The sequence below is a fragment of the Antechinus flavipes genome, chromosome 2 (assembly GCF_016432865.1).
Source record: "Antechinus flavipes isolate AdamAnt ecotype Samford, QLD, Australia chromosome 2, AdamAnt_v2, whole genome shotgun sequence".
In the NCBI taxonomy this organism is placed as follows: domain Eukaryota; kingdom Metazoa; phylum Chordata; class Mammalia; order Dasyuromorphia; family Dasyuridae; genus Antechinus; species Antechinus flavipes.
In genome coordinates, this window is record NC_067399.1 from 148,402,804 (window position 1) to 148,523,851 (window position 121,048).

At 36.7% G+C, this 121,048-nt stretch overlaps 3 protein-coding genes across 4 annotated transcripts; all 3 read right to left on the reverse strand.

Moving 5' to 3' along the window:
- Nucleotides 1-3,068: 3,068 nt before the first annotated feature.
- Nucleotides 3,069-47,955, reverse strand: MALL (mal, T cell differentiation protein like). Its single transcript, XM_051975792.1, has 4 exons — nt 47,775-47,955; nt 11,537-11,704; nt 9,883-10,011; nt 3,069-6,956 (listed from the first exon to the last, which is right to left on the reverse strand). Exons 1-4 carry the CDS (start codon nt 47,880-47,882, stop codon nt 6,894-6,896), a joined length of 468 nt encoding a protein of 155 aa, XP_051831752.1. The 5' UTR covers nt 47,883-47,955; the 3' UTR covers nt 3,069-6,893.
- A 14,327-nt stretch (nt 47,956-62,282) lies between these two features.
- Nucleotides 62,283-107,674, reverse strand: NPHP1 (nephrocystin 1). 2 transcript variants are annotated; one of them, XM_051975794.1, is made up of 21 exons: nt 106,822-107,674; nt 106,475-106,687; nt 99,304-99,377; nt 97,923-97,983; nt 93,707-93,831; nt 91,071-91,368; nt 89,803-89,904; nt 89,404-89,507; nt 89,024-89,066; nt 88,249-88,333; nt 86,241-86,335; nt 83,246-83,374; nt 78,712-78,786; nt 76,764-76,874; nt 76,064-76,146; nt 75,836-75,912; nt 72,665-72,761; nt 70,610-70,722; nt 68,990-69,063; nt 65,392-65,436; nt 62,283-63,622 (listed from the first exon to the last, which is right to left on the reverse strand). In XM_051975794.1, exons 2-21 carry the CDS (start codon nt 106,541-106,543, stop codon nt 63,350-63,352), a joined length of 2,133 nt encoding a protein of 710 aa, XP_051831754.1. In that variant the 5' UTR covers nt 106,544-106,687; nt 106,822-107,674; the 3' UTR covers nt 62,283-63,349. The 2 variants fall into 2 exon arrangements, with proteins under 2 accessions (XP_051831754.1, XP_051831753.1); XM_051975793.1 differs by having other exon boundaries at nt 72,665-72,764.
- A 1,763-nt stretch (nt 107,675-109,437) lies between these two features.
- MTLN (mitoregulin) lies at nt 109,438-116,645 on the reverse strand. The gene is made up of 2 exons (XM_051975795.1): nt 113,215-116,645; nt 109,438-110,851 (listed from the first exon to the last, which is right to left on the reverse strand). The coding sequence occupies exon 1, from the start codon at nt 113,485-113,487 to the stop codon at nt 113,317-113,319; it is 171 nt and encodes a 56-aa protein (XP_051831755.1). The 5' UTR covers nt 113,488-116,645; the 3' UTR covers nt 109,438-110,851; nt 113,215-113,316.
- Nucleotides 116,646-121,048: the final 4,403 nt, after the last annotated feature.

Genomic DNA, 121,048 nt, shown 5'->3' on the forward strand with positions numbered 1-121,048 from the left:
AGTGTTTAGCTCTATCCAAGGCTCTATTTGCATTCCATGACTTAGATGGTGACCAGAGGCCACAGAATAAGAATTTACTACTAGAAGGGATCTCAGAGATAAAGATCAGCATCAGGAAGATTCATCCCTTATTCTCAATCTTTCCTCTTCTCCTTTTCACTATCGATAACATATCTGCATAGGGTTGTTGTGAGGATCAAATGAATAATATATATAAAGTGCTTTGCAAACCACAAAGTGAGCTATCAGTCATCTCTTTCCTTCCTTCTTCCTTCCTTCTTCCTTCCTTCCTTCCTTCCTTCCTTCCTCCTTCCTTCCTTCCTTCCTTCTTCCTTCCTTCCTTCCTTCTTCCTTCCTTCCTTCCTTCCTTCCTTCCTTCCTTCCTTCCTTCCTTCCTTCCTTCCCTCCTCCCTCCCTCCCTCTCTCCCTCTTTCTTTCTTTCTTTCTTTCTTTCTTTCTTTCTTTCTTTCTTTCTTTCTTTCTTTCTTTCTTTCTTTTTCTTTCTTTCTTTCTTTCTTTCTTTCTTTCTTTCTTTCTTTCTTTCTTTCCTTCCTTCTTCCTTCCTTCCTTCCTTCCTTCCTTCCTCCTTCCTCCTTCCTTCCTTCCTTCCTTCCTTCCTTCCTTCCTTCCTTCCTTCTTCCTTCTTCCTTCCTTCCTTCCTTCCTTCCTTCCTTCCTTCCTTCCTTCCTTCCTTCCTTCCTTCCTTCCTTCCTTCCTTCTTCCTTCCTTCCTTCCTTCCTTCCTTCCTTCCTTCTTTCTTTCTTTCTTTCTTCTTTCTTTCTTTCTTTCTTTCTTTCTTTTTTCTTTCTTTCTTTCTTTCTTTCTTTCTTTCTTTCTTTCTTTTCTCTCTCTCTTTCTCTCTCTTTCTCTGCCTCTTTTTCTTTCTTTCCTTCCTTCTGCTTTTCTTCTCTTTTTCTCTCATCCTCCCTCAAATTTAAAAGTAGCTCATCAAAAATTGTTTTTTAGGAGAGAACAGATTTCTCTCTGGAAAAGGATGACCAACTAGTACTTATCTAATTGCCATCAAAAGTCTCTGGTGATTAGATGTAAATGAGGACGAAAAAGTTCACAGAAGTGGAGTGCTAAAGGTGCTAGTGTGAAATGAAATGGTGAAATTCACAGATCTGCTAGCCCTGTTGGCAGCTTCTTCTTTCTCCTTTTCTTCGTCATCATGATACTTGCTATTATTTCTATATTACATTTTATACAGCATTTCACTTGATCCTCACAAAAATTCTGAGAAATAGTATCGTTTGATCTTTATTTTTGAAGAGGACCAATAACACTTTAGGGCAATGTTGAGAAGTGGTGCTAACAGTATAATTATCACTATAAGTGAGGAAAATGAGTTACAGAGCTTAAGTGACATCCCCCAGGGTTACCTGGCTCATGGGTATCCAAGGCAGGATTCAAATCTATGTCTTCTTGACTCCAAGTCTATCTCTGTAAACATTCATCATCATTGTCATAATCTTTGTGTAAATGATATCACTGTTGTCATTGCCATCAGGAGGGAAAGTTGGGAATCTGGAGTTGGAGAGCTAGACTGCTTTCTTATCTATGTGACACTGAATACACAATTTTGCCTCTCAGGTTCTCAATTTCCTCATCTGTAGAATAAAAAGGTTGAACTAGATCCTAGCTTCTTAAACTGTGGGTCACCCCTTAAAGGGTTTTATAACTGAATGTGGGGATTGTGAAATTATGATTTATTATCAGTAAATATTTGATTTGTATACTTATTTTATATACTATGTACTTGGGGGCATGTAAAATTTTCTCAGAACTAAAGCAAGGATCATTTAGCTCAATTCAAATCAATTCATTTCCTTAATTGAGAGTGGAAAAAGTTTAACAAGTCCTGAGCTGGATAACTTTTAAAATCTCTTTAGTTTTCAGATTTTGTGTTTCAGTGACTTCTTAAAATGACCAATCCTAATCTCTAGATCTCCCAAAGTATATTCTCTTATACTGTACTTTCAAATCATACTCAGTGTTCTGATTGTTAGTGATGTATACATCTTTGTTCCTTTATTAGACTTTAAGTCCAGAGGAGATAGAAATTATGATATAAATCATAGCTCACATTTAGAAGACACTTTATAGTTATAAAATACCTTATATAGATATGATTCTTACATCATTCCTATGAAAAAAGATAAGGAAAGTCTTAATTATTTCCATGTTACAGGCAAAGAAATTTAGATTAGAGGAGATTAAAATGATCTAGGTCATGCACCTGGGCAATTCAAATTTAGATCTCACTGCTGGGTTTCAAACTCAATTTCTCTGCAGGTCCAAGGCTCTGTCTGTTATATAAACTTACTTGAATTTGTTACTATATTAGTAGAGACAATGCTAGAGTGTTGAACTGGGATTCAGACAGAGCAGAATTTTAATAATATTTCTGATACTTATTAGCTCTGTGATTTTGGGTTAATTACATAACTTTTCTGAACCTCAGCTTCTTCACTTACAAAATTGAAATAACAGTTTTGTGCTGACAGAAATTTTTGTGAGAATTAAAGAGATAGTATGTCGTATTTTGCCAACTTTTAAGTGCTATATGAATTCAATCTAATAAACATTTATTAAGTGCCTATCATGTCCAAGCACTGTAGTAAGTGCTTGGAATGAAAAAAGAAGTGAAAAATAGTATACCTTTCAGAAGTTTAGAATCTAATGTTGGCTTGAGGAAAAAACGTGCAAACAAATATCTACAAAGCAAACTATAATGTGTAGGTTGTGAAGCTATGATTTATTATCAGTAAATGTTTGATTTGTATACTTATTTTGTTTACTATATAACTGGGGTTTTATAAATAGGAAAGACACCGGAATTTAGAGGGTCTGGGGAAAGGCTCCTAGTAGGAGATGAGATTGTAATTAGGAATTAATGGAAGTCAGAGAAGTTAGTAGTTGGAATTATTGATTACCTCTCCCACTACAACAGCTTGAAGTAAGTAATAGATACTCCATAAAAGTTTGTTGAATTTTTGATGGATTTGCTAATTGAACCTTGAGTTTTCATGGCCAGAAAAAGCTCCTAATAATAAGAAAAACTCCAATTTTTGTAATGAACATATATGTTTTATTTCAAGTTGTCTGTTTAAACAATAACAATAATAATAGTAACAACCACTATAGAGAGCTGCCATGGTGAAAAATGATGAATGGGGCTGGTATTGGTTTTTGTTTTTGCATTCTGAGATATCAAGCATGATGAAAATGACAAAGAGTTAAAGCAGGGATTTCTCCCATTACTTCTCAAGAGCAGAGAAGAAATAGAAGAAGCTTGGAAATTGTTTGATCAATTCTTTCCCCTTCATCATTCAGTTTGGTTCAACTGAATTCTTCCTAAAGTACCTAAACCATTAATTCTTCTTCTGGGGATAAATAGTATTTTTTTTTATTATGAATCCTTCAGAGTTGTCTTGAATCATTGTATTGCTGAAAATAGCTATGTCATTCACAACTGATCATTTTACAGTATTGCTGTTATTTTGTACATAGCACACACTGTACTGGGGACTGTGGGCAAGACAATGATGAAAAGCTATAGGTCCCCTGCCCTCAAGTGGCTTACAATCTAGCATGGATTGAGAATACCAATAACCAGAATACAATTTAGAGTAAGGTTAGCTACAAAGGAGGAGCCAAGTAGAGTAATGGGGAGCTCAAAGAATCTGGATCACTTCTAGTCAGATGTGTGTACATATGACATTTAATTTAAAAGGACAATGGGGCTAGGAATGTAAAGAAAGGAACAAGTATTTTCTTCTGATCAGGATGAATTAAGTTTGTCAGGCAGGACTTTGAAATTTTGAGCTTCTTCTTTTTCATAACCCTTCCCCAGGTAGGCCAGTCCACCTCCATTACATATAGGACAAAAAATACAGCTATCAACTTCAAACATTTAATTTTTTTTACAAAAGCACCTTGAATCTTATGTTACTGGAGTAATAATCCATTTCACTGAGAAGAGTCAAAATTCATTTTAAGTCAGAAAGAGATATCAATGATGTATCAAATGCCTACTATGTTCAAGGTATTGGGGATACAAAGATAAAATAAATATAACCCCTATTTCTTTCCCTATACTATAGCAATGTGGATAAACTGCCAGAATAAACAGCCTAAAAGATTGTTTAAGTATATATTGTAAGAGCAGAAATCATGTTTTACTTATCCCCCCTCAGTGCCTTGTTCATAAAAAAAAAAAAAAAAACAAAACAAAACACTTTTTTTTAATTGAATGAATAGCATGGTGTTGAGAAATAAAATACTATGTAAGATGATAGGATTCAAGAGATGCAAGAAACCTCTGAGGATTTCTCACCTCATCTTTCAAAAGAGGAAGCAAAAGACCAGATAAATAAAATAACTTGACTAAGGTTACACAAACTACATTGATTAAAAGATGGGTTCAGGTTCTTCTCCTTTCTCATGGCAACTACTTACTTCCATAGTCTAAGGATGAGACAAAAAGAGAGGGACAATACAATTGAGTCATCTTACAAGAGCAGCCTATTGATCAATTTCTCTTCCTTCACCTTTAACCTTAGGGAAGGAACTATAGTCATCATTTTGTTTTTATTGTTTATGTAAAATGGTCATTGTTATTATATTGGCTCTGCCCACTCTAGAACAATTAATATTTTTCTAATTATTTAAATTTGGCTTTATTTGTATAAAAAGTCATAATTATGTTCATTTATTAGCATTTTATTTTCCTGCAGTTATAAGTAAAAACAATTTTTAAGTCATTTAAAAGAAACTTTGAGTTCCAGATTCTCCCCCTTCTCCTTCCCCAGCCTCCCTCAATGAGAAGGAATAGGTTATACATGTGTAGTCAGGCAAAACATTTCCATAATATCCATGTTGTAAAAGAAAATGCAGACCCCTCTCCCTCAAAAAAAAAAAAAACCCTCAAGAAAAAGAAAGTAAAAAAGGTATACTTTAATCTGTATTTAGATACCAACAGTTTTTTTTCCTGGGGATGGATAGCATTTTTCATTATCAGTCCTTCAGAGCTGTCTTGGATCATTGTATTGCTGAAAATAGCTAGGTCATTGCTGATTATCTTATAATATTGCTGTAACTTTGTACGTGGGACATTTCACTTTGTGTCAGCTCATCTAAGTCTTAAATTTTTTTTCTGAGAGCATTCTGCTCGTTAGTTCTTATAGTACAATAATATTCCGTAGTAATCATATACCATGATTTGTTCAGCCATTCACCAATTGGTGGGCATCCCTTCAATTTCCAATTCTTGACTAGAAAACAAGCCCAGAGGAGTTACATCATTTGCTTAAAGAGATGCAGCTGGTAGGAAGAAGAATTTAAATTCAAATCTAGATCCTCCAGTTTTAAATATGATATTCTTTCCATTACCATCCTCATGTTTTTGTTGTCAACTGTGCTATCTATTAATTCTCACTTCTAAAGGACAGAGTAGTTTCTAGTACCACAGCTAAGGAATCACTTGCATGTTTTCAAGAGGTAGATTTAGAAATCCTGGCATAACTATACAGACTATTAAAATCTTTGTAGATACTAATCATGATCCCTTTATGTCTGTGGTGGGATGGGCTTAAAACTATGTAGTAAGGACACTGCATAGCTATGATCAACAATATTATTTGATTGTGCCCACAGTTGTCCTTAGGATACCAGGCTTGGGCAGTGACTCAGGAAGGTAGGGGAAGACCCTGGTATTTGGCCAGAATAGGAAAACAATTGCTACTTATATTTATTCCAATAAAGTTAAGACATTCCCCTCATGATGTCATTGGTCCTCTTTGGGAATGAAGGACAGACAACAACAGGGTGGTAGCCAGTGGGATAGAAAGATCACAGAACCAGAGCTAGAAGGGACCTCAGGGACACTCTAGTCCGACTATCTCATTGTACAGAAGTAACTGAGACTCAGAAAACTTAAATGACTTTCTTGAGGTCATATAGCTAGAAAGTCTCCAAGGCAGAATTTGTAGTCCTCTGATTCTTCTATTCTCTCCACTGTATTACAATGGAAGCTGCTCCCTTTGCTGATGCAGCAGAGGGAAGGAACCACATAGTGTGATTCCCTCCTGCTTTCATCCCTTAGATAATGACCTTGAACCAAAACCTTCCTAGAGATGACCTTGGTTGTACCTCATTTGAAAACAAAGAAAATTAGATTTTGTTACCCTTAAAAATAAAACAGCTCAAAACAATCTTGTTCTTTAGCAAATGAATGAATTGATCCTTCTTGCTTCAATTGCATTGATTCTTTATGATCCCTTTTGATTATTTTTGGCAATGATACTGCATTGGTTTGCTATTTCCTTCTTCAGCTCACTTTACAGATGAGGAAACTGAGGCAAATAAAGGTGAGTGATTTGCCCAGGGTTTCATAGCTAGTGTCTAAGACTAGATTTGAACTCAGGAAGATGAATCTCCCTGACTTCAAGTCTGGTACTCTATTCACTGTACCAACTAGCTGCCCCATATTTATTGATAACTGATAATCAATAAGGAATTGATCAGTAACTCTATTTAAAATATAAATAATCCTGTTTCTGGATCAATGACTGGGGGTTATATCTTTGGGATGTAGCCTTATTCACATGAAAGAATACAACTGCACCTCACTGGTTTTATTCATTGCTAAATAATTCCTAGAGTTAGTTATTTTCCAGGCAAACTAAAATAAAACCTTTTAATATAATACAATTGCATCCGATATACAAAAAAGTCTTGACAAATTAAAATTTCAAAACCAAGTTACCAAAAGTATTTCTGTTTTAGACAGTCTGAAAACATGGGTCAACTGCTTCTCAGTCCAGCTTTTGGATGTTTGTCCTGATGGAACATAACGATTCTTCTCTGTCCTGTTGTCTTTATGCTCTACTTCAGTGGTAGTAAATGCTGAAGGCATGGAGAATGTACAGGAAGGTAGTAATAAAAGCAAAGAACTGGAAGAAAAAGAAAGGAGGGGTGAAAATGAGGAGTAATGACAAGGCTCATCAGCAACCCAGACAAGGTCTGTCATTCATTTGTCCTGAACTCTCCCAGGCAATGTCAATAAAGTGCAAGTTTTGGCGCCCTGTCTCTCTCTCTTTTTGTCTCTGTCTCCCTCTTTTATCTTTGTCTCTTCTTGTCTCTCCTTTCTTTTACTCTCTACTTCTGTCTGCCTGTCTCTTTCCCTTCTGTTTCTCTTTCGCTGTCTCTATGTTTGTCTATTACCGAGCTTTCCTTTCCCTTTTTGTCTCTCTGTTTCTCTCCAGTTCCTATCAAATTGGAAAGTCTCCAAGTAGTTTCCTGAAGATGGACTGCATATTTGTTGCCCAGTGAAGAAAAGGGCAAGTAGTTGGTCCAAAAAAGCCCGGAATCAGGAAAACCTGAGTTCAAATCCAGCCTTGGACACTTAGTAACTGTGATTCTGGTCAGGTCACATTACCTTTGTTCGCCTTAATCCACTAGAGAAGAAATGGTAAACCACTCTAGTTTCTTTGCCAAGAAAACTCTAAGGACAGTATTGGTATGTGATGGCCCATGGGGTCACAACTGAATGACTAAACAACAATTGAATATAAAGTGATAACCATATTCAACAGTTACACAACTTTTTTTTTTCTTGTAAAGGAATTCAATATTTTTTATAGATTTTTATCTTGTGAATTTCCATTCTACAGATAAACTAAGGCATCAGAGATACGATATGCTTTATCTGTATAAAGTGTGTGACATAGATATCTGTCACACAGATATACTTTCAAAATTCCAAGTTATGAAACAGATAAATGTGAAGGGGGAGGGGAGGTTAATGCTTTACTTTATAAAAGTTTTCTTTTTATTTTTTAATCAAGGATGAGTTCATTTGAAGTGTGAATTCCCTTAGCCAATAAATGTGCAATTCCAAAAATTAGGTTTATTTATATTTATAGGTCATCATAAATAAAAGGCAGATAAAAGGTGTAGCAAACAAAAGCTGATTTTGAAGTAAGGAAAACTTGATTTCAAATCGTGCCTTTCTCATTCAAGAAGAGCAATTGAAAGGGAGATCCGAAGTTTTCAAAGACATGATGATCCAGATTATCCCTCACTTCTCTGATCTTGGAGCAGCATACATGCTAGGATTAGAAACTCAATAGTAGAAATTTGATGAGCTGAGAAGTTTATTGAAGCCCATGCATGTTGCATGAGAGGGAGGGAGAACCTGACAACATTTGGAGCAATTCTAGAGTTCTCAGAGGTTGGGTAGATGGAGTGACTCATCATCAAATAGAGATGTTTCTGAGACAAATCAATCATTAGGTAAAAGACCCATTTATGATCTGGGTAGCCCTTTTATGCTTCCCAAGATTACTTTAATATAGAATGGGAAAAAAAGATAGAATGCATATCAATAGTACCTCCAACCACCATGCTGCCTTAATTATGTGGCTGTACATAGAAAGTATCCATTAGAAACTTTTGGAAAGTATTTGGTTCCAATCTGTAAATTCATTGGAGGACAGAAAGAAGAGGAATGAAACTGCTAGGGTTCCTCCAGTGATGCAACCCATTAACACACCTATGACTATAGTCTTAGAAAGTTGACTTAGAAATACAGATATGTTAAGGGTCTTATTTGTTCATGGTAATATAGCTAATATATATCAGAAGTAGTGCTTAATACCAAGTCTTCTGTAAGTCAAGACTAACTCTCTAATCACAAAGCCACAGTTTCTCTTATTTTTGAAAAGCCATGTATAAATCTATTTTTTTGGGGGGTAATTCAGAGTCTTAACCCACTAGGGAAACTGACTTCAAAGGACTTATCCCTGATAAAATCTTTTGTAAAATGAGCATTTCTCTATTATCTTCCACATTTATCTGTTTTATGATTTGAAGTTTTCATCTAGATTAGGTTTTTCATAAAGCTAGAATATTCACAGAACCTACACTACTTCAGAGAGCAAATCACTGACCCTGAACCTATTGCCTATATTGTCATTAACCTACTTCTTATTGGTCTGTTGAAGCCTGAGGCTAAAGGTTTCCTGACAAAGTTCCAAAAGGGATATGATTGTCCCCCACAAACCTATTAGTGATGGGCTAGATGAAGTGATCTGTGACTACTTCTGTCTGTCTCTTTCTCTATCTGTCTCTATCTCTGTCTCTGGCTGGCTCTTTCTCTGTCTCTGTTTCTCTGCCTGCTTCCATCTTTCTGGCTTCTTCTTTGTGTCCAACTATCTCTTTTTCTGTCTGTCTCTCTGTCTCTAGCTGTCTCTTTCTTTATTTTTTCTCTCTCCATCTTCCTGTCTTTGTCTGTCTCTTTCTCTGTTTCCCTCTATCTTTGTCCAACTTTCTGTCTCTTACTCTCTTTCTCTGTCTCCATCTTTCTGTCTCTCACTATCTCTTTCTCCGTTTCTATCTCTTTCTCTGCCTGTCTCCATCTTTCTGTCTCTTTCTCTCTCTGTCTTCATGTCTTTGTCTCTTTCTCTGTCTTATTTGTCTCTCTTTTTCTTTTTTCCCTCACACACAACTTCCTCTAAAAAGTACTGAACTTTTTATTTTCTATTTAATAATCTGTGTACCTGTTGTATCCTGCCCTCCCTTCACCCCTTCCCTCCTTCCCACCCACCCCCAGGAGAATGTAGACTCCTTAAAGGCATGGACTGTTTAGATTTTCTTTGTATCCCCAGTACAGTGCCCAACCCTGAGCAGGAATTTAACAAGTATTTGTTGAACTAACTTATATGTTATTCTTACCAAGGAGGAAAATTCATCTCTTCCTGAACTGGGAAAATGACCCTTCCCCCACCTTTGACTTGAGGCAAGCCTTCTGTCTCTGACACTCCATTAAGATCTAGCACTTAAAAATTCTTGTATTGAACACTTCACAGTTCAGCTCACCGTAGCAGCAGTATTCAATTCATAAAATATTCTCTCCTTCCCTTCTGACTCCGTGCGAATTGTTGCATTTGCTTGTAAGACAGCTGCACTCATGTACAAAATTCCGGTACTTCCATGATAAAGGCTATCCTGGAAAACAGTCCCCCAAAAATCATGGAATAAACTACAAAACAATTTCAAAGTCATTACCTTCTTCTCTTGCTATAAGATATCCTCAAGTCTTAATCATTAAAGGACAGAACCCCTTGTGTTGGATTAGAACTGGCTTTTACTAAAGTAAAAAGTTCTTGGAGGAAAAAATAGCAAGGAAAATCTCATTCAACATCATTATGTGATGAGGAGACCCAGATCAATTGAATTTCCCATTAACTTGGTGAAAATCCAAGAAAGAAAGGGTGGGTAGCAGAGACAATGAATATCCAAAGTAGTCTAATTTGTACCTTGAGTCCTCACTGTCTCATTCCTCCATGAGGAAAAGGTCTCCTGGGGAGTCTTGATCTGACCCCAAGGATTATTAGCCTATCTGAGAGTAGAGAGATAGGGCATATTTTACTCTCCTTTAATTGTGGGACTTTTCTTTAACACAATCACATTTACTGTTATTTCTTAACCTGCTTTTTTTTCCCTTTGCCTCCTCTCTCTGCTAGGAAAGCTACCAACTTCTACCCTTTTGAGTTAAGCTTTATTGCCTCATGGCAACCATTAATTAATCACTATCTATTAGAGACCTTAACTTAAAAAGACCAAGTATAATCACCCACTGCATCCAGGGCTATTTTCAGTCTTCCTGAACTATATCTGGCCATTGGTTTCAGAAAGCTCTGGAGGAAAAAATGGGGCAGGTGATCTTGCACAATTTTTTCTCACGTAAACCCAACTCACTTGCATGTCATAGCCTTACCTCCCTGATATCATGGTCTTCTTCAAGAATGAAAAACAGACACTAACCAACCAACCACCAGACAGTTGTAACAGCAGTTATATGGGTACCATTGGGAAAATTCCTTCCCCTTCAAATAGTTTTAGGATTGTGGACACATTGAGTAGCTTAAATCTGAATTAGTTATTCTGGAGATCCAACCTGAGAGTAAGGGTAGAGTTGAGTAGCCCCTGAGAAGTACACATATATACTTTTTCTCTCAAATTCTTTATCTTATTATATCACTCTACATCCTTTAAAAAATGCCCAACTCCAATGCTGTTTCCTCCATGAAGTCTTCTCTCTTTCCTTCTATAACAACTTCTCCCCTCAGACATCATATTACATTTTCCAACTTTTTTATGTACTTACCTTGTGACATTGTTTAGCTGTGTATGTCTTATTTGCTTAATGAACGGGGCAGAAACCCTGTTTTACTAAAATTTTGTATTTCTTCAAGCATCAAGCACAATACTCCATAAACATTTAAGGCTGTTGTCAAATAAATCCTTTTATAAAATGAAGAATATTCCCCTGATTTATATTTTGTGATTTATGTTTTGTATATCTCTGATTTTATGAAAAGTAGGGGTCTTCTCAGAATCCATCTCAGTAGGAGAATTAGTATCCCTCATCCTCATCATGGAGTTGTCCCTCAATAAGAAAAGTCTTCAAATTAGGAAACGAAACTATATGGTTCCAACCAATACCCATAGTAACACTATATATTCTTACCCAAACTCTCCAGGATTCATATCTTTTATAAAATCCAAGTAAGTAAGACAACAGGAACATCAGGGAGATGAGGAATGAAGTGATAGACACATACATAACCCATCCTTGCAATAAAACATAAATCACACCAGTGGCAGCTACCAGAATCCAGACCCAGCAACCAAAGACCTGCACAAAAAAAAAAAGAAAAGAAAAATTATGTCAAAGATATTTCTTTTCTGCAGCATAGTTCTCTGTAAAAGGCATTAGCTTCCTTTCTTCTTTGTGATTTTTTTTCTCTTGGTCTGATATGTTCAGAATTCATGATCTACTTTAATCCATGACTTTCCTGGCCACCTTTGCTACTGATCATCCATCCTCCTATTTCTTGCTCTGAACAACCCCAAACTACAACCAAATGATACTTTTTTCAATACGAAGTGAAACAAATTCCTGTATCCAAATTTTGCAATTCAAAAAGTTCTTTTCCCATTTTTGACCTCTGCCTTCATTTCCCCCCCTACCCAGCTCAATCCCAACCCTAATTAACCTCTGTTTTCCTCTTCTGTTTTACTCACGCCCCCTCCCCCCCCCACTATAATTAATAAATTCTCCTTTATCCTAGAACTTTGCTTTCATTTTCTTCCCATTTTTCTGGTGCTAGTAGAAACTGGATTCCACCAATAAATGCCTCATCACTGGCTCCACCCTACATTGCTGACTACTTTTCTCATGTCATGTTGCATGATAGATGGGTCAAAAGGAATGTTAGGCCTATTTTTTTTACTCCCCATTGTCACCTTCCCCTGCTGATCCTTCCCCTGCTATCATCATTCTGAGATGTCTTTTGCTTTGACTTTTACTCCATTTGTTTATTTTATCTTATCTAGATCTTTATTTCTGTTGCCTGCTAGGCAACACTTAATGGTCTGAACTTGAATTATATATACAGTTTTCTTTAACTCACCTCCTTACCCTTATTCTTAGAAGTTCTATTATTCATGTGGAAGCCATTATGAGCAAGTGCTCTCTAGTTTATCTACCTCCTCAATTCCTGTGACTCATCACCATTTGAAGCTCAGTCTTATATTGGGTAATCATCCCCATCACCCTCAAACCATTTACTTTGTGAACTTGAACACTGAAGTTCCTTTTTAAAAAATATAATTTCTCCTCATTCTAACTTTGCATCTCTCTTTTCTCCATCTGGGCTGTATAGTGGGTAGAAGAGAGGATTTGGAATCAGGAAGAACTGTTTGAATCTTGCCTTAGACAGTTACTTCTGGACTCATTACTTAAACCTCTGTCAAGTTCAGTTTCCTTATTTTTAAAATGAGTTAATAATAATGCCCACATCACAGAGTAGTGATGAGGATCAAAAGTGATAACAGGTTAAACTTTGCACTTGTCAAACTAAAGTGCCAATGAAATGCTATTATTATTCATCTTCACTTTATCCTTCACTCCTTCACATTTGTTTTTTCTTCTAAGGCCCTCACTACCCTTTTGACCTCCTTTAAAACTATATTTAACCAGTTCAATAATGCATTTGTCCTCCATCTTTGAATCCTAACTCCATATTCATTCTCTACCAATTCCTAATCTGTAAGTCTGCTGCTGGAGGAAGTTATCCATGCCATCTACTTAGTACATCCGCTATAAATCCATGTTTCTTTGATTCCAATTCATTCCTCCTATCTCTACAGTCATCCATTTATCCTTTATTTGTTGAATATCTTCCTCCTTAAAGAGACCATTCACAAACCTTTTTGCTTTCCTCAAACCCCCAACTTCACCCTCACCCACCAATCCTTCTCTCAGTACAAGAGTTCATCTTGTATTCTCCTGAGAAAATCAAGGTTTATCACTAAATCCATATCTTCCTTACTCTTTTTATTTCCTAATGCATACTTCTCCTTTGCTGCCTTTTCAAAGGATGAGATTGCTCTTCTTGTTGACTCATGGCTTTCCCCCAAGAGCTTTTTCAAGTAATTGTTCTCATTCTCATTTATCTCCTTGCTCCTTCTACATTGCCTAGAAACATGCTCAATCCTTGGAAACATCTTGACTTGCCCAGGATCAACTGTTAAGTGTCTGAGGTTAAACTTAAAGTCAAGTCCTCTCACTGTCCTTAGGTATCATCTTTGAAACAATCAAATGCTTATGGGGGAGAAGAGACAGCTATAATTTTTTTCACATTTTCATTTTAAACAGCTCGATGAGTTTGCTTGCTTCCCATACTTAGCTTTTATACTGAGAGAAAGAGAATTTCAATAAGTGACATATGGAGTGAGGGAAAGAGATAATTTTGAACATGAAGCGATTAGATATAAGTAGTTCTTTGTGACCCCATTTGGAATTTTCTTGGCAAAGATACTGGAGTCTCCAGCTAATCTTATAGATGAGGAATTGGAGGCAAACAGGGTTAAGTGGTATGCCCTGGGTCACCCAATTAGTAAATATCTGAGACTGGATTTGAGCTCAGAGCTTCCTGATGCAAGGATTGCCACTTGATCCACTGAGCCACCCAATTGCCATTTGACATTACTTTGAAGAATAAAGGGAAGATGAGGACAATGGATTACTAAGAGCCTGAGACATTTTCTTCTTCCTTTTCTTCTTCCTTCCCTCATTTGTGGCCTTCTAAACGCAGAACACCAAACTGCTACTAAGGCTGTTAGCAGCTGTATTCTGCTGCATCACAGGCAACCTTGTGGTTTGGCTGGGAACCAAGCTGTCGTGGATAATGCAGTTTCTATGAGTTTTAAACAAAGAATATGCAAAGTTTAAGATTAGAACCTGTTGGTAGAGGTGAGGACTGCCTGTCCTGTAAGCCACATTTTGTTCATTCCTGAAGAGGGTGAGGAGGAGAGAAGCTAAAGGATCAGCTCCATGTTTATTCTCTGCTAGTTTCATGTTATTTAAAAATTTTAATATTTGATTTTTGTAAATCTTTTATTGCTATTCTGGCAGTAAAAGATTGGATCTGAGAAAACAATCACTTTCAAGCAAATATGTTATCTAAAGAAAAGGAGATTGTGAAAATATAAATTTAGAAAGAGATGATCAATTCTGTTAATTTTCTTTTCTTCTGGGGAGAAGGAATTGGACCAGCAGTTTTATTGGCACAGGGAATTTCTATAAGAGGGAACTAACTCCCTCTGCCAATTCAGATTGTCATCTGCTCTACAATTTAGTCATAGAGTTTTCTAGAGCACTAAGGCCTTAACTGACTTGTCTAGGATTACAATGCCCCTGTGTCAGAGATAGAACCCAGATTTTCTTGACTTTGAGGTGGTGCAGTAGACAGAGTTCCAGGCTTGAAATCAGGAAGACTCATTTCCCTGAGTTCAAATTTAGCCTCAGACACTTAGTAGCTGATTTAACCCTGTTTGCCTCAGTTTCCTCATATATAAAATGAGCTAGAGAAGGAAACGATAAACCACTCCACTGTCTTTGTCCAAGAAAACCCCAAATAGAGTCATAGAAAGTCAAACACGACTGAAAAAACTTACAACCAATGAATGTTAGACATTTCCTCCTTATATCAAGCCTAAATTTCCGCCCCCCCCCCTCTCTTCTACCTATTGTCCCTAGTTTCCCCACTTTGGGGCCAGGCAGAACAGGTCTAAACTCTTTTCCATATGAATCCCCTTTGAATACCATTGGTATAACCTTGGTTAAGACATTTAATTTCTATGAGTCTCATTTTTTCTCTTTTGTAAAATGAGACAGGGGATTGCTAATTTCTTAGGTCCTTCCCAACTTTAAATCTATGATCTCTTGATCTGAAAAATCTCTGAGTCTTGGCCTGAGTATGTAGAGGAAGGTCCCTCTGCCATTATGGTTAACTTGGAGAGAGTTATATTTAATGACAAGCCCTTTACAGTAGGACTTGGAGGAGGTGGATCTCTCAGGAAGCCATTGTTTCATTTGGAAGTCAGCTGCCATTTAAGCTACACCTGAGAAAAATGATGAATAGTTTGGGCTGGTCATCTTCTAGAACAAAAGACAAAAACAGCAACTTTGACTTTAGGTAATTCATCTCACCTTTGTCTCAGTCTTTCCCTTAGATTGTGAGGCAAGGATTATCTTTTGCTTTCCTTTTTATCCCCAATGTTTAGCACAATACTTAGCACATAGTAAGTAAACTGATTCATCAGTAAAGTGAGCTCTTTAGACTATAACCTACCAATTTGTATTTATTACCATTTTATGAGAGCTGGGGACCCACATATTGAGGAAATGTAGATATAAGCTATGCTTAAACTATACTGGGAAATTTTCCTAGAGTAAATTCAGGTGGGAATAAGAATCCAGAGTGAGAGAGAAGTGATTCTCTTGGATCAGGGTTCTGATGTCAGACCCAAACTAAAGGATCTGAGCCCAGAATGTTTTGTGGGGCAGACAAGCAGGCATTGGGTTCCATCAGGAATGGTATAATCTTATTGCTTCTTCCAGAATCCTTTACTTTCTCTAAGATTCTGTACAAGTGCCAGCTCTTACCCAAGATCTATCCAAATTCCCCTAGTTAGTACATTGCTTCCCAAATGATTTCATTTACTCCATACATATTTTATATTTTACTGATCTGTATATATGTTCTATCTTTCCCTGCTCCCTGCCACCTCTATCACCACCCCTAGTAAAATGTAAGCTCTCTGATGAACAATTTTGTTTTTGTCTTTGCAACTCTAGTGCCTAAAGCAGTGCTTGGCACATAGAAGATACTCAATAAATGCTTGTGGAAGGAAGGAAGGAAGGAAGGAAGGGAGGAAGGAAGGAAGCAAGGAAGGAAGAAAGAAAGGAAGGAAGGAAGGAAGGAAGGAAGGAAGGAAGGAAGGAAGGAAGGAAGGAAGGAAGGAAGAAAGGAAGAAAGGAAGGAAAGAAGGAAGGAAGGAAGGAAGGAAGGGAGTGGATCTCTGACTCAAGAGTTACAATATTAATACTACTCCAAAATCATGATACAAATTTTCCTAATGACTTAGGGAAATTAACCTACAGTTTTCTAGGCACACTCTAGACTTAAAGTCTTTGATCTTATTTGTTTCAATAAACAAATACTGGCCTGGGAATTTCATCACAGAAGCACAGTACCAAAGGATGACAGGAGTTGGAAAGGACCTCATATATCAGGTAGTTCAACCTTCTTATTTTAGAGAGGAGGACGCCTAGCATCAGAGAGATGAACTGATTTGTCCATGGTGATGTTATTTGGCCTTTGGACCGTGCTATCAGGAAAGTGATGTCATGACTTGTAAATGAATTGGATTTAAGTGAGGGAGGGCTGTGCAAGGTCACCTGCCTCACTCTCTCCTCCGGAGCCATCTGGGCCCAGTGGCAAGATATAGATCAGGACAACTGGAGATGGCCCTGGAAGCAGTGGGACTCCTTGACTTTTGTAAGCTAAGGTCTTTAACAAATTTCGGTTTGAGGCAACATCAATTCAATAATTAAGGCTAGGTAAGAAATGAGACAAAGAATGACCTCTTTTACCTAGTCAAAAAAAAACATCAATTTGGCAGGGGAACCTCAGAACTCAGGTGACCCTCAGACTTTCTGGCCAAAGCAAAGACAATTGCTATTTATACACTCATTCTGAGCCATCATAGCCCAAACAATGACCAAGTGAGACTTGGTCTGAGACCCACTGTTGGTCTATCAATGAGAGTCACAGTTATTTGGATTTAAGACATGGTCCTTAGGAAAGAAATCTAGCCATGGCATCATTTTCCTGATATCATGGTCCTCTTTGATGCCAAAGGACAACCGACTAGTTCCAGGTGGCAATGCAAATCCATCCTTCCTTCCCCCTTCCCTCCCTCTTTCCCCATCTCCCTCCCTCCTCCCTCCCTCCTTCCCCACCTCTCTTCCTTCCTTCCTCCCTCCCTCCTTCCCCACCTCCCTCCCTCTATTCCTCTTTCCCTTCCTTCCTTCCTTCCTCCCTCCCTCCTCTCTTCCCTCTCTCTCCCTCTTTCCCCATCTCCCTTCCCCCCTCCCTCCCTCCTTCCCACCATTTCCCTCCTTCTATTCCTCCTTCCCTCCTTTCCTCCCTCCCTCCCTTCCTTCCTTTCTTCCTTCCTTCCTTGGCCTTCCCTCTTTCCCTGCCTCTTGTCAAGGTAGCATGGTGAATGGAAAAAGGAATTGATACTAATGCTCCAGTCACCTAGCTGTCAATTTTGGGAACTGCTCCCAAGACAAAGCCTGTGGGTGGGGCACTAGTGGATTGAAGTAAGCTGACAGTAGAGTGTGCCTATCAATTATCTTGTGGCAACCAGAGTGCTTGCCAGCAGCAACCCTCTCAGAGTGCTCTCCTAGCAGAGGAAAGAAAATGTTTTGCTAGCTAGGGAACTGAATGCCAGCACCAGAGTAATGTCTCTCCTCTGGCTGGACATAAATCCATCCTAATGAAAATACCTTAGATCAGTCCTTCTTTGGGGTTGGATGACACATGGGGATGCAGGGGGAGGGGACAAGAAGGATTAAGATTATATTTATAAGGGATTAAGAAGAGGATGATATTTGCCTTCTACCTCCATGAACAGAAATTTATCATTAAATATGGTTTGGTTTTTAGCGAGCCAATGAACAGGGTCCACCGAGGCCGTCTCTAGCTTTGGGAGGCTGGGAGCTCTATCTCATTAGATGTCTTCAGACATCTTCAGACATTCAGACAAAGGGGATTGGATGCCCCTTGTTGGGTCTGTGGTAGAATGGGACCTTGTTCAGGTAGGTATTGAACAAACTAGCCCCTGAGGTCTCTTTCAACTCTGAGGTTCTGTGATTTGTTCCAATAGAACACTTTGGGATTAGCTTTTGGGGGCTCAAGGTGCTATAATGGAAAGATCATTAGTCTGAGAGTCGAGACCCTATCTTCTACTATTCACTCTGACATTTACTCACTTTGTGATTTGGGGAAAGTCACATAATCCTTCTGGTCCTAAATTTTCTTTTCTGCAAAGTAAGATTTATATTTTCAAAATTATCTTCTATTTTACAATCTATATATTTTGAACATATGGTGTCTTTTTGGCATGTTTTTTTTTTTTCCCACATGAGAACATAAATAAGCTCCTTGAGTTCAAAGACCATGCTCATGTCTTTGTATCTCTATTGCTCAGCAAAGTGTCTGATATGCAGTAAGCATTTAATAAATGCTATTATCTCAGATACCTCCTCATTATGCTATCCGGTTTCAAAGATTCCCCTCCATAAATACCACTAGGAAGCTGTAGGCAAATACTTATATGGATAAATAGCCCTACTGCCTACGTGATCTCTAGTTCTGACTATTTCTACAGGAGGTGGGAATCCTGTGAAATGGCTCTTTCACGTAACATAGCCAATGGGGAAAAAAGACATTTTCTTCACCCTCACATTCTACCACCTTCTGAGAAGCGGCATAATCTCTGCCAAGTTCATGTTGTATTAACTGGCTCCTGATGAATGAAAAAAAACCATAACTGTCATCTTATGTCTATTGTGGGAAATCTGGGTCGGTTTCTAGAGTTGCATGAGAAACTTGAGTATATGCCATCACCTCTTAAAAAAATAAATTGACATTCCAGATTTTTCCCATGTCTTATATTCCTTCCCCTTTTAAATCTTCATTACAACTTCCAAGAGCAACATACTAATTTTTAGACATGGGATTAGTCAGCAAACATGGAACAGTGTTATTTATCGTTGTATACTTGATTCAAATCATCATGATTACTAAATGTCTGTTATGTTCAAATCTTTGTGCTTGGCAGTGGAGAAACAATGATAAAAATGATGCAGTTGCTTCCCTCAGGGAACCTTCAAAATGCTTGGTGGTGGAGAGGGAAGGGCGTGACTTGGGATGGGGGCCAAAGGAAAGCTCCAGACAAAAAGCTCTAGGAAAACTTGAGTGGGAAGAGAACACGTGTTTGTGGGTATATGGGTTGGAAGGAATCAGAGATTTCATGGGAAAGGTAACTCATGAGCTGGATGTGGAATAAAGTGGTAAGGGAGGGGAAATTTATACCAAAGATGACTACAGAGGTAAGATAACAAGATATTGAGTTTGAGGAACAGCAAGAAGTTTAATTTAGCCATAAGGGTTTGAAGATGAGTAATGTGAATTACATTTGGAGTGGTGAATTGCAGCTATATTGTAGGGAGCTTTCAATGTCAAGATAAGGAATTCATATTCCTTCCTGGAGGCAATGGGGAACCAGTGAAGATTTTTGAGCTGAAAAGTCTATTTTAGTGTCCACTCAAGGAGGGCTGATGTCTTCTAAACAGTTTGTGAACATACAGACCAAAGTTAAAGGACACTTTTAAGATGGAGTGGAGATCAAGTTATTTATTCCCTTATAGATGTGGGGAATGCTAAAAACCACTTAGAAAGCCAAATAAAGAAAAATAACATAAAAGCAGCAAAGAGAATTCTGCTTTATTATGGAGAAAGACTATTATTTCCTGTCTCCTTCAATTGTTTCAATCATTATATATTGTTCATACATTTAAAGAGGCAGAGATTGCTCAGTGGAAAGAATCCTGAACTCAAGGTGAGGGAACCTGGGCTTCAGCCTCACAAAGTTACTAACTTGTGTGTTGTATATGGATCACTTGGATCTATTTGAGATTTTCTTTACTTGTAAGTAAGACCCGTTAATCCCTGAAGTCTGTTTCACCTCATTCAGCATTCCTTCTATATAAGAAATGAAGACTTTCCACTGGTCTCATTCTTTGCCTTGACTGTGATGGGAATTGATGCTGGAAGCAGAACGGCTTTGCTTTTGACTTGGCAATACATTGCTCTCAGATGACCAGCAAGGCTATGTGGGTAGGCTCAACACAATTGGCCACCAATTTAACCAGGAGGATCTTTCATTATTTTGAAGTTTTGATCTATGATCCTAAAGATAAGTAAGTATAATGATTTATTCAATCAGGTCCAACTCCTTCTGACTCCATTTGCGATTTTCTTGGCAGAGATACTGGAGTGGTTTGTCATTTTCCTCTTCAGATAATTTTATAGATGAGGAAACTGAGGCAGACATGGTTGAGTGACTAACACTAAAAGTGTGTTGATACTATTATAATAAAGAAAACATGAATGAAAAATAACTGAACAAAAGCAAATTTAGTCCTCTCGTTCATCTCCTTTATTACCTTCAGCCTCTCTCCACTGTCTTATACACTGCTTCCCATCATTCCCCAATGTAAAGCTTTTCCTTCAGGTAAATCAGATTCCTCCTTGTCCTATGAACCAGCCCCTTACTGACTCAGTTCTGCTGTTTTTTCTCAGTTCAAAGTGTCCTTTCCTCTTTTCCCCATCTATCTAGAACCCTGCTGTTCTTCAAGCACCTGATAAAGCCTCACCTGGGTGGTGTAGTAGACAGAACACCAGCCCTGAAGTCAGGAGAACCTTGAGTTCAAATCTGATCTCAGACATTTAACACTTCCTAGCTGTGTGACCCTGGACAAGTCACTTAATCCCACTTGCCTCAGGAGGGAAAAAAAGTCTAGTGAAGCCTATGGACTACTCTGCTTTCAAAATATTTTAAAAATAAATTTTAATTCAAAATTTAAAAATTAATACATAAAATCGCAAAACCAATTATATTGAAATAAAAGTCATAAAATATATATTTAAAAACCAAATTCATTGGCCCCAGGTTAAGAACCTATGTCATAGAGGGAAAGTTTAACAGGCTGGGGCAAAATGAAGAATGGAGAAGTTCAGAAAACAATTGGGAAAGAAGAATTGAAGAAGTTAGATAGAAAGGTTCTAAGGAAGGGAAAAAATGTTTATAAGAAGGATGGAGCCATGGGTTAGGAAAAGAAACAAGTTGTTCCAGAAGTCAACCAGCATTTTTTCTAGAAACTCGGAGGTGAGAGATTGGTGGGAATCAAAGGAGCAATGGCTAGTTTAGAGAAGCTGAAGGAATTGAAGTGACACTTGAAATTGAGAGGACAAAGAAAACAGGCCAGGAGGACTAAGTCCAAGACACTGGATGTTGGTCTGTGTTTGTGACCAGCTCACCAAGTATCAGCCTGCTCCTTTAAAAAAGGAAAAGCATTGGATGTTTATCCTCTAATTGCTTTGTGCAGATTAAAAAATAATTAATAAGAGAAGGCAGGAAATTTAGTAGGGAGGGGTAGAGATTTGGACTGTGAGTCAGAATATCTTGGTTCTGCTCCCTTTGCCACTTCCTGTATGACCTGATTCACCTCCCCATTTCAGTATCAGTTTCTCCATCTGGTAACTGGGATTTGAAAACATGTCCCTCCCCTGCTAGTTGTGAAATGATCAGCCTAAATTTTAAAAGTGCCACACAAATACGAATTCTTCTTATAACAATTCAGTTCAATTTAATTCAGCACCAATTTACGGAGCACTGAGTGAATCTGACCCTGTGCCAGGCACTGGAGACAACACAAGGCTTATCTAAAAAAGGTGAGGTTTTATCAGGTGCTTGAAGGACAGGAGGTAGATGGGGAAAAGGGGAAAGGACACTTTGAACTGAGAAAAAAACAGCAGAACTGTGTCAATAAGGGGCTGATTTGTAGCACAAGCAGGAGTTTGACTTACCTGAAGGAAAAAGCTTTATATTGGGGAGTGATGGGAAGCAGTGTGTAAGACAGTGGAGAGGAGCTGAAAGTAACAAAGGCAATGAGGAAGAAGACCAAATTTGCTTTTGTTCAGTTACTTTTCATTCATGTCTGACTCTGCGACCCCATTTGGGGTTTTATTGGGCAGAAATACTGGAGTGGTCTGCCATTTCCTTCTCTAGCTCATTTTATAGGTGAGAAAACTGAGGCAAACAGGGTTAAGTGACTTGGCTAGGGTCACACAGCTAGTAAATGTCTAAGGTTTGATTTGAACTCAGAAATATGAGTCTTTCTGACTCCAGGCCTGGAGCTCTATCCACTGAGGTACAGGTGTTTTAGAAAGACTAATTTATCAATGTTACAAGTAGAATGGATTGGAGAGAGAGGAGAAACTGGAGATAGTAAGAACAATGAAGAAACTGGTATGATAGATTATGAGTTCCTCTATTAGACTATACCTTCTTTAAGAATGAAGATTCTTATTCATCTTTGTGTCTCATATCACTTACCATGGTGTTCCACAAAAAGTAATCAATTGATAAATGTTGATTTATTGGTCATAAAATTTAGAGGTGGAAAGGTCTTAGAGATCATCTCAATCAATTAATCATTAAATATTTGTTAAGTGCCTTCTGTGTGTCAGGAACTGTGGTAATCACTGAGAATACAAGAAAAGGCCAAAAATAGTTCCTGTCCTCATTGAGCTTACAACCTAGTCTGATCCTTTCAGTTTATTTTTCAAAATAATTAATTTAAAAGTTTTTTCAATTTCTTCATTTTTTTTAAGCAAATGAAGAAACTGAAATCCAGAAAGGTCCCACAAATAGGAAACAGCAGATCCAAGATTTGTACCCTACTTCCCAATCCAATAATCTTTCCACTGTACTCTTGCTGGATTGAATTTTGATGATAAATGTTTGGAATAGTTGGTGATGATGAGAATACCAAGGGTAGGACAGATGGGAGAGATGCTTTGAAAATAGGAGCAAGAAGCTAAGGAAGGGTGGAGGAGAGAGAAGGACCAAAAGATCCCAAGATTTCAAGCTTAAGTGACCAAGAAGAAGTGACATTATTAACAGAGACCAGGGTAATGCTTGCAGAGGAAGATGGAGTATTTGGAAGCATTTAAACTGAAAATGCAGAAGTACAGAAGGGCTCTGACCCTGAGTATTACACAAGCTACTCATTGCCAACATCTCATTCCTCGACCTGATCCTTATCACCCGTTTCAGGGTGGGCTTCTGACATTCTTTTCCTTTCCCACAACTCATGTGACCATAGAGTCATTCAGTTCAACACCAACCCCAGACAACTTTATAGTATGAGGAAAAGACCTCAGTGGAGAAGAATGTGGGCCATAAAATTGATAGACCTAAGCAAGATAAAGTGGTCTTAGTGCCATAAAAGACACACCCTATTTTCACAACGAAGACATAGAAATGCCCATTGTCAATATTGGGGGTGGAGAGGAGCTCTACCCTCACTTAAACTGTTCATTGTGGAGTTCCAAGGTCTTAAAAACTTCCATCCTACAAAGGATGAGAAGGTCTCTGTTCTGGGCCAGTGTCTAGCACAGGGCCATAATCACACTCTGGCACAGGAGGAAAGAGGCAAAGATGGACTTGATAGGTAATGTCTGGGCTCCAGATGAAAGCATCCTTTTCCTATTACATTTTTATTTGTCTCATATTTATTTCTAGGGCTCCATTACTGTATAACATTCCTCCAGGGGCAACTGGACTCTGGTACACACTTGAAAAACTGAAAAATTACAGTAAGTCTGTCCCTTGAGTTCTGGTTTTTCTTTCAACTTTACAGTCTATTTTGACACTTACATTTTTTGTTTTCATATGCCAGTGATCTGTTCTTACTAAGTAGGTGACTTCACATCTCTAATCTTCTGCTTCCTTCTCTGTCCAATGAAAGAAGTGAACAAGATGACTTGTAAGGTCTCTTTCAGGTCCAAATCTATGACTGATGAGTCAAATTTCATAGGGTTTTATAATACTTATCTACCACTGGAATTGTCCTATTACTCTTGGAAATACTTCAAACCTAGAGAGCCTCATTTCAAATAGGCTCAAATTAAATCCCTGTTGAAATAATTAGAATTCCTTTTAATAGGCAGTCCTGTGAAATACACTGGAGTTAAATCTTGCCCATCATTTCCTGCCTCTGGGGTTTGAGAAGTAATGCCAGTCAGATCTGCTCATCTGAGACCTTGAATGTTCTTCTAAGATGATTATATAGGAGAGAATGAAAGGTCCCAAACCAGGAAATAAAGGAGGGTAGAGGAAAGTTACATATCGATTGTAAAGCCTCCACACTGGATCAGCAATCCTGATTCTTTTAGTGAACAATTTTCAGTCCAAAGTTAAAATTACAGATTTTGTTTTGTGACTAAGGTCAGGCTATCCTTAGAGATATCCTCTCTTCCTGGCAACTGAAGAGTTCCAAGTAGCTCTAGATTCTTCTGTTTCATCTCTCCTTTTCTTTTCCTTTCTTTACTTTCTCTTTTCTTCTCTTTCCCCTTTCCCTCCTTCTTTCTCTCCCTTCTCTCCCTATCTCTCTCCTTCCTTCCTCTCTCTTCCCTCCCTTCCTTCTTTCCTTGCTTCCTTCCTTTCTTCCTCCCTTCTTTCCTTGCTTCCTTCCTTTCTTCCTCCCTTCTTTCCTTCCTTCCTTCCTTTCTTCCTCCCTCTCTTCCTTCCTCCCTTCTTTCCTTCTTTTCTTTCTTCCTCCCTTCTTCCCTCCCTTTCCTCCTTCCTTCCTTCCTTCTTTTTTCCTTTCTTTCTTCTTCCCTCCCTTCCTCCTTCCTTCCTTCCTTCCTTCCTCCCTTTCTTCCTCCCTCTCTTCCTTCCTTCCTTCCTTCTCTCTTCCTCCCTCTCTTCCTTCCTTCCTTCTTTTCTTTCTTCCTCCCTTCTTCCCTCCCTTTCCTCCTTCCTTCCTTCCTTCTTTTCTTCCTTTCTTTCTTCTTCCCTCCCTTCCTCCCTTCCTTCCTTCCTTCCTTCCTTCCTTCCTTCCTTCCTTCCTTCCTCCCTTTCTTCCTCCCTCTCTTCCTTCCTTCCTTTCTTTCTCTCTTCCTCCCTCTCTTCTTCCTTCCTTTCTCCCTCTTTTCTTCCCTCTCTTCCTTCATTCTTCCCTCCCTCATCCTTTTCTTTCCTTCCTTCTTTCTTTCCAATTGTAAAGCTCTATGACCATAAAAGTCTTGAACAGGGCCCCAAACCAGGAAAGCCTGAGTTTATATATGACCTCCAATAAGACTTATTAGTTGTGACCCTATCTATTTGCTTCAATCTCCTCATCTATAAGATGAGCTTTATAATAATACCCACCTCCCAGGATTATCCTGAAGATTAAATGAGGTAATAATTATGAAGTGATTAACGCAGTGACTGATACACATCAGGTACCATATAAATGTTAGCTATTTTTACTGAGTTCTCAGGAGGAAAAATAGAAAAAGCAAAAAGGGAAAAGTAAGACTGGAATTCACTGGATCTTTTCTTCCAAGGTCCCAGGTTGTTGTTGGTGATAGCCATGGTAGAAGTTATGTGGCTGGAACCCCAGGTTAATGAAAGCCATTCTTTAAATGGCTGTTGTTGGTTGGTACCTTTTCATCAGAGCTAGCTTTAGGAGTACACAAAACAGGTAGCTACCTCAGGAGAAACCCATAATCTGGGGCAACCGGGGATACTTTCTAGTAGATGTTTGATAAACTCACATAATGTTAACATCAGCAAATAACATTCTCCCTGACACCTAATTATCGAAAGGCACCTGGTATATAATACAAGGAACACTAAATTTAGAGGAACCAGAGTTTGAATTCTTCCTTAGACACACAGAACATGTCATCCTGGGCAAGTCCTTTAACATACCTGAGCTTTGGTTTCCCTCTGTAGAGGATGAGATCCTTCCTACCACCAATAAGTATTTATTAAGTACCAGTTAGATTGCACAGTGGATACGGGATCAGGCCTGGAGTCAGGAAGATTCAATTTCCTGAATTCAAATTTGGGCTTAGACACATACTAGCTGTGTGATCCTGACCAAGTCACTTGGCCCTGCTTGCCTCAGTTTCCTCATCTGTAAAATGAGCTAGAGAAGGAAATGATAAATGATTCTCGTATTTTTGCCAAGAAAACCCCAAATGAGGTCATGAAGAATCAGATTTAACTGAAGCAACTGAAGAACAACAAAGACCTACTATGTGTCAAGCATTGTGTTAAGTACTGGGAATACAAAAACAAAGGTAGGGAGTCCTTGTCCTCAATGAGATTATATTTTAATGGGGGAAGGGAATCATATATACGTGATATAAAGTGAATAAATATAGATATATGCAAAACAGTGAAGTACAAGCTGATCTTTATATTGCAAAGTATATTGCAAAGTATATTGGAGCATTCAAAGAGCTTAGTTGTTCCCCCCTGGGCCATTTCATGGGCTATGTGTGCTATGGATCAGTGGTGAAGAACTTGGTTCTCATGCAATAATCCTTCTCTCCCTGTGACAGGGGGAGGGGATACAACAAAAGAGAGCATTAGACGTTAAAAGAAGATAGACTCGGCTCTCGATTTCTGTCCTGGATGTGTGATTCTTTGAGATTTTCCACAAAGACGACAGAAGGGCTTCTGTGTCCTCTGATAGATAGGGAGACAGATCATACATGACTCTATGAGCCTGAGCCTATGCTTGGGCTCTTGGCTATCTTTTGCATTTTAGTTTTTTCTTTGATCTAGCTTACCAAATAAACATTCTGAAATGGACTTTTCCAAGATTTCCAAGGAACTTCATGAGTTTAAGAAACTGATGGCTCCCGGATCCTTTAATCAGAGCTGAATGGCAGAAGGAGTGGTTTTCTGCAATTAAATGCTCCTTGAAAAAGACAATTACTGACAGAAGGATGGTTCAAGCTCTGACCTAGTTTGCTAGATTCTAGCAAAGAGGTGTGAACTTTGATGGAGTTGTTCTGACAGTACAGAGTTGAGGGGAAGGTGAACTGGCTATTTAGTCATCTCAGGAAATTTTATATTTTAATGATCATCCCTTGGGAAAGTATAAAAGAATTATAGGCTACTGTTTCATGTCTTAGATCTGTTTCAGTGCACAGTTAGGGATAGTCTTGAACCTGATCTATAATGTATATTGAACATCTTTTCTATTACTTTCAGAAAGACCCTTATGTGAGTCAAAGCTAAACTGTCAAATGAGTTTCGCTGGAACTCCAGGGTTGGGACAAACAAAGATAATGAATAAAGAGACCAGGCTCCCCTAAGGCTGAACCCAATCTACCTGAGCCCCCAGGCTGAGACTTCTTAATGGGAGGGAATGTTCCAGTCTCCTACCTGGTACTTAATAAATGTTTATTGATTGATGGAAAGATCTTATCTTCCAGAGATGAAAGCCAAAGCTCAGGTATGTTAAAGGACCTGCCCAGGATGACAAATTCTGTAAGTGTCTGAGAAAGAATTCAAAATCTGGTTCCTCTAAATCTAATGCTGCTTGTATTATATAATAACTACGTATCAGGGAGAATGCTATTTGCTGATGTTAACATTATGTGATTTTATCAAACATCTGCTAGAAAGTATCCCTGGTTGTCTCAGATTATGAATTGCTTCTGAGGTAGCTGCCTGCTTTGTCTACTCCTAGATCTGGTTCTGAGGAAAATTCACCAACCAACAATAACCTCGTCTACAGTTTCATATATAAAATGAATTACATGATGATTTTGGAAGGGAGGACACTAGAAGCTTGGGTTATCAGAAAGTCTTAATGCAAAGTATCCACTGTGCAAATGCAGAGGAAAATGCTTAATCTGAGTGTTAGAGGAAACGAATCAATCTAAAAGGTGGAGGTGAGGAAGAAGTACATTTCAGTTGAGGGAGCTAATCAAAGAGAAGAGTACAAGATGACGCATTGTGTGTATAGGACAGCAAAAAGACCACTACTGTTCATAAAGTTCATGGAGTGGAGTAGTGCTAAAAAGTTATTCAGTGATTCATCACAGGAACGATTGTCTTCCCTTAATTAAATGCCAACTAATTGCCTGTATGGTTCATCTTAACTATTACTCCCCACAAACATGGATCTCACTTTGGTCCTTCATTGACACTGCTATCAGTGCAAAGAGCAGCATCACTTTTTGAGAACAGTGTCAAGTTTTATGATTGAAGTACTAGTAAGTGTCCATTTTTCATTTCTACTAAGATTGGATAATTTGGGATGGATGGACATTGGTTATTCCCCATCTGGGCTTTGGGGTTAAAAGTTCTCCATTAAATGGAGATAGATTTCTTTGGCCAAAGAACTACAGAATCACATAATGAATTAATTAAAAAGAATATTTTAATTATTTACCATTTTCTAGGCACTGTGATGGATTTTAGGAATACAAATATAATCAAGCAAGATGACTCCTATCCTCAACTAGCTTACATTGTAATAGAAGTAGAGAAGTATTGGCCAGGGAGAAATGCTTTGCATGAGAAATTCAGCAGGTTGGTGATTGAAGTCCTGGATCAATTGATTGACAAGAGATCCTTTCCAGTTATGGTGGTATTGATTTGATTATTTTCTCAGAGTTAAATTTGAAAAAGGAGTTGGTAGCATAATACAGAAATAGCTGGAAGTGGCATAGTGGGGCTGTATCCAGTTAAAATATGTTGACTACTCATCAACCAGAAAATTAAGTTCCAGAAATGGGAGGTGAAAAGAAACACAGGGATCATCTGGTCCAACATGTACCTAAATAGGAATCCCTTTCAATATAATCCCAGGTGGTCATACCAAAAAACCCTTAACATGATCTAGATTTAAGTTTTGGCTCTGCCACTTATTAGACTCTTAGAGTTTTAAAAAAGGACGGAAGAATAGAATTAGATCATCTCAGATCAGGAAATAACAGTTGAAGGAATAATTTTATCCTAGAAATAACAAGAGTTGTTGAAAGCTTTTAAGGCAGGGAGTGGTCAACTTCATGCCTTATAAAGATAATTTTGGTAGATGTGTAAAATTCAGATTGGAATGGAGGAAGACTGGAAGTAGAAAAACCAATTAGAAAACTATTATGTTAGATCATATGAGAGTTCATGAGTCATTCAGCTAAGGTGATGATTACATGAGTAAAGAGATACCAGCTCTGTACTTACTGTTAGGCATTGGACTTATTTGATCTAAGTCTTGAATTTTCTCTTTGGTAAAAAGAGAAGCTGGACAGAAAATTGGCAAAGATGTCAAAAGACAGAAATAGTTAATGTTAGAAGAGCTGCAAGAAGGCAGCTACTATAATGCACAATGGATGGAACTGTCACTTGGTCTAACCATTCTGGAGAGAAAATTCAAATTAGGAAAGAAAAAAAATCACTAAATTATTCATATCACATAAATTCCACTATTGGGTCAAGGAGATTAAAGACAAGTTTTCATGCATATCCAAATATTTATAGTAGCAGATAGATATTTTACTCATTAAAAATTCTTTCTCTTGAACAGAAAGCTGATTTTCTGTAATTTTCATCTCTAAAAGGTAGAGGTGAGGAAGAAGTACATTTCAGTTGAGGGAGCTAATCAAAGAATGCTGTCTTCTGGGGCCATAAAGAACAAGTTTGTTTACTTTCTTTCCTGTTTATAGACCTTTGTGTATTTAAAGATCATTAAAATATTAGTTATGTTAAAACCTTATGGAACATATTCAAGGAAAGGAGACCAGAGCAGAAAGAAAAGGAACTAAGAGGAAGATTAGAATCATAGGCAAATCACTTATTTCACAACTTTCCTTCAGGCTTCCTTGTGCTCACAAAACAACACTTGCCAAAATGCCACGATGAACCATCTTCATGCCATCTCAAGCAAGCAAAACAAGACTTCCCAACACCTAACATAGAGGCATAAAGGAATAAAGCCCAGAATTCCAATTGGCAAACCATTCACTCATGCAGAATGACATGGGACTTTCAAGGTGGAAGGTGCCACATTGGCCATCTAGTCCAACCCTTACCTAAATGAAAATCTCATCTACGATAACCTCAACAAATGTGCACACTTTGCTTAAATTTCACCACTGAGAGAGAACCTACTATTTTTGAATGTAGTATACAACACTTTTGGATGGTTTTAATGGTTCTTCCTTGTGGTGGTTCAGTCAGTTCACTTATGTCCAACTCTTTGTGACCCCATTTGAAGCTTTCTTGACAAAGATTCTGGAATGGTTTGCCATCTCCTTCTCTAGGTCATTTGACAGATAAGGAAACTGAGGTTAATAGGTTTAAGTTACTTGCCCAGAATCACAGAACAAATAAGCATCTGAGGCTGGATTTGAACTTATGAATATGAGTCTTCTTGATTTAAGTCTTGATGCTCTATCCACTGCATCATCTAGCTGCCCCATAATTGTTCTTCCTTATCTCTAGCCTTAATTTGTCTCTTTGCACTTCTATAATGTTCCTTATTCTGCCCTTGGGGGTCAAAGAAAATATATATATTCCCTCTTCCATAAGATAGCTTTTCAGATCCCTGAAGACATATCATATCTATGCTAAGTTTTCTCTTCTTCAGGCTAAATATCCCCAGATCCTTCTTCCAATCCTTATATGTCTTCTCCATGTATTAGACCAGCTAAAACCATGTAAGCTTTTGTTCTAATGACATATAATACTCATTACTTTTCAAAAGTGAAAGGAAATTAGTTCTTTAAAATTATCCTTCCTTCCCTCCCCTCCCCCTATTCAACATGTTCAAGTCTCAGGTGCTCATGGCAAGTTTGGCCATGTATGACTTCTTACTGAGGATTTGCACTGTGAGGGATGAGAAGTCCCTTTATTGGTTGAAGAGGTGAAAGAAGTGATTTTTCTCGTTACATATACAAAAGGGGAAGACATATCCCCTTATTTCCCTCTTGGCTTGGACTCTCCTAGGTGACAGATAAAGTTCTTTGCTTTCAAAGGGGAGTGAAGTGGGAGATGCTCTTTAGTTCTCCATCCCTATCTCACTGCCATTTCCACAGAGAGCATAAACTCAATGGAAGAGCTCAACTGGGCTCCTGGCGGCCCATCTTTAAAAAGATGTTTCCTTTCCTTGGTAGGTGACTGAACATGATTCTTGATATGGAAAAGTAAAGGCCTGGGGTGATTCTGTGAGTCTGAGAGGTCCAGAGGTCCAAGGTCCAAACAGCATAATGTTTGGTTGCTGTGATAGTGGGAATTGGTTAGTGGAAGGATAATCTTCTGCCCCTAATAATATAATTGGCTCAAGCCTGGCTGTTTTACCAGCAGATTTCTACCAAGGTTCATTTGGACAATAAAATGTATTAGCCTCCCTGCAGATCATAACTATGGTTGTAAATTGTTACGAAATCCCATTATGACAATGTGAACTTGTGAATGTTTCATGTTTAGTGTTTCTTGAGTGTACCTGAATAAATATCTGGGCCATACTTGGGTCATATCATACATTTAATTCCTTTCCCCACTCCATCCCCCATGACTTTTTTCCTTCTTACTGAGTCAATGAGTGTACAAGAGGAAACGAACCTATTCATTAGAATTAGGCTCCTCCAGACTGAATCTGACCAGACTGAACTGCATGCCTGGGTATAGGATTAGGAGAGGCAAGTTACTCAGTCTCTTGATGATCCTGCAATGGTTCCTCAAGATTAGATAAATAAGACCTTGTTAAAAGGGGGAAAACAAAAAAAAAAAAGGACGGACACTTTTCTTAGCAGACAGACCCATGTGTCTTTTAAATGAGGTAAATCTATTCTGAGAAGATCATTCATCACTAGCATAGATTGAGAAGCTAGCCATTTCCTTCTAATTGGTGGGAGACACTCTTCCAGGGTAGCTTGTCCACACTGGTTGCTGTTATGTGTTAGGGATTGCCGAGGGGAGTGGTAGTTCAGTTCCAGGCATGCACCTGGAGGGAGATGAGAGAAACTCCTAGGACAAAGAATCATCACCATAAGGTCTGCATAGGAGAGGGGATTCAGGATGATACAGGTCACACAAGACTAAAATCCCCTCTGCTTTAAAAATCACCTCCAGTTACAAACAGAAGTACACCAGAAACAAAAGCAAAAAGGGCATGAAGTCAAGTAGCAGAACACTAGGACATTTGATTTCCTTTCTTTGGGCTTAAAGAATGTTATAGGAAACATGATAAACCCACAAAAAGTGAAGAACCCCCTAGACCATCTGCCACCCCACAGAATATTGCTGGACAAGGTAGAAGAGCCTCAGGGATGGAAAATAGGTCCTTAGGAACTTCCTGGCTTCTTGCACAGAGTCTGTATCTTTTAAGAAATAGAAAGGACTTTGTGATAATGATAATGATAATGATAGTAGTCAGGGGAGGAGAAAGAGGAGGAGAAAGAAAAGGAGGAATAGGAAAAAAAGGGAAAATGTGAAAAGAAGGAGAAGAAGAAGAAGAAGTTGGAGGAGGAAGAGGAAGAAAAAGAAGTTGGAGAGGAGGAGAAAGAAAAGGAGATAGAGAAGAAGGAAAAGGAGAAAAAGAAGAAAGATGAGAAGAAAAAAATAAAAGTAGTATTTAATCTTAAATTTTTACCAAATTCTTTTCATGGATTATCTAATTTAAAGCTGTGAAGTAGGTATCTGACCTGATTTCAAGTCATATTACCCAAATGCCTAGGATCATAGAACCATTAGGATTTTAGTTGCCAAAATGAATGTTCATGTTTTATAGATCAGGAAACTGCCACTTTTGTAGAACAGATTCTCATCAATGTACCCCTGATAAGTCTATCAAATAAAGCCCTAGACTATGAGGAATGACCCACCTTCCAGTCTCTAAAAAAGAGACCTACTAATCCCAGAGCGGGAAGTAGGGAATGATATACTTTTGGTGGAAATAAGTCTGTGACTCTGCAATATTATAATTGTAACAGGGACTAGGGACTAGCATGTGTATATACTCCATGGGGAAGAGCCTGGAAATTTTGTTTTCCCCCACATTCCTAATGATCTGTGATGGAAATTCCTGGAGAGACTTGAGTATGTGTCAACATTCAATAACTGGTTTTAGTGTGCTAACCAAGTGGTTAGGAGCTCTTTTCAACTGATTGAATAGTTGAAATGGTGCATGGGGGAAGGGGAATACTTTACAAAAATACTAGTGACTAGAGTATTGATCATTATCTTTGACTCCTCCAGTGATGGTTTCCAATGAGAGAAACATGATAAGAGAAAAAGACTTCAGCTTTCTTCCCCCCAAAGCTGATGTGTTTGTGATTGGAAAAATGCTGAAAATGCTGCTATCCTTTTGCTTTGGCATTTCTTCTTTTCTGTTTTAAGTAAAAGAGATTCATCTGGGGACTCTGACCTTGTGAGTTTCAAAAAATCAGAAGATCAAGCCCTTGGGAATTCATGATATGTTGTGCAGTGAGCCCATTGCCAATGCCCCAGAAAGCAAAGAATAAAATTTGAGAAATGCTATTGGGATCCAGTAGCTAAGACAAAGACTCATCTAGTATCAGTACTCCATTTGAACATGAACTTGGTAAAAACTAGTACTGTGTAAAAACTCTCCCCTATGAGTCTTCTCTTCTCAAAGATTAATGTGGTTTAAGGGAAAGAATGTCTTTGAGATATTGGAAAGAAATATTTGTACATTTGTTTCTGTTATATCTTTGAAATAAATGTCTTTTTGTAAGCTAAGTGATAATAATGAAATAAAAATGGGAAGCTAGTCATTTATCAGCAGCTAATAGTAGTAGGAACACTGATTGATAGGGGCTCTTGTGATTGAGGTTAGAGAAAAAGACACCCCAAATCTTAAGATTCACCTCTAGAATTCTGCAGGAAAGATAGATTGCTGTAAGACAGTGGACAAATACACTTTAATGCATAATAATAATAATAACAGTTTATATTCCTATTGATTTATAATTTATAAAGTGTTTTTCAACCTTGGGAAGTAAATAAAGCAAATATTAGTGTCTCCATTTTACAGGATAGAAGCTTTAAGCGATGAAGTGATTAGGTCTATAAGATCACAGGTTTTTGGACTTGGAGGGAACCTTAAAGATTACCTAGTCCAACACCCTCATTTTTCAAATAAGGAAACTGAGGCTTAAGGAATTACCCAAAATCATAAAAAAAAAGTTCTACAACATTTTTCTGGAGTTCTGGACAGCATAATAAAATGTAAGTCAGATAAGACCGAGAGGGAGAGGACCTTGGTTGGAATCTTGTCTCTATTTAGTCATGTCTGAATCTTTGTGACCCCAGATATTGGAAGTGGAAGGTTTGCCCTTTCTTTCTCCAGCTCATTTCATAGATGAGGAAACTGAGGCAACCAGGCTTAAGTGACTTGCTCAAGATCACACAGCTAGTAAGCATCTGAGGTTGAATTTGAACTCATGAGGATGAGTCTTCTTGATTCCAAGATGAGAATTCTATTTCTTGGGCCACTTAACTGGCCTCTCTATAATCCGTATCCTTAGGCAAGGATATAAAATGAGAGGGCTAGATGATTTCTACAGAGATCCAGTTTGTAATTAATGAATTCTTAAGCTTTGAAATAGTTCTGTGTTCACCCAGGGTAATACAATCAAAAACTGGTCAAATGGGGTTTCAAATCCAGGTGTGAAAACTCCAAACCCAGCTCTTTTTCTAATTTTAGCATTTTAATTGCCATCCATTTAAGACTAGGAACAAAAGCATTTGTGGATATTTTGCCCTGAAATATTTATGCCTCCCAAAAGTTTCAGAAGTTGTCATATAAGGGAGTATTTAGTATAGAGAAGTGTTCCCAGACCTACCCAGAGTCAAAAATCCAGGCCAAGAAAAATCTGTGCTTGAACCCCTCCCACACAGTCACCACCACCCTGTTAAGTTCCAAGTCCAACATGGGGAGTGACCCTAAATGTGCCATTAAAATATACCCTGTAATTTAGCAATAATTTAAGTTAGGATGTCAAATGCTAATTTATTTCCCTCTTAATATCTTTTTTTTCTCCTCCCTGCTAGATATCGTTATGGGCTGTCAAGATGCTCTGATCTTCTCATATCCAATAAGCCTTTCTGTTACAAACTCGTTTTTCTTCTTTTTATTTTTTTGGTAGTTTTTTTTTGGGGGGGGGTGGGGGGGAAGCCTATGGGAGGGTGGAGTGGAAATGTCCCTCCCTCCACCCTCATTGCCAAGGTATTCATCCAACCTCTGATGGTTTCCTTCCTTGGCTCCAACCACACCTACTGACTTTCTTGGCTGTTTCCTCCCTCTACCACCACACCTACCCTCCATACAGTTTCTCCTTTATCTCACCATCCCTGCAGTCTATTAGGAAGGTCACTGTCAAGGTCATTTTTTTTTTTTAGGAAATTTGGATCAGTGCTCGTTGGACTCCTCTACTGCTCTCCCTGTCTGTCCCTTGAGTGTGAAAAGCCCTTTGTATAAGCAATTCCTTCTCCCTGTCTTGAGTTATTTGGCCTTTGGCCATTTTGTCCTCCTTTCCAACTCTCTCCTGACTCCATCCTAGCCTGACATCACCCATCACAATAAGTAAATCCACCCTTCCTGCCATCCCTGAATATCTGAGTCTCACCCAACTAGGTCCTTTACTTTTACCACTTTCTTTCCCTCCCCTGTGTTGATTCATTTATTAACAACTTGGGCCAGGGCCAGGGTAATTTTTTTTCCTCTTCAGCAGTTTTTATGGATCTAATTGACAGTCATTTATAACATTACACAAAATTGAACAATAAAAATAATCTTATCCTTCTCAGAACAGATCCTAACCTGTAGATTTAAGTAAAGTGATTTCCCCTTTCTCATGCTTACTCTTCTTTCAAGCTAGTGAGCCAATTTTTTTTTTTTTTTCACTTCTCTTAGGATGTTTGTTGGAGGTTTCATAGGCCTCTTTAGAAAAGGTGTTTTCAATGAATACAGCTTTAATGCCCAGTATTAAAAAAAGTGTTTAATCACATTTAGATTGAGAGTTCCTTGAGAGCCTTTTTTTGTATTCCCAGTACTTAGTACAATGTCTGGGACACAGTAATCCCTTAACAAGGGGGATTTTGCTTCTTTGGAATCTCCCCCCTGATGTAACTTGCATTGGGGTGTAATATTCCCATTCCTCCAATTTCACCATCTCCATGTAATGTTTGATTTCTTCATTTTTCTATCTCTTTAAAGTTTTTTAATAAATAATTTGGTTTTCCTTTCATTTACTATTTTTTACAGGGAGATGTCCTAATTATATCCCAAACAGGGGAGGTTTCACTATGGAGTAGGGGGAAGGAACAAAGTTTTCCCCCAATTCTATTCCCATTTCTTCTTGCTATCTTTAACAGGAAAAGACCCTGTAACTTCAAATAATGTGGACTAATTTTGGCTTGGGTCTCCTTTCTCAATTACCTCCCCACTTTTCAAGTAAAATGAGACAGTTCTTATGGAGGCCCTATTTTTGAAGATAAAAGTAGTTTTATGGGAACCAAAACAGACTGAGTCAGAGGGTTAATTCTGATGTAATATTGGTGCCTACAGATATTGATTTTTCTATCTCTAATCTGATGTGGCCTTTGCACAGTTAATTGAGCAAATAGAAGCACCAGAGGAATGGAGCAAAACTAAGGGCCATTTGCTCAAGGCCTTTCATCATTTGATGATGTTCATCAATGTATCTTTCTTAGCTACTTCTTGAATCACACATAATTTAAAAATCTCCAATTTTTTAGAGATTGTGATGCTCCATGATTCATAATCATGTTACCAATGGTGATTTGTGTATATGAAATTTATCATAAGAAAAGGAGATGAAACTAGTCACTCAAACTCATAGTGAGAACAAGAAATAACAAATGGATGGATTAAAAAGTGCAGTGTTGCAGTGGTACCCATGGTACATTAAAAGACTTTAAGAAAGCTCTCCAGAATGAAGGTAGATTCTCTTCTGCCTTGGCCACTTACTCGCTATGTGAACCTGGGCAAGTCACTTAACCCTGTTTGCCTCAGTTTCCTCCTCGGTAAAATGAGCTGAAGAAGCAAATGACAAACCATTCCAATATCTTTGCCAAGAAAACTCCAACTAGGATCACAAAGGGTCAGATGTAACTGAAGAAAATGATTAAATGATAACATCGTCAGATTTATTCTTTAGGATTATCACATTAGCAGTTATGTGGATGATGAATCGGAGAGGGGAGAGACTGAAGAAAGAGAGACTAATTAGGGAGTAGTTGCAATAATCGAGACCAAAGTTTGTTGTTGAATCATTCAGTCAAGTCCTACTTTGTGTAATCCCATGGACCACAGTACTCCAGGCCTTTCTAATCTCCATTATTGCCCAGAGTCTCTCCAAGATAGGCCCGAGGTAATGAGAACCTAAACGGAGGGTGAAGGCTCTTTAAGTGGAGAGAAGTGGACCAATAAGAGAGATATTTCTGGAATAATTATCTCTTGTAATCGGTATCCTACCTCTAATTAGTCAATCTAGGAAACATATGGAAACTCTACTAGGCCTGCCCTGCCCCAGGGTAAAGTTCTAAAGTTATAAAGCTCCTAGGTAGGAATCTAGGAAAGAAAAAAAGATGAATCATAAATGGTGAGTTGGATCAGAGAATTGTTCAGAAAGGAGAAAGGTGAAGATCTTTTATCTAGGATTACATTTTGGTGCTATTAGAAAAAAGTTATTCCAGAAAGGAATAGGGTGGGATCCAGTTTTTTATATTCTAGTTTCATATTTAAATAACCTAGCTTGTGTAGGCATTCTCCACCTGAAATGCCTTCCTTTCTTTACCCACCTATCTAATTTCCTTGCCAAGAAACTCCCAAAATGGGGTCACAAAGAATTGACTATGACTGAAATGACTTAATAACAATAACAAAGAAATATTAGTAATTGAATTTAATCACATCTGACAACATAAATAACATTCTATTCCTTTAGCCACCCCCTCCCCCTTTCTGTAAAAAAAAAGCTGAATGTTGTTCTCTGTTCATGGAATAAAGATTACTTCTGAATATAAGGCCCCAGAGATGTGAACTTCAGATTCTAAGTTCACTTGCTTAACTATAGGAAATTATCTAGAGCTCCTCCATCCTTGTTTTGCCCTATGATGGTGATCAAGCCCAGTGTGGCAGAGATCACAACTACATGGAAAGTCCCCCAAACCATTTTTGTACCTCTGGATCCCTTATTTATCCAATAGGTGCAAATGACAATTTTATGACCACTTACATCACTGACTGTGACAACCTGTACCATTCCCTCCTGCCCAAATTAAGAAGCCTGTCCCATCTTATATGGAGATATTCTTTGCTTCACCCAACTTGCGATACTGTTGATATTGTTTACTTAGTTTATTCATGACATATCAATCAATGGAATTATTCTGTAGTTGGTATAGCTGTTCTGGAATGACTTTGGGGGAAAATGGAGGATAAAAAGACCCGGAGTGCTATGATCCATGGAGGTACAAAGAATAAGACACGAATATCTAGCCCTCTAAAAATAGAGCCCTGGAAAGAAGTAGCATCTCAGATCAAGAGGAAGATCTGAGATCAATTTTATTAGCAGGGATCATGGACCTTTTAATAAAGTGACATTAACTCAGATTTTTTTCCCTCAGTTTCTCTTATTGTAGATAGGATAATTTTAATCCTCATACCACCTAACTGCCATCTAGCTTTCTTACTAGGAAGGACTCAATGGAAGTTATATCTGGAAATTTCTGTTTTATATATACAAAAGGTATTGACTTTTAAAAGTCGATTTAAGAATTTTGATCTGTTTGATTTTTGAACATGATTTTGATCATGTTCAACTCAACACACATTTATTAATCCCTTCCCATGTGTCTGGCACTATTCTAGGCACTGAGAACACCACAAAGCAAAAATGAAATTGCTTTTGCCATCAAGAAATCTACTAGTCCAAATAACAAGCACATATATAAAATATACACATACAGAATAAATATAAGTGATTTGTGAGAGAGACAACAAGGAGGTAATGAAGATCAGGAAAGACCATGTGTAGGAGGTGGCATTTAAGTAGTCCCTTGTAGGAAGGCAAAGATTCCAGGAGCCAGAAGTCCAGAGAAAGTGCATCCTAGGAGAAAGTGGCTAGTTAAGATTTAATCCTAGAGATGTAAAAAATTGAGTGTTAAGTGGGACCTGTAGGAGACATGCAATTCCCCTGGAAAGGGGATATATATATATGTATATATGTTTGTTTTTTTGTTTTTACCTTTTTTTTTTTTCTGAGGCAATTGGGGTTGTGACTTGCATAGAGTTAAGTGTCACATTTGAACTTGGGTCCTCCCAACTTCAGAGCTGGTGCTTTCTCCATCACACCATCTATCTTCCCCTAGAAGAAGATTTTTAATCTGGGATCCATGGACCTCCAAGAAATCTATGGATAGATTTCAAAAGGTCAATGGACTTGGATGGGAAAATTAACTAGTTTCCTTTGCAAATCTATGTATTTTATTTTATATATTTTAAAACACTATTCTGAGAAGTGATCTTTAAGGTTCACCAATCTGCCAAGTAGTTTAAGAATTTCTGCTCTAATATATCTTATTCTATAACTAAGAATTCCAAGTAAGAACAAGGGGTGAGGAGTCTTTACCTATTCCTTAGTAGGAAAACTAAGAAGAATAGAAAGAAGAATTATAATTTTCCCAGTCCTAACAGTAGATCAAAGTTTCAGTTTAGAGGTATTCCCTGGGATCATCTTGTCACTCTATCTCTGCAAATTTAATATCCAGTTAAAAATTTCTCTTCCTCCTCTTCCCTTTACATCTGTCAAGACACACCTTCAGAACAGACAAGTGGTTACATCCTAATTGGATACTATGGTACTTTCACTCGATACTAGTTTAATCAGATAGATGGACAGGGACAGGAAGATTAGGAAACCCTCACCCATGCTGTTTAGTTTGCTCCAGAAAAAAGTGATACAAAGAAGCTAGCCTGCTTCTTCCTCTGTACTTGTTTCTCTAGCTTGTTCACAGAGTATCCTTTCATTAGGAAGTTCCCTACAATTCCCTTGCTCTAATTTGTAGATTAAAAGAAATTCTCATGTTGGGAATGTTGTGGTACTTTGGAAAGAGTTCTGGGGTCAGAGGACTTGGATTCAAATCCCACCCTCTGGTGCTTGCTACTTGTATAACCTGAGGCAAATCATTTAACTTCCCAGAGTCTCAGTTCCCTCATCTGTAAAATAAGAGGATTGGACTAGATGTCTTCTGAGATTCCTTTTGGTTCTCTTTTTATGATTTGATCAGAAAAATCACCCAAGAATCACTTGAAGGAACAAGTATGGCACTGGAGACTGTGAATTGAAGACTGAACTCTTCCTCTAACTAGCTGTGTGATGTTGAGTGAGCAACTTAATGTCTCTCTCTGGACCTTGATTTCCTTCCTCATTGCAAAAAATGAGGAAGATTTACCAAGTGATCTTTAAGGTCTTTTCCTGTTCTAAAAGTCTATTCTACATGGTTTTTCCACCTGGAAGCCTTAGCTGTAGCTGATACAGTTTGCCTGGAATGCACCCAGAGACAATGTAAGGAAACAGTATCCCAGAATGCTTCACAATAAAAAAAAAAAAAAAAAGGCGTGATTCATTTCTGCAGAACCATTCATGTAAATAGGCTATATCCAGGATAAACTCCTCTGCCAGAAACTTGTTGAATTAACACCGATGGGCAGATCTGGCACCCGCTAAGGAGGGAGTTCCTGGGTCGTGTGATGAATCTTAAAGCTGAGTGGCTCCCCATTACCCCTGAGATAAAATCTAGACTCCTTACCCTGACTTTGAAAACCCTCTACACTTTGGCTCTTACCTACCTTTGCAGTCTTTTTTCACGTTACTCCCTATTCCCCAAAATGTACTCTCCATTCCAGTCTAACTAGCTCCCTATCTCTTCCCTTTCTATTAGTATTCATATCCCGCCTGCACATCTTTGATTCGGTTGGTCCTCTGTGTCTGAGATGCACACCCATCTCAAATCCACCTTGAAGAGGCCTTAGCTCCCTTCTAAGTAAAACTCAGGTAGGATTTACCACAGGAGACTTTTCCTGGCACCTCAAAGGAAACTTTGCCAACACTTTGTATTGCAGGGACTGCTCCATTTTTGATTTGGGATCTCTAGTGCCTAGGACAGTGCCTCACACATAGTTGATGTTTAATACCAAGTTATCAAATTCTTTAAAGTCCAGCTTTTTAAACTGTGGTGTGCAACCCCCTATGGATCTCATAGTTGAATGTGGAGGTCATGAAATTATGATTTATTATCAATGTATTTTAGATTTATATACTTATTTTATATATCTATATACCTGGAGTCAAATAAAAGCTTCTTGGGTAAAAAGGAATCAAAAGGCCCTGTTTTAAGGTACAAAGCAATCAGCTTGGAAATGTTTTTCTCTCCTATATATCAGGTTAGCACCTGAGATGTTGTTTTTCATGGGAATAGATAGTCAACATGATACATGTTTGAATTATGCTAATGACATATCTGGGTAGCTAGGTGGTACAGTGGATAGAACATAGAGATGAGAGTCAAGAAGGCTTATTTCATGAGTTTGAATCTGACTGCAGAAACTTATTAACTCTATGACTCTGAGCTAGTCACGTTTTCCTATTTGTCTCAGTTTCCTCATCTGTGAAATGAGCTGAAGAGCAAATGGAAAACCATTTCAGTATCTTTGCCAAGAAAAACCAAAATGGGATCAAGAATTGGACATGACTTCCCCAGTCTGCCCTCTTTTCTCTTGTATCTCTCATTTCTTTTCCCAATTTTTTTCCAACTTGTCTTATATGATTTTAAAGCTTTTTTTTTTTTTTTTTTAACCTCTTCCATCAATTCTTTCTGGTCTTGAGACTGCTTCCCATTTTGTTTGGGACTCTGTTCATGGGTATTTTGACATTATTGCTTTTTATGAGTTTGTCTTAATCTTCCCTGACACCATAGTAACTTCTATGGTCAGACTCTTTTTTTGTTATTGAGATTGTTTTTTACTTATTTTTTCCCTTTCTATTAAATGTGGGCTCTGCCCCTGGGGTGGAAGAGTTCTGTCTCAGGCTTTTTGTGCCAGGGCTGCAGGCCCTAGGTGTTTACTTATTGCACTGATATTGCTCTGAAGCCCCATGGGGACCCTCTTGTCTGGTGCTGCAGGGAAGGGGAGGATAGGGGATAGTGTTGCTGGGGGTCCTAAGGGTCTAACTGCTTACCTGGTGCTGAATGGAGTTCTAGTGCTGGTATCTGGTGTGTGCTGAGGCTTCTGGGGTGCCTTGATGTTTCCTGGGGCTGTGCTGAAGCACATGGCGGTTCTTAGAATGGAGTCTGCCCTGGCTATGCTGAGACATGTAGGGCTGGGGTGGGAGATGGACGTGTGTGTCTTAGTGTTGAAATGTGCTGTCCCACTGCACTTGGGCTAAGGTTCTACCACTCATTTGCTGAATTGGGGCTTGTCAGGATGCTTCCTGTTCTGGACTACATCTCCTTTGACCTGAGATAGACCTTTCCTATCGCTCTTCCAAGTTCTTGGGCTACAAGATTGTTTCCATCCAATTTTTGATGGTTCTGCTGTTCCAGGACTTGCTTAGGGGGCACTGTTTTATAGTTGTTTGGATGTAAATGTGGGAAAGTTACGGATATTTATTGCTTACTCCACCTTGGCTCCCAGAAGTGTCCTCAGTATTTTTGACAGCTTTCAGCATCTTCTGAGCTTCTGGTCTTCTTAACACTATTCTCTCTGGTTTGTAATCAATCCTGTTATGTAACTTTCCTTCCATCTGTTGTATGTACTCTAGATTCTCAGTGACTGGGTCATTAGGTCACAGACCTGGAAAGTACCTTAGGGACCATTAAATCCATCTCTCCTCCATATTTTATAGATGTAAGTTAATCAACTTGCTTAGGGTTACAAAATTCATTTGTCAACAAGCATTTAATAAGTACTAACTACATGCAAAATACTTCTAGACATCAGAAATAAAAGAGAAAGGTAAAAAACAAATAAACACCAGTCCCTACCTTCAAGAAACTCATCTTCCTACCTGTCCCCTGGATCCTCACAGGTAATTTTCCCTACTCCAGGTACTCCAGAACTTGGCTTCTATTGAGAATCTGGCCAAAGGTCTCTCCATCCACCCCATTCTTCTTCCCCTAGTCTGACATCCCAGTTTCAGATATGCTTTGTGTATTCATATTTCTGTGTATTCATCTGAAGAATAGACTCTGTTCTGCCTGGGATTTCTAGTCTCAGACTTCACAGGCTTTATTTATCCTTTCCTTTCCTTCAAAGACCTGTTATTTTTATAGTTATTATTATGTATATATATGTGTGTGTATATTTGCATATATACATAATATTATAGTTATTATAATACTCAAATAGTTCCATATCTTTCACAATGTAGTACAATAACTCTTAGCATTTCACATTGTCTGGTTTTTGTCACATAGAAATCAAAGGCATTGCTCTATGGTAAGAAAAAAATTAGGTAAACTCATTCAAGTTGCAGTCAGAAGACTTGAGCATAAGCCCCAACTCTTATACTAATTAGCTGCGTAACCCTGAATAAGTTGTAATTTCTCTTAGCTTCAACTTTTTATCTATAGACTGGAAAAGTAATTTTTTGCTCTATTTAAGTGTTGCTGAGAGGAAGTAACATACTTTGTATGTCATATCCATACAAGCTATTGTTGTCATCCTGATAAATCAGATCAAGGTTGCTTTTAAGCTTTAACCTCATAGGATAATTGATCTAGAGCAGAAAGGACTTCTGTAGTGATCTAATCCAATCCCTTGCTGTTTCAGAGGTTCAGTGGATAGAGTGCTGATCTAGAGTTAGGAAGACCTCAGTTAAATTTGACTGAGACATTTCCTAGTTGTATGCTGCTAGACAAGTCTGCTGCCTCAGTTTCCTCAACTATAAAATAGGGATCATAACAGCACTTACTTGCCAGGGTTGTTGTTGTGAGGATTAAATGAAGTAATATTTGTAATCACTTAGTACAATGCCCTGTATATATTAGGTACTTAGCAAATTCTTGTTTCCTTCCTCCCCTTCCTTTTATATATGAAAAAGCTGAGGTCCAGTGATTTGCCAAAGTTAAATAACACACAGTTAAGTATCAGAGTCAGGATCTGAAACATGGTTCCTGATCTCAGAGTTAGTGTTCATTCCAATATAATATGCTGTCTCTTTATTGCATCATAAACTCATTTTCCTTATTCTCTGTCCTTTCATAAAAATGTATATTAACCTATATTATAGAGATGATGAAGACTCATTTATAACCCTCAAATCCTGAAATGATTCTAGCCTTTATTACTTTGGAGTTCTTATCATATGTTCTGTTCTTGAGCATTATATTAGTTATTATTATTGTTTCCCTAAGAACTATCATTTCCCATCCACATCAGTATTAGTCCTCCATTCATCTTCATCCCATATCATCTGAGGACCACTTGGCATTATGTCCTGGCCCCGTGTAATAGAGCAGGGTTTTTGAAACTTTTCCCATTCTTGATGCCTTTTCACCCAAGCTACATGACCCTAGCTTTGTAGATATATATAACAGGTAAAGAAACCAAACATTTTCCGATCATAAATAAAAGTTTTGCAACCCCTAATTCAGGTTACAAGACCTCATATGGAGTTGCAAACCACAATTTAAAAATTGAGTCTAAAAATTCACCATTTCACAAAAATTGCTGGGAAAATTAGAAAATAATACTTCAGAAACTCTTCATAGACTTCATACCAAAATAAGGTCAAAATGGGTACATGTTTTAAGTGTAAAGGGTAATACCATAAGCAAATTAAGAGGGCAAGGGATAGTTTACTTATCAGCTCTTTTGAGAAGGGAGGAATTTATGATCAAAGAAGAACTAGAGAACATTATAAAATGCAAAATGGGCAACTTTGATTACATTAAATTTAAAACAAACCAACACAAACAAGATTAAAAGGAAATGCAGATCTAGGAAAAAATTAATACATTGTTGGTGGAGTTGTGAAATAATCCAACCATTCTGGAGAGCAATTTGGAACCATGTCCAAAGGACTATCACACTGTGCATACCCTTTGATCCAACAGTGATACTATGGGTCTATATCCCAAGGAAATCATAAAGGAGGAGAAAGGGCCCATATGTGCAAAATGTTTGTAGCAGCTGTTTTTGTAATGGCAAAGAATTGGGAAATGAGTAGGTGCCCATCAATTGGGGAATAACTGAATAAGTTATGATATATGAAAGTAATGGAATATTATTGTTATATTAAAAATGATGAACAAGGTGATTTTAGAAAGGTCTGAAAAGATTTACATGAAGTGATGCCGAGAGAAACAAAAAGAACCAGGACATTGTACGTAGTAACACCAGGAATGTATGATAATCAACTATGAAAGAATTGGTTCTTCTCAGGCAGTTTAATGATCCAAGACAATCCCAATAAACTTTGAATAGAAAATGCCATCTGCATCTAGAACTATGGAGACTGAAAGTAAATCAATTCATGCTATGTTCACTTTTTTTTCCTACTTTTTTCTCTTGTGGTTTTCCCTTTTGTTCTGATTTCTCTTTCCCAATATGATTCATGAAGAAATGTTTATTTAAAAAGAATTAATATATTTGTGTAACCAAAAAATTAATAAAAACAAAAAGGAAAAAATAGAAAAAAGTAAAAACTTAAAAAAAAAGAAATTGGATCATAGATCATGTTTTGTTTATTCAAGGAACTTCAACATTTCAAAGGTAAGGCAGTGAACATACTATCATTGTTGTAAATACAGAACTCAAAGAACATTTGAAAAAGGAACTCGTGCGGAAAGCCACCTGATATCACTTTATCCTGAAAGTGAAGATTCTGTCAAAGACGTTTTGGGTGGGGCTTCAATAGTTTGCCCCTTGTACCCTGAGAAATAACTACTCACGGCTCCTTCTTTGTATAGTTTCTCTATAGGTGTTACTCAAGCCCTTGACAATTTCTGAAGCCTCTTGCTCAATAGGAACAAAGGAAAGTATGAAAGTGAAAAGCTATGATTGGATTCAATGGAACTATGTATGTGTTCTTGTTTTCTCCTCCTACATCTGGGACAATTAAGTGGTGTAATAGATAGAGCTCCAGGCCACATGAGTCCAAATCTGACTTCAGATACTTGCTATTTGTGTAACCTTGGGCAAGTCACTTGATTCTGTGTGCCTCAGTTTCCTCATCTGTAAAATGAGATGGAGAAGAAAATGGCAAACCGTTCCAGTGTCTTTGCCAAGAAAACCCCATAACTGAACAACAAATTTAGACAGAAATGCCCAGTTTTAGGAAAAGGGAAAGGCTTTCCACTTAGATAACCAGTTTCACAAGACTTGAGTCTCAAGTGACTGATTACACCCTAATCAGGTTTGCAGTGGGCTGGACTTTGTCTGGTTTGACGGGTATCTTATATGAGAAGCTGAAGACATATCAACTGATAGAAGGGATTATAGCTCCATCTTCCTAGTTTTCTTATGAGTTATCTTAGTCACTGTCCACACCAGGAATAAGTATAGCAGATGATTCTCAAATAGCATTGGGCTCACATAGGATGTCTTTTTGCTATTGTTGTTTTTAAATATTATTGTTGTCAGTTTACTCTGTGGCATGAAAGATACATAAACCAAAGTTCAAAGTCAGATAACAATAACAGAGAGAGATAGTGAATAGTCAGTAATAAAGAAAAAGCATGTTTTCAACATTGGAAGAAAGGATTTTCCTTACTCTCTTTGTGCACTTGAGCCACCAAAAGTTGAGGAGACCTTAGTGGTCAGCTAGTTCATTTACAGATGAGAAACTTAGGGCCAGTGTCTTGCCTCAGTGGTACACAGACAATAGAAACAGATTCAGTCAGATCCTCTGATTCCACAGCCAGCCGTTTTCTCACTTCCCTCCCCACTCTCCATTCCGTTCCCCCTCCCATGCCTTCCTTCCTGCCCTCCTCCCAGGAAAAGAGTGTAATAGTGATCCAAAATGATAGAATCCACTGGTGGAAAGATATGAAAAAAGCATCAGAAATCCAAATCCAAATTCTACATACTATCTATATGATCTTAGACAAGTGATTTAACCTCTGTGAGCCTCAGTGTCCTCATTTTATAAATGAGGAGATTGCACCTGCCTTTCCCAATTCTAAGTCTATGATTCCATAAAGAGCTCTCAGAAAGGGGAAAGAAATAGCGTAAATATCAAGCCCTGGATCAAACGCCTTAACCAGAATCCTGACCGGTAATGAGTTGTAAAAATCCAGTCTGTTGAGTAACACAGTGCTTAGCATTCATCACCTACCAGTTTAGCCTTTAAAAGTCCAAATCCCCAGCACTGCTGGAATTGGGGCTTCATAAAGAAATCTATCTTTTGACATCTTTATTTTAGCTTGAAGCTGATTCTAACGAGACATCTAGGTATCTGAATCCTGGACAGAGTTAAACTAAAGAAGAGACTAGCTTCTTGATTAAGAGATAAAAGAGAAATTGGAGAAACTTAAAGGATTTCCCTGAGTATTGCAATATTTTCTTCACTCAGACATTGCTCAAAATCCCATAGTTTCATGGATTGAGTCTTTCCCTTTAGCCCCTGGAACCCTTCTCACTGAACTCCCCACCCCCCCTTTTCCTTGTTTTCACTGGGCAGTGCAGGAAAAAAATTTTTTTTTTAAAGACTTACCAGTTCTGGAATGAAGAAAGCATATGGGATTGTTAGAAAGAAGGCTAATCCCGTGGGCACTTCGGGTCCTGCATAGGTGGTGGGTGGAGGGAAGTCTTTAGATGCCATCCCCTTTCTGTGTTCAGGGGCCTCTGTTGAAGCTCACCTAGACCTGATTCTCTGTGCAGCAATTCTGCCTGGCACTCAGTACTTCCAATATTATACCCTGACACACCCATTGACTGAGACGTAAACTGAAAAAAAAAAAAGGGATTTCCAGCCCAGCAGGTCCTTCCACTCCCTTCAGCCAAAAGAATCATCAATGAAACTGTAGGGCATTGAAATGCGACTTAAAATTAGACGGGCTCTCTTCTAGGCTCAGGCCCAGCCATGTAAAATCTTAAGACAGGAGTGTAGTGGAGAGGAAGGAACCTGGCTCCACAGTCAGGCTAATCCAGCTCTGCCATTTACTAGCTGTTTGAACGTGGACAAATCATTTGCTTTCTGGCTAACCCTTTCCTGGCCTTGAGTTTCCTAAGCAATGAATGAGGGTCGGACTACATAAATGAATGGGGTGGGGAGAAGCATTTATTAAGCACTTACTTCGAGCAAAGAACTGGCAAAGTAAGTACAGAAAAGCAAACGTGTCTTTGCAGAGCTCTCTGGAGATTTACATTCTAATAAGATGATATATAGAAAAGCTTTCAGCTGCCAAGTTTTCTAAATGCCTGAAAATACCCTTTCTAGCCCTAAAAATCTCACATATGAAAAAACAGAGAGAGGTCCGACTGTCTTTTCCAATTTCACACAGTCTTTTAGTGGTAGAACAATGGATAAATTTGTTATTTTTACTTGGTGGATGTGGTAAGAGGAAATCAGGACAACCGTCTCCAAGGGGTGCAAAGGCGGGTGAACCTGGTCCTTTTCTTTCATTTTGGGAAGGAGAAGGAGAAACATCTGTTTTGATTACCTGCCTCTCTCCCATTCCCCTTTCCAGTCTTTTTACAACTTCTCCCAAACTCCCTCCAATGCACTTTGCTACTCTGTAATCCAGTGATACTGTCCTTTTTGCTGGTACTGGAGCAAGACATTTCATCTCTTGGCTTGGGACATTTTTTTTCTGAAATACTGCCCTCATCTTTGCCTTCCTGGCTTCCCTGGCATCCTTCAAGTTCCAGCTAAAATTCTATTTTCTGCAGGAAACTTTCCCCCAAATCCCCCTTAATTCCAGAGTCTTTTCTCTATTATTTTCATTTTATTCTGAACATAGCTTTTAAAATTTTTACATATTTGTTATATTCCTTATTAGAGGAATTAGAGTTGTTTTCCTCATTTACCCTTCTTCATATCTCCAGTTTAGCCCAGTGTCTGGCTCATAGTAGTTGATTAATGTTTATCGACTCATTGATCAATGCATAGACACTCAAAGGCATGCTCCCTGTACCTCTCCCTCTCTGCCTTTATCAACATCTGCTCTCCGTAGAGGGATGAATTGGACAGCCAGCTACTCGAGAAAATTGTATGGAAAAAGTTTTGCAGATGTAAGAAGAGAATTGGCCAATGAAATTCCAATCTTGGGAGCATGCACAGAGAGGGTTCTGCCCTTGTGGAACCTCTTTCTGGGGACATATGATGATGTACAATGGAGGGATTTGGCTCTAAATAGGAGCATGTATAAATATTATGTGACTGTTTCCTGTCCATGTGTTGCCTGGTGAAGGAAGGGCTTTTTGGCTGGAACCAGAATTGAAAGTGCATGAGATAAAAGACCCCAATAGAGAAATTCACTTTTTTCCTTGCTGTTCAGAAATGTCAAGAATGGCTGTGTGAACCCCAGGGGACCAGTAGAATGGGTGACTTTTCCACCTTCTTCCAGACTTTCATTTCTGTCTGGGGGGGAGCTCCTGGCCTCTTAGATAAGTCTATTTCTGGAATGAGGTCATCTTTTGTTTCTTCTTTTCCTTGGAACAGGTACCATGAAAGACCAAAGGAGCGAAGTGCCAATGATGGGATTTACCCCAAAGTTGAGCCTATTTTTAGCACCTGAGTGAGACCTGCTTGGAAGATGAAGCTGGTAACTGAGACACTATGTCCTGCAAAGGATGGGCTCATCCTGTGAAATTCAAAAATAAACTAGGTTGGGTGAATACTTTGTAACAACTGCTCTAAGTTTGAGTCTACTTTCCCTGGGGATTAAGGGACCTGGAGAAAAATGTGCTTCTGGTTCAGGGGGATTTTTTTTACTTCTGTTCTTGCTATATCTTTTTAGTAAGCTGATGTTAATATGAAATATTTAGGAGAAATTAACTGGTTAAAATAATAATAGGTATGCTAATCATTGAGTCAGTGCAAGGATAGAGGGGAAATACTGTAACAAGTGATTGATATTGGGGACAACATACTGGTAAGGGGTTGAGCTGATATCATTAGAAATATACTCCAACTCTACAGAGGTACCTTTAGAAACCTGAAGGAGAATGTGTAGCTAGCTGTCCTTTGAGGACTTATCAGTGAGTGTAAAAGTTGACATAAGGATCTCCAAAGCTCCTAAAAGTTACATAAATATTGAAATATTTCACAAATATCAGTTTTTGTTGTTATTCTATGACACTGACACCAATAATTTGCATTTATATAATGTTTTAAAGTTTACAAAATATGACCAACCATGATTCCAAAGTGCTGAGCAAGTGTACTACCACCTTCTGACAGAGAGGTGATGGAACCAAAGTACAAAAAAACATATTTTTGGACATGAACAAGGTAGGGTTTTTTTTTTTTTGCTTGACTATGCATATTTATTACATCAGTTTTGTCTTTCTCTTTTTTTATGGTGAAAGCAGGGGGATTTGAGAAGGAAAGAAGGGTTTGGATGAGATTGTAAAAAAAGAAAAAGGAAGAAATGAGAGACACTAAAGTATTTCTTAAAAATGCACAGAAGGAAAAAACCCACAAAGAGAGAAAAAAAGAAAAAATGCATAAAAGAAAACACAAACAAGAAGTATAAACTTTTTTTTGTATATATAAATTTTTATTGAAGCTTTTTATTTTCAATACATGCAAGGATAATTTTTCACCATTGACCCTTGCAAAATCTTGTGTTCTAATTTTCCCTCTTTCCCCCAACCTCTTCTCCTCGATGGCAAGTAATCCAATATATGTTAAACATGATAAAAATATAGGCAGCAGTATAAACTTTGAAAGATACTTGAATTTATTATATACTTATGGAACCTGAGTCCCAAAGTCCATTTGTATGGGACTCTCTCCTGATAAAGTTTACTACTGAATTCATGATTTGACAAAAGCTGCTGGGAAAACTGGAAACTAGTATGGCAGAAAGTAGGCATTGACCTACACTTAACACTGTATATTAAGATAAGGTCAAAATGGATTCATGATCTTGACAAAGAATATTATAAAGTTCACTGCTGTATACCTGCATGAGGAGTAAAGTGGAGTTGGACAGTGGGGGAGGAGGAGAGCTCTTCAGGATTTTCTGGGCATTTCCTGAATCTATTTAATCAATTCAAATTGCTTCAGGTGCTTCTGGCATCCAGTTTTGAAAGGGAAAATGGAAGATACCAACTGCACTTCAGGTTGTTGAAGGAAAAAAAGACTCACTCTGGGAAAAAGCCAACATGAGAGGGACTGTCAGCTTCCATCAGATCCCTAGCCCAACTTGCTACACTAGTGACTTTAGGAAATTTCTCCTTAGGTGAGGTCTGGGACTCTCTCTCCTGGTTCAGCTGAGTGATCTCATTCCAGTAAGAAAGTTTTACTCTATTGTCTGGTGTATATTCTCCTTTGAATATTTTCTTGGAGTTCCATTTTGTTATCAGCTTAGATAAATGAGTTTCTTTGTTAATTGCTCTCTGGATTGTTATAAAGTTTTGGGTCTGGCTTCCCCCATAATAAACAACAATCAGAAATTTAGCTTGAACATGAAAACTACATTCCCTAAATTAATATTTTATTATGAGATATATTTCTTTTTGTTGTTTCATCAGTTCAATCATGTCTGATACTTTGGGACCCCATTTGAAGTTTTCTTGGCAAAGATATTGGAGTAACTTGCCATTTCCTTCTCCAACTCATTTTACAGATGAGGAAACTGAGGCACAGAGAGTAAAGAGACTTGCAGGGTCACATAACTGGTAAGTGTCTGAGGCCAGGCTTGAAGTCAAGAAGACCTTCCTGACTCCAGGCCTGGCATTCTGTTCACTTCACCGCCTAGATGCCCTTGAGAAATAATTCTAATTGGGTACTATGCCCCTTCCTCACACCCCACTCTCTAAAAGGGCCAAGTTTTTAGATCTAACCTCCGGCTTTCTCTCCTGGCAAGAAATAAATCCTTCCTAGGAGAAGAGTGCAGGGAGAAAAACCTAGAGATGATTATTGCATATCCCTTTAAGCCATCCAACAATATGCCCTATGCTACTTCTGGGGGACAGTCTTCCCTACACTTAAAGGAAAAAGTTGTAGGTAATAAAGGAAATTCATAGTTCTGTGTTTAATTCTCTATTTCTGTTCTACTATATTCACAGAAATACTAATTTTCATTGGAGTTTGTTAAATTCAGAATAAAAAAGATATTAAGTCCCCTTTTTCTTGCCCCCAATAAAATTAGCAAAGATGCTTCCTTAAAACTCTATGAGGCAAGTAGGTAGGCAACATAAAGGGCTGATAAACAGCTTCATTCCAGAATGGAGAGTAGTCTAGAGTACGTGTTCCTGGCGTCCTTGGATTCAGATTGGTGTGTGCATCCTTCCTGGGGAAGAACGACTTTTAAGCCTTCTGTGCTTCCCTTGCTTCATCTCCTCTTGCAAGGAAATCCTCCCACTCTGGTCCTTCTCCTGAGTATGCATCCTCAGTAACACTCCTCCTCCTTCCTTTTCCCTTTTTCGGACCTGGCCAAATCTCATGAATACATCCCCAACACTCCAGAGTCTGCTGTGGGAAACAGCTTTCCAGAGATAGGTAGAACTGAACTATGAGCAATTCTCTCCTGGCTCCCAGCCACTGGCTAGGTTCTAAACTCTGCTTGTTCATCCGTCAAACTGCAAAAAGCAGTACCATTCACACAAGGTAAGAAAGATGCCCATTATCTACCCAGCATGATACCTGGCACAGGAACGGAGAGCTAGAGCTGGAGAGCGCCTCAGAGACAATCTATCCCAAACTCCTCAATTTGCAGATAAGGAAACTGAGGTCCAGGGAAGTTTAGGTAAGTATTAGAAGCATGATGTGCAGCCTGATCCTTCAACTCCAGAGCTGTGCCCTTGCCATAATACTGTACTGTTTCCCATTGTGGGTAGAAACAGTAGTAAAAACACTCCTAGACAAAGTCAGAAGAACAGGGTTCAAGTTTTGCCACTGATACTAGCTCTGAGACCCTGGACAAGGCACTTAATTCTGTTTGATTCAGTTTCCTCATCTGTCAAATGGCAAACCATTCTAGTATCTTTGCTAAGAAAACCCCAAATGGAATCACAAAGAGTTGGACACAACTGAACAACAAGAATAACAACAAACACATACAGCAGATCTCTCACATTTAGAGGAACAATATTGTTTACAGAGGCTATAAAAATGGTGCCATTTTTAGCACCCTCTGGCCTTTTCTCTACTGTTGGAGTCACGTTGGTCCATTTTGCTTTTTTCTTAATTTTGTGGGTCACTATGGTCAGATAATTCATCACCTTAGGTCAACCTGATGGTGATGAGCTTCTTGCACATGGCTAGATCCACAGATAGAAGAATGTGTTATCAGAGTTGTATTTTCTAACTTGTTAGATTATGGATTTAGAAAATGAAGAGCCAAATAGAGGTTTTCTTGGTCAGTTCCTTCACTGTTTCACAGAGAGAAAAACCAAGATACCTATTTACTCCTCTATAAAGTATTATGGGAATCTAATAGGTGTTGTGAGAACTAATTAACGCTTGTAAAGGGATTTGACATCTGCAGATGAAAGGTCCAGAAAGTCCAGGGTGTTAATGCCTTCATTACTCAGAACAATTATAATTAGAGGGAACTAATCCCTACCTACACAAAACATGAAGGGCAGTAGTTCTGCCACGCTAAATCCAGCTTTTTAGGACAAATCTGTTGGGAAGGGGAGCCTGGCTCTGATACAAAGATTTGTACAATGAAACCTGTGGAGTGTGGAGAGGACAGAGGTGTCATTTTCAAAAATCAAGTCTATAAGTTCTACTCTGTTGTGGATGCAGATCTGAGCAAGGAAGCATAAGGGGAGCAAGAGAAGAAGGCAGTAAAATGACCTTACATTGACCCATTTCCCTCTTGTTGCAAAATACCAACCCAGCCAGGTCAGAAGCTGGTCTGAAATTTCCCACCTCAATTAAATCCTCACAAATGAGCATCACATTCCCTACAGGAGCTCATGATTCACTGGCTTCAAACTTCAGTATGTTTGAAAGGGGCTGGAATTTTAAAGAAGTGATTATTATCACAAGTCATCATGACCCATTGCTGCTGAGATTGCTTTTGTATGCTGCCATGATTTGGCTCATAAATAATTTTTTTTGAGCTCCATTTCTTTTTAGTTGTTGTTGTTCAACAATCAGATCATTTTAATGCTTTTAATTACATATAAAACAATTTAAAACATTCATATTAAAAAAATTGAGTTCTCAGTTCTTTCCCTTCTGTTCCTTCTTTACTCATCAAGAAGACAAGAAATTTCATATAGGTTATTCATGTGTAGTTTTGATCACCATTTCTTTTTATAAAAATTTAAAATAATTTTTATATCACCTTCATTAAAATATACATATATATATACATATATACATACACACACACAAAATATATACACATATCCCTAACCAGAGACAATCTCTTTAATAAGGATTTTTTTTAAAAAGGAGAATAAAAAATAGTAAGACTAACCAACATAGCATCTGAATCTTTCAGAATGTGCATTATCCCAAACCCATAGTTCCTACCTCAACAAAGAAGGGGAGAAGGACATTTTCTCATATCTGCTTTTGGGGTCAAGCTTGAGAGGTATGAGGATTGCTGTAATTTCCATTTCCATTATTATACTCATTGTATACATTATTTTCCTGGCTCTGTTTATTTCATTATGCATCAGTTCACACAAGACTTCTCAGGTTTCTCTGAATCTATCCCAATCATTGTTTCCTATAGTACAATAATATTTTATTACATCCATGGACCCCAATTTGTTCCTCAACTGATGAAAAATTCCTTTGATTCTAGTCCAAAGAACTAGACAACAACAAAATCTTTTGCTACCATTAGCTTGATTCAAATTGTCTTTTCTCTCTTTCTTTGGTCTCTTTGGGGTGTGTACAGTTTGGTGACTGTCAGGACATTCCAAATTGCTTTCCAAAATGATTCAACCATTCCACGGTGATATCACTAATGTATTAATGGACCTTTTCTCCATAATACTTTCAATAATTGTCATTTTTCTCTTTTGTCATTTTTTGACAATTTGTTGGATGTGAAGTGGAATTTCAGAATTGTTTTTTAATTTGTATTTTCCTTACTGATAGTAATTTAGGGAGTTTTTTCAGATGGTTATTCATGATTTATATTTCTTCTTTTCCAATTTTTTTCATTATTTTCCTCGATAGTCTTGACCTTTTGTTCTTCTAGGTGAATTTTGTTATCATTTCTTTTCTCACTATCTCACTTATGTTCAATCTCTCCCTGTCAACTGATTCATCCCCTTTTGTCTCTACATATGAGCATCTCTACTATCCTGAAAAATATTTAGTTGATCCTTCCCTCCCCACTATCATGTAACTATATCTTTCCTGCCCTTTGTAGCTCTTCCTCCAAAAAAACCATATTGTTAATAGATGCCTTCCTTCTCTCTCCTCTCTCTTCTTTCTCTTCTTACAAATTCTTATCATTCCATCAAAACTATTCTCTCCAAAATTATCAGTGATCTCTTATCCAATCTAATGGTCTTTTCTCCTTCACCTCTGCAGCTCTTGGACTTTGATCATTCTCCCCCCCCTCCCGTCTTTCTTCTGTCAGTCTTTGGGACATCATTTTCTCAGTTCTCCTCTTATCTGGCCTCTCCTTTTCAGTTTCCTTTGCTAGATCCCATCCAGATCATACCCTCTAACCAAAAGTATCTCTCAGGGTTCAGTCCTAGATCCTCCTCTTTTTTCCTTGCATACTACTTCATTTGATGATCTCATTAAGTTCCATGGATTTAATCACTATAGCTATACTATTGTCAAATCTACCTATTTTGCCCCGACTTCTGTGTTGCCTTTATACATTCATCTTGTCTTTCAGACATCTCAAATTGATTATTCAATGAATAATTTGAAACTAAGTATGTCCAAAGTGGAAATCATCATTTCCTCTAGCCCTCCCCCCTCCTATTTTTCCTATTTTTCAAAGAGAACACCATCATCCCCCCAGTCCCTCGGGCTTGAAACCTAGGAGCCTAGGAGGAAACAACTTGCTATCTCTCACCCTTTATCCAATCTATTGCCAAGGTCTATTAGTTTCACTTTTAGAAATCTCTCTCCTTCTCTCTGATATTGTCTCTACTTTGGTGAGCCTCCTCATAAGGCCATATTTGGATTATTGCAATAGACTGCTGAGGGGGTTACTCCATCTTCCATTCAGCCACTGAAGTGATTTCTCTAAAGCACAGGTCCTATCATGTCACCCCTCATGCAATAAACTCTAGTGGTTGGGTTACCTCCAGGATCAAACAAAATGCTCTATTTGGCATTCAAAATCCTTTATGACTCATTCTCCTCCCACTTTTCCATTACTCCCTGCCACAATCCTGGGACATTGGTCTCCTTGATGTTCCATGATTAAGACAGTCCATTTTTCTTAGCATTTTCTGTGCGTTGCCCTTCATGCCTGAAACACTATCACTCCCCAACTCTGCCTATTGGTTTTCCTGCCTTCCTTTAAATTGCAACTAAAATCCCTTGAAGAATCACCTGTGTACATCAGGATGAGGAACTGAAGACTGCTAATATAAATTCCATCTTTAATCTACTTATATCTACCCAAACATAAAATTCTTTCATTTTTAAAAAAGTCCTAAGAAGGGAAACTAGCATGACCCTTTACCTCATGCATACTTGAAATTTAGTTGGTCAAAGACATTCTCTAGTGTCCTTTATATGCATGGTAATCATATTTTCCAAAATAAAATTTGGGCTACATGGTCTGGCAGAGGATATAATGCCCTTTTCAAAACCTCAGTGGCTGTATTCATAGTTTGCCACTATGCAAAGCTTTGGTGAGGAGAGCACGTACTAGAAATGGCCCTCTGTTTCAAGCAATTTACAACTTAATGGGATGAGAGTAACTGTCCTAATACTATCATCAAACAACAATGACCATTCATAGAGAGTCTCCTCTGGTCTACTAGCTTCTCCCTTAGTTAGGTGAATCCAGCAGTGTTATTGCAATAAACAAGAATTATTAGGATGCCTGATAGTCATTTTTCAATCATGTTCAACTGTGAACTCATTTGGGATTTTCTTGGCAAAGCTATTGCAGTGGTTTTCTATTTCCTTCTCCAGTTTATTTGACAGATGAGTAAACTGAGTGACTTAACCCTGCCAGAGTCACATAGCTAGAGTTTGAGGCCAGATTTGAATTCAGGTTTTCCTGATTCCAGGTCAGACACTCCATCCGCTGCAGTTAGAATGTTAGAATGTTAGAATGCCTAGCTTCCCTCGAGACACAGCTCTAATACTGATATAAGGCTTCTCCTAGTGCCATTAGACACTAATTTTAATATTTGTGTGTTTGCTATGTCCCAAGAAGAATATAAATTTCTTGAGTACAGGGACTATTGATCTGCAGTGTGCCTTATAGCAAACGGCTATATATAATAGCCTATAAGTCTTATAGCTTTATAGCAACCAATAAAATGCTTAATTTAATTTGTTGAAATATTCTTGGGTGAAGAAGAAATGAAAGGTAGTTGATGGGAACTATTATTGAAGTCAGTGAATGAGTGGACCCACGAGGGATTATATTTCAGGAAGGTTTCATGAAGGTGAGTGTTGAACAGAGACAAACAGCCTCAAAACCTATTTCTTCCAAGAAGTTTTCTTAAGTAATTCTACCCAGCTGTGAATTGGTCTACTCATTCTGGAACATGATTTGGAATTATGCTAAGAAAGGGTTTTAAATATACCAAGGATGTCAAAGAGATGAGGTTTCATATACAACAAAATATTCATAGAAGCGCTTTTTGCAGTAGCAAAGATTTGGAAACAAAGTAGATGTCCATTGATCAGGGGAATGGCTAAATAAATTTTGGTACAATGGAACGTTACTGAACAGAAAGCAGATACGAAGAATTAAGAGAATTAGGGAAAGCTTTATTTGAAATGATGCAAAATAATGAGGAATAATGAGGAAAATAATACACAGTAACTTCAATTATGTAAATATAAACAACAAAGCAAAATTGAACATGATTATAATGATCAAATTTGACCCCAGAAAAGAAATGAGAAAACACAACTCTTCTCTTTTCTTTGAAGGGCTGAAGGACTATAAGTGTGGAACATTACAAAATACTAGTGTCATTCAGTTAACATATTAGTTTTGCTGTTTTTTTCTCTTTATTACAAAGGATGGCTCTTGGGATAGAAGAATGGGAGGGATATGTTTGGAAATGAAAACTATATAAAAACAAAGGGTATCAGTTTAAAAAAAAAACTTTTGATAAGGAAAAAATAATTCTATTTTTAAATCTACTCGTCCAATTTCTCAACTACTTTCCTCTTAAATATACTTTTATATATTAATCAATTTTTGTTTGTTACGTGTTATTCTTGCCTCATTTCTAAAAAAAGTATTGGAAACCAGAATCCACAGGGTGCATCATAAATGATCCTGCAACCCTACATTATTGCTTTATTTTCTGCTTTGACCACAATCTCTCTTGATAAGTGCACATTTTTGCTTTACCGGTCCTGGTTACAGGAGTTCCATTTCAATTCCACGAGGACCTTTTCCACTGATGCAGATCAGCAACTCGTTGGGACCTTATTCTCGTCCTAGAGAGCTGCTGGGGCACTGAGGAGTCAGCCCTCCGCCCTTCCTTTGGGTGCAAGCTTTTATTTAGTGCCTGCTGTCTGCCGGGAGCTGTGCTAAGTGCTAGCCCTAAGAAGCGGGCGCTATTCCCCATTTGCCCTCGAGGAGACCAGTCGCCCAGCCCTTAAGTGTCAAAGGCAGAGTTGAGGCTCCGTGCACTACGGCGCCGCCTGGTGGTGTAGGCATTCATTTTGGAGAGCTCGCTAAGCCTCCTCAGAGCAAACTATCACTTCTCAAGTAAATCACAGGCACCGGTGAGGTGGGGAGGTAAGATGATTGCGTGCGGAATCTAGAGACCTTCGTCTACATCCCTGCTATTCCAACTGTGGGACCTTGCGTAAATCACAACTTCCCTGAGCCTCAGTTTCCTTGTTAAATAAGGCTGATGATCTAGGCTGTCCTTATCTCAGAGAGCTGCGGCGAGAGGAAATCCTTGTAACCTGTAAAGCCCTGCGGAGTGTGCTCGCAAGAAGCTGGTTCGGAGCCGGAAAACAGGCGTTCGGAGCTCATCTCCGCTCTTTCAATCAATCTGCACATCCAACAACCAAAATGCACTATCCCGATTACCCGCTGAACTCTGGGGATACAAAGCAAAGGCAAAAGGCAGCTACTGTCCTCAAGAAGTTAACAATCTGATAGGGAGAAGCGAGGCGACATGCAAGCAAAAATAGACAAAGTGAGGTAAAAACTACTCTCACACACACAGAGACAGAGAGAGACAGAGACACAGAGAGAGACAAAGAGACAGGGAGCCAGACAGAGAGAGAGACAAAGACAGATACAGAGACTGAGAGAGAGACAAAGACAGATAGAGACAGGGAGCCAGACAGGGAGAGACAGAGAAAGAGAGAAAGATAGAGACAGAGAGAGAGAGAGAGAGAGAGAGAAAGAGAGAGAGAGAGAGAGAGAGAAAGAGAGAGAGAGAGAGAGAGAGAAGAGAGAGAGAGAGAGAGAGAGAGAGAGAGAGAGAGAGAGAGAGAGAGAGAGAGAGAGAGAGAGAGAGAGAGAGAGAGAGTGTTATCTTAATACGAGATAACTAAGAAATAATTGAGAGGAGGGAAGGCATTGGAATTAAGAGGGTTTGGGGAAGACTTCCTGTAGGAGGTGGTATTTTAGTTGGAACTTAAAGCCAGAAAAGTTGGTCATCAGAGTTGAGGAGGGAGAGTGTTTCAGGCATGGGGGACAGCCACAGAAAATGAGGGGAGCCGAGAGATGGGAGTGTCATGTTTATATAATAGTCAGCAAGTCGTGCCATTCCATTGAAGCATACATGTAAAGGAGTAATATGTAGGAGGACTGGAAAGTAGGAGGGACTGGGTTATGTAGGGCTTTGAATACCAAACAAAGCATTTTGTATTTGTTCTTGAAGGCAATAGGGATTCACTGAGGTTTATTGAGTTAGAATAGGTGAGATGATTGAACCTACATTTTAGGAAAAGCATGTCAGTCACTGGAGGATGGACTGAGGTAGGAAGATACTTGAGGTAGGTAGACCCAGCAGTATGCTATTGCAATAATCAAGGGGTGGCAGTGTCATTCATTTAATTCTTTCCACAAACATTTATTAAATCCCTACTATATTCAATGTGCTAGGTATAGAGGATTAAAAAAAATCGAACAATCCCTTGTCCTCAAAGAGCTTATATGGGAGAAAAAAAATGGCACAGATGAAAAATGCATTTATTAAGTCTTGCTACAAGCAGTATGCTAATTGTTGGAGATTCAGATAAAAAAGCATGACATTTGTCATCAAGGGTTGAAATAGTGAGACACAATATGTATCAGATATTTCAGCTGCCGGTGTGATAGAAAGGCCCAGTGGTCCTTAGAGTGTAGTGATAAGGCTGATGATAATGCATTTTCCTTACTGTCATTTCCGTTTCATAACCACTTCTGACTGAACCATTTGAGAGTGCCAAGGATTTTTTGGTGGCAAGAACTCTTTTCTGGTCCACAGAACAGCAATCAGAGGAGGGGGAAAACATTAATAAATGAGGATATTAGGTAAATTAGGAAATAGGAAAAAGCTTTGTAGGAAGCTAAGGATTCTAGAAGGTGGAAATAAGATGGAAGTCCATTCCAGGCCTAAGTGAAGCCATAGAATAGAAAATGGAATACTAAATTTGGGCATCAGGAAGTAGGCCAGTTTGACTGAAACATGGGAGAATTTGTGAAGGAGAATAATGGGAAATTAGTCTGGAAAGATTGGAGAGATTATGATTGTAGAGGACTTTGGTAAATATCCCTAGAGACTTATTACTGAAAAATAATTTTCCAGGATATTTCAGGCTCCCTGACAACCCTTTCCTGTTTTGACAGCTAGAAATTAGTTTTTTAAGTCAATAAAATGTGTGTGCGTCTGTGTGTGTGTGCGATATTTTTGTGTATGGCTGGATATTATGTATTTATGGTTTCACAATGGCACGACACCTGAAATGACTTGTCTAATCTATTTAGATTAATTTCTTTTGTTTAACCACTTTTTAGTTTAAGTTTAAGTAAAAGTGCTTTCATTCATGTTTCTGTGTTGTCCTTTTAAGAAATCATAAGCTTAATGAATGAAACCAGACAGCCCAGGCAGGAAACTCTTTTTGTAATTCTAAAGAATGAACTATTATCCTACTTTATCAATTTTATAAACAATCAATTAAAGTACTTTTAAGGTTCCATTTTCTTCTGCCCCTCCCCCTTTAAATTCACTTAGTCTTTTCCTTCCTTCAGCTTCCCTCACCCTGATAAGGCGGATGGTATCACAGGACCAGGCAAAGAGAATGGAGAATTATCTGTTCCCACTTGAATTCAGTTTCATAACCAATCAGAATCTTGTGATCAAACTATTAGGAATTTGCAGACTGCCAAGTATTTCTGAGAAATTCTCAAAAAATCTACAAAAAATTAGTTTTATTTAAGCTTAAATATGCAAGTGTAGGTGTATGTATGTATCTGCTTGCTATATAACACTTTTGTGGAGGTGGAAAGAGGAGGGAAGTAAAAGGAAATCATTGATTTACCTTCAAAGCTAACTTGGAAAAGTTATACTCAAAGATTTGAGTATTTGACAACCACTTGGTTGATGCCTCACATAATTTTTCCCCAATGATTTTGCTTTTTGTTGGAATTCATGGGAGAGCTATTGGAATACACGGGAGCCACCTGACAGTGGCTGCTGGAGATCCAACCCAGAATGGATCTCCACTTGTGAGAGGATGATACAAGGAGACTGAGAGGCAGTTGCTGTCCACTACCTCTCTGACTGAAAGGCCATTGTCTCTCCTCTTCCCTCTGCCTCCAATTTATCTCATTCCCAGTTCGAAACTCCTGCGTCAGCAAAGGCTGCCCTACAACTCCTTCAGATGTTATGATCCACAGCTGTAGAGACTCTAGGAGAATTGACCTGTCCCTTAATAGCTTTTAAAGAAATAAGTTTTATGAACATATCCTTCAAATTACTTTATATTTTTATTTCAAATAAAATAAACACTTCCATACACATAGTAGAATTGTACCATAAACCTCTGTCATGTACAATTTGCTTAACTTTTTAAGTACATAACAAATTCATCATGTAGCTTTCAAAGCTGCCTTGCTTGTCTGTGCTGCCTTCTGGCTTTCTATCTGTTCTCTTTAAGTATTAAAAAAATACTTCAATGACTTTTTAAAAAAATTCACACTGTAGCTAACGCTCTTCTCTCTTTGAATCTTTTTACTAATTTCCTACTAGTCCTTGAAAAATAAATAAATAAAAACAAAATCCTTGGTACACAAATGCATAATCAAACAGATTATTATATTTTCCATGTCCAAAACTGTACGTCCCATTCTGCATCTTGGGCCTGTTGCTTCTCTGTGAGAAGAAGTTTAGCATGTTCCATCATGGATCCTCTGGAATCATGGTTGGTTATTGCACTAATCAAACTGCCTAAGTCTTTCAAAGTTGTCTGTCTTTACAGCATGGTTGTCATCTTATAAATGGTCCTTTTGGTTATCCTACCTTTATATCAGTTTCCAGGCTTCTCTGAAACTACTCTTAGGTTATTTCTTACACAGAAAAATATTCTATTTTATTCACATACCATAATTAGCTCAGCCATTCTTCAAGTGATGGACACTCCCTCAGGCTGCACTTATATACATATTTTCATGGGTCCTTTTTTCTTCTTCCTTTGATTTCTTTGAGGTATAGACCTAGTAATTTCTACTAAAAGGTAGAAATAGCTTTCGATTTACTTTGAAAAATCATATTATTTCCTATTTTAAAAATAGTCATTTTAAAACACACTTGAACAATTCTCTCTTATAAATTTCTTATAAAATATACTCTTGTAAAGTAAAAATACAGTAAGTTAGTAAAGCAAATACAGTAAATTAGTAAAGTTTAAAAAACAGTCCACAATAGACACCAACTTACTTGGTTCCTGACATTCTGCTCAAAGGACCACTAAGAGTTTACATTTATTCCTACATATAGCACCAAATGGACTGGAATCTCAATGACCAATCACAATTAATCCACATTCTTCCTGGCTTCTCCTAAGAAGTCATAGGCTTGCTCTGAAATGTCAAAAGGTTCATGAATACCTTCTGGTGACAGTAAAGCATGGAGAGCATTAGAGTTTTCTTGGTTTTGTTTAAGGAAGTCATAACTGACTTTCCATCGAGTAGCTTCGGTTTCTTCATCTGCCCATCTGAATGGTGGGAGGAGGGTGGAATGTAAGAGAGGGTATATACAATCATGGTACACGAGGATGAACATGGACTTCAGAAACTCTCTGTCTCTCTGGGGAAACACACACACAAATACAAATAATTATTTAAAAAGCTATAAAACATTTGTTAGATACCATACTGTTCCTTGGTTGCCAAGGGAAAATTCCACTGTGTCTGTCCTGTCCTTCCCGGCTTACATGCTTTAGACCAGATGTGTCAAAGATGTGGCCCATGAGTGTCTGACTACCAATTCCCCCAAGAATGGCTCAAATCAGATTAAAATGTAATTGAGAAATATTTTACAAAATAAATTAAAATGTAATGAAATGGACATGATCCCATTTTAAAACTAAGTTAATAGGAGGCCCATGGGGTTTTTTATGTATAGTTTAGTGACTCCCAACTCTACTTGAATTTGACTGCTTTGGACTATGGTTTTGAAATTTAAATTTTATATTTCAAGCTTAAAGAAGTCATATATTTGTATAACTACTAAGATAGAAAGTATTAACATGGGACTGTGAACTTGATTTTTAAAAAACATTTTGATAAATTTCAATTTAGTTTCTTTTGCAATTCTATATATTTTATGTTGTGATTTTAAAAACATTATTGTAAGAAGAGGTCACAAATTTCACCAGACTACTAAAGAAGTCCATGATACACAAACTAAAAATTAACTTTTGGTCTAAGTTTCTTTTCAAGATGACTTATTAATATGATTAACAAAAGTCCAAAGGATTGAATACTATATTACAGAAGACTGTAAACTGAACCTCTAGGCAAAGATGAGCTCCCTGCTTTTATTCCCTACTTGATGGTACAAATTAAACAAATTAATTTTAAATTATGCTAATAGCTAAGAACAGTTTAATGTATTACCCCTCCCAGATTGTAAATAAACTAATCCTTTAACAGGAACATTCAATCTCTTCTTCTACTGATACCCAAATTCAATGCCATATATGGTAGAGATATGACCCTTAAGTATTGGAGACTTACATAGGGAGAACACAAGCTATGGCAAGTCTTAATAAATTTGAAAGTCTTTACACCTGAGCCCAGGGTCAGAACAGACATCTATCATTCAAGGATGAGTCCAGTCACATTTGACAAGGCTCATCACCAGAATGATGGTGAAATGTTAAGGATCGCTAAAACTCATGAAGACTAATTATTAAGATATAATGACCCTGGCAATTCCCACACAATAAAATCACAAGTGTTTATCTGCCTATTCCAGCATAACACATGTATAGGGTATGCATAATTACTAAAGACAATCTGACATAAACACAATATTTGTATTTTTAAATTAAAAAAACAACTGTGGCTTCTTATTCCCTAAATTTTCTGTTGTTCAGCCTTCTAGTGTGGGGTGGGGTGGACAAGCCATTAGTCGTTAACTAATACTGCTTTTTTTTCAACATGGCAATGCCTTCATCACTTTGAGCCAAGCACTTTTCAATAAGTTCAGTTAAGCCGAGTTTCTGTTCTTTCTTTTCCCTTCCCTACTGTTTTTGTACCCACACTTGGAAGGTTTTTAAAGATAAGACTGAATCTGGCAGCCAATCAGAGGGTCTAGATTGGAAATTTCCTCTAGAGATAATAAAGCAGATTTAAAATGAACATTTTTATTAAATGTTTCATTGGGAAAAAAAGAAATTCCTACATTAGGAACTGCAAGTCCACCTACCTTCTAAGATGCTTATTTGTATGATTTTTAGTCATATAAAATACAGTTTTATTTTGTTAGGACATCATCCTAGGCCCATATCTACTTTAGCCTAACAATGCAAAAATAGCTAAATTTTATTGGGAAGTGGGGAGGAAAATTACCTTTTCAGATCTTTTAAAAGTACTTTCTTTTTCAGTCCACGCAATCTAAAAATTAAATATAAAAGTTTATATTAGTATGAGTATTTAGACACATGCAAGTATAGTCTGTGAATAGGAGTGTCCACGTTCAGGATTAATGTAACAGTCTGGGGAGGATGTCAGAAAATGCCCCCCTTTGAAACTCTAGCTATGAAGAATGAAAATAAAATCGATGAGTTAAATCAACTAGAGTAATTAAGTCCCCCTTAAGAGATAGCTAATAAAGGGGCAGCTAGTTGGTATAGTGGATAGAGCCCCAGCCCTGAAGTCAGGAAGACCTGAGTTCAAATCTGGTCTCAGACACTTAACACTTCCTGGCTGTGTGACCCTGGGCAAGTCATTTAAGCCCAATTGCCTCAGGGGGGAAAAAAGAGAGAGAACTAATAAACTGCTGATGAAAACATCCCAAATTTCACTGAGACAAGGGTAGCTCCCTAAACCAGTCAATCAGCTAGTCAGTCAGTCAACAAGCATTTATTAAGAGTTTACTATGTGTTAGGCACGATGCTAAAGCTTGGGGTTACAAAGAGAGCAAGAAGTTCACAATTTAATGGATAACATGGTAAATATCTGTGCACACAAGATATAGAGAGACTAGCTGGACTAATGTTGATGAGAAAGCCTTAGTAATGTGGAGGAAGGTGGAACCATTGTGACTGCAGAAGGTGGAGTTTGAGCTGAGACAGGTGAGGAAAATATTTCAGGCAGAGGGAATCAGGGCCAAGGCAAAGAGAGATGGAGAATTGTTGAAGAGGAATAGCAAGAGGGTTTATTAGATAGCAGAGAGTGTCACAGCGGTTCTCAAACTTTTGTTTTCAGTATCTTTATCCTACTAAAATTATTGAGGATCTCTCCAAAGAGTTTTTGTTTATCTGGATTATATTTATAGACATTTACCATATTGGAAATAAAAACTATTTTTGAAGGGACTCTCTAAAAGGGTTTCAGAGATCCCCAGGATTCTCTAGACCATACTTTGAGAACCACTATAGAGAGCTTAAGAATACTGAGAAGTGAGGGAGGGGCCAAGCTATGAAGAGCTTTAAAAGTCAAATAAGAGTCCTTTATATTTGATTGGACTTCACTGAGGAGGGAGGAGACAGGATCTTATCTGCCCTTGGGAAGATCACTTTGATAGCTAAATTTAGGACAGACTAGAGAGACTAGAGAATGGAGGCATAAATTAGAAGTAGACTAAAGATTTCTTAAATTCTGAAAGGACTAGGATGGCTCCCCAAATTCCACTTGAGTGAAGCAAAAATGAGATACACTCTAATTATTATGACATGCTCATTATTTGGTGGGAAATGGTGAGGGGGCAGTGTTTGAAACAAACCACAGACAAGATTGAGGTTAGTCAAAATTCTGAAAGGAAGGTATCTTTGAGTCAACTCATGCCTGTATATGCTTGCCTGATACAGGACCTGGCTCCAATAAACTTTACAAATAAGTCCCTCCCTTTTCTTTACTAAGGCCAGCCCTTCTACCTGTAACTTTGATGCCATTCTTCTTGTTTTCTCAAGAAGATTCCTCTGTGATCATTTCTTTCCTCTCCTCCCCCCACCCGATCTTCACTTCCTTCTTCTCTATTAGTTCCTTCTACTTCTTGAATAGTTCAAGTAAGTCTCTATTATCTTAAAAACAAACCCACAAACCTTACAAACCCTCACTAGATACCACCATCCCTTCAATATGTCATCCTATATTTCTCTTTCCTTTCTTAGTCATTCTTTGATAAAACTATTTTTCTATTTTTTTCTTATTATTATTCTTAACCTTCTATAATCTGGCTTTCAGTTAGATCATTCAATTGAAATTACTTTGTCCCCCCAGGTTATCAATGACCTCTTAACCACCAGATCTAATTGCATCTTCTCAATTCTCATCCTTCTTCACCTTTCTGTAGCCCTTGACTCGATTAACTACCATTTCCTCTGATTCTGGCAATGATTTGATTATCAGTGTGCAGGTTGGATGAGTTGGTCTTTTTGGGAGGAGAGAAGGCCTGCTGGCAAGGAACAGGTCTAGATGGCCAGATGCTCCAAGTCCCGGATTGAATACTAATATAATAAAACTCTTTGCAAACCTTAAAGTATGATGTAAATGTTGGATGTTATTATTGTTATTATTTGAGTATGAGGAGCACTTAGGCTTTTTACAAATTACTTACTTTTGCTATTTATGAAACAGGAAAAAAAAATTACTTCAGGGGAGAAGCATTACATATGGAAAAGAGCACCACACTTGTAGTCCAAAAAAATGGACTTGAATTTTGGCTCTGACACATCATCTGTGTGAACAAGAACCAGCTGCCTAATCTTTCATATCTCAATATCATTGTCTGTAAAATGAGGAACTACTATATATCTCCCAGGCATGCAGCTGAGATCAGTGAAATAATATGTATAAGATATTTTTAGACATAAGATGGCATGTGTTATAATTATTATGTTTCATTACAGCAATGTTTCATTAGAATGCACATCATAAGTTTTCCAGAAAAGGGACAATTAAAGTCAATGTTAAATTTTTAAATGTTTTCTTGAGTGTACAGTGCTTCCCGCTGAAAGGTATCTGTATATTGTTTGTATCACATGTTTGTGTACGTATACATATGTATGTATACATGTATATATGTATATACACATGACCTGCACTGATAGAAAGGATTCTATATATCTGTGCTTTTGTGATATGTACATATATTTGCATGAAGTCTGTATCAGTTCAGAGAGTGCCCATGTTAATGACAGATCCTTAAAATAATTTTTAAAAATAGATTCAGGTAATATGCTACTTCTTCACCTAGTCATTTGAAAGTGAATGTGTTTATGCTAGTATATGTCTATGTACTCAGCAGGTCAAGTTGCAGTTGGAAGGGACCTTAAGAGATTATCTACTTCATTTCCTTCAATTTACAGACAAGAAAATTGTACAGGAGAGGCCAGAGAGACCTCACCAAACAGAGAAGAACATGCATCCAGAAAAATTAGGGAAATATTTTTCAATATTAATGAGGCTGTTGACCTACTGTGTATGGGGAAGTAGGTATATATGTGCATAAACACATGTATGCATGTATATGGCAACATGAAACAGTGGAGAAGACAGATGGGCTTGGAGCCAAGCTGATCTCAAATCCTGCCTTTGTCATCGATGGCTGTGGGTCTCCAACAAAGCATTTAAATGACATCTTAATATCGAAGACTATTAAATTGCAGAGAGGTTGCTGACCTTCACTTGTAGAGTTTCCTATGCCAATGAAATCACAAGTCCAGTGTCTGTCTATCTGTCCATCTATATATCTTTCTAACTCTCCCCTAATATTTCCTCCAGTAGTTACTGTATTTATTCAAATCCTGCATTTTAATAAAAAACAAATTTGACAAAAAAAATTGATTTATTTGAAAAGCAAATTTGATAAAGAAACACATTTGATGAAAAAAATCACCAACTATCCATTAAGAAAAAAAAATAGATTAAATGAGAAAATAAACCAAGCATCTATTTAATTAACAACAGGTTATAGCAATTTAAGATCATGATGCATATTACATACCCTAAGTACATCCATTAGGTCAGGTTGCTCCATGAGTTTAGGAAAGGTTGATATAATTGGACTACTAATTAAATCTAAAGTGGAAAAGAAAAGAAAGTGATTTCATGGAACTTTCATTTCATTGAAATATATTTTGTTATAATTATTTTAAAAATTTATTAATAATTAGATTATTATACAAAAAGAGCTGATATAAAGCAATCTAATCTGGATTAGTAAAATTACTATATTAATATTATCATTATCCCAAATTCTAGTGAGTAGGATTTGTGGGTATAAAAGCTGACTGAGATCCAGCAATCTGAATGACCTGCTGTAATATATTTTTAAAATAATGTAAAAATGAGCTATTTCACAACAAAATTGAATGGAATAGATTATTATGGACCTATGCAAAGAATTAAATATTTAAAAATTCTACAGAAACTAGAATAGCATGGTGCTCTATAACTACCTTTCATTTATTCAACAGGCATTTATCAAGTGTCTGCTCTGTATACAGCATAGTGCTGGGACAGATGCCCCTGTTTTACAATTTAGTGAAGAAAGTAGATACATATACAGATTAACTGTGCTAAGCAATATTATGTGATAAATGCACTTAAGAAGTACAAAACAAAGTGCTTAGGCTGTTACTGAACAATGTTGGGCCTTTGACAGATGGAACTTAATTGAGCTGAATTGTGTGTAAGCTCAAACAATCTCTCCCTCCCTACTCATGGAAAAAGGTAGCATCCTTTAACTTCCCTAAATAAAGATAAAGAGTCACTTTATCCACTCTTGTGACTATAACTATTATAACTATCCAAAGATACAACTTGTGATTATAACTATCCAAAGATACAACTATCCAAAAGAACAGGACAAAAACAATTTGCCTTGTTTTTATAGTTACTGTTTCTTTAAATATACCTTTCTTCTTGTGTGTCTTATCTTTTTTCTATTTATTTAGGAGGCATTTCTGCCAAGAGTATGTCTACTTATGTACTCTTGTACAGATCTTGAAAATGGATGATATTTTTAAAAATTCCAATAACACTCAGACTTATCATTGAGGTAAATATTATTGCCACACATGTTCTACTTTGGACACCTTATTTAAATATGACAATTTTTTAAAGCATCAAGCATTATATGAAGTAAAACATTCAGTTTTCACACAATAAGTTTACATGCAATACAAACAAAAACTCAAACAAAGGAAAGAGGGGAGATGATCTGAAACGTAAGAGCAAAACTCTTTGGACCCTGAAGTCTTGTGAGACAATTATACTGTGAGCAAAATGAAGATTAAATGAGGGTACAGTGGATAGTCTCAGGGAGTTGAGATAGGCAGAATGCCCTGACAATAGCCAATAACGAGCAGCACTATCTGATGGGTCTTATAGTAATCTATTGTCAGGTAAATGGCCAGGTGCCAAACCACTAAGCTCTGCTGACAGGTGCTTTTCTGAAGCAGAATGATCTAAGGCCCCACCTTTACCTGGCAATAGGCAGGAGTAGGATGAGAGAGTCAGCCATCTGTGACAATTCTAATCTTACAGAAATAGAAAACAGCTACTCCCAATGAAAGCATCTGCTAATAGTGCTGAAATTAAGGACATGGGAAAAAACCCTTACCGGCATTTTGTAGGCTTATCCTGTCTTTCAGGAGCACATCACCAAGAATTTCTCGATAGAATACCAGCAGCTGAACGTAGCTCATACTTCCTATTAATGTTTCTGGTAGCAGACTATTAAAGAAGAAAAAAAATTATTAAATACAAGTTAGCCCAAATTTGTAATTACTACTCTTACATTTAAATGCAACCTTAATGCATATCCAAAATAGGCCTTAATAAAATAAATTTATTTTTATTTTGTAGGCAGTTGGTATTTCTTATTCCCATGCTGTGCCCTACAATGGGAAGTTTGTGCAACAGAAAATAGAAGTAAAAAGGAAACCAAAAAAACAAAATGCAAATGAAAGAATATTTGATATCGATTTGAATTAAAATGTTAGCTCTTCCCTAAAGTTCCAAAACAGTACTCTAAACCAGATAACCTACATTTTGAAATCATTTCTCTCATTTATCAAGAAGTTATGCAAATAATTTTAAAGTAGTATTATTGTCACAAGAAACTTCTCTAGTGAACCTTCATGAAAAAGAATAGAGTTAGAAGAGTGGGGTCAAGATAAAAAAAGATTTTGTCGTATTTGTTCTTTGCAAAGAAAGAAAATCATAAAAGGTTGTTCAACATTTTAAAATTAGAATAAGATTTTTTAAATGTAACACTTTGCAAATTTTCCATTTTTAAAGTAAAATTTGACTACCAATTGTTTTAAATTTTAGTTTCTTTTATTTTTTGATGAAGAAATTATGTAAATATGCAAATATTTATTTATATTTTTCCACTTAAAATGAAGATATCAATATTTCTCACCTTTTTCTCTCTCTCAAAGGCATGGAGATGGTAACAATTAATTAATAATATTCATAAGATGAGCTAGAGTGACCCACCACTGATAGGGTGTTTCTTTGTGCTGTTTCTTCATTAATGACAATGGATTTGCAGTGGTCCATCCCTACATGAGGCTGAGCTCTCTTCCAAGACAACATTTAACACAGTGTCTAACACATAGTAGGTGTTTAATACATGTTTATTGATAGACTGATTAACATGTACAAGGCTGCTGGCCAATTAGAGAAGCCAATTAGAATAAGCTTGCTTACTAGCCGCACAAAGCTGGGAAAGCTTTGGGTATATGCCCAGCAACATGTGCTACTTAGTTGAAAGACTACGTTCCTACTGTCCAAGAACTAGCTTAACTCAGTTCAAAGAGGCTCATCACAAGAAGCTGACCACTGGGGGATGATTTGCCCCAACAACTCATCAAATGAGTCTACTAGACCCTTACTTCTTCTACAGAGTTTTGAAATTATAAAGTACTGAAGTAATTATCTACATGGCAAATAGAGAAGAGGAATGTCAACTAAGGGCACTGGCCTAGATGGATCTGGAGGGGACAAACTCTTAGGTGAGTGCCAGGTTTCCACTGTGTCACTTATTCATAGCCTCAAGTTGACAGCAACCTCCTAGAGGATAATCTGCAAAAAATTGTAATTACTGGATGGGCAGGAGAATAGGTGTACCAATATGTTGCTAGTGGAGCTGTGAGGTGGTTTAACCATTCTTAATGGTCTAGAAGTAATAGTAATCTAGAAGTAAAAAATATTAGCATCTTCATCCTTCAGGACTTCTGAATTCTAAATAGGTCAAATAATATATTTCTGATTCATTGACCATCTATGACATACAAGCATCACTGGTGTGGTTTTGAAGTTAGAAAGACATTCCAAAATAGCACTTGGTAGGATTTTTGGTTGGTATTATTTTTTGGCAATAGCTCTTTATACAGTGGGAAAAATTCTACTATAAAATATCCAACTCACTGGGAAATGAGGAAAATTATAAAATCTTATAATTAATACCAGAAATCCTATTTTATGCAAAGTTTCTACATGCTCCCTAGCAAAGTTTTTCATCTGAATTATAAGAAAACTAGACTAATTTGTAGCATTAAAATTGCCAAAAGGCAACAAGCAAGTGAAGCAGAAGCGTGCACAACCCAGACCAACTAATCAACTTCTAAGTAAGTCAGCAGTGAGTGCATGTACAAAAATTGGCACCAACCTCAATATACTTCTTGACCTTCTATTTAAAGATCTCAGTTTGACCAGAAGTTGAGGCTGTTTTCTCAATGTCATCATCTGCTGAAAAACACTGCCAGCTGCTTTAAAAACAATTAGCAATACATTTTATAACTACTGATATTTTGGACAGTGTTATAAAGCAAAAGGACTTTAAATATACACATCAATTAGAAAAGACAAAGTACACAAAATGTTTGACATTTACATCACAAGTAAAGGAGTGGATACAAGAATCAAGGTCCAGTGATGCTGAATATCCTTCTTCCCCAATATATGTTGCCTGTACTGTAAATTTCCAGCCTCATCTAGAGTTTATTGTAAGACTATTATAATGCAAACTCTGGAAAAACCTTCACTGTAACAGACCCCAAGTTCCTCTGCTAGATCTGAAAAATGTTCTGAATCAATGGAAAAATCTAGGAGGGATGACAAACTTGGAATATGGGAAAAGGACTACTTGTAGCTTCATCAAATTAAACAGAGGGATCAACTGTCTCTGCTCTTCTTGCTCACATTAATTTTCACATTTGCTATAAGGAAAATTTGCTCTTAGAGCAGACAGACTTTCTTTTTTTTTTTTTTTAATTTTTATTTAATAATTACTTTATATTGACAGAATCCATGCCAGGGTAATTTTTTTTTTTTACAACATTATCCCTTGCACTCATTTCTGTTCCAATTTTTTTCCCCTCCCTCCTCCACCCCCTCCCCTAGATGGCAAGCAGTCCTTTATATGTTGGATATGTTGCAGTATATCCTAGATACAATATATGTTTGCAGAACCGAACAGTTCTCTTGTTGCATAGGGAGAATTGGATTCAGAAGGTATAAATAACCCGGGAAGAAAAACAAAAATGCAGATAGTTCACATTCGTTTCCCAGTGTTCTTTCTTTGGGTGTAGCTGCTTTTGTCCGTCATTTATCAATTGAAACTCAGTTAGGTCTCTTTGTCAAAGAAATCCACTTCCATCAAATTATGTCCTCATACAATATCATTGTCGAAGTGTATAATGATCTCCTGGTTCTGCTCATTTCACTTAGCATCAGTTCATGTAAGTCTCGCCAGTCCTCTCTGTATTCATCCTGCTGGTCATTTCTTACAGAACAATAATATTCCATAACATTCATATACCACAATTTACCCAGCCATTCTCCAATTGATGGGCATCCATTCATTTTCCAGTTTCTAGCCACTACAAACAGGGCTGCTACAAACATTTTGGCACATACAGGTCCCTTTCCCTTCTTTAGCATTTCTTTGGGATATAAGCCCAATAGAAACACTGCTGGATCAAAGGGTATGCACAATTTGATAATTTTTTGGGCATAATTCCAGATTGCTCTCCAGAATGGTTGGATTCGTTCACAACTCCACCAACAATGCATTAGTGTCCCAGTTTTCCTGCATCCCCTCCAACATTCATCATTATTTTTTCCTGTCATCTTAGCCAATCTGACAGGTGTGTAGTGGTATCTCAGAGTTGTCTTAATTTGCATTTCTCTGATCAATAATGATTTGGAACACTCTTTCATATGAGTGGTAATAGTTTCAATTTCATCCTCTGAAAATTGTCTGTTCATATCCTTTGACCATTTATCAATTGGAGAATGGCTTGATTTCTTATAAATTTGAGTCAGTTCTCTATATATTTTGGAAATGAGGCCTTTATCCGAACCTTTAACTGTGAAGATGTTTTTCCAGTTTGTTGCTTCCCTTCTAATCTTGTTTGCATTAGTTTTGTTTGTACAAAGGCTTTTTAATTTGATGTAATCAAAATTTTCTATTTTGTGATCAGTAATGGTCTCTAGTTCATCTTTGGTCACAAATTTTTTTCTCCTCCACAAGTCTGAGAGATAAACTATTCTATGTTCCTCTAATTTATTTATAATCTCGTTCTTTATGCCTAGGTCATGGACCCATTTTGATCTTATCTTGGTATATGGTGTTAAGTGTGGGTCCATGCCTAATTTCTGCCATACTAATTTCCAATTATCCCAGCAGTTTTTATCAAATAATGAATTCTTTTCCCAGAAGTTAGGGGCTTTGGGTTTGTCAAACACTAGATTGCTATAGTTGACTATTCTGTCTTGTGAACCTAACCTTTTCCACTGATCCACTAATCTATTTCTTAGCCAATACCAAATGGTTTTGGTGACTGCTGCTTTATAATATAATTTTAGATCAGGTACAGCTAGGCCACCTTCATTTGATTTTTTTTTCATTAATTCCCTTGAGATTCTCGACTTTTTATTGTTCCATATGAATTTTGTTGTTATTTTTTCTAGATCATTAAAATATTTTCTTGGAAGTCTGATTGGTATAGCACTAAATAAATAGATTAGTTTAGGGAGTATTGTCATCTTTATTATGTTCGCTCGGCCGATCCAAGAGCACTCAATATTTTTCCAATTATTTAAGTCTGACTTTATTTGTGTGGAGACTTTTTTATAATTTTGCTCATATAATTCCTGACTTTCCTTTGGTAGATAGATTCCCAAATATTTTATGGTATCAACAGTTATTCTGAATGGAATTTCTCTTTGTATCTCTTGCTCTTGGGTTTTGTTGGTGATGTATAGAAATGCTGAGGATTTATGGAGATTTATTTTGTAGCCAGCTACTTTGCTAAAATTATGAGTTATTTCTAATAGCTTTTTAGTAGAATCTCTGGGGTTCTCTAGGTATACCATCATATCATCTGCAAAGAGTGATAGTTTGGTTTCTTCATTGCCTACTCTAATTCCTTTAATATCTTTCTCGACTCTTATTGCCGAGGTTAGTGTTTCTAATACGATATTAAATAATAATGGTGATAGAGGGCAACCTTGCTTCACTCCAGATCTTACTGGGAAAGGTTCCAGTTCTTCCCCATTGCATATGATGCTTACTGATGGTTTTAAATATATGCTCCTGACTATTTTAAGGAAAAGCCCATTTATTCCTATGCTCTCAAGTGTTTTTATTAGGAATGGATGTTGGATTTTATCAAATGCTTTTTCAGCAGACAGACTTTCAATGCTCAATTTAAGTGATAGTTTATATAGGAAGGCATACTATTCTAGACTCAGTAGAAAATAATTGCTTTCTCTGATATATCTTATCTCTGTTAAATCCTTCAGAAAAAGAAAGTATATGTATATAAAAGAATACCTCTTCTGGAAAATGAAGGATCTACTTCAATGCCTTTTTCATAAGGAGTACCACCATTCAAGTAAAGTTCATAGGTTCTGTAGAAAAGAGTAATTAAATGAAAAATACAGGAATAAAATATCAGGCAGTGTCTAATTCTTCATTCTGTTGGTCTTGTGACAACTTTTTAACATAAAAAGGTATAACAACATCACCATTAAAAAATTACCCAGTGGTAAATTTACTTACTTGGGAGGAACAGGTATTCCATTGGCATCAAAAAGTTTTAGGAAGACCCAGCCACAACTTAACTCTCCTTTTTCATCAGTTGACTAGAAAAGTAAAACAAAAATATAAAAGCTTGGCATTTGAATATCTCTGAATAAAGTTTTCTTTTGGTTGGAAACATAAATATATATACATATTTTAAAATATTTTCCAAAAGAAAATATAGTGATATGTAATCATTGGGTTTCTGGGACAGAAAGAGACCAAAGAGAAATAGTGTAACTAATCAAACCAATAAGAGAATATGATTTGATATGCATTACTATCATGGTTCCTGTATCTATTTATTCAGGAAGTAGTATGATATATAGTGAAGGAAAAAATATTACAGTATTTTAAACTTGGATAATTGTTAGATATAATTGCTTATACTGATGTTTATTGCCAGGTTAATGAAATGTTTATGTACATGTATTTATTTTGTAGGTATATATGCTTAAAATATCACCACCATCCACCTCCAGAAAATGCATAAGAGTTGTAGTCATTTTGGATTTCTACTTTCTTTAGGATTTCTAGGAACCACACAAATTCTGGTAAGCCCCACTTTGCTGAAACTTTGAGAGATTCTTGTTAAGAGTGGGTAAATTCTTGTTAATTTCCAAAAGCAGGAATAAAAATACATCTCTATGAAAAGGTACTGCTCTTTCCAGGAACTTACATTACGAACATAAGAGATTCCAACTTCAAATAATATTCCAAGTTCTGGTGACGAAGAACTGGATCTGATAAAACAATCCCCATCAAGTAGGCATGGCAAGATACCGGTTACCTTTTTAAAAAAGACAAAAATATAGAATCATTAAAGATTTTCCATCCTAATAATTTTAAATGATTCTATGATTTATGGCAAAAAGGGAATGAATGGATGGTGATACAAAGATAATAGAGAATACTGTAAGGATCCAAATTCTGAGCTTCATTTATGAACAATTTCATTTCTCTGTATTTCTATCAATAAACTGGAACTTTGCTTACCACCTGGTCAGAATCCTAGATAGTATTAGGAAAAAAAAGCAACTGGTGGTACTCAAAGGTATTAAATAATAATATTGTTTGGTCTGGACTTGTGATTTCCATATTGTAGTGAACTCCAAGTGTGGAACATCTTTTCAATCTCAGATATAGAGATGATCCACTCTGGTGACAGAAAATGACAAAGAATTAAAAAGTTGTGGCAATTAGTTCCATCACTTCCTGACAAATAGAAGGAGAGAAAATGAAAGCAGTATCAGATTTTATATTCTTAGGTCACTTGAATCACTGCAAATGATGACTACAACCATGAAATTAAAAGATGCTTCTTGGAAGAATCTAAGACTAAGAGTTTCTTGAGGCACTAAGAGTTTCTTGAGGCACTGAGCAATTAAGGTATTTGCCCAGAGTCACACAACCAGCATGTACAAAAGCAGATCTTCCTGGCTTCCAGGTGAGCTCTCTTATTTACTCTGTCAGGCTGCTTCTCATCTGGTATGGGTCCTTATTCAGACAAAGCTCACCAGGCCTGTGTGTTCTCCACTTTCTCCCAAAGTCAATCCAAGCTTATGTTCCCATGACACTATCTATCCATCTATTCCTCTTGCTGTTTCTTTTTCCTTTTGCCTCCAATCTTTCCCAATATCCGGATCTTTTTTCATTGAGTCCTATCTTCTCATTATGTGGCCAAAGAATTTAAGCTTCAGCTTCAGGTTTTGACCTTTCAATGAATAGTCTGAATGAATTTCCTTTCTGACCAAAGTCTTTTTCAATACCTCAATTCAGAAGAGTTGATTCTGAGGTACTTGTAATCCAACTCTCACAGCTATACATTGCTACTGGAAAAACCATTGCTTTGACCCTATGAATATTTGTCTGTAGAGATGTCTCTTTTTTTAGTATATTGTTCAGATTTGCCATAACTTTCCTTCCAAGAAACATCTTTTAATTTCATGGTTGTAGTCACCATTTTTAGTGATCCAAGTGATCTAAGAATATAAAATCTGACACTGCTTTCATTTCTTCTTCCTCTATTTTTCAGGAAGTGATAGAACTAATTGTCATGATCTTCTTAGCTGTCTTTGTTTTTTGTTTTTGATGTTAAGCTTCAAGCCATCTTTTATACTGTATTCTTTCAGCCTCATCAAGAAGCTTTTTAATTCTTCTTCATTTTCTATCATCAGAGTGGATCATCTCCATATTTGAGATTGTTGATATTTCCTTCATGGGAGATTTACAGAAAAAAGTGTACAGGATAGGGTGTGGATGGAATAAAACTGGCACCAGGGGTGAGACTTCACACTGATGAAACCATAGACTCTTTGAAGAACTAAAGCATGATGATTCATAATTTATGATTTATAATTTCAATGACTCAGAAAAAAGAGTGATTTGATTTAAATACTCAAAGCACTCTTTAGACTTAGGTATTTAGTTTCACTTAAAAAATAGCAAACTAATTACTTAAACAAGTAATGTATTGACCATTTTCCTTCTGTAATCTTACTACTGTGCTTTTAAAAGAAGACTATAACAAGTATACAATGACAATCAAATCTTGAAAACTTAATACATTTTATTTAATAAGGAAAGAATGTTTATTTTTCATTCCATTTGTTAAATTGCTCACTCACCCGTGGAGAAAACGTCCATGTTTTGGGCTGTTTAGGTTGCCATGTGGCTCTGACTGTATGAATATTGCTTAGAACCTGAAAAGACATTTTGATGATTTTGATATGTGAAATTATCTTGGAAAAATATTTAAACATTTTTACTTTTTTCAAGATTGAAGAGCTCAAATAATACTGACACTAAAGGAGTAAGCCAAGATTTCTCAAGCTAACTATGAATTCAGACTTTAACTCTTATAAGAGTTAAATGGAAAGTAATTATTTGTTGTCAATAGATTATTAAGCATAGTCTACAGGAAAAAAAAGTTAATATAATAAAAATTATGTGGTTAAGGAATGTTAGAGATCAACAGAATCTAAAGGACAATTATCCTAAAAGTTTTGATTTGATTAAATTTTAGAAAACATTTTAAGTACCCAGAATGTGTACAGTACCAGATGGCCTCCTAAGTTCCTTCCGATTTTATCACTTATAATCTAAAGAATGCCTGTGGTGAAGAAGCTTTTATTTTACTGAGAAGATAGAGGATGTACAAACAAAGGTGAATATCGTTATTACTGTTTGCTCTTCATTCTTGAAGAGGACCATGACATCAAGGAAGTGATGCCCTAAATTTAAATGAATTAGATTTAAGGGAAAGAGGGCTGGGCAAAGTCACCAACTTCACTTTCTCTTCCAGAATCATGTGAGGCCATTGCTAAGACATAGATCAGAATGATTACAGATGGCCCTGAATGCAGTGGGATGCCAGGATCTTTTGAAATTAAGGTCTTTAATAGGTCTTAATTTGACAGAAGCAATGTCCAATCAGTGATTAAGTAAGAAATAAACTAGGCACACTAGTTCATACTAATAGATACTCCATAAATACTTAATGAAATGAATTAAGAGTATAGCACCCTCTTGTGTCAGAAACAAAAGTTTAGAAATAATCATTTCAATTAAAAAATAATACATTTTAAAGCAATGTTGGAATAAGGCAGTGACTAAGATGTCATAAAGAAGGAGAAAATGAAAAACTATGGGGGATCAAAAAAGCCTTTGCGAAAAGAAACTAAGGTGAACCTAGAAGTAAGTTAGGGAGCTAAGGAGGCTGAAGAATGAGGGATTCCAGGCATAGGGGATAACCTCTACAAGGGCATGGAGTTGGGAAATATTGAGCTTAAAAAACTGCTAATAAGTCAGTTTGGATGAAATATAGAAGGCATGAAGGGAAGAAAAATGAAATAAGTAAAGATAGGAAGACTTTTAAAATTCCATATTGAAAAGTCTGTATTTTATCCCAGAAATATTGATAGTGACATGGGAAGACCTGTACCATAGGAGAATATTTTGGCAGTTTCATGTAAGAAGAATTGAAAAGCAAAGGAAAAGGAAGCAGGAAGATCATTTAGAAAACTATTGCAATAATTCAGGATGAGAGATATTAGGAGCCTAAACCAGGGTAATGCCTATGTGAGTGGAAAGTAGGACACATGTAGAGGAATGAAACTCTTGAGTCGTTGCACTGAGGTCAGTTCAAGCACTTGAGGCTAACTACTGATTGAACAATACTCTATGGGTATATGCTTGGAAAATGGTCCTTCCCACTATCCTGTGATGGCTCAATGATTGGTGTATACAGAGGATTGTAGGAGGGAATAGGGGGTGGAGTAAGACTAGCCAGAGTCACTCTTTGCGGTAGACAAGGAAGAAGGCAGTTGCGGAGATTCTGCTTCCATCCTATTCAATCCTGCATCTAAAGACCAAGAATAAAGACTAAGGACTTTTGCTTATTCTGACTCCGGCTGATTCTGGAGTATCCTGGGTGCTAGGACGGTCGTCACAGATACAGATGCAAAAGATATCAAAAAAGAAAACCTTCAGGGATGAGGGAGAGGGATGAATTTAGAATAGTGGTGCCTTAATAGAAATATGAATATTTGAAGGAGTGGTTTTAGGGGGAAAGTTAAGTTCTATTTTGTGAATATCTGTATTATTTTTCTTCAACATCTAGAGAATTAAAGGTGAAATGCTTCCTTTAATCAACCAAAACACTTGTAGTCAGAAGGTGTATCCTATGACTTATGTAAAGGATCTTAAACAAAAAGCAGAAAGTATGTTGTGCACAATTTACTACTTTCTCAAATTTTTTCCAGATTAAAAAATCTGCATTCATAAGCAGTTTTAGTTCATTTCTCAAAGTGCTTTGGATATGCAGCTGATTTGGTGAATCGGTGCCTTCTTTTGTAGTAATATGGATCACCATCCCACTCAGAAGTAGAGGGCTACCCACACATCTACTGCTGTTGGTACCAATGGCCTGTCCCAGGTATTTCATAAAAGCCCAAAGCTGGAGGCCTCCTACCACTGTCATCTTATCCACTGTACAAGTATTTAGCCTGAACTGTATTTAGAGCGTGACTGTCTTATATGACCTCACAATCTGAAGGCTCCTACCCTGATATAATGCATAGGTTATTCCAACTTACCATGTTGGAAATTTCAGAAACTGGGCTCTATAACAGAAACTGTCATATGATATGGCTATTTTACCCATATATGCTTACTAGTAATGCAAGCATTATCCTTATTACAGATGAGTAAGACCTAAAGAGGCTACATAGCTGGCAAATGGGAGACACAGGATTAGAACTTAAAAGTTCTCAACATACGTTTAAAAGAATTGCATATGTTTAACCAATATCAGATTGCTTGCTGTCTTGGGCAGGGGGGAAGTTAGGAAGGGAGGGAGAAAAAATTGGAACACAAAATCTTACAAAAATGGATGTGGAAAACTATCTTTACATGTATTTGGAAAAATAAATACTACTGAGAAAAAATAAAAAGAAGTAAGTATTCTGATTCTAAGCCCATGCTTCCCCCCCCCCCCACTCTCATGCTACAACTTGTCATCAGACAGCCTATGATCTTTAGAGCAGGGGTGGGGTCTCATGAGCTATGTGACCTTGGGCATGTTACTAAATATTGGGAAATCTTGGTTTACTCATCTACAAAATAGGAAAGACTTGTGTTCTATATTCCCAATTATTAAGACTGAGAAATCAAATTTTTTAAAAAACCCAACTATGTTTACACAATGTCTTTACAACTGGGCAATTAGATCAATGTTATTTTTAAGTCACATTAGTGACTTATACAGATAAAACAACCAAATAATAAGCTGAACTTGGAAATGACTTTCTGATCCAAATGCTTGGTATCTGTAGGCAGCTTGATAAAGAAAGGACAGAAAGTCACAAAAATATGGCAACATTTTTTGGTTTGTTTTTTTTTTTTCTCACTAGTATTTTATTTTTCCAATTACATGATAAGATAGTTTTCAACATTCATTTTTTTTAAGATTTTGAATTCCAATTTTGTTCTCCCTTCCTCCCTTACCTTTTTTCCCAAGACAGCAAACAATCTGATACAGATATACATGTACAATCCTCAAACATATTTCTATATTAGTCATTTTTTTTTTCCATTTGAGGCAATTGGGATTAAGTGACTTGCCCAGGGTCACACAGCCAGGAAGTGTTAAGTGTCTGAGGTCAGATTTAAACTCAGGTCCTCCTGACTTCAGGGTTGGTGCTCTATCCATTGCTCCACCTAGCTGTCCCCATATTAGTCATATTGTGAAAGGAAAGGAAGAACAAAAAGGAAAAACCACAAGTAACAAAAAAGGTGAAAAAAATATGCTTCAATTATCAATCAGTCTCCATATTTCTCTCTCTGGATACAGATGGTATTTTCTATTCCAAGTCTTTTGGAATTAACTTGAATCACTGCATATTATATGATCTTATTGTTACTACATACAATGTCCTCCTGGTTCTGTTCACTTCATTCAGCACCAGTTACCAGGAAGTCTTTCCAGGCTTTTCTGAAATCAGCTTCCTCATCATTTCTTATAGAACAATAATAATCCATTACATTCATATATCATAATTTATTTAGTCATTCCCTAACTTATAGACATCCATTAATTTCCAATTCGTGATCCCATAAAAAGCTGCTACAAACATTTTTGTACCTATGGTCTGATCGCTCCCTTTTTTATGATCTCTTTGGGATATAGACCCAGTAGTGACATAGCTAGATTCAAGGAAATGAACAGTTTGATAGCCCTTTGGGCATAGTTCCATATTGTTCTCCAGAAAGGCTAGATCAGTTTACAACTCCACTAAAATCCATTAGTGTCCCAGAATATAGTAATACTTGGCAAACAATCTGAAGATATAGGATTTTATATAATAGAATATTATTGGCACAGTAGAAAGAACACTGCTTTGGAGTCAGAAGACATGGGTTTAAATTTAATGTAATATAATTTAAATTTCCCATTCTGCCATTTACCTTCTATGACCTGAATTTTGATTCAACTTTAAACTTTTCTCAAAATTGTTTTAGTTTTTAAGCAAATGTTCATAGTTATAGAGCTGCTTTGGAAAGTCACTTCACATTCTCAGATTTTCTTATTGAGATGGACTTTGAGATCTTTTTTAGTTTTAAGTATATGATCTCATAACAGATTGGATCAGCAGAGCTTACCTTGCTTCCATCAAACAGGCAGAGACGGACATGTCTGCTGAGAACCTGTAAGCTTACTCCTGGAAGAGGGATCATTTTACAACTCCATAAGGTTAGAATCATTGACACACGGCTTGGTCTGGGTTTGATCTAAAACAAACACACACGTAAAAAGTTATTTTTATTCTTAAAATTCATACCACCTTTTATACATAGCATCCTGAATTTACCACTGATAAATTAAACTGAATACGTGAACTCAATTAGCTAAGAAAGTACACATACAAAAAAGAAAAAAAGACTGCAAATTTACAAGAAAGAAAATACCACTATCTGGTAACTACTTAAAAAAATTAATGATAAGATGTTAATGTTAAAATTTTTTGTTAGTATTTCATTTATCATCTTACCACTAGTAAGTATTTTATTACTTAGACAATTATATTACTACACACATTAAGTGTGGATTCAAGCTTCAGTTATTAGATTATATAAGCTCATCAAGGTCAAGGACTGTCTTTTGTCCTTCTTTATGTTCCCAATGTTTATCAGTGCCTGAAACACAGGAGGTACTTAATAAATGTTTATTGACTGACAGTTAAAGGCTAAACATGTTGACTTCTCTTAGGTTCCTTCCAAACAGGGCTGTACTAGAGAACATTTACACCTCAGAAATCAGTAAATATTACAAAAGCACAGTTTGATTATTGTTTTGTTGATTGTTTAGAGTTTAAAGTTAAGTGATGCTATGCTCAAAAAGTTATCAAACTGTGCATACCCTTTGATCCAGCAGTGTTTCCACTGGGCTTATACCCCAAAGAGATACTAAAGAAAGGAAAGGGACCTGTATGTGCCAAAATGTTTGTGGCAGCCCTGTTTGTAGTGGCTAGAAGCTGGAAAATGAAAGGATGTCCATCAATTAGAGAATGATTGAGTAAATTGTGGTATATGAATGTTATGGAATATTATTGTTCTGTAAGGAATGACCAGCAGGATGAATACAGAGAGGACTGGCGAGACTTACATGAACTGATGCTAAGTGAAACGAGCAGAATCAGGAGATCATTATATACCTCAACAACGATACTGTTTGAGGATGTATTCTGATGGAAGTGGATCTCTTCGATAAAGAGAGCTTTAATTGATCAAAGATGGACAGAAGCAGCTACACCCAAAGAAAGAACACTGGGAAATGAATATAAACCGTTTGCATTTTTGTTTTTCTTCCTGGGTTATTTATACCTTCTAAATTCAATTCTCCCTGTGCAACAAGAAAAGTGTTCGGTTCTACACACATATATTGTATCTAGGATATACTGTAACCCATTCAACATGTAAAGGACTGCTTGCCATCTAGGGGAGGGGGTGGAGGGAGGGAGGGGAAAAATCGGAACAGAAGTGAATGCAAGGGATAATGCTGTAAAAAATTACCCTGGCATGCGTTCTATCAATAAAAAGTTATTAAAAAAAATAAAGTTAAGTGATGGATAAAATATTGGAAATGCACATTAAATTTTGAAGTTATATATACATACACATATATATGTATGTAAGTATGTGTAATACACACATATATAGTATATATATGCATATACATATATACATAAACATATAGTATACACACACACACACACACACACACACACACACATATATATGTAAGATATATATATGGACAATGAATTGTTAAACATTTACCAGCATACCCCTGCTTTCAATTCAAAGATTCCATTACTTTATTTTACATTTTATTAGAGTTTAGATTTATATCAAAACTAATATTTTTAAAGAAAAAATTAATTGCTACCTAGTTGCTTTGGAAATTGATATATTTCTCTAAGACAAAAAGAAAACTCAAAAATCTTATTCGACTTTTAGGTAGAGGCCAACAGAAGTTAGAAAAGCTCCAAATAGAAAAATCTGACTATTATGTAGAAATTCATTATTTTTGTAATGAAGAGAAGAATCACATTCATAGACAAAATGATAGAAAGGCACAGAAAAAGGGACTAAAGATGGTTATTTATATCTATTAATGTGACTTAGAATGCAAACAGTAAGAAAAATATTGCATTAAGACTTAAATATTCAATTTTTTTGTAGTCCATGTTAATCAAGTTTAAATTCTTTCTGATCTTTTCTTTTAAAACATTATATTAACTAAAAAAAATCTTTACTGAATGCCCACCATGTGTAAAGTGCCATGAATACTAAGGAATCTATAAGGAAGGAATAGGACATGTTCACTAAAAATCTAGGTTTTACTAGAAGTAAATCAATAGTTATTGATTGTGCATCAATAACTATAATGCAAAGTAAGAGATAAAACCAGAACAATGTGGAGTCAGAAGACATGGGTTTGGGTAGAACCCAATGTTCTATCCAAGGAAGAACAATGTTTCTAAAAACAAAGTGGTTCTAAAATATTTACCACTCTTCTTTCCAACTTATAAACAAGTAGTTTATAGCTTACATCTTTGATTCTGGTAAAGAATGCTAAGTAATATTCTAGGCCTTTCCTCTCCCCAAACAGGAAGATCAATAAGTTATGCCTCACTTTCTCACTCCTACTAATTTAACAAAACAGAAATATAAAATAAATTGTTTTTTCTCCCTGACAGCAGAATTGTAAATGTTAGAGAATAAAAGGGGGCAGTTAGATGGTACCAGCCCTGAAGTCAGAAGGTCCTGAGTTCAAATCTGGCCTCAGACACTTAACACTTACTAAATGTGTGACCCTGGGCAAGTCATTTAACCCCAACTGCCTCACCAAAAAAAAAAGAGAGAGAGAGAGAGAATTAAAGAAGAATATAACCATTGTAATCAAATACTACTAAGGTTCTGCATTACAAGTTAGTCATAATTAAGTTATATTACTATATGTTCATAGGCCAAAAAGTTTTTTATCCTACAATGTATTATCCAATTCACATATTGGGAATTGAACTTTATTAATATATGTAGGAATGTACCTAACTCTTGAAAATGTATAGTTTTTCTGATAGTAAATACTTACAGTGCCATTTTCAGAATCCCATATCATATCTTTAAAAGCCAGTTGTGAAGGGCTAAGTTCAGGCTGTAAAAAGTAACTTGCTTGAAAACGATTTCCTGGAGGAAAAATAATTTTTCTTTTCTTTAATGTTCTTACAGAAAAAGAAATGAAATGCACAATCAAATAATGATCTTGTATTTTTTATCAACATCAGTTATCATATGTCACCTCCTAGGTTGCTGGTATTGTACTAGGAAATAAGTCATCCTTATAATAAAAGAATCAGAAAGAGGAGAAAAAGGAAAAGTAAAATTAATCAACAAATCCAACAGTTTGACAGCATGTACAGTATTCTGCACTCAGGTGCACCTCTATTTCTGCAAAGAAGGGAAGGAGGTAAACTCTTTTATTTCATAGCTATTCAGCTATGGTTATTAGTGATTCAGAACAATATATCTTCAGGTATCTAATAGTTTACATCATTCTTCTTTTGAGATCTGTTTGCTTCTAAACTTTGACTGCTGTTTAGTTGTGTGCTGCTTTCAGTGACCTGTGACCATACTGTCCATGGGGTTTTCTTGGCAAAGAACTAAACTCATTTACTATTTCCTTCTTCAGTGCAGTAAGGCAAACAGGGTTAAGTGACTTGTCCAAGTTCACACAGCTAGTTAGTGTCTAAGGCTGCATTTGAACTCAGGAAGATGAGACTTTCTGACTGCAGGCCTGAAACTTAAAATGACTAAACTTAGGAAGATGAATCTTCCTTATTCTAAACTCTATGCTTTATCCATTGTGCCACCTACCTGTTCTGCTTATAACTAATTTATCGACCAGCAGGATGATTCAGAAAGGCCTGGAGAGACTTACATGAATTGATGCTGAGTGAAATGAGTAAAACTAAGAGAACGTTGTACACAGCAACAACAAGATTATCTGATGATCAATTGTGATGGACGTGGCCCTCTTCAACAATGAGATGAACCAGTTCCAATAGAGCAGTAATGAACTGAACCAGCTATACCCAGCAAAAGAACTCTGGGAGATGACTATGAACCACTACATAGAATTCCTAATCCCTCTATTTTTGTCCGCCTGCATTTTTGATTTCCTTTACAGGCTAATCGTACATTATTTCAAAGTCTGATTCTTTTTGTACAGCAAAATAACTGTATGGACATGTATACACATATTGTATTTAACTTATACTTTAACATATTTAATATGTATTGGTCAACCTGCCATCTGGGGGAGGAGGAGAGCGGAAGGAGGGGAAAAATTGGAACAAAAGGTTTTGCAATTGTCAATGCTGAAAAATTACCCATGCATATATCTTGTAAATAAAAAGCTATAATAAAAACTTATATATAAAAAACTTATATAAAAAAAACTAACTTATCAATAATATTTCAAAAAATTTGCCAGTATGAAAAACATGAAAAATAAATTATTGACATAGTTTATGGCCTCTGGACATTTTTTTCAGACTAGTTTTTTATTAATGTATGTTGATTTACAAGATAGATGATTAGAGATGAGTGCATAAATTATGAGCCTATTTTATTTCAATATCTAATAATTTATCATACTTTATTATCCCTAAAATACTTATTTAAATCATATGAATTTACAATTACATAATAGAAATATGAGAAAAAGAATCATGAGAAAACCATCCCAGACAAATAATTAGACAAATATTTTGCATGTCAAATCTAAAATTAAAATTAAATATTCACTATAAAACAAGGGATTATATATATTTTTAGAAATAAAAATACTTTTAGCTTTCTTTAAAAAAAAAATCTTCTTTCCATGTTAAAAAACCCCCCAATAACTAAGAATTGCCTTAAAATTTGGCTAATAATTTGCTTCTCTCAAAAAGTAGATCGCTTTCTTCTCTTCCAGGAATGAAACATGATAGCATAAACTAAGTTGAGTTATACATGAAATCAGGTACTAAGGTATTAGAGAATTTAGAATATAAGATTATTTGGCTTCTAGTCTAAGTAAATGACAATTCAAATCTTACCTTCTTCTAAGAGCTGGTGAAGAGTTGATGGTCTAAATCCTGTAGGAATAGCTCCCATAGCAGTCAACACATCAATAGTATTACTCTAGTTATTAAAGAAAAGTAATAGTGATTTTTATGCCTTTTTCTCCACACTTTATAAATTTTTCTTCATGTGATAGAGACATGCATAAGTATATATGCATGTGTATACATACATATACACACATATATTATGCCAGTAAAAAATACACATATAAAGGGTGTTGTGAATTAGAGAGAAAACAAGGAATTTAATCACAAACTTTGTAAATCAGTGAAACACAATTACTCCCAAGAAATGGTCTGTATTCCTACTCCCTGTCTGTAGACACTGAAGACCTATCACTCTAGTTATTCCCCACTCTAATCCCCAATAAAATTTAAAATACTGGTTTTTGTTCCATTAGGACATTATAATGTGATTAACTACCTTCATTCTTAATAAATGAAGCTAAGATATAGTATTAATGACTCATAATGGCTAAGTATTATCCTTTTAAGAGGAGACCAAATGGTGGTAACCAGGTAGAATGGCAATCAAGAAAAAAGATACTTGGAGCCAGAGGCTTTACTCAGAGGCTGTCAAATTATATAAAGTAAATGCCTTCCTACTCTTAACTAGTTCTAGTTCATATTATAAAAACATTTTTATTACCCCAAGCCCCATCCCACTTCTGATTATCTAATCTACTGATATCTATGATAGTTGGATAAAAAAATGAGACATAATTAATATTGTAGGAAAGACACTAACCTCTGTAATAGCTTTTCTAATAGCATTCCAATGAGAATCAGTTCTGGGAATAGATAAAAATAAGAAAACCATACATATGAAACAATGTAAAAGCTGTGCCTACTTACTGATATATGTTCACTACACATTTAGCTAGTTGAATGTACTAAATTGTCACGGGTGTTAAAATCTAATGCCTTCAGGTTATAATCAAGATACAACCTTTCACTCTGAAAATGTTCCTAAAGCTAAATTCGTACTCTTTGGACTTTTAAAAGAACTAAAGCAGAAAAAAATATATATAAATTTTAAAAAATTCTTTAAGTTATTTTTTGATGGAAAGAATGGAAACAATACATTTTTCCCTATACCTCCTTTTATACGCCCTCAAACATTCTCACCTTGGCTTAATCTCGGTTCCATGGGCTGTTTCATCTACTACCTCTACATCATCTTCACTTTCCCCTTCACTGTATTCTTGTTCCTCTTTCTCTTTAACACAGGGCTGGAAATGATTGAAATAGGTCACAGAACTCAATTTCTATTTTTAAAAATTTCACAACATCATTTAAAAAAAAGATATCAGTTCAAGTGCTCAGGGTCATTTAACAGATGTATTGTAGGATACAGATAGATATTTCTCATGTCTATCCCTTTTAATATAAAGCAATTTTATTGCTAAGATCATATTAGAAAAACGCTTCTTAGACCAAAAGGTTCTGCAGTTATACAAAAGGGAAACATGCACAAAAATTGAAAAATTAAAATTAAAAAGAAAAATAATAAATATATGTGCCTACCTCCAAGTAGGTTTTGGGAACGAGACCTTTAGTTCCATGAATATTCTTAGCTACCCACCAGCCATCAGGTTTCTTTTTAAGTATGAGGAGAACTTCATCTTTCTTAAAAGAAGAACAAAACAAGAAACCTAGTACCAATAAGTACTTAAGCCTCATGATATGTGCTAAAAATTATTTTTCTCTTACTTTATATTTAATCTGTTCTAATCTTATTATGATTTTAAATTACCTTTTCAAATAGGATTTGAAAATTACCATCAGAACTAAAATTAATGAAGAATTTCTTGTGTAAATTGCTTACAAAGAGTTGGACATGACTGAAAAACAAATAAAGTGAACACGAGTTGCTAATTAGCTTGCAACCAAGATGTTTTCCCTCTTAGTTTCATCTGTCAAATGAGGGGCTTAGAAGAAATGATCTCCAAGATTCCTTCGGTTTTAACATTCTATGTTCATCCTAAGAATAAGTCTCAAATTCACACCACCTATAATGGAAACTTGAAGAAAAGTATAGACTTTTAAATATTAAATATATTTCAATATCTTCATCATGACTCTGCAAATTCTACTTTGTTAGAAAGGAATGAGAGGATTTCAGAGTCAGAAAATCATCTAATCCAGTCGATATCTAAACAACAATCCCATTTAAATACCCCAACAAATGGTCATATTTACTTGAAGACTTCTAAGGAGCCTATTTCTTCCTACCCACTAAGGAGCCCATTCCCTTTTTAGTAGAATTCAATACTTAATTATTAGGAAGTTTTCCCTTACCTCAAGCCTAAATCGGACTCTCTGTAACTTCAACTCTTATTTCTAATAAAGACCAAGGTCTTTGGAACAAGCAGAAAAAATCCAAAGGAGGTAGACTTTATTTCATTTGCAGTTTTATAAAAGCTTTATTTGTAAGAGTATCTGGCTTTGAGAAAAAGCTGAAGAATCCCATTGCTATGGACTTTAAGTCTCATGATGTAGAGGATAGAATTTTGCCTCCAAAGTTAGAGGAATTGGGTTCAAATTCCTGCAACTGTGCGACCATGAGAAAGTAGTTAATTCCCTGTGTCTCATCTTCTCTATTTGTAAAATGAGGGGATTGGACAAAATGGTCTTTGTGGGCTTCTCTAGCTCTGATCTCATCTGGCATTTTTATCACATGAGTTAGATATTGCCTTTATGTTTTATATATATGTATGTGTATGTGTATGTGTGTGTGTGTGTGTGTGTGTGTGTGTATATATTTATTCTTGATACTAGGTGCCCAAATTTACCTTAAATGTGAGATCTCCTGCTTGCTGAGCAACAAAGTCGCCCACAGCAATATATTCGTTGTTAATTGGCTGTTCATCACTAGAGTCATCATCCTCTTCTACTTCCTCCTCCTCCTCTTCCTCTTCACTTTCTTCATCTTCACTATCATCATCATCATCATCATCATTATCATCATCACCACCACCACCATCATCAGCAGGAGCAGCACCATCACTATCATCATTATCATCATCATCATCAATTTCCTCAGAGTCTTCTACTTCTTCAGTCTGGGAAATATTCTGGACTTTCTCCTCTCTGTAATAGACAATTATGACTAGGATCACGAAAAATGAAGGGCAGATACATTCCGTGTATGAATCAATGGAGAGTAGCTTTGGAGTTGGAGGATCTGAGTTAAATCCTACCCCTATCACCTATTTACACCTGGATGACCTTGGACAAGTTCCTTACCTTGTTAGGGGTCAGTTTCCCCATCTGTAAAATGAAGGGGCTGGACTGTATGGCCCCTGAGGTTCCTTTTACCACTAAATCTGTGATTGTATGATGCGGCCCTTCCTATGGCAGAGAATCCAAATTATACAGATGTGCAACAGATGCAGAGATCAAGGGAGGAGGGAAGTGAAGGAAACATGGACTGTTGCGGGCTAACCCACCCGAATCTGAAAGACAGTTAGTTCACATATCCAGATGGAAAAGCGTGGGGAAATCAAGGCAAAGGGAAGGAATCTGTTCCTTGGTACAAAGGAAAGGGCAGGGGACTGAAGATTAAATGGTGCTAAGAAATTTTAATATCATACTAGATAGAAAGAAGAAAGAAACCCTGATACAGCGATATGTCATAATAAAATCATCAGTTTACTGTGGTCATTGGGGAACTATGCTATATTATCATGACATTTGTAACCCTGCCTATGGAACTACCTACCTCTTGTGAGTCTGTTTCACTTGATACCATGTGGATCCAGTTACCATGCTAGTGGAGGGTTATAGTGAATAATACTATTTAGGACCCGGTTGGCTATCTTTGGCTAGTCTCCATATGCAGTGGAGGATAGAATGTTTTACTCAGAATATGGTCTAACCCTTGCCACCATCTGGACCACCATCTTCTCTCAGATCCAACTGAAGGCAGCCAAAGAGTCCCAGGAAGAGCAGCTGCACCTACAGACCAGCAGCCCTACTATAGCCCAGCCCTGCCACAATCATCCAGGAAAGTTGCTCCTGGAGATGAGACCTGAAAACTACCTCTTCAGGTACTGCTGGACCTATATAACCCCCGAACAACCATTGCTCCCGAGGCCTGGAAAAGAAAGACCCATCCCTAAAGTTCAAAGACCTCCACATTAGAAATGGATGTGGCTTTTTATCAAGAGAAATGACATCAAGGAATATCTGTTTTCCTGATACCCTAAGGACTACCAGGCCTTTCCATCTAGCTCACAGCTAAAACTGAACTTGTTTCCCCCATTAGAATGTGAGTTCCTTAAACCCAACGACTGGCTCCACTTTTCTGTTTGTATCCCCAGAACTTAGCATGGCATATTGTACATAGTGCTTTTTTATCCATTCATTCAATGTAGAAACATAACAATATAGCTATAAGCATGAGAATTATATTATAATCAACCAACAAATATTCAAATTTTATTTCAAGAATCTTTTTCATTATTATCAATTCTTAACTTTTCTTTAAATATTTCACTTCTAACCCTCAAGACAATCTCTTGAGATTTTTAAGTTCTTATTTCATCTCTCTTGTATTTTAATCTTTTCTTCCCAAAGAGACTATAAGCTTCTGGAGAGGAGGAGATACTAGGGAGAATACAGAGAAGTATAACATTAAGTGACACTGATCACCTTCGGTTCTTTCTCCATGATACTGTATTTCCCAATACTGGAGATTTCCACTGGCTGTGTGGAACACTCTTCCTTCTTATTTCTCCTTTCTCTTCAGTTTCCCTTAGTCTCACTTACTGCAAGAAGCCTCGTCCTGTACTATTAAATCTTGGTGCCTTCCCTCTGGGTTTATCTTCTATTTATCCTGTAAATATTTTGTTTGTATAGTTTTCTGTACATGGATCTCCCCCATTGGACTTGAAAGCAGGGAGTAGTTGGTTTGGGATTTGTTTTTTGTTGTTGTTGTTTTGCCCATCTTTCTATAACCAGTGCTTAGCAGAGTGCCTATCACACAGCAGACACTTTACAAATATGCTTGCTTAATGATTAATAAATACTTGTTTGTTGTAATGCCTCTTGTTTATAGGTATGTTGTTATTTCTGTTTGGAAATAAACATTAAAAATCCCTTCAATCTGAATAGAGAATACCAAAAGGTAGTGATACAAGAAGAATAATTATGTCTCAACTTCATTTTCTTTAGTACAGCTACATGAAATCCACCATTATTAACTGGTACCACAAAAACTATGTTAGTGAAACAGTATCATGGGGGCAATTTGTTTCATAGGAACAATGCCATAAATATAATGATATTACTGCATATATATGTGAAATATATACTTCACAATCTGGTAGTATATGTTAAAAGATAAATGATGTGATTATGAAGCATTATTATTTGGAGCAGTGTGATAAGGATTATGGCTAGTGGAAAAAAAAATTAATCAACATACGGAGTTACATTTTCTTTACTTATAGTCACAGCAAGTTCCTGCAACTGCTTTGTAAGCTTTTCCAAAACGTTTTCTTCATCTTCTTTTCTCTGGTTGTAGCTTCCCACAGGTGCTAGTTCATCACCCTATAAAAGAAAATCGAAACATATAAAAATACTAGGTAATTTTAATTCTCAATTACATTCATTTTGATGTTGTTGTTTTTAAAATTAATTTTATTATTATTTTTTTTGCCAGCTCATCATTTCTTACAGCACAGTATTATTCCATCACAATTTCCTCAATTTATTTTTTTTTCTGCCATCACAATATTTTAGAACACACAGGTTCTTTCCTTTTTCCCTGATCACCTTAGGAAACAAATGTAATAGTGGTATTGCTAGACCAAAGGATATAAACATAGTTTTCTAACTCTTTGGAAATAATTCCAGATTGCTCTCCAAAATGGCTGGATCAGTTCACAATTCTAATAACAGTGTATTAGTGTCCCAATTTTTCTATATCTCCTCCAACATTTGTCATTTCCCTCTTCTTTCATTATAACCAATCTAATAGGAATGAGATATCTCAAAGTTGTTTTAATTTACATTTCCTTGACTATAATGATTTTTCATATGACTATATGTCATTTTGATTTCTCCATCAAAAATCTGCCAGTTAGTATCCTATGACCATTTATCATTTGGGGAATGACTCATAGTCTTATAAATTTGACAAAATTCACTATATATTTGACATATGAGACCTCTACTGAAAAAATGTCTATGGAAATTTCCCTCCAATTTTCCATTTTCCTTCTAATCTAGGTTACATTGGTTTTATTTGTAGAAAAACTTTTAATATAATCAAAATTATTCATTTTTCACCTTACAATGCTCTCTATATTGTGCTTATTCATAAATATTTCTCCTTTCATAAATATGATAACTAAAATGTTCCAAGTTCTTCTAATTTATATAATATTTTCTTTTATATCTTAGTCATGTATCCACTTTGATCTTATCTTGGTAAATGATGTCAAATGTTGATCTCCACTTAATTTCTCCCAGACAGCTTTCCTGTTTTCCCAACAATTTTTACCTAATAGCATATACTTATCCCAAAAGCTTAAATCTTTACATTTGTCAAATACAAAGTTACTTTAATCATTTACTACTATGTATTGCATGCCGACTCTGTTCCAACAATTCACCTTTCTATTTTTTAGTCAGTACCAGATAACTTTGATAATTGATTCCATAAAACATAGTTTAAGATCTGGTACTGCTCAACTTTCTTCTTTTACATTTTTTTCAATTCCTTTGATATTCTTGATCAAATCCTTTGATCTTCTCTCTTTCCAAATGAATTTTATTTCAATTCCATAAAATACTTTTCTGGTGATTTAATTGGGATGGTATGAAATTAAATTCTGAAGTACTACCACATATCTATTAGATTGGCTAATAAGACAGAAAAAAATGACAAATATTGAAGAAGATGTGGGGAAAATGAGACATTAATGTACTGTTGGTGGATTTGTGAACTGATTCAACCATTCTGTAGAACAATTTGGAATTGTGCCCAAAGAGGTATAAAAACCTTCATATCCTTTGATCTAGCAATACCACTACTTGGGTCTGTATCCCAAAAGAGATTTAAAAATTTATAAAAAAGGAAAAGGGCTTATATGTGCAAGAGATATTATTTTTATGGTGGCAAAAAATTGGAAAGTGAGGGGAATCTGTCTATCAATCGGGGAATGGCCTGAATAGATTATGGTACGTAATAGTGATGGAATACTATGATGAGTAGGATGTATTCAGAGAAATCTGGAAAAACTTCCATGAATTTCCATGATGAAAAGGGAAAAATACTGTGTACAAAGTAAAACTAATATTTTAAGATGATCAGCTATGAATAAAGTAACTATTCTCAGCAACACAATGATCCACAACAATTCTAAAGGACTTATGATGAAAAATGCTATCCATACTCAGAGAAAGAACTGATGGTGTCTGAGTACAGACTGAAGCATACTTTTAAAAAAACTTTATTTTTCTTGAGGGCTTTTTTTTTTTTTGGCCTGTTTTCTTTCACAACATGACTATTATGGAAATGTTTTGTATGACTATACATGTATAACATATTGAATTACCTGCTTTCTGTGTGTGTGGGGGGGGGGGATGGGCAGAGAGGAGGGGAAAGAATGAATGTTAAAAATTGTTTTTACATATAATTGAGGAAAAATAAAATACCAAATAAAAAAGAAATAATGCTTGCTGGTTTTAGGTAGATGCTTATTGTCTTAAAGAAAAATCTACTGATATCTATATGTTTTCAAGAGATTTTAATAAAAATGAGTGTTGTATTTTATCGAGAGCTTTTTCTACATCTATTACATAATTATATGATATATTATATATAGATATAATCATACAATATAATCAATTATGTTAATAATTTTCCTTATATTAAACCATTTCTGTGCTCCTGATATAAATCCCATTTGGTTACCATGCATAATCTTTACGCTATATTGCTGTAGTCTTCTGGCTAATATTTTATTTAGGATTTTTGCATTCCTATTCATTAATGAAATTGATCCATAATTTTCTTTTATATTTATTTTTTTGGTTTAGCTATCAGCACCACATTTGTTTCATAAAACGAATTTGATGGGACTCTTTCTTTGCCCATTATTCTCAAATAATTTATTCAATATTGGATTTAGTTGATCTTTAAATGTGTGGTAGGAATTATTTGGAAATCCATTTGGTCCTATGCTTTTTTCTTATGGTCTATTCAATTTTTTTTTCTAAAATAGGTTTATTTAGATGTTCTATTTCTTCTTCTGTTAATTTAGGTATTTTATATTTTTGTAAATATTATTTCATTTTACCTAATTAAAATGCATGAGCATATAATTGGACAAATTAACTCCTAATAATTGTTTTGATTTTGTTTCATTATGGTATAGTTCCCCCTTTAAGTTCTGATACTAGTAATTTGGTTTTCTTCTTTTTAAAAATCATATTAACTAATCTTTTACCTATTTTTTCATAAAACCAATTTCTAGTTTTATTAATTCAATGGTTTTCTTACATTCCATTTTATTAATCTCACTTTTAATTTTTAGGATTTTCAATTTGGTGTTTAATTGGAGATTTTTAATTTCTTCCTTTTTTTCTTTAAGTTGCATATTCAATTCAATGATCGGCTCTTTTTCTAATTTACTGGTGTCAGCAATTAGAGATATAAATTTCATATATATGCTATTTCCTCTTAAACTCAATTCTGATAAGAATACTTACCACCTTCATTTTTCTATCCTTTACCTGTCCCCACTGTAATAGTTCTTCCATTCATGACTCATTTGTATGATATAGTTACTCCACTTTCCTTGATTTTATTTTTTTAGGATCATTCCATCTTATTCATCTCAAACCCAACCCTCTACATATATATGCTGTTTCAAACTACCCAAGTAATATAACATTCTTAAGTGGTATAGACTACTTTTTCCCATATATGAAATAAACATTTTGACCTCATTAAATCCTTTATAATTGGCCTTTAATGTCTACCTCCTTATGCTTCCCCTGAAATTAGTATGTCAAATTTTCTATTCAGTTCTGGTCTTTTTGTCACAAATGCCTGACAGTCCTTTAATTCATTAAAGATCATTTTTTTTTCCCAATTCAGAATTAAACTCAGCTTTCTTGGATAAAGTATACTTGGTTACAAACCCAGCTTCCTTTCTATCTGGAATATAATGTTTCATGCCTTTTGGTCACTGCTAAATTTTGTGTTGTCCTGACTGTGGCTCCGCAGTATTAAAAAAATTTTTTTTCCTAGTTGCTTAAAGTATTTTCTTGATCTGGGAGCTTCAAATCTTGACTATGATATTCCCATGAGTTTTCAAGTTGGAATATTTTTCAAGTGGTGATCTATGGATTTTTAAAATTTCTATTTTGTAAAACTTCAGGAAAATCTTCCTTAATAATTTCTCAAAATATAATGCATATTCATTTTAACACAAAAAAAGAAAGAAAAGAAAAAAGAAAAAGCCAGAAAATCAACAGAAAAGTGTAAATAATCACTTCACAGAGGCTTTTCTACTGATGTAGAAAACTCAAGTATTTAAGACTTCGACATTTCCAAAGTTTCAGTTCACTCCGCTTGCTCAATAGAATAATGAAATATTCTTTTCCATGTCACTGACTGAAATACTTACTTTGTTTAAATTTTTAAGAGCCCTTCTGTTTTCATCTATTTCTCTTTTCAACTGAATACATCTGAAAATCAAAGGAAAAACAAAGAATGGATTTTATATTGTCAAGAACTCATCAAGAAAAGTTTTTCAAGCTCTGAAATATTTCATAGAAAGGTAGACTTTTTTCCTAGCAGTGGGGGAGGAAATGATATAGAACTGCAATTTCATGGGCATAGGAAAAATTCTCATATGTAGAGAGTTTTTCCTATGCCAATAAAATTTCAGGCATCAGTTTTTTTTTTTTTTTAATCCTTCAAACAAGTCTTAAATAATTGCTTGTACAGGTTAAGTTGTTTCCACATGGTTGCAAAATGAGTATATCAGAACTAAGATGTGAACCCCAGTCTTTCTAACTTCAAGCACAATTCTCTTTTTGCTATGCAAGGCTATATGTCTTAGAAATTTTAACAACTACTAATATTTTGGTAGAAGTTTGGATTTCTACTTATGTAATGTAAAGCTAAATCAACTGACGTATAATACACTAAATTGAAAAATACAGAGAATAAAGACAATTTGTATCAAAATAGCCTTACTTAAACATATGAATGTGTAAATATGTAAAATGTACTCTTTAGTTCAAAAAGGTTTATTTCTTTCTTTCCTAAAATAGGTAAATGTAAAAAAAGAAAACTGAGAAAAACAGATAAAATAGAAGAATGGGAATTTAAGGACAGAAAAGGGTAATTACCTTATTAATGTCCACACCAGCAATCTAAGATTGCACTCTACCTTCTAAGACATTACTTTTATAAAGGGTAATATCCCAATATATCCTTGGGATATACTATTCTTTGTAAAAGTAAATATCCATAAAGGACAACATCTGACCTAGTAACCTACATTTTGAATAATGATTTATACTTCACGTTGGGAGTTGGATCAGATGATATCAGAGACACCTTTTAATTTTCAAATTTGAGAATTCAGAATAGATTGATAGAAATATCAGATAAAAACTAGTATATGAAATCTTATTTTAACTAAAACAATATTCAGTAATACCAAATGGCTTTTTCCTTGTTTCCCTCAAATGTGTAAAATTACGAAAGCATTAATATTTTACTATCTTCTTGAATGCCTGAGCACTTATTTTCTATTGTCTATAGGCACCATCTTCCCTATGTTTGGATTTTTGACAGGCTAGGTATAGTAGTAATTGTGAGGAATATTCTTAATTTAAATTTGAAAATTTTTAGTCTATTGTTTTTCACTAATTTTTACTCATCTAATCTTTTTTTGAAATATTATAAATGACAAAAGAAACACATTTCTCAAGCAATGTATACAACAAATTCTAGTATTGCTGCCCCCAAATTTATGCTACTTGTTAGTATGTTACCTCTGATAAATTTCCCGCCTTTTTTTGGCATCAAGGGCTCCTTTCAGTTGACTCTCGGAAAGCAAACGTCCAACCTAAAATAATTGTGAAACTACACAATGAAATTTCATGTTCAGCATTCTGAATTTTAGTGTTACATGACTTAAAAACGTTTTCATTCATATGCTTTAAAATTCCTATAAAAATCATATAACTTTGCTAATATTCCCTCTGGAGAAAGAGTAAGTAGGCTCACATATATATTCTTTTTATATCTGTGCCTCCACTGCATTGAATGGTGCAGCCCCAGGCCTACAAGTCAAGGAAGACTTATCTTCCTGAGTTCAAATCTAACCTCAGATACTTACTATCAGAATAGTAGATACTTCTTACTAGCTGTGTGACTCAGGGCATTTAATCCTGTCTGCCTCAGTTTCCTCATGTATAAAAATGAGCTGGAAAAGGAAACAGCAAATCACTCCAATGTCTTTGCCAAGAAAGAGTCAGATTGAAACAACTCAACAACAGTAACATTGCATTGATTATCCAGAGAAAAAAAATTGGAGAAAAACAGGGAAGAAAATAAGTTGTTTGCTAAAGAAAGTTAACAACTGTCTAACTCTTCAGAGTCAACAATTTAGCTACTTCTAACGCAGGCAGCTCTGGAGTAGTCAATCATAATGAACAAAAGGTAGTAAGTTCTTAGGCTATTTGCACTAAGGGAAATAGTCTGGAACTTGGCTCACTTTCTTTTACCAGGGCTCATTTCCGCTAAACTTGTCATCTGTGGAAAATAAAGTTAGCTTGAATTGTCTAAAAGCTCTTTTTATACTCTCCTTTGAAGCCATTATTTGGCTTAAAAGTTTCTCTTGTCCATGTTGAATAATATGAATTTTTCTTACCTTTCCTTATAAATTACAATTACCTGCTGCTATTTCATTAAGCAAACCACACATCCTGACTGTATGTGTGCATTTTTGCTAAAGCTATGTTGCAGGCCTTCTCTCTCTATTTTCTCACTTAGCAACTTCATCACTCCTAGGGCATGCTGGAGCCAGTTCAAACTGGCTCAGAGCCCACTGTTAAATTTTCATTGTGAGTATTTATACCTCAGAAATAAATTAGCAATTGCTACAAATCAGAGTTTTATTTCTTGTTTTGTTGATTATCTAGACTTAAGTGATGGAGAAAGAGCAGATAATGTATATTAAATTTAAAATCTTTTTTTTTTCTTCTGCAAAGTCAATTGCTAGGCTTTACCAGTACATCCCTGAAGTTCCCAAGGATAATTTCACAGACAAACATACCACCCTAGTCTTTCTCCTGGGCTCTAAGCCTACATTTTGGATATTCCAAATTAGTGTCCCATAGGAATCTCCAACTCCAACTCCGGGACTCCAAAGCTGAGCTTATTATCTTTTTCCTCCAAAGCCCACTTCAAAGCCCTAAAGATGTCCATGATTTCTCAATCTCCAAGACTTCACATACCTAGTCAATTGCCAGATCTTGTCATTTCTACACCTCTTGTAATTCCACAATCTCTTTCATCTACCCCTTCTTTCTATTCACACCACCAGTTCTCCAAGTTTAAAATCTTATCTCCTCTCACTAGAACCTTCTCATAGTTTCTGGATTGTTACCTTTTCTTCTAATCTCCTCTCTAGTCCTATCTTCATACAATTGCCAAGGTAACTTTCATTCCCCTATTCTAAATAAATGTCAATGGTTCTCTATTGCCATTAGGATCAAATATAAGCTCCTTTGGTTAGGTTTTTAAAATTCTTTCCAACCTGACTCCAACCTAACTAATAATATGCATGATATCCCCTTTTGAAAACTCTATAGTACAGTTATGATATTCCATCTCCAGCCTCCTTACCTTTACCCCGGTTGTCTCTGTGGTTAGGGGGAACTGCCACTTTATTTTTGCCTCTAAAAATACCTTGTTTCCTTCAAAACTATCTTCTACATGAAAGCCCTAGGTGCTAGTGCCTACCCCACCCAATTTACCTCCTGCTTACTTAGGCACTATGCCAGGCATATAGTATGCTCTTAACAAATACTTCGTGTGTGAGTGTATATATATATGTATGGGTGTGTTTGTCCATTTATTTGCTTATTAGGGTTGTCTTCTCTGGGCTAATGCAAACTCCTTGAGATATGGGACTGTTTTCATTTCTTGCAGCTGATGGTATAGCAGAAAAAGTGCTAGGTCTGGAGATAGAAAGACAGGAATTTAAATTCAGCCTCAGCTGGGTGATTCTGGACAAGTCACTTAACTTTGCCTGGATTTCCTCAACTATAGAATGAGGATAATAATAGTACCTACTTCAAATGAGATAATACTTGTAAAAAATGCTTGCACATATAAGAAATGCAGTATGATTTCTGAAAAAATCTGGGAAAATTTATCTGAACTGATACAAAGTGAGCAGAAACAGGAGAACATTGCACATAGCAACAGCAACACTACACAAAGAACATCTGTGAATGACTTAGCTATTCATAGTAATACAACGATCCAAGATAATTCCAAAGGGTTCATGAAGGAAAATATGCCCCTTCAGAGAAAGAACCAGTGTCCTCTGAATACCTACCAAAGCATGCTATTTTTCCTCTCCCTTTCTTTTTTTGAGTTTTCTTGCACAAAAAGACTAATATAGAAATGTTTTACATGATTGCACATATATAACATATCAGATTGCTTACCACCTCAAAGAAGGGGGAAGGGAAGAAAAAAGAATAGAACTCAAAATTTTTTAAAAAGGACAATGAGAGGGGCAGCTAGGTGATGCATTGGCTGGAGCACTAGCCTTGAAGTCAGGAGGACCAGAGTTCAAATCTGGCCTCAGACACTTAACACTTCCTAGGTGTGTGACCTTGGATAAGTTACTTAACCTCAATTGTATCAGCAAAATGTATATATGCATATTACATATTGGAAGCAGCACCTGTAACTTGCTTGGTACCATCATAAATGCAAAGATCTAATATATTTTTTACCCTTTTTGTGATCTGTGACCTGTACTGAAATCAATGCAATCTTCTCAGAATATGATTTTTTTAATGTATAAAATAGCATATACATAGTTCCAAAGGAAACCAATTTTTTGGGGGGGAAAAATAAACTTAACACAGGGCCTGGCACATAATTAAGCTCTATATAAATGCTTATTCTTTTCCCCTTCCTTTTTCTTCTTCTTGTCTTTGCAGCCCTATTACATAGCCACATTTGGCACATAATACTTGCTTGCTGAGTGATTTATCTTCATAATTCTCTAGACTTTAGAATGAAACACTTTTTTTGGTATGACATATCTAGAATACAATTCTTTCCTTCCTTATATTGCTTTGCATTTTATTTATTTATTTTTGGCCTGAATAAAGGCTGCATCTTCCAGTAGAATGCATTCTTCTTTATTTTGTCTTTTATCTCCAGCAACCATGGTTCTTTATGTAAGTAGGTGCTTTAAAAATTCTTATTGAATTGATTGAATCCTGACATGCTGAGGCATTTAATTTTACACGGTCCTCCTATTTCTGCCCTTGGAAGGCTTAATTTTTATTCCAACTCTGTATTGCCAATTCTATGAAACACTGTACCTCCAAGAATTTTTCTCTGATTTTAGAAGAGAAAGGCTCAAAATGAGTATCATACGTTCACTTTAATAATGTTCTAATCTATGAACAATCACAAAAGGATGACAGAATTTAGTAACTGACCAGATGAAAAACCAGACAAGCCTTCCATTGTAATAGAAGTCTAACTGAAGAAAGATTTTAGTGTTGATGGGTGGTAGAGTTGACCCCTTTGATCAGTGCTGTGTAGTGTCAAGAGTAGAAGAGGGGAGCTAGAGACCTGATTTTCATTCCTAGTTCTATTGCAAACTAGATAAAAGGCATTGGGCCGATTTTTTTCTTTCTCTGAACCTTCTCAGAAAGGCACAAAATGATCTACAAAGCATCATAAATTCAGACCTGGGAATGTTAGAAGTCATCTAGTCAACCCTCTTCATTTCCAGATAATGAAAACCAAGAGAATTAGGATACTTTGTACAAGGTCACATGGGAAGTTAATTGACAAAACCAGCATTCATAGTCAGCCCCTAACTTCCATACCAGCATTCCTCCCACTGCACCAACGTCATCCAAAGTAGATTTCTCTGGGACCTATCAATTCTAAAAACACATGGTTCTTTGACCTGCAACCCTGTCTGCCTCGATGATGTCTTGAAAATCTCAAGAGACACATCTCCCGTCTCATTATTCCTATTGCCTCCACCATTACCATCTTCATTAGAATGTTCCATCTTCAGTGGAACATCTTCATTACCAATTTGGTGGATTATTGCAACAATTCCTTATACAGGAGGATGCCAGTTTCCTGGACAATAATAGGAAAGGTAGGAATGGGGGGAGGTTGAGAGAAAGATAATTTAGTTTTGGGCACGAGTTTAAATTGCATGGGACACACAGCATGAACTGTCTAGTAGACAGTTGGAGATGGGAGACTGGTAATTAGAAAATGAGAATTGCATAGCGATGGTTTGAATTCATGAAAGCTGATTGGATCATCAAGTAAAATAGTTTAGAGGAAGAGAAGAGAAGAGAAGAGAAGAGAAGAGAAGAGAAGAGAAGAGAAGAGAAGAGAAGAGAAGAGAAGAGAAGAGAAGAGAAGAGAAGAGAAGAGAAGAACTCAAAACAGAGTCTTGGAGGATAACTACAATTAGAATTGATCCAGATGAAGATCCACCAGAGTATGTCTGGAGACTCAGGAGAAAGCTGTGTCACAAAATCTTTTCATAGATAAGGAAAATTCCTCTAATAAGAGAGGTCTGCAGTTTTTCTATAGTGGTATTTCATTATTTGTAGAAGGCACAAAAAGTGTACAAAACAAGTACCCAATGACTTTTTCCCACAAGGAATATATCTCCAGTTCTCAGGCTAACTATTCTTCCCCATCCATTTCTCCACTGGGGCAAGTCGGGGTTCCAGCTGGGAGAAACAAGCCAGTCCCACTTAGTGCTGCCTAGCCTAACTCAGCTCAACTCCTCTCTTCTTGACCCAACTCACTTTCTGAAAGGAATTTCAACTTTTTATACTCTTCCCCCATTCCATGCTGTCCAAGTTTCCTTGAGATGGGGGAAGGGAGCTGGATGAAGAGGAGGAAGCTATGGTCACATGCCCTCTGCTACCATCTGGAGCTCAAGATTAGCAGGAGTCTGGGGTTAACATCTCTTCCACCTGGGCTCCTGCCACTGTTGCTCTTGCCATCACCACTACTCCAACTCCTTCTGCTTCTCCTGCTGCTCTGTGCCCCTTCTGGCACTAATGTCTTGGGAGGCAGTAGATCGTGCTGCAGCCTCACCATCCTGCAGGAACTGCCTCCTGACCTGCCCACAGACATGCACAACTTTCACATTGTGGACTCCAACCTGACAGTCCTGTACATGGCTGCTTTTGCTGGGGAATTGCTGGTCACACTCAAGGGCAATAGCAGCGGGCAGGAGCTGGGCAGTACACCTGGACAACCTCACATCCCTACTGCACAACTGGGACAACAACCACATGTAACAAGGGCCAAACAGTAGTCAAGTACTGAAGCATGTTTTTCTCATCAAAATGTTTTGATTCTTGAATTCTACTAAGTTTTGAAGCAGTAGAGGATGTATGGCACCAGAAAATTTCACAGAAAGGTTATGAAATAAACAAAGGCAACTTTGTGTCAAAGGCAAGATTGAATCCACTTGCCTTGTAACTATTAAAACTGTTTTTAGTCCACAAATATGAAGATATCAGTCCTCTAAAAAAAAAAAAAAAAGCTTCTAGAGCTGCCTAATATTGATGTACTACCCGACTTTGCCTGACTAGCACGCAAACCCCTCCAAATTCTGGCTCATTCATCCTCTATATTTCAGGCAAACTTACTATTCTCTGCCTTCTGCCTCAGACTTTGTCCACATTGATCAATCAATCAACCAATAAGTATTTATTATCTTCTATAGTACTATCTAGAATCTAAGGTTGTGTTAGGCACTGATAGAAGCCCAGTGAACAAAACAATCCCTATTTGTGATGAGATTACATTCTAATGAGGGAGACAAATACATATAAAAATATATACAGCATAGCTATAAAATGAATAAAAAATAGTTAAATACAACTTCCATTTGAGGAATGGGTCATGTCCAACTCCACTCTTCCCCCCTCCCCTAACTTCCAGATTACTTTTCTGCCTTGCCAATTACCAGTTTCTTCTAGCTCCTTCTTATATTTTCTCCCATTAGAATGTAAGTTCTTTGAGACCAGGGACTCTATTTTTGTATTGTATTTGCATTTCCTGCTTTAGCAGGGTACCCGGCACACAGGACCCTTAATTAACAAATGCTTTATCTATCAACAGGGTACTTTGGGAGGGATGTCCTTGGTAGTAGGAAGGAATCAGGAAAGCCCCTGGCAGAAGTTAGTTTCTGCATCTTAAAAGAATAAAAGGACTCTGCGGGGCAGGGGTAAAGTGGGGGGGACTTTCCAAACCAGTGCAAAGACAGGGAGATGAGAGGGAGGACCACATATGAGGAATAGAGAGAAGGCAGGGGAGGGAGTAATGATGTCCACTGAGACTTTGAAAATGGCCTGGGAGCAGTTTGCATAGGGCTTTAAAAGTTAAACTGAGAAAGCTGCTGTTCGAATCTAGAGGCCAGAGGGAGTCCATGGAGTTTGGGTTCATAGCTTTTTAATCTACTCGTTGCTTGCCCCTTCCCTGGCCAGGGAGACGGCGAGGCCTTTGAAGCTCACTCCGACCTCCGCATTCGGTCAGGGATCTGCTCATGGTTAGCCGACCTCTTCCTTCTGCACACGAGGGACGCTCCGGGGCAGGGAAGGGGCAGCCCTTAATGCGCCCCGGGGACTCGAACCCAGCTCTAGCGGCTCCAGCTCGCCCTCGGCCCCTACCTAACGATAGTGATGGGGGGGTCAAAGAAAAGAGGGAGACTTTCCAGGGACGGAAGCCTCGTTGGGACGAGCGAGCGAGGAATGAAACGGCTGGGGAGGGGGGTGTTCCGGGGTCCCCAGGCCCGTCTCCCCTCCGCAGCCTGAAGCTTCGGGCCCCTTCGGCTTCCCGGCCGGCCCTAGGCACCGGGTCGGCGGGGCAGGGAGGACACGGCTGGAGCCGGGGGACCGGGGCACTCGCTACCTGCACTCGGAGGTCCTGGCTGCGGCGCTGCACTATCTGCAGGGGCCCGCGGCCCCTCCCGCTCAGCATTCCCGCCTAGGCTGCGCCCCGGGGACTCCCGGAGGCTTGGTGCTTGTAGTCAAGGAGACCGACGTGGCGGCGGCAGTGGCGGCGGCGGCTGGAGATGACGCCATCACAGCGCGCGCAGACAGAATTCCAATCTAAGAAAAGATCCTGAAGCGAGGACAAAGACTAAGGTCAAAGGCCAGTCCGAAGCCGCAGCCGCTGGGGAGCATCCCAGAGTTTCCCCCTGGCTTTACCAGGCTCAGACACAGCGCTTCGTTAATGAGCGGGTGCCAACAACTCACCGAACTACACATCCCAGAATGCAATGGCTCTGTTCAGTTTCACCGGGACTTTTAGAAAGTTTACCCCCGCGCATAGTCCTTGGAGGAGGAGGGACTGGAGACACCTTCGGGATCAGCGTCCATTCATTCCTAGAGAGTTAACAGAGCGTGTTAATTGCCTTCGGGATGGAGAATTCCCTGCTGTGGCATCTCAGTGCTGCTGCTGGACCTTAGATCTACTTATCCTGCCCTAACCTTTCCGGATCTTGTCAACTGTACATCTTAAACTGGATGTGCCCGAGACCTCTCAAACTCAACTTGTCCAAAATGGAATCCATTAGTTATCCTCCCAGACTTTCTCTTCTCAACTTCCTTAATGCTGTTCGAGAAACACCATCTTCCCAGCCCCCCAGTTAGAGGTTATCCTCATCTCCTTAACTCTTTCACCTCCTATATCCAGTCTGTTCCCAAGGCCTGCACTTTACCTTCCTCAGAACTCTCCTTTACTGCAGCCTCCCCACTGTTTCTTCCCCACAGTGCCCCCATATTGCAGGCCTTCATCATCTCATGCCTGGACTCTTGCCACAAGGCCTCTTCCACTCACAGCTGTCAATTTGAACTTCCTAAGTCACTTTACTTTTCATAGATTCTAATAACTTGTTATCGATGGAATATAGCTTCTAGGGGAGATAATAATTGTAAGGTCCTCTCACCTTATGGTGCTTCTGTTCTACAATCTGTCAGTGATTCTAAATCTCCTGGCTTTGGAATGAGGCCCTCTGATCTAAGAATGTTATTGTTCTGTCAATGATTGTAAAAGTCTTCTGGCTTAGGAATATAATATTTCTTCCCTTAAACTTTAGGGAAGATACATTAGTGATTCTGAGACTCCAACTGTTGTTCTGACAATCTTTTCTGTTGATGATTCTAAAGTCTTCTGACTTAGGATAGTCCTAGGGTCTGCTGGTCAGTGATCATCAAATTCCTGAGACCACTCCTCAGTTCTACCTCTAGGCCATAAAATTAGCTTATCAATAACATGAACTAGATAAATGTGTCTCCTTGTTTCAGGTTCCTTGCTAAAATCCTTGGATTTTAACCAGCTTCAATTGGCATTACAATTACAATAAACTTTGCCCCTTGACTTGGATATGGGTTCAAGCCTGTAAATTCTTTTGAGACATCTCATGATACTAGTCTCTGATCTCCAACCTTTGGGGGTCCCTTCCCGACTTCAACATTTGTTGACCCAGTCTGGGGAGAGTCCTCTGGTTTGATTCCCTCCTTGTCAAAGTAAGCTCACCAATTTTTTTCTCCCTCAGTCCTATAGCTGGGACACCCTAAGCCTCTGGGAGAAGGCTTGTTTGGGTCTTCAAGAGCTCTAAATCTCCTGACTTTGGAATGAGGCCCTCTGATCTAAGAATGTTATTGTTCTGTCAATGATTGTAAAAGTCTTCTGGCTTAGGAATATAATATTTCTTCCCTTAAACTTTAGGGAAGATACATTAGTGATTCTGAGACTCCAACTGTTGTTCTGACAATCTTTTCTGTTGATGATTCTAAAGTCTTCTGACTTAGGACAATCCTAGGGTCTGCTAGTCAGTGATCATCAAATTCAGCAAGTTTTTCTTGACTAGGGATGCCCAGACTTGGGAATTCTTGCAATTTTTGGTAACATTCACCTTTTCACTTTCTCTGGGATGCCAGAGATAAGGAGCTATAGGATGGCTTTTTACAAAGATGGGATAGTCCTCTTTCATGTCATTTTTCTTTGTGTGTTTGTGCAGAATGTCTGTGACAAGTTTGTTCTGAGATAGATTTAAAATGCAACCAGCAAGATAAAATCTCTATGCTCTAGTTAGAAGTAAGGGAAGATTTCTTAAAAAGCCTAACTTTTTTTTCTGTGGACTTCAGCTCTGGCCAAGCTGGGGGGCTACACAAAAAAGTTAGCTAATTAAAATTAAAATTCAAATATCTTAGCAGATTCTCAGTGTAATAGGGGGCCTATTGGAAGACAGGAATATTAATAAATTGTTAGATTTGTGAATTGGTCCAACCATTATGAAAGACAATTTAGAATTATGCCAAGGGACTAAAATGTCTTTTGGACTACAGATAACACTGCTGGGCATGTAAGACAAGGAGGGCAGACAGCAAAACTATAAATGACAAAATTTTCATTGCTGTTACAAAAAGTGAGCTAAAAACTAGAAATAAGGTAGTTGCCCATCATCTGAGAAATTGTTAAATGACTGCTGAATATAAATGTAATCGGTTTTCTTGCATTTAGAGGAAAAAAGAACAATTCTGAGAAATATGGGAAGATTATATAGATGCTTATATACTGTGGAGTAGAACTAAGAAAACAATATATACAACCACAATGTAAACTAAAATAACAGATCAAAACAGAATGCTGTATGTATGTTATTCCAATGATCAAGCTTAGCCCTGAGAAAAGATGAAGAAATATCCTTTCCTTCTTTCAAAGAAAATGTGAGGTGTGAAAGGAAAATGGGTGTTAAACATTCTATCACTGTGAGATGAGATCACAGTGATGGGTGTTTTTGCTGAACTTTTTGTCAAGAGAAACTGGGGAAATATATTTGGCTATGATTGTAATATAAAAACAAAAGGTATCAATTAAACTTTTATTATATTAAAATAGACAAATAATTTGTATGCATATCATCAAAGAGAACATTCCCTAAAATTGCAGAAATAATCTCATTCCACAACCTTCTGATTAATAATACCAGAGGAATAAAATGGGAAAAAACATAGTCAACAGTATTCACAATTATGGAAAAAATCCAGTGCAGAAGCTCAATTTGAAATTGAAGAGATATTCTCTATAGATGGTGTGGTCCTTTGCAAGTTCCAGGGTGTTTGCATGAACACTGCCTATAACCCAGATTAAGACAGTCAATCTGTTACACACATCCATCAATAGATATGTATCTTGGACACAGGCATTACAATGAACAAGTTGAATTCAGAATTAAACCAGTAGAGAATAGTAGAGCAGTAAAGTCAGTCAAATAGAAAAGGAATCCTGACACCACACATTAACTTAGAAAACCACAAAAGAACATTATCTATGTTATACTGTATTTTTATTTGGCAACTTGAGTTTGACATCTCTGCTCTAATATACAAGCACTTTAATTTCCCAAAATATCTTGAAAGATCAATTTTTTTGAATACCAATATTCTATTGCCTTTTTTTTTTGACTCAATTATATAAAGGTCTTTAAAGAATTAAAAATGATCTCTCAGAGGGCAATGGAGAAGCACATAGTAGATGTGAAAATAGGCTAAGAATTTTGATAAATTAGGGTAAAGAATGTCAGCCAAAAAATGTATACTCACAAAAGACAGATCATGTGACAAGAGTGAGATAATTGATGGACAATGCAGCTGCCTGGAGGAAACAGCCTTATCAGTAAGGCTCCTGATAAACTTAACTATATGAATAAAATAAAGGGCCCTACTTTAGAATTCAACAGCTCAAGCACCCAGGATAACATAGATATTTCTTATCTTTTGTGGATGAAAAGTACCAGTATTACTAAGTTAATATAATCAAGGGCACTTTAAAAAAAATAGTACAGTACCTTGGAACTGGCAAATTAAGTCAAGAACAGATTATAAAATTTATAGTTAATAATAAATTACTTAAATTCATATGATTTTACAATTTTTTTCCACAAACAAGATTCTTGCTAATAGTAATATTATTAGAGGTATATTTTGTACTTTTTTGGAATCTTAGAAATTCAAAGCCTCTTACATCATCTCACTTATTTTCACAAAGTCCTTGTGAGCAAAATGGCTTACTTAGGTATAATCATTATCACCAGATGAAATAACTTTATTCTTCTGACCCTTGGACCTTCAAAACTATTCAATAAAGGATATTCAACACTGTTTTCTCTTTTTAAAAAAGTAGATTGAAAAGATGTCCAATTTTTTTTAAAGATAAAAATCAATTGATAAACTGCAGGAGGAAATTGTTTCTGTCCAGTTCTTTATGTCCATCTTCGAAAAGCTGTTAGAAATAGAGATAAATAATTACTTTCATATAACTATTTCTACTACAATACTTCACAATATTCTACAGATACATATAAATGCAAATATAACCATCCTAACCATTTATCTTGATTATAGAGAAACTGGATAGGAGTAAAGGAATAAGGACTGTGCTAATCACTTTAACAATGTCTCTTCTGATCTTTACACAACTCCTGGGGGGACAAGAAGACAGGCAGGCAGGGATTTGAATTCAGGACTTGACTCCAGGACCTGACTCCAGGACCAGTCTCAATACACCACCAGTTGCCTCCAACATAGAATATGCTACAGATTAAAAATTAAATCCTTTCTTTTATAGATTAGAAAAGCAAGGCCTGGAATTTTTGGTAAGGTGACCGAAATAGGTACGGAGCTGGGACCAAAAAGTTTTCCAAATCGTAAGGTATAGTTTTTAGAGCTGGAAGATCTTTGATCATCTAGTTTAAATCCCTTCCATTTTTTAGATGAGAAAATTGAGGTTCAAGAAAATGAAGTGACTGGTTCAAAGTAACATGTAATTGACAACATTTTGATATCCATTATTTGCACAGGGTACTTGAAAGACCCTCTTAAATGGAAAAGACTAACAAATCATTAGTGAGTGCATATTTGTGTAGACTCATAAAAGATTAGAATGGTCAGGAACCTTACATTATCCTCATCCCTTTATTTCACAAGATTAGGAATCATGGCTCAAATTTGGGAAGTCATTTACTTAGGTACAAGATTTACTTAGAACAAGATGGTAACAATGGTGGGACTAAACCCAAAAGCCCACAATGTTTTTCATACCCACTGAAAATTTCTATTTTTAAAGAAAGGCAAAGTATATAAAGACACTGACCTGGCAGTGAAGACCTGAGTTCAAGTCCTTCCTGATACATACTAGTTAGCTCTAAAAAGAATTTCTACACAAATCTTACTGATCTATAGCAAAAACAATAACAAAAATCTCAACTCCAAAGGGACTAAAAGTTCAAATGCCTTCTAAGAACAAATGAGGCTTTGAATAAAAATATTCAGAGCATCCAAAATTCCATGAGTTTGAAAAAAATCAAAATTAAACTAAATATGTAATTATATAAAAAATTTTGGTTCAGTGAGTCCACCTCCTTTAAAGAAGTGGGAAACTGACTGAAGAGCACTGTACATGTTAGATCCAGTTGAAATGTGTAGTTTTAATGAGTTGTTTCTTCTTCCCCTTTCAAAAAAAAATCTGTCACAAGAGATGGAATATTAGCTGTAGAGGAAAGAAAGGATATATATTTCCAATCAAATCAATGAAAATATATGAGTGAAAATAAAAAAGCTTCCATATTACACTACCAAATATGAAGATATCTACAATTGATTGTCACCTTTCTGTATCCTATAGTATCTTGCACATTGTAATTCCTCAATAAATGTTCAACTAAATGAGACAATAAATAGATGTAATGAATGGATGAGTTCTGGGGTTGATAGTCTGACCATGGAGTTTTCATTCAAGAAGCCTTCTTACGTACATGGTTCTCTGGTACTAGTGTTAATACTATAAAAAATTGCAATTAAAAAAAAAAAATCAAAATATCAAGAGTTTACAAATCAATGTAAAAAAGTGATATACATGCCATCAAAATCCTTTTTCACATTAAAGTACAGTGGAGAGTAAACATACTTTCTAAATATTTAATTCATTCGGAATGGATAAAGCTTAGAACTTGCCAGTCGTGACTTAAGGGTTTCCAGGTCCCTGCAATATCCTCCCGTTTTCCATGAAAGCCTTATCATTGCATTATTAAAGAATAGTCCCGAAACATCTCTCCACTGATAACCTGGACAATTTTCCCTTCCAAGTTGCTGGGCTGAGAGTAGTTTTTAAGTGAGGATCAGGGGAAAGGGAGTAATGGAGAGAAAATTATATATACAGAAAAATTAAAAGGACGCCCGGAGGGAGGAAGTGTGATCCTCTATAGTAGCCCCCTCTCACACCTCCACCAAAAAGACTCATTTTTGCTCAAGAAATTCTCCAAACAACTCGTTTTTTAGCTTTCTAGCCTGGCACATATTTAGTCCCCCAAGATGCTGCCGAAGGAGCCCGTGAGTCCCCCTCCAACTATCACTGCAGGCCCCCGTCGACCCAAAGCTAGGAGGAGTCAGATCAGGCCGCGGTCCCACGGGCTGCAGGGCCCCGCCTGCAGTTGAGTCCCCAAGGTCACCTGGAGGGCCCGGACGCCGGTCCCTTCCCCTTCCCCTAGGACAGGACTATAAGTTTCCGGCTGTCAGGGGCTCCCCTTTCTCTCACCCAAAGCAAGGCGGGAGATAAGCCTGGCTCAGTCCCCAGGGGCGCGGACTCACCGCGAGGATCCGGACGCAGCGAGGCAAGGCGGGCAGGGTCCGGAGTTCAGGCCAGCGGCGCCTCCAGGGCAGCGGTCTCCGGATGGGGAGGGTCCCGGCGGCTCAGTTCATGTCCAGCTTCCTCTGCGTTTCTTGCAGCTTTTTCTGCAGCCGCCGCTTTCGCCAGACCAGGAAGCGCCTCCACATGAGGCACGCCTGCCAGCCAAAAAAGCAGCCGGAGGCGAAGGATACCACCACGGCCACGCGCAGCTTCCGATCCACCATATCTTTCATGGCGATGACAGCCCCCGCACCGGGCACCCGACACTGAGCGCGCGATAGGGCCGCGCGGCGGAGGCAAAAAGGAGTGCACTCGGCCGGCCCCGGAGTCCTCCTATGTTGGGGAGCGGAGGGAAAAGCCGGGGTTGGGCATGTGTGGAGTGCGTCTGCGCCGCTCTCGCCCCGCCTCTACCTTGTGTGTGCCCCGGGAACCTGCCCTGTTCTCCGCGGACTGCTGGGGAGAGGTCTGGCTAGTCGGGGCTAATATTGTCTGCGGAGCAGCAAGAAGCGCCTACTATGTGCCCCTTTCCCCTACGCTCCTCCGAAAATGTTCTTGCCCTCAGAGATGTCCTATTCTAATGGAAGAGACCACACAAACTATTATATACTTAAGCAATATGTCATAAGAAACAGAGAGGAGATAATCTCAGAATTAAGGTATTAGCAGGGAGAAGCCCGGTGGAACGGGAAGCAGAGGATGTAGCGGGGGACGGCATAAAAGTACAATGCTTTTATTTTTTGTATTGGAAAGGAGAGGCTAAGACCTCAGATATGACCTTATCAGTCAAGCGGGAGGCAAGGCTATCTGTTGAAAGTGAGAGTGGATGCCCGTGGTTTGGGGAAGGGCTGAACAAGTTATAGTGCATGAATATGAGGGAATGGTAAACTATAAGAAATGATGAAGGGGATGATTTCAGAAGGAGCTGGGAAGATTTATGTAGTCTGAAACAAAGTGAAATGAGCAGAAGGAGGAGAAAAATTTATACAGTAACAATAATCAAATGTGAAAAACTTAATAACTCTGATCAACACAATGACCTGCCATAATTTCATTGGATTCGTGATGAAAAATGGAATGTTTTCCCCTACTACCTACTCAACAAACTTTAGTAGCGTCCAATAACCTTCAGGATAAAGTCCTCATTTGAGTACTTAAAGCACTTCATGAAGCTGAAAAAAAGAAGCCAGGATATTACTTGCTTGGACCTCCCCAGCGCAATGGGCAAGCCCTAAGCACCTGGGATCCTGTTGTGGAAAACCAATGACAGGGCTCCTGACCTCCAGTACAGGAAGCTTGGGACAGTGCCCCATATGCCCCAGAAACAGAGCTCAATTTTTAAAAAATTAGCAAAAAGACCGAGAAGAGCCTTAATCAAAGAAAGCTACTATGACAACAGGGAGGATGGAAATACAAACAGAGAAGAGGACAACAATGTCAAAATGCCTACATGGGAAGTCTTAAAGGGGAATATGAATTGATCTCTAGTCCAAAAAGTTCTCTTGGAAGAGCTCAAAAAGGATTTTAAAAATCAAGTAAGAGAGAAAGAAGAAGAATTGGGAAACGATATGAGAGTTATGCAGAAGAATTATGAAAAAAGAGTCAACATCTTAAAAAAGGAAACACAAAAATTGACTGAAGAAAACAACTCTTTAAAAAATAGAATTGGCCAAATGGTGAAAAAATACACTGAAGAAAATAATTCCTTTAAAGTAGAATTGGGATAAAGCTGACTGAAGAAAATACTTCCTTAAAATTGGGCAAGTGAAATCTAATGACTCCATGACATGTTAAGAATTAATCAAACAAAATCAAAAGAATGAAAAAATAGAAGAAAATGTATATCTTACTGAAAAAAAAAAAAAACAACTGACCTGGAAATATATCTAGGAGAAATAAATTAAGGATTATTGGAATACCTCAAAGATATTTTCAAAAAAAGAGCCTCAACAGCATCTTTCAAGAAATTATGAAGGAAAACTCCTCTGATATTCTGTTACCAGAGGATAAAATAATCATCTAAAGAATCCACTGATCACCTCCTGAAAGAGATCCCAAAATGAAAAACCCAAGGAATGTTGTGGTCAAATTCCAGAATTATCATATCAAATTGAAATTATTATAAGCAGTCAGAAAGAAAGAATTCATATTTCAAGGAGCCACAGTCAGGATTACACAGGATTTAGGATCTTGTACATTAAAGAATCAGAAGGCTGGGAATATGATATTCCAGAAAGCAATGGAGCTTGGATTACAAGAAAGAATCAACTATCCAGCAAAACTGAGCATAATCTCTCAGAGGAAAAGATGAAAAAATCAATGAAATAAGAGATTTTCAAACTTTCCTGATGAAAAATCCAGGGCTAAACAGAAAATCTGATCTTCAAATATAAGACTCAAGAGAAAAATAAAAGGGTAAATAAGAAAGAAAAAAAGTTATTATTTAAAAAGATTATAGTATTTATACCCCTACATGGGAATATGATACTTGTAACTTTGAGCACTGTATCTCTATTAGGGCATTTAGAAGGAATTACATATACTTATACATTGTCTTTGATGTTATGATACAAAAAAATAAAAGTTAAGGGGTGAAAAAAAGCATTGTATTGGGAGAAGAAGAAAGGGAGAAGCAAAATAAGATAAGTTAAATGACATGAAGAGGTATAAAAGATCCATTGAATTAGGAGAAGAGGAAAGAGGGGTCTGAATGGGATAAATTACATCACATGAAAAGACATGAAATGTCTATTACAGTAAATGGAAAGAAAGGAGAGGGATGAACATTGTTTGGACCTTACTTTCATCTTATTTTGCTCACTCAGTTGAGTAGAGAAATCTATCTTACTTTTTAGAGAAGTAGGAGGGGAAAGGGGAAAGAAAAGAGAGTGGGTCTAACAGAAGGGAGGGAAGATTGAGAAGGCTGTGGTCAGAAGCCAAACATTGATGAGAAGGGAGAAAAGAATAATGGAGGAAATAGAATGGAGGGGAATACATAGAAATCATAATGTGAATGTGAATGTGAATGGAAGCAGATAGCAAAGTGGATTAAAAATCAGATTCTTACAATATGTTATTTACAAAAAATTAATACATTTACAGAGAATACATACAAAGTAAAATGCTAGAGCAGAATATATTATGCTTCAGCTGAAGTAAAAAAGAAAAAGAGAGATAGTAGTCCTGCTCTCAGACAAAGCAAAAACAAAAATAGATTTAATTAGAAAAATAGGGAAGGAAATTACATCTTAGTGAAAGGTACACATAGAAAATGAAGTAATATCAATCCTAAAAATATATGCATCAATTGGTATAGCATTCAGATTCTTAGAGAAGTTAAGTGAATTACTGGAAGAAAAGGACAGGAAATCTCCCCCCTCTCAGAGCTAGATAAATCTACTCACCAAGTAAATAAGAAAGAAATTAAGGAGGTAAGTAGAATTTTAGGAAAATTAGATATGACAGACTTCTGGAGAAAATTGAATGGGAATAGAAAGGAATATACCATTTTCTCAGAAGTATATGGCATAAAAATTTACTTTGTATTAGTGCATAAAGAACTCACAATCAAATGCAGGAAAGTGAAATATTAACTGCATTCTTTTCAGATCATGATGTAATAAAAACTACATGTGAAAGAGAGCCATGGAAACATTGACAAAAAAATGATTGGAAACTAAATAATCTAACACTAAAGAATGAAGAGGTCAAACAGCAAATCATAGAAACAATAATTTCAGTAAAGACAATGTGAATAATAAGACAAAATACCAAAACTTATGGGCTCCAGTCTAAGGATTTCTAGGAGAAATTTTATATCTCTAAATGCTTACTTGAAAAAATAGAGAAAGAGAAGATCAATGAATTGAGCAAGCAACTTAAAAAGCTAAAAAAAGGACAAATTAAATGGCAAATTAGAAATTCTGAAAATCAAAGGAGAGATTACTAAAATTGAAAGTTAGAAAGCTATTGAACTAACAAATAACACTAAGAGCTGGTTTTATGAAAAATCCAATAAAACAGATAAATCTTTGGCTAATAAAATTTTTTTAAAAAGAAAAACAAATTATCTACCAAAAATTTTAAAAGGTGAATTCACCATCAATGAAGAGGAAACTAAAGCAATAATTAGGAGCTTTTTTGCCCAAATGTTTGCCAATCGAACAATTTAAGTAAAATGGATGAATGTTTACACAAATTAATAGAGTAATATAAAAGGAAATCAAATACTTAAAAAGAAATTTTAGAAAAAAATTAGAAAAAGAAATTGAAGGAGCCACCAATGAGCTTCCTAAGAAAAAAGCTCCAAGGCCTGATGCATTTACAAGTGAATCCTACCAACAATTAAATATCAATAAATTTCAATACTATATACACTATGTGGGAAAATAGACAAAGAAGAAGTCCTTCCAAATTCCTTTTTACGATACAAATATGGGACTGATACCTAAACCAGAAAGAGCCAAAACACGGAATGAAAAATTTCAATTGATTTCTCTAATGAATATTGATGGAAAAATTTTAAGTAAATTATTAGCAAAGAGATTACAGCAATGAGATTAATGCACTATGACCAGGTAGAATTTATACCAGGAATGCAAGGCTGGTTCAAATTAGAAGAACTATTAACATAATTGACCATATGAATAACACAACCAATAGAAATCATATGATTATCTCAAAAGATGTAGATGTAGAAAAAGGTTTTGACAAAATATAGTACCCATTTCTATTAAAAATACTAGAGATCATAGGAATAAATGGACTTTTCCTTAAAATAACAAGTAGTATCTATCCAAAATCATCAGGAAACATCATGTGTAATGAGATAAACTGGGAATAAGCATTCCCAGTAAGATTAGGGATCAAACAAAGAAGCCCTTGGATATCACTATTATTACTCAATATTGTATTAGAAATTTTAGCTTTAGCAATAAGAGAAAAGATTAAAGGAATTAGAATAGGCAAGGAGGAAATGAAACTATCCCCTTTTTCAGATGATATGATGTTATACTTAGAGAATCCTAGATAATCAACTAAAAAAAAACTTTTTGAAATAACTTTATCTAAGTTCCAGAATATAAAATAAACCCACATCAACCACCAGCATTTCTATAGATTACCAACAAAGCCTAGCAGCAATAGATAGAAAGAGAAATTCCATTAAAAAAAATATTGGCAGTATAAAATATTTGAGAATCTACCTGCTAAGACAAATCTAGGATCTATATGAACAAAAGTACAAAACTCTTTTCAAACAAATAAAGTCAGATCTAAGTAACTGGAAAAATGTCAATTGCTCATGGGAAAACTGAGCTAACATAATAAAAATGACCAATAATAAAATTCATCTGGAAGAACAAAAGGTCAAGAATATCAAAATGTAATGGAAGGTAGCCTAGCTATATAAAACTATATTATAAAGTGGCAGTCATCAAAACTATTTGGTACTAGCTAAGAAATAGAGTGATGGATCAGTGGAATAGGTTAGGAACACAAGAGATAATAATCAATAATTATAAAAATCTACTGTTTGATAAGCCCAAAGAGTCTAGCTTCTGGGATAACTCATTATTTGACAACAACTGCTGGGAAAGCTAGAAAATAGAATGGCAGAAATTAGGCTTAGAGCAACATTTCAAACCATATACCAAGAGAAGGTCAAAATGGTACAAGATTTAGAGATTTTCTAATTGATAAATGATCAAAGGATATAAACAGGAAGTTTTCAGATGGAGAAATTGAAACTATCCATATCATATGAAAAATGCTCTGTCACTAGAAAAATGCTATAAATCTAAAATGTTGATTAAAGCAATGAGATACCACTTCATACTTATTGATTAATTGATTGATTGATTAATATGATAGAGAAGAAAAAGGATAAATGTTGAAGAAGGAAAATGGTAACATTGTTGCATTATTTGTGGAGTGAGAACAATTATACCCAAAGGGTTGTAAAACCTTATATCCTTTGATCCAGCCATACTACAAAAGTCTGTATCTCAAAGAGATCATAAAAATAGGGAAAAGGACACATATATAAAAAATGTTTGTAGCAGCTCTTTTTATGGTGGCAAAGAATTAGAAATTGAGGGGATGCCCATCAATTGGGGAATGGCTGAACAAGTTGTAACATATGAATGTAATGGATTATTATTGATTCTATAAGAAATGATAAGCAGGTGGATTTCAGAAAAACCTGGAAAGATTTACATGAATTAATACTGAATGAAATGAGCAAAGCCAAGAAAACATTGTACGTAGTAACAGCAACATTGTGGGATGATCAACTTTGATAGACTTATCTCTAAGTCTATCTTACAGTGCTCTAAGACAATTCCAATAGACTCATAATTGAAAATGCTATTCACAGCCAGAGAAAGAACTATGGAGTCTGAATGTAGATTAATGTATATCATTCCTACTATTTTTGTTGTTTTTTTGCTTCTTCTTTTTCAAGGTTTTTCTCTTTTGTACTGATTCTTCTTTCATAATTTGATTAATGTGGAAATATGTTTCACATGATTGTACATGTATGACCTAGATCAGATTGCTTGATGTTTTGAGGAGGGGGGAAAAGAGAATTTTTTATGGAGAATTATTAATTCAATTAATTAATTTTTGATTCAATTAATTATTAATTCAATTAATACAATTAATCAATAAAAAGAGAATTATTTAGACTCAAAATCTTATAAAAATGAATGTTGAAAAACATTTTTAACATGTAATTGGAAAAAATTATATGTAAAAAAAGGGGGAGTTGGATTGTATAGTCTCTTAACGTTTTAGTTCAGCCTATGATTCTATGAATATGAATAAAAAGTAAAATCCTTGTTTTAGTAATATAAAGTTACACTTAAGCCACCTAGTGTTCAATAGGAAACTCACATCTGGAATAGGGTATATGCTAATGGCATTGAGATAGTTCAGGCTTCATCATGCCACCAGATATACCACAACCAAGCACTCTACAGAAGTCAGCATATTATTTATTATATGTTGCAAAAGAAAATAGAGTATTCTTCAATACAAAGAAGGGCTATAGGATCATATGAGCCTTTTTAAGGGTTATAAAATCTGTCCCTGATTGACTTCGTGAGCTAGTTTCATTTGCAAATATGAGTTCCAACAAAATAGTATGAGTTGCCTGAGGAAGTAATGTGTTCATCCTTAATTGAGTACTTCAAACAAAAGCTAAATGATATTTTGTTTGTGATTTGTTGAACAGGTTATTGTTCAGATAAGGTTTAGACTCAATGGTCAAAACTGACTCTATTATTAAATATTCAGAGTAAGAATTTACCTCAGAAATTTTCAAACACTACAAATCAGGTTTTAATTTATTGTTCTGTTGATTGCCTAGCTTTAAAAAAAAAGTGATAGGAAAAAAATTAGTAAACTAAGTCTGATCCAGGCTAGGCCTCTGGTAACTTAAATATGATATTAGAATGAAATAAGACATATGGATCATGTTAATATAAACAAAATCTAAACAAAAAAGATTTACTCAGTCATAGCAGGGGAAAGACATTCTACTAGTATATGGTGAGAGTTGATTTATATGAGTGAAGTGCTTCTCTTTCTGAGTTACCTGCTAGTGAAACCTCAAATAAGACTGGAGCTGCTCAGAGCTGTTGACATCACTCAGAAGACCAAAAGTGATCTCAATAAATAGGGCTTTTTGCTCCCTGAGTCATTAAAATCTTTGTTTCAATACTATTTATGGTGGGGGGAGGGAGGGTCGGGACAGGCCTAATTTGCATGGAATTTGGCAGTATGATGGATTAGTAT

Bases quoted from the DNA above. Each gene is read 5' to 3' on its own strand.
- MALL (XM_051975792.1), bottom strand. From the start codon at position 47,882: ATGGCATCTAAAGACTTCCCTCCACCCACCACCTATGCAGGACCCGAA. The intron at 11,705-47,774 runs GTAAGTCTTTAA...TTTTTTGTGCAG, and splicing joins CTTTCTTCATTCCAGAACTG to GTCTTTGGTTGCTGGGTCTG. The intron at 10,012-11,536 runs GTAAGAATATAT...ACTGTTTTCCAG, and splicing joins ATGAATCCTGGAGAGTTTGG to GATAGCCTTTATCATGGAAG.
- NPHP1 (XM_051975793.1), bottom strand. From the start codon at position 106,543: ATGCTGAGCGGGAGGGGCCGCGGGCCCCTGCAGATAGTGCAGCGCCGC. The intron at 93,832-97,922 runs GTAAGTATTTCA...TTTCTTTTATAG, and splicing joins CTCTTAAAAATTTAAACAAA to GGTGATGAACTAGCACCTGT. The intron at 89,508-89,802 runs GTAGGCACATAT...AATCATTTCCAG, and splicing joins TTCCCAAAACCTACTTGGAG to CCCTGTGTTAAAGAGAAAGA.
- MTLN (XM_051975795.1), bottom strand. From the start codon at position 113,487: ATGAAAGATATGGTGGATCGGAAGCTGCGCGTGGCCGTGGTGGTATCC.